At 45.5% G+C, this 127,442-nt stretch overlaps 3 protein-coding genes and 1 pseudogene across 3 annotated transcripts; all 4 read right to left on the bottom strand.

Moving 5' to 3' along the window:
* Nucleotides 1–31,036: 31,036 nt before the first annotated feature.
* Nucleotides 31,037–36,447, bottom strand: LOC144103427 (uncharacterized). Its single transcript, XM_077636147.1, has 13 exons — nucleotides 36,438–36,447; nucleotides 36,055–36,243; nucleotides 34,915–35,088; nucleotides 33,857–33,928; nucleotides 33,712–33,780; nucleotides 33,585–33,641; nucleotides 33,431–33,517; nucleotides 33,296–33,373; nucleotides 33,144–33,221; nucleotides 32,815–32,996; nucleotides 32,558–32,711; nucleotides 31,569–31,697; nucleotides 31,037–31,107 (listed from the first exon to the last, which is right to left on the bottom strand). Exons 1-13 carry the CDS (start codon nucleotides 36,445–36,447, stop codon nucleotides 31,070–31,072), a joined length of 1,317 nt encoding a protein of 438 aa, XP_077492273.1. The 3' UTR covers nucleotides 31,037–31,069.
* Nucleotides 36,448–37,139: 692 nt separating this feature from the next.
* Nucleotides 37,140–52,735, bottom strand: LOC144103426 (uncharacterized; annotated as a pseudogene).
* Nucleotides 52,736–59,349: 6,614 nt separating this feature from the next.
* LOC144103425 (uncharacterized) lies at nucleotides 59,350–59,796 on the bottom strand. The gene has a single exon (XM_077636146.1). The coding sequence runs from the start codon at nucleotides 59,794–59,796 to the stop codon at nucleotides 59,350–59,352; it is 447 nt and encodes a 148-aa protein (XP_077492272.1).
* A 13,762-nt stretch (nucleotides 59,797–73,558) lies between these two features.
* Nucleotides 73,559–120,646, bottom strand: LOC144103424 (uncharacterized). The gene is made up of 6 exons (XM_077636145.1): nucleotides 120,537–120,646; nucleotides 105,687–105,823; nucleotides 104,981–105,078; nucleotides 83,004–83,096; nucleotides 75,943–76,001; nucleotides 73,559–73,615 (listed from the first exon to the last, which is right to left on the bottom strand). Exons 1-6 carry the CDS (start codon nucleotides 120,624–120,626, stop codon nucleotides 73,559–73,561), a joined length of 534 nt encoding a protein of 177 aa, XP_077492271.1. The 5' UTR covers nucleotides 120,627–120,646.
* Nucleotides 120,647–127,442: the final 6,796 nt, after the last annotated feature.

The raw sequence follows: 127,442 nt of genomic DNA, 5'->3' as shown, positions 1-127,442 counted from the left end.
CGCACCTCATAGCCTGAGTCGCTTTGGGACATTAAACGCACAAAAAATAACAGCCTATGTATCGCCGAGATCCTGTTTTAGCCGAAGAGCTCGGCAAATTGCACGCCTCTTATCCATCGCTTCTCAAGAACGCTTCAAGGAATGCGAGGATAGCCGCCGCCGGAATGTTGCCTACGCTCTGTAGCAATATTGCTTCGCTTTGGCGCTCAATAAAGCTAATGGTTCACTACGATGGCCCTGACGTGGTTATGGCCTGACGTGGTTATGGCCTGACGTGGTTATGGCCATATCAAATTGCGCGTCTATCCGCAAGTGGTCACCGTTCCGCAAAACATGAACTCTCGCATGTCACTCGTCTCAGTTCACGCCCTTCCCTGCACAAAAGATAACTTACCCTGCGGGCTTCGGGTGCACAGGAGAAAATGGCACGGACAAGCGGATATGAAGGAGTATATGTGGGAAAGAGTAGTAAGTTTGGTCGATTACATGCTATTGGAAACGAACTTCGCGCGCCTGGTACGCTTGGTGTTAACCGAACTTGAGTAAAGGCTTCGCGCTCGTAATATTTTCTAATCAGAAAAGCTGTCTACTAAGCACCTTTTAGAGAATTGTTACGATTCGTAACTCTCTCCTCGAACTCACGATGCTTTCAAATTAGAAATACTGGTCTTGAAACTGATGTAGTTACGAATGGCTTCACTCGAATGCAACGTTCTTGCCCAAGTATGGGTGTCTGATATTTAGCGAGGAAGCTCGAGGAATTCTTGATGAATAGTTTGAACAACTGATGGATTGATTGAGTGAATAAATGATTGATTGATCGATTGATTCATTCATTTATGACTTATTTTAAACGAAGTAGGCTTGAGGTGACAGGAGCAACGGCAAACTACCTTTGAGAAGGCCCCGCCAGCCGTACATTGCTCAGCAGAATGACGTAGCAATAAAGCTTACAATATGACATGTGCAATTCATACAGGAGTAAAGAAAGATGCATGGAGCAAGAATGTAAACAATGTCCATCCTACAACCTTACATTGTTAAAAGAAAATATAAAGCATAAATAGATTCAAAAAGAACTGATGGCTAGCAAATAAGTAATAGATGTTGCACAGAAATGAATGTTGAAACTTTTTTTTAACGCCATGAAGAAAGAGGTAAATTTTTGCATTCTTCTTAAAATTACGACGAGCACAAGGCTGCTGTACAAGTTTCAAAATGCGTTGGTGTTTATTTAGTAAGTCAGGTCTTAAGTAGGCGAGTTTCTGAGCACCTTAGTTTTCAACAGCCGCATTTGAAAACGGCTATGCCTGAAATCGTGCAGTTTGTTATTGTGCAGATATGAAGGAAAACAAGGTAACCTCCACATGCACGATTTCTCTATGTACATTGTTTACTTGTTTTATTGAAACATTTCGTACATGTTCAGCACGTCTTGTTTTGAGAAAAATGGGCCATGTATCTTCCAACAAGTAGAAGGTTTCAATGCAGCGCACTGCTAATTTTTGCGCTACCTAAAGCATGTGCGAGTTTGTTTTTGTTGTATGGCCCCATATGAGTACATCATCATCATTATCATCAGCCTTACTACACCCACTGCAGAGAAAGGCCTCTCCCATGTCTCTCCAATTAACCCTGTCCTTTGCCATCTGCATCCACCCTTTGCCTGCAAACTTCTTAATCTAATCCGCCCACCTCACCTTCTTCCGCCCCCTGCTACGCTTACTTTCTCTTGGAATCCACTCCGTTACCCTTAAGGACCAGCGGTTAACTTGCCTTCGCATTACATGCCTTGCTCAAGCCCATTTCTTCCTCTTGATTTCGACTAGGATGTCATTAACCATCGTTTGATCCTTTACCCACTCTGCCTGCTTCCGGTCTCTTAACGTTGCACCTATCATTTTTCTTTGTATAGCTTGCTGCGTTGTCCTTAATTTAAGCTGAACTATTTTTGTTAGCCTCCGCGTTTCTGCCCCGTAGGTGAGTACCGGTAAGATTAAGCTGTTGTACACTTTCCTCTTGAGGGAAGTTGGTAAACTGCCACTCATGATCTGCGAGAATTTGCCATATGCGCTCCACCCCATTCTTATCCTTCTAGTTATCTCCCTCTCATGATCCGGATCAGCTGTCACTACCTGCCCTAAGTAGACGTATTCTATCACAACTTCTAGGCTCTCGCTGCCAATTGTGAACTGTTGTTCCCTTGCTAGGCTGTTGAACATTAACTTGGTTTTCTGCATGTAAATTTTAGACCCATCGTATTGCTCTGCCTGTCTAACTCATTGATCATGATTTGCAGTTCACCTCCTGAGTGACTCAGCAAAGCAATGTCATTAGTGAATCGCAGATTATTTAGGTATTGTCCATTTATTCTTATTCCCAACTGTTCCCAATTCAGGCTTCGGAATACCTCCTGTAAACATGCTGTGAACAGCATTGCGAGATCGTGTCTCCTTGCCTTACGCCCTTCCTTATTGGAATTTTATTGCTGACTTTATGGAGGACTATAGTAGCTGTGCAGTTGCCATATATATCTTCCAGTATTCAGACATAAGGCTCTTCTACCCCCTGATTGCGCAATGCCTGTACGACTGCTGAGGTTTCCACTGAGTCGAATGCTCTCTCGTAATCAATGAAAGCTATATATAGAGGTTGGTTATATTCTGCGCATTTTTCTATCACCTGATTGATAGTGTGAATATGATCTATTGCGGAATATTCTTTACGAAATTCTTCCTGATCATTTGGTTGATTAAAGGCTAACGTTGCCCTGACCCTATTAGCGATTACCTTAGTAAATGCTTTGTAGGCAACGGATAGTAATCTGATCGGCTTGTAATTTTACAAGTCCTTGGCGTCTCCCTTCTTATGAATTAGGATAAGGTTTGCATTCTTCCAAGCTTCTGGTACAGTCGAGCTCGTAAGGCATTGCGTATATAGGGTGGCAAGTTTTTCCAGCACGATTTCCCGTCCATCCTTCAACAGATCTGCTGTCACCTGATCCTCCCCAGCTGCTTTCTCCCTTTTCATTGCTTCTAAGGCTTTCTTTACTTCATCGTTCGTTACTGGCGGGACGACGCATTGTTGTGCACTGCTGTCTTTCTCATTAACACTCTGATTACATTAACTCCTGTACAGGTCTGTGTAGAACTTTTCGCCCACGTTAACTCTCTTATCCATATTGCTAACGACATTGCCCTGCTTGTCTCTTAATGCATACATCTGGTCTTTACCTATGCCTAGTTTCCTCTTCACTGTTTTTATGCTACCTCTGTTCTTTAGAGCATGCTCGATTCTCTTCATAATAAGCTTCTTTATGTCGGCTACCTTGCGCTTATTTATTAAATTTGATAGTTCTGTTAGTTCTAATCTGTCGGTAGTGTTAGACGCCCTCATGCTTTGGCGCTTCTTAATCAGATCTTTCGTCACCTGAGATAGCTTTCCGGAATCCTGTCGAACTGTCCTACCGCCTACTGCTACTTTGCACTCTGTAATTATTGATGTCAGATTAACGTGCATTGTATGAACATCAAGATCGTCTTCCTCAGTTAAAGCCGAATATCTGTTTTGCAGAGCTATCCTAAACTCCTGTGCTTTCCTTCTTACGGCTAACTCGTTAATGGTCTCCTTCTTCAGCTAATTCAAGACCTAACCATTCTGTGGCCGCTACAACGCACCTTTCCGAAGACGGCCACATCCTGAATGATGCCAGGTTTAGCGCATAATATGAAGTCGATTTAATTTTTAGTTTCACCATTGGGGCACTTCCAGATCCACCTCCTGTTTTCTCGTTTGCGGAAGAAGGTGGGTGCGTGGGTTCGTAGGCCTGGACCACTTTCAGCTTGTATCTCCTATTCAGCCTAATTACTATAGCTGCTACCCTCTCGTTAATACTATAGAACTCCTCTACGTTGCCAACTGTATCCATATTATAGAGGAATCCCACACCTAGTTCTCGTCTCACCTCTAATCCGCGATAGCACAGTATGTGTCCGTCCTTTAGTACTGTATACGCCTCACCTGTCCTCCTAACTTCGCTAAGCCCTATCACATCCCATTTAATCCCCTCTTGTTCCTCGAACAGCACTGCTAGGCTAGCCTCACTAGCTAAAGTTCTAGCGTTAAACGTTGTCAGGTTCAGATTCCAATGGCGGCCTGCCCGGAGCCAGAGATTCTTAGCACCCTCCGCTGCATCACAGGTCTGACCCCCGCCGTGGTCAGTTGCTCCGCAGCCGCTGGGGACTGAGGGCCGAGGGTAAATGAGAATTAACTGTTCGAAATATAAAACATGTTTAAGCTACCTGGGTACTAGATTTTCAATTTTAGAAAAAATGCTAGTACCTCGTTACAATTTACTTGTTATGCATGAGGAGAGAAGTTGGCAAAAACCATGTTAACAGAAAGAAAATAAAACATATTGACTGCTGCTGCCCTTTTACAGTTTTCTAGCTGGAAGCCTTCTCCAGAATATTCATACATTTTCTTGGTAAACTCTCTTCCCTCAAGTGGCGAGCAGAGAAGATTATGCCCACAAAAGGCAAACGGCTTTCGAGCTCACTGCTGGGCTCTAAAGAGAAAAAAAGAGAACAGATCATCGGGAGATATGTCATGAATATCACTCTTGAAATGAATGCCACGCAGCAGCACAGAGTGATAATCAAAAAGAAAAGTTATAGAAAAAACTGCCATTTCAGCAATAAAGATCATCGCAAAAGTTAAGCTACTCAATGAAGCATTTCAGCTAGTGAGCATTTGCTGTACCCTGATTGCGTTTATTTAATTTATGTGTACGTAAAGATTTGAAAAAGGCATTTCAAATAGCCGCCGCCGAGACTCAGTGGTTATGGCGCCCGGCTGCTGTCCCGAAAGACGTGGGTTCGATCTCGGCCGTGGTGGTCGAATTTCGATGGAGGTGAAATTCTAGAGGCCCGTGTGCTGTGCGATGTCAGTGCACGTTAAAGAACCCCAGGTGGTCGAAATATCCGGAGCCCTTAACTACGGCGTCTTTCATAGCCTGAGTCGCTTTGGGACGTTGAAACCCCATAAACCATAAACCGTATTTTATATATTTTGTGGCGTGCTTGGCAATATTTCAAGCTGCTGGTGCGCTCCGCGCTTGAGAGTAACTGGAATCGTGCTGGGATTTTCTAGATGTTTATCACGAACGGAAAATGTCACTGGTACAAGTTCTCCTGTATGTAACCCCCCGTAAGCATTTAACCTACGTTTCGGCAATATCCACGGTGAGCTTTACTAGAATGTAATATCTTTTGCAAGCCATGCTGCATCTTCACTGCTCCAATGCACACTGAAACGTGCTACAGTGAACTACCATCGCACAGAAACACTCGGGATGCGTGGCTACGCAACATTTCCATGCAAGGAACTGGCAAGAGCAGTCATTTGCTGCAGCTTTGCAGAGCTATTTTTTGCACGCTACATTTCAAAAATACAGGGAACAAATGGGAACCAATCACTTAAAGCGTACATCATTTTTGACGCGGTTTGATTAGTAACTGGACAGCGTTTTCCAAAAAATTTAGAACGTTGATCTGACGTATACGCATTGGTATCTCAGAACAAAATATACCGAGAGCATTGATGGCTGATGTGAGTGAAAGACATGCAGTTGTGACTGTGAAAGACGGTATAACAGAAACTACAGAATGCTGCCTGGTTTATCAAAAAGCCATCTTGTGGTCAGTGCTTGCCAAACGAAATATGCATGCTAAACAAATAGTGCCTTATGAACGAGTTAGTTTGCCACTTGGTACAGAAATAGATGTTCACTGGACAGATATTTTATTTGGTGAGGAAATTAACACCAAAACAACGGAATTTAATTGAGGGATATTATTTTTGAACACCTAAATACAAGAAATGCTTATCTCCTGTTCACAAGCAAACATTACACAGCACTTAAGCCTCCGTATTCTACAAAGCAACAATAAATTTACTACTCGCAAACTTTATTGTCTCGTAAAAGTTCCCATGCGGTAAAAACTAATGCTCTATGCGAATATCAATTACTTACGCAGTCTTGATCATTTTTCCTTCAGCGCTCATCAAAATATGGGCTCGTATCATCTTGGCAGCTTTTCTATTGTAAATCGTTCGTTTTGTTATTGCAGTACAAAAACCATTGAAACATCAACAGCTCATAAGTTTCATATAATCGCCCGGTTCTAACATGGCGCATACAACTAAGCGGGTTCCGCATACAAATCATCTCCTTATATTCTATGAACATTTATATATTTGTCTATTTAAAACATCTCGCTGTAATGATGACCAAATACAAAAGCAATAAACGATTTCATACACAAATGCAATGCAGCGCTATCATGAGCAAGCAACTAAACAAAAAGAGAACAATCAGAAGTGCATTGGAACAAGAACATAGAAAAACAGAAGAAAGCTTTGCTTTTCTTTATTGGGGTTTAACGTCTCAAAGCGGCTCAGGCTATGAGGGATGGAGCAGTGAAGGGCTCCGAAGATTTCTACCACCTGGGGTTCTTTAACATGCGCTGACATAGCACAGTAGACGGGCCTCTAGAATTTCTCCTCAATCTAAATTCGATCGCCGCGGCCGGGATCGAACCCGCGTCTTTCGGATCAGCAGCCGAGCGACATAACCACTGAGCTACCTTGGCGGCTAGGAGGAAAGTATCGAAGAGGCAATTCAATACAATGCTTTCTCTGGACTTTCTTGAAATTTATTTTTCTTCAACAGCAGCAAAGACTTCTAATGGGAGTGCTTTCCTCGGAAACAGCGAGTTCTTAAATCTGTTAGTAGGTGAAAAGTATGACTCTATGATTTACATACGGTTGTGTCGATTTTGACTAACCACCTGTAGATAATAATAATATTAATTGGTTTTGGGAGAAAGGAAATGGCGCAGTATCTGTCTCATATATAGTTGGACACCTGAACCACGCACCTGTAGATTAATTAACAGCTGCAAATCAATGCTTAGTTGTTGAAGCAGGAACCATGGTCTGACAAGATTTATTCTGCTTTATAATGTGGAAATGTTTGCGGTCATGAGAGATCAGGGTGAATGTAATCTACGGCAAGAAGTGTATAAAATGCAGGGCTTTTCTCTGAACCAGTTCTAGTCTATTCACACCCTTTTTCAAGTTAGTGTTCCATGAGACAGAACAGTGTTTCAGCTTTGGTCTCACAAGGGTATTGTACGGAAGCAGCTTGACATCAATACATTTATCACTGCAGCAATTCTGCCAGTGTTTTAAGATATATTTCGTGAGCTGCAACACACTGTATATTCGTAGCTCCATCAGAGCTTCCACTCCTTCACCGATATCTTGTGCCACTGCGGCGCAGACTGGGAATTTCGACATCACCGGAGGCGAGCCGCACAAGGCGCGCCTCTCCGACGGCATATCATGCGGCAATGGTAATGATACAGCAAAATAACGGATAATCCCTGAACTGGATACCAGGACAATGAAAGAAAAGCAGGGAACTGCAGAGAATGGAACGGGCAGATGAGATTAGGGAGTTTGCAGAAGTAAGATGGCCGCAGCTGCGAACGACAGGTTCATTTTGGAAGGTACGGGAGTTTCCTCTGTCCTTTGTTTGGCGTAGTAAGCAATAAGATGATAATAATGAGAACGGCAGCTTTGTGCCATTTCGTTCTGTTTGACTGAGTATAGCAATCATCACTGCTTGCGCAGTTTCGTTGTACGTTAAATTTAGGACTTTCCGTGGCGCGCAATGCCATCAAAACAATCACATGCTTTAACAACCCTAATGCTAAAACGAGGTGTACTTTCCTTTTCGCGAGTACATCAGTTTTCTTCTCTTCAAAACAGGGTTGAAAGCGGATTATAAGCAAAGACTACCTATTGTTTCCAGTACCGAACTTCGGAACTTGGAAAGCACCAGCAGGCCAGCAAGTAGTAACAGGAACAAGAGCTGCCTAAACAATGAGGATTTCTTACCGTCCAAAAATGAACAGCGCGTGCGTGAGACCGCTTGCCATGTATGATACCGATGCACAAAGAAAATCACATGATCGCCTGCGGCGTAGTGGGCGCTTCGCCAAAAGCTGGTACACGTTGTACCACGCATGCGTAACGGGTGGCAAGTAGTTTCGGCGGGCATCGGTAGTCATGAAAATATTTCACTTTTTCTGGATTCATTTAGTTTGTCCTCACTACTAATGCGGCTTCATTTCAGGTAAAATTCATTGCTATTTGATTGCCACCAGAGAGAAAAAATAGCGAGAAATTTCGTTGATAACAGCACAACTGTACTACTACCGCACTGAAGGATAATAGTAGGGAATATCATTCTGTTTAGGAAGAAGAATTCCTGGAAAACAAGAGAAATGATACTCAAGAAACGGAAATTAAAACGAAAACGGAGGGAAAACAGGTTTTAGTCTGTTCCTGGCGAGAGCAGTGCCTTTAGTCAAATGAGTTAGGAACTCAAGCATCTTGTCAAGGTGGCTAAGGACAAGTTCTACAATGTAACACTAAAAAAATTTTTAATAGAGGCACCTAACAAATTTTGGCGCTATGTTATTCCTGCGAAGCCTCGAAATAATGGAGATGAAAATAATGCAGAAAGAGCCGAAAAGCTTAACTCGTTTTTTTCAACCGTGTTCACTTCTAACGAAGGCTTGTCGCCAAATGTAGCAGACGCGCCTGGCTGCCCTCCAGTTCAAGACTTAGAAGTCACAGAGCAAGGAGTGCTTAACTTTCTGCTTCACTTGCCTGTAAAAAAATTCAGGCCTTGATGAAATCCCTAATCAATTTATGTTTAGATATGCAGAGTGGGTTGCCAAGTACATCACAAATATTTATCAAATATCCATTAGCACCAGTTTTTTCCCGTCGGCTTGGAAATATGCCAAAGTTATTCCGGTCCATAAGGGGGGTTCTACATCAGTTGTCCATAATTTCCGACCAATTTCTCTCCTTTGTACATGTTCTAAGTTGCTTGAACATATTGTATTTAAACACCTTATTGCATAGCTTGAAAATAATAACATACTTCATCCTTCTCAAAATGGGTTCCGAAAAGGCCTTTCTACAATTACCCAGCTCATAGAAACCGTTCACGATCTTTCCGAGGGAATGAACAGCCCTGGTCAGACTGACATATTATTCTTGGACTTTTCAAAAGAATTCGATAAGGTATCCCATCCAAAGTTGCTGCTAAAGATTAATGCTATATTCAGGAACTCCAAAATAACAAACTGGTTTTCTTCCTACCTCTCCTCCCGTGAACAGTCTGTACACCTCGATGGTTATCAATTGTCTTCTTCCCCTGTGGTTTCAGGTGTTCTACAGGGAAGTGTCCTGGGCCACATTTTATTTCTGGTTTCATAAATGACCTCCCAAAAGCTATCGCAGTCCCAATCAGACTGTTGGCTGATGATTGTGTAGTTTACAAAATAATTAAGACCCCAACTGATCGAGAAGAACTGGACGCTAATCTGTATGCAATAAAAAATTGGTGCGCTAAGTGGAAAATGGTGCTTAACTCTGACAAATCCGTAATTATGTCTGTTACTAGAAAGAAAAATATAATAATATACCCTTACTTCATTGCAGGTAAACCAGTTAATAGAGTACACCAGCATAAGTATCTCCGCTTAACCTTCACTTCAAACCTATACTGGAATACACACTTAAAAAATGTATGCTCCAAGGCACGCAAAGCAATTTGGGCTCTAAAACGCAAAATCGGTAGTGCAACTCCCGATGTAAAAACACTCACTAATAACATCATTGTAAAACCTGTAATTGAATATGGCAAAATTGTTTGCGATCCTTACACCGCGTATAACAAAATAAAAATTGAGAAAGTTCAGAAACTTGCTTCCCGTATTATCTTCAATAAATATCGCCAAACTGATTCACCAACCGAATTAAGTAAATTACCAAACCTTAAAAGTTTACAATGCTGCACTAAGGTTGATAGGGTGAAGTTTCTTTACCTTTTAATTCGTGGCCACTTGAATATCGACACATCACCACATTTTACATTACACCCTAATGAGACATCAAGACATCGCCATTCCTTGTACATTCCTGTGCCGCGTTTTAATAATGATTGTTTTAAGTACAAATTTTTTGCTCGTGTTATTAAAGAATGAAACATGCTGCCTGATTCTGTTGTAAATATTAACTCCCTCGATGTCTTTCTAGAATGCCTGAAATCTTACCTGGACCGTAGTACACGAATGTAATAGTTCTGCCTCAGCCCAAGCGTTATCTTTACTGTTTCATTTTTCCTTACTGTCTTTTGTTTCAATGTCGTAGTTGTGAAATCTACCTTGTTTTGAATATGTATTTATTAGATTTCCACTCCTGTAATAGCCTGAGGAAGGCTGACGGCGGTATCAATAAATGAAAAGAAAATGAACTACCACTGACATTTCGATCGATATTTTTGACGAGGGTGCAGTTCGTCACATCTGAATTACGGATTAATAAGAAGCTCCAGTGGCCTAACAAGCTTCACATGGTTTAGTCGTCACTAGTAGGGCTGTGAAGAACCACGGGTAGTTGCCGCAGGGGAGTTATTTTGATCTCGGAATGTCTGAGAAGAACTTCCAAATCGGCAGCGTGTTCTGCATTGCAAAGATACTGATCACAGATGGGTAGATTCAAAAGTGCCTCGGCTTCAATAGCGTGCAGCATAGCAAAAATTCTTTTGCTTATTAAATTTAATGCCTTTTTCGATGAAATGAGTGCATGAAGTAGGTCTCATCATTGTCATTCATTATGCACATGTGCTGCAGTGCTGCGCCTATATAAGCAACTACATGCCACCTTTGGGAAAGACCTTCTATGCTGACGTGTGCTGACTACCAGCCATTCCCGGTAGATTAAGCTATAATGCGATACAGCGCGAATAAAGACGGGGATGAAGCGAGACAAGACACCACAGCGCTGAACACATGAAAGGGCCAGAGGAACTAGAAATATAACTTGCAAGAGTGGCAGATCGGGCTAGTTGGTAATTTTCCATAATGCGATACAGCGCGAATAAAGACGGGGACGAAGCGAGACAAGACACCACAGCGCTTCGTCCCCGTCTTTTTTCGCGCTGTATCGCATCATGGAAAATTACCAACTAGCCCGATCTGCCACTCTTGCAGATTAAGCTATTCCCGGTAGATTAAGCAGGCAGTTAAGGCGCTTGATAAGGGTTGCCATCTTTGCACTATATATTTAAATTAAATGTGTTCTATACTCGTTCAGCCAGCGGGAGGAAACGAATAAATCCCTGCTTGCTACGTAATCCCAGCAGTTGTGTGCAGCAAGAATGTTTCACTGGCGCTCGTTCAAAAACAACACACTTCCCTCTGTTCACTCCTACCCGCGTAAACAAAGTATATCAGCGAATTACTATTGCACAGAATTTAAAGCTCACAGCCATCGTTTAAAAATGAGAAGCCGCCAGCGAATGAAAATGACTTTTTGAATATAGTCTCTATAAAGGCAGCCAGCTTTCAACTTAATAAACCAATGTAAAAACGAAGTTTTAATAATAAGTACATTGCTGAAAAATTTGTTTTAACCAAAAAAAAATGCTGGATTGCTACAAAATAGTTTAAAGGATATTAAGAGCTCATTATGAAGATGCAAAAATTAGCGTTTTTAGCAGGAATGGTCGCTATTAAGCCTTCCGTTTCATTCGTGTTTTGTTGCAAAGGCAATGGCAGAGTACGTAGGCATATATTGTGCGTGCAGAGAAAAAGAAAGAAAACTAATGTTGCCTAGCCCGCACTGTACGTAGACAGTCGTGCGCTGGTTGAAACAACCGAACATTACTTATAAATTACACAAATCCACTAATCTTCCGATAAACACTCTCCTTCCTCAGCACTGTAGAAGTAAAAGACCTCCCTTATGTTAACGCGACATTCGCCACACAGCAATTGATGTTTGCCGGTATCAGGCCGCGTGATACAGCTAATTATCCCCAGTGTTCGAAGATGAGGGGTGACAAAAATCCTGCAACATTATTAAGCCGCAGTGGTGGCTCAGCGGTTATGGTGGTCGACATCTGACCCGAACGAAGCGGGTTTGATGCCGGCCGCAAAGGTGGAATTTCGATGGAGGCTATATTTTAGAGGGCCGTGCCCAGTGCGATGTCAGTGCACGTTAAAAAAACCCAGGTGATCGAAATTTTCAGAGCCCTCCACTACGACGTCCCTCATAGATTGAGTCGCTTTGGGACGTTAAACTTCCTTAACTACCTCCAATATTCATGAAACGCTGCCATTACCTCCTCTATTTTCTACTCGCCAGAGCTTTCATGCTCAATTCTTCGGTTTCACGAGATATTTACTGATCACTAAGAGTTCTGAGCAGAGCAAACGCTGCGTTGCTTTAGTTTAGTACAGCATCAAAAGGAGATTTTTCGTCCTCGTCTAGTGGTGTGAAGTCGAACAGGGTGCCTAATCAGACCGTCGACATCCGAAACCCGAGAGTAATGAAAGAGCGAGAAGCCCTGGGTTAATCAGGCAAGGTGTTATTTGGTTTCGCAATTAGGCCACCGGCCAATATGGAATTAGTATGGTAATAGGTTCACATTGAAAATGGCGTACCATTCCCGGTAGATTAAGCAGGCAATTAAGGCGCTTGATAGGGGTTGCCATCTTTGCACTATATATTTCAATCAAATGAGTTCTATACTCGTTCAGCCAGCGAGAGGAAACGAATAAATCCCTGCTTGCTACGTAATCCCAGCAGTTGTGTGCTGCAAGAATGTTTCACTGGCGCTCGTTGTCGCGGCTTCGCATGAGGCATTACCATTTGGGCTACGTACTCCTCATTGTAAGGAGATTGTTTTATTTCGGCGAAACATGGTTTGCTAAAGGTTTTTTATTACATCCCAGAACACAAAAAATGAGACCTAAAAAGATCAGGACAGGAAGAACGTAGAACTCATCGTAACTAGAGGAGAAATGTCAATTCTTTTCTCGTATGGTTGTTTATTGTTTATTGACAATGCGGCTCATATCAGCACTGAGAGAGTGACCAAAATTTGTAAGCCAGGTTTCTGTTTGCCTTGATCATTGTTCTCTTTCTACGAGCGGCAAAAGCCTCACCCCATGGTATTAGCCAAAAGGATAATTATCTGTATGTTGCTTCAACAAGGCTCAAACCAGTTAATCTATCTAGGCAGGCACGATGGCAAAATTATAATTCATCTGCTATGAAGGCAAAAACATAACTACCGATGAGCATAAGCATTTTTTTTCGACTGCATCACAGTGAATATTCCAGGGTAGGAGAGCTTGATCAGACTTACCTCGCCTGTGAATACTAAGAAAATCAATGGCAAGGACAGGTTCACAGAAGGAAATCCCACCCCTGCGAAATGCATGGCTATGGGATGAAGTTCCAGCTAGTAGCTTGAGCCAAGTTATCTGACCTCTTCGGCGCTACTCCTTAGAGGGCTTTTCGGCTTTAAAGAGAGCCTTCGTTACTTTTTCTGAAGGGCTCTTGCCGTGATGGTGGGAGAAGCCGCGGCAACTGAACTAGCATACTCTTAAGCCATCCTCACTGCACCACCATCGCTTTAGAGGCAAAAAAAAACTGAAAACACACAAGACCACGCGTACTAGAGGACTTTTTTTCCCAGAGGAAAAAAAATTGTGACTTTTTTAGGTGCCAGTTTGCTGCTTTGCGCGTGACGACAAGAAATAGGTGAAGTACAGCAAGCGTCAGAATGCAGGCTATCACTTTTACAGACCAAGAAAGTTCATTACAGCCGACATAACTCCTTGTTCTCTAATATAATCGCTGCTGAACTTCAGTGGGACAAATGAGCGGCCTTTTAAAAGTTTTTTGGCATCCCGCAATAAAATATAGCTTCAAAGCTTTGTATGAGTAGGTTTTTATTGCAGTGGAACTTTTGAAAATGCATTCAAGAATAAATTTACGATGGAATAAATTAGAGGACTGTCGACTCGTGAGAAAAGCCAGCTATAAATTAAAAGTAGCCAGAAGAAGCGGCGCTATTGAGTATTGTGCCACTGCCTAGTACTCTGCCGAAGAGGCATAAATATAGACGAAGAGCGCTTCAAGACTCCGTCCTACAAATAAATCGCTGCACATGCACCTGACTGGCGCTTGATGGCATAGAAATTACAAAATAAATTTGACGAGGTCGTTTGCGTAATCATGGCTTCATTGGACTTTTTCTACAGTTCCATGAGTTGTTCGACGCATACACCATCGCAATGGCCAAGCTTAAACCACCGTTGCGAGCACAACCGTAGCATATTTGCTGCAGCGTCCATGTGATTCCCGTCGTTACAAAGCTTACCACTACTTCTTTAATTTAGAAGCTGCTTTTCCTTTCATCCCTTAGCAAGCCTTGTCAACTTTTGCGCCTTAAAAGAACTATGCTGTTCTGCCTGCACAGCTGGATCTATCGTAAATGTTGGTCGAATTTGCTCAATTCTAGTTGTCAAGGGAGCGTATCAGGATTTATTGCTTACTTAGCTTGCTTTCATGCATGTTTGTCTTACGTTCAGATTCTGTCTTGTTGTATTTGCAGATATGTTTGTCAGCCCTATAAAACATGCGTACTACTGGAAGGCTTACGGAAATTAAATATAGCTGTAAAATGTATGCGATACACTCGGATTCACACTAACGCCACAATGTTGCGCGATCTGCGGTGGGCTTGCCTCTTGCACTGAAATAATCACTAGGTCTTGTGCACTTTTTATTCGAGTACGTGTTAGTCGGTGAAAGGGGAGGCTGGCGATTAAAACACATTTCTTTTAGCTATTTTCATGCTCGAACATGTGCAGGCTTTCACTTTGCATCTGGGAGGACCATCTGGAGAGGATGTTTCTTTTCTGGGCGGAATGCAACTTGCGGTATAATAATCGCATCCCTTATTAGTTTGAACATGCGCACGACCACAACGGCTGACAAAATCTACACCAATGATTAGCGTGGCAGGTTTCTTGCATGTGCTCAGTCTGGTCTCTTCTCGAGAGCCACATGTGCACCTCACCGATGAGGCAAATGTCTCCTATACATTTATCATTTAATGAGAGACATGCTTTCATTTAATTATGTTGCGGCATAGGAACAAAGTGCACGGGGAATGCAGAACACGTGACCTTCTGATTAAACAAGATGATAAGATGGGGGAAACTTTGAAGTAATCAAAACGGGGGAAAATCGATGGATGCATTAGTGGTTAGCGCTTGGTGTGCAAGGCGTATCCGAGTGGCTGCATTGAGTGCTCCTAGTATTTTCTTGCAATAATGTTCCGCAATGTCTTCAATTATTTCCTTATAACGGCATGAATACCATGCACTGAAGTTTTTTGTTTGCCACTATTTTGAGCTGTTTTATATCGCCTGAGGTGTCTGTGTAGATGGGCACATATGTTTAAGACACTGTTTTCATGACCTGCAGAGCATAGCTGATAGCGTTAAGCTTAATGATAAGCGGGTTTGGATGCTCATAGATGTGCTCACGACGTGCGATTAAGTCGCAATGTTGTGCGGCGGTAATTATTTTTCAGGGTTCGCTTCTGCGACCGACGGCTACGTATGCGCTGTACATTTTACTCGACATACATGAATCACAACTTATGCTGTTGATTTTTGTTCTGCACTCAGTTTCCCCGACTTGATTCTAGTTATTAATCATTTATGCTCAACGAAGAGGGCTCTGAATTTCGATGTTTGCACTGTATGCGGCAGTCACATGCATAATGTTTTTTTCTTTAGATGTGCTGTTGCCTCTCGCTGTTTTTCTATTAAGTAGCGATGTTGAGCTGTGTATGCTTCTGAGACACTGCGATGAGCGTAAGAATTATAAGACCTTGATGCCACGCACTGCTTTTCTCTGTGATGTAACCACATTTGTACCTTGTCGTCTCTTCAGTTTATAGAAATGAGCTCAAACGGAACTCTAGTTTGAAACACCTTATTTGCAATCTGTGTGGACATCTTCATCCTGATTAATTCCTCTAAATGATGTTCGTTTTTCAAGATTTAAAAGCTGCTTCGGTTCGCCTTTTGTGTTCCTGTATACAGGTAGTGAATATTACTGGTGAGATCATGTCTCCCGGCCTGACACCACTCCTTTATTGGAATTTTATTGCTGATTTTATGGAGTACTATGACAGATGTGGTTTCTTTAGAGATATTTTTCAGTATTTTCACAGCAGGCTCTTCTACACGCTGCTTCCGCAATGCCTGCATGACAGCTGAAATTTCCACTGAGTAAAACGCTTTCTCGTAATCAATGAAGGCTATTGCTTATTTCAGCGCGGGTGACAAATAAATGCGCAGAAGACAATCTATAATGCATTTTACTTTGAAATGTTAAATCCAAATATTTACCAAGATCCCATCAAAATGATTCCGCTGCAGCAGAGAAAAAACACATAACTCAGCGGGTAAATTAAAAACCATTACAAATACAATTAAAAAATGCTTGTTCATTGAGTTCTACCATGTTTCCTGCAATCGAAAAATATTTTCAACTTATAATCATAAGCAAAATTGAGGTCTCAGAAGAAAATTGTCTGAATATTAGGGAGAATTAGAAACGCTGACAATTAGAGCGATCACTTTATGAAACTGAAGTAATGTCTACAGGAGGGTATGCTTTTTGGGTCAATGTTTTAGAGCGAATGCCCAAATTCAAGAGGTGAAACCCCCTCACAAAGTTGCGAGAAGCTTGATATTGAGTGTGAACTTGGAGAAATCATAAATAAAAACAAAAGAAATTATGACGCGACTAAGCTTCCAACAAGCAGCGGCACGAACGAATCAAATATACGTGAGTAATATGCTATCGCTGTAGCCTATCACGCCTGCAACACACTGGAACTTTGTAGGACGCACGCCGTCGTCTACATCAACTAAAGCTACTGTCGAAGTGAATCTTCGCCAGACGTGCCCACAATCCAGGAAAGCAAACACGACAAGCAATCAGGCTAAGCAAGTGCTTTCCTACATCTAGGTTTTACTACGTTAAAAAAAGCAACATTTTGTCCCACGAATATCTCCCATAGACTCTTGCCGTGTTCAGTAAATTCAGTAGCGTCCTGTAGTGTTTGTAACTTTCAGTAAAGCTCCGGCAGAATAACGGAACCTATCGCAGCTGTTTACAGGATATATTCCGTGGCATGAATTTGGAACAGTTGAGGATAAGAGTTAACGGAGAATACCTAAATAATCAGAGATTTGCTGATGATATTGCCCTGTTGAGTCACTTAGAAGGTGACCTGCAAAACCTATCAATGAGTTAGACAGGCGGAGCAGAACGGTGGGTCTAAAATTAGCATGCAGAAAACGAAAGTAATGTTCAACAGTCTAGCAAGAGAATGCAGTTGACAATTGGCAGCGAAGTGCTGGAAGTGGTAAAGGAATACGTCTACTTAGGGCAGGTAATGACAGCTGATCCGGATGATGAGAGGAAAATAACTAGAAGGATATCAATGGTGTGGTGCGCATATGGCAGGTTAAATCAGGTCATGAATGGCAGTTTGCCAATATCCCTCAAGAGAAAAGTGTACAACAGCAGTACCGTACCGGTACTCATCTACGGGGCAGCACCGTGGAGGCTATCGAAAAGCCTTCAGCTTAAGTTAAGGACAACGCAGCGTGCCATGGACAGAAAAACGTTATGTGTAACATTAGGAAGTTTTAGCTTTGCGTACGCAACGGCTTAGCGTACGCAAGGAGTTTGCGGGGATGATAGTGCTCATGTGCAGAACGCAAGCACAAGCCCTGTGTCTTGCGTGCGTACGCTAGCCAGTGGACTTTGCGTTGCGGTGCTTGCGTGGCTTGCGTACGTTAACGTTGACAAGATGGCGGCGTACTGCTCGCCCAGTTCGGAATAAATACATGTCGCCGCTGGATTCTCTGATGCAATAGCTCGCTCAAATGGTAGCGGTTCGCATTTATTTCGCCTACTCTTGCCCACACGGAGCGGTATAAGCGATAACTAGCCCCCTTTTTCAGATACTTTGGCAATTTTCAAGCTCCTAGGCCTAACTAAATCAGTGTTTTTCTCGTAGCAACGATACATGGCTAAACAAATTTTTAGCTTTTAGTCAGTTCTTACATTTTCTTCTGTTTGCATAGTTTTTCTTCTTGGAACAAAAAAGGCTCCCAGTGCGCTCACCCTAGTTATCAGTAATCACGGATGAAATTTTCTTCAACCAAGCGTTCATGTGCTTTGACTTCTTGTCACTAGACGGCGCTACTGTTTACGCCTACGCTTGAGGCACGCTACGGCACGGCCAGCTAAAACTATACTTCGGAGCGGGCAGCGTAACGCACGCAGCGCCGTAGCGCTTTGCGTGCGCAAGCACTTGCGTACGCACCGCTAAAACTGTCTATTAAGAGACCGCAATCGGGCAAAGTAGGTGAGGGAGCAAGCGCAGGTTAATGACATATTAGTCGAAATCAAAAAGAAGGAATGGGCTCGCGCAGGGCATATAATGCGAAGGCAACATAACCGCAGTCCTTAAGAGTAACGGACAAGGAAAGCGGCGCACGAGGCGGCACAAGGTTTGGTGGGTGTATAAGATTGGGAAATTTGCAAGCATAGTGTGGACAGAACTGAAAAAGGACAGGGTTAATTGGGGAGACATGGGGGAGGCATTTGCCCTGCAGTGGGCGTAGTCAGGCTGATTATTATTATAATACCTCATCTATTGCCCTTTCTCTTCATGATTTCTTACACTTTTTAACCGTGTGCCCCGTAGGGGCGCCTGCTACATGCAGATATGCGTGAGTTGCGACACCACGGGTGCCTGAGCACCCGCAAGGAAATCCCCGCACAGGGACTATGGTGAGCAGTTCGACCCCACGGACCCGAGCACCCGCGCTTCGCCGTTCGTGGCTCAGCCATGTCCAGAAAAAAGGGGGCCCTGGTGGTTGAGCCTCAGCTTGGCGCTTCGACCTTTAAGGCCCCTAGGCGGAGCCAACACAACACTTTGACCCCAGTCTCGGGAAAATCGACCGCCGCCTTTTCCTGTCCAATCATTTATCTTTCGCTTTCCTATGTTCCCTCTCGCAACTTTCCTGTCTTCTCCTCTCTTATTGACTGTTTATCTTTTTTCCAGGCAGCGAGTGTTAACTTTGTGCGGCGAACCACCCTGCGTTACATCATACTTGGTTAAATTGGTATGCAGAGCTGGCGAGGGCAGGGCTTGCGTTTCAATTTCCTGCCCCGTCGCCTGGTAGGGCTAATTAATGGCTGGCTGCACCATGGCAGAAAAACACATGCATTTTACAGCTGCCCCTCTCCTACAAAATGATCGCCTTCAAAAAAGAGCGTGAACCGAAATAACGGTTCAGTTCTTAACCAAAGGACAAGAAACGTTCCCGAAGTTTCATGTCATACACAGTAAAGAAGCAGAAAAGCCAGCCAGAAAATATGGCTCTTCATAGTTTCTAAATCTCTGAATGAAGAAGACTGAGAGCGCTGAGAACGGCAGCTGTTCTTGTGTTCCTGCTTCTTTCTGTTTGTGTTAGATTTCTCTTATCTTTGTGGGGACCTCGCTGTTCAATGCGATTGCGGATGGCCCCCCATCTCTGCTGCCTACCGTGGGTATCAGTGTGGACCCAGCAAGTCAACGTGACTCTAGCGTGAATGTCCCTTCAGAGCTACCGGGGTTATCAAGTTTCTAGAAAATCTGAATACAATAATTACTACATTGCGATGGCGAATCAGCGCCTAAAAGGGAAGCTCCGCAAGACTTCGAAAGTGTGTGGGCAAAGGACAAGTACGAAGTAGTCTAACAAGCCTAAAGCCGAGTTCGAACGTGATGAGAGTTAATTAGGCCAGTGTGAGTGTGCAATCGCTCACTTAATCGATTTCCATGCTTGTCGAAGATAAGTGTAATATCAATGCCATCAACAGGCAGACACTCACTCTTGCCCTTGAACGGCTGGCTCTTGGCCAAGTCAAGGAAGTGTGCCTTAATGCGAGAAGGAATATACTGTCACGTACTGGTGACGGCAGTCGAAGCAGCGATGAAAACGGACGAAAGGGTCTTATAAAAGAACTGTTTCTTGGGCTGACTTGCACCCAAAATGGACTGAATCACTCGGCGGCGGCGAAGCGACAAGCGTGCTCGGCGGTCGTCGAACAGAATGCCGGCCGCTGTCGGCCGTGCTCAAATTAAAGCTGATAGCGAACTTTCGAGATAAGGAGCGCAAAGTTACTAGAACATTCCGGAACAAAGTAGAATCAGCTCTGCCTGGCTGCGATCAATCGAGATAAATCTAGTCGCGTCTTGCGTCGCAAACAAAGCGATTAAGTGATGTGGCGGCAGATTTGAAAAACGAACAAACACCGCAAATATTTGCGGCATTACTCCCCTCTCAAAGAAGCATCGACCCGATGCATTAAAGCAAATAATGCGACTAGTAAGGGAAAAAAACGGATCTTGCGAAAGTAGAGCATGGAAAGGCAGCGGCCTTTAGCGCGCATAATACGGCTTCAGACGGACTACATGGGCAACTTCTGGTCGTGCGCGGCGTCGCTGGGATGCAGTCATTGCGTCAGGGATGACTTCATAATCCAGTTCACCCAGCCGACGAACCTTGTACGGGCCGAAATAGCGGCGCAAAAGCTTTTCACTCAATCCATGGCGGCGGATGGGCGTCCACACCCAGACTTGGTCTCCTGGCTTGTATTCCGCGTTGCGTCTTCGTAGGTTGTAGCGTCTGGCGTCGGACCGCTGCTGATCTTTGATCCGTAATCGGGCAAGCCTTCGAGCTTCTTCTGCGCGTTGAAGGTAGGCGGTAACGTCGGCGTTCTCTTCTTCTGTAGCGTTGGGCACATGGCGTCTAGCGTGGTCGTGGCCTCCCTGCCGTGGACGAGCCTAAAAGGCGTCATCTGGGTGGTCTCCTGCACTGCGGTGTTGTAGGTAAAGACGACGTAAGGCAGGATGACATCCCAGGTTTTGTGTTCGGCATCGACATACATAGCGAGCATATCGGCGATGGTTTTGTTCAGGCGCTCGGTCAGTCCGTTGGTCTGCGGATGGTATGCAGTTGTCCTCCCGTGGCTGGTTTGGCTGTAGCGCAGGATGGCTTGCGTTAGTCCCGCCGTGAATGCTGTTCCTCTGTCCGTGATGAGCACATCGGGGGCGCCGTGTCGAAGAAGAATGCACTCCACGAAAAATTTGGCGACTTCTGCTGCTGTTCCGTTCGGTAGTGCTTTCGCTTCGGCGTAGCGGGTCAGGTAGTCGGTCGCTATGATGATCCACTTATTTCCAGATGTTGACGTTGGAAAAGGGCCAAGAAAGTCCATGCCAATCTGCTCAAAGGACCTTGAGGGTGGTTCAATGGGGCTCAGAAATCCTGCAGGTCGTGTGGGAGGAGTCTTTCGACGCTGACAATCTCGGCAGGTTTTCACATAGTGTGCGACATCGGCAGACAGTCGGGGCCAGTAATCGTTGTCTTGAATGCGGCGGAGGGTGCGAGTAAACCCGAGATGTCCAACTGTCGGCTCGTCGTGTGAAGCCTGTAGAACTTCTTCGCGGAGACAAGTAGGTACAACAAGGAGGTAGGCTGTTTTGTTCGCTGTAAAGTTCTTCTTCACAAGGACCTCATTCTGCACACAGAAGGAAGACAGTCCTTGCTTGAATGAAGCGGGGGGTGAAGAAAGCTTGCCTTCCAGGTACTCGATGAATCCTTTTAGGTCGTGGTCCGAGCGTTGCTGCTGAGCGAAAGAGCTGGGGCTGATGGGTCCCAGGAAGGCGTCCTCATCGTCGTCCGGCGGCGGTGCATATACAGGGTCTCGTGAGAGGCAATCGGCGTCAGAGTGCTTGCGTCCGGACTTGTAAACGACGGTGACGTCAAACTCCTGGAGACGCAGACTCCATCGAGCGAGTCGGCCAGAGGGGTCCTTCAAATTGGCAAGCCAGCAGAGCGCGTGGTGGTCGCTGGCCACCTTGAACGGCCGTCCGTAGAGGTAGGGGCGGAATTTTGACGTAGCCCAGATGATGGCAAGGCACTCCTTCTCAGTTGTCGAAAAGTTAGCCTCGGTCTTGGAAAGGGAACGGCGAGCGTATGCGGTGACTTTCTCCAGCCTGTCGCTCTTTTTAACGAGGACGGCGCCTAGTCCCACGCAGCTTGCGTCGGTATGAACTTCAGTATCGATGTTTTCATCAAAATGCGCAAGGATCAATGGGGACTGCAATCGACGCTGAAGTTCCTTGAGGGCTTCTGCTTGCGGCGTTTCCCATTTAAACGGCACGTCTGCCTTCGTCAGTTGTGTCAGGGGCTCGGCGATGCGCGAAAAGTTTTTCGCAAATCGTCGGTAATAAGTGCACAGTCCGAGAAATCTGCGCACTGCTTTCTTATCGGCCGGCGGTGGAAACTGTTCAATAGCAGCTGTTTTCTGCGGGTCTAGGCGTACTCCTTCCTTGTTAACGATGTGGCCTAGAAACAGCAGCTCTTCGTAAGCAAAGTGGCATTTCTCTGCTTTCAAGGTTAGGCCAGACGACTTGATTGCGTCTAGTACTGTTCGAAGTCTTTTGAGGTTCTCTTAAAAGTTCGAGGCGAAGACAACGACATCATCTAAATATACCAGACAAATTTGCTACTTCAGGCCTGCCAGCACTGTATCCATTACTCGCTGAAACGTCGCTGGTGCGGAACAGAGACCAAATGGCATCAACTTGAACTCAAACAGCCCATCCGGAGTTATGAATGCTGTCTTCTCGCGATCTCCTTCGTCGACCTGAATTTGCCAGTAGCCGCTCATGAGGTCCATCGATGAGAAATATTTGGCGTTGCAGAGGCGGTCCAGTGTGTCGTCGATGCGGGGGAGGGGGTAGACGTCCTTCTTTGTTATGTTGTTCAAGCGGCGGTAATCCACGCAGAATCGAAGTGCGCCGTCTTTCTTTTTCACTAGAACAACCGGTGCCGCCATGGGCTGTTTGAAGGCTGGATGACGTCGTCGCGAAGCATTTCTTCGACTTGGTCCCGGATGGCTTGTCGTTCTCGCGGTGACACACGGTAGGGGCTCTGACGGAAAGGTCGGACGTGTTGATCCGTTATAATGCGATGCTTGGCAATTGGCGTCTGTCGCACCTTCGGCAATGTCGAAAAACACTCACTGTAGCTTTGAAGCCGATTGCGGATCTGGTCTTGTCTGTTCCGGTGCAGGGCTGGATTGATGTCGAAAGTGGGCGAGTTCTCTTGGTCAGGCGAATCTGCTGCGGAGGGGTCGGAGAGGGTGAAGGAGTCTCGTACGTCGGATATTTCGTCGAAGAAAGCAATCGTCGTTCCTCTGTTAATGTGCCGGTATTCTTCGCTGAAGTTAGTCAGCAGTACTTCGGCCTGGCCATTGCGCAAATGTGCGATGCCTCTTGCGATGCTTATTCCTCGGTCTAGGAGCAACTGCATGTTGCCCTCGATGATGGCTTCAGCGTTAATGACTTTCGTGGCGCCTACGGTCACGATAACGCTTGATAGGGGTAGTGCGCTCACTTCTTCCTCCAGGACACTCAGGGAAACGTGATTTTCCCGAGTTTTCATCTAGGCGATGGCTTCGTCCGTCGAAAGCGTGATCAGCTTGGATCGCAGGTCGATGATCGCCTGATGCTCATTAAGGAAATCCATACCCAAGATCACTTCGCGGGAGCATTGCGGTATAACAACAAAGGTCGCAGGATAGGTATGTCCTTTGACAGTCACTCGCGCTGTGCATCGTCCTGATGCCGTAATGAGGTGGCCCCCTGCGGTGCGAATTTGTGGGCCGTCCCAAGCCGATGTGACTTTTCTCAGCTGCGCAGCGAGTGTTCCATTCATCGCCGAGTAATCGGCTCCTGTGTCGACTAGAGCGGTAACTTTCCGGCCGTCGATAGTCACTTCTAAGTCAGAGGTCCTGGCTCTTGCATTGCACGGCTCTCTCGGCGTCAGGTCACGGCTTCGTCGCGTATGTGAGTCGCGGGTGGGGCGTGTGGTCGAAGCTCTTCTGGGTGGCGTCGTCGTTTTCAAGGCAGCCTGCGTAGTGGTCGGGGTTCTCATTGTGTGCGGCGTCGGTGCAGCGAGTGCCGGTTCTTCATGCGGTGTCGCGGGTGCAGCGTCTTCATGGGGCGTGGTCGGTGAAGGATCTTCGGCGTTTAGCTCTTGAGCAACCTCACCTCCAGAGGTTGCTGCCTTTAGTTTCCCCTACGGGGGCTGGGAGACCTTTCTCGTATCGCGGCTGCGTAACTCCGGCGTGGCGACGCAAAGCGCGAGGTTGACGGCGATGGTGAGCGCGAAAAGTGGTTCGGCGTGTACTCTTCTCGACGCAGGTACTCGTCGATTTCCTGCGGACGTTGCCCGAAGCGTGGTCGTGGGGCGTTAATGGTAAATCCTCGAAGGTCGATACGTCGGGACGGGCAGTGACAAAGAATATGGCCGGCCTCACCGCAATGGAAGCACAACGGCCGGTTGTCGGAAGTCCTCCAGGCGTCGCATTTCCAGGGGCTTGAGTGTCGGTCATAGGCTCGGCGGGCGGGGGCTGGCAGGCGGCATTGTGGAACAAGTGGCTCATCTCGGGGAGGACGTGGGGGTTGTTGTTGGTGCTGGGCAGTCCTTACTGCAGCGGCGTAGGTCATGGCCTGGGGTTCTGTGGCCGTCGGGGTGCCAAGTGCCTGTTGCACTTCTTCCCGTACCACGTCCATCAGAGTCGCTACTTGTGGCTGTGGGGAGGATGGCACTAATCGGTGTAGCTCCTCTCGGACGATTTTGCAGATAACTTCCCGCAAGCTGTCGCTGGCGGTGGCCGGCGAGTCCCAATGGATTGCACAGGGAGAGGAAGGGCGGTTGTACTGCCGAGCTTGGACGTCGAGGGTCTTCTCAATCGTGCAGGCTTCTTGCACGAATTCCTCGACCGTTTTTGGCGGCTGGCGGACGAGGCTTGCAAAGAGTTGTTCTTTTACGCCGCGCATTAAAAACTGAACTTTCTTTTCCTCGGTCATCCCGGGGTCGGCGCGGCGAAATAGGCGCTTCATCTCCTCGACGTAAATGCGGACGGGATCATTCGGAAGCTGGATCCTGGACTCGAGGAGTCGTTCGGCTTTTTCTTTCCTCACGACACTGGTGAATACCTTCAATAGTTCTTTCTTGAATAGCTCCCATGTCGTAAGGGACGACTCGTGGTTTTCGTACCACGTGCGTGCGGAGCCTTCCAATGAGAAGAACACGTGTCCAATTTTTGCCGCATCATCCCACTTGTTGAATGACGCCACGCGCTCAAATTGATCCGACCATTCTTCAGGGTCTTCGCCAAGGTATTCATTGAAAGTTGGCGGCACCCGCGGCTGCTGCAGTATGATCGGTGTGGACATCTTCGGCGAGGTTGCGGTGCTCGTAGCCGCGTCTTTTCGCTGTCTGGTGCGGTCCGGCAGTTTCCCGAACTCCGGCTCCTCTCCCTGGAGACGTCGGCTGGCTCGCTGAGCTGCTGGCTCGTCCTCGGGTGCGAAGCGCTCAGGGCTGGCTTCACGACTTGAAGGGGGCGTCCGGAACATGGAAGGCAACCCCGCACCTCCACCAGATGTCACGTAGTGGTGACGGCATTCGAAGCAGCGATGAAGACGGACAAAAGGGTCTTCTAAAAGAACTGTTTATTGGGCTGACTTGCACCCAAAATGGACTGAATCCCTAGCGGCGGCGAAGCGACAAGCGTGCTCCGCGGTCGTCGAACAGAATGCCGGCCGCTGTCGGCCGTGCTCAATTTAAAGCTGATAACGAACTTTCGAGATAAAGAGCGCAAACTTACTAGAACATTCCGGAACAACGTAGAATCAGCTTTCCCTGGCTGCGATCAATCGAGATAAATCTAGTCGCGTCTTGCGTCGCAAACAAAGCGATAAAGTGATGTGGCGGCAGATTTGAAAAACGAAGAAACACCGCAAATATTCGCGGCAATACTATCTGTTGCTGTCTCTAGCCGGGGCCCCGCTCGACAAATTGACGGCTCTGTCAGGACATGGCATCAAGCGTGTTCCGTCGTTCTTTGCACACGGCCTTAACACTACTGTGGGAGTCAATTCTGATGACCACATCGATGTAAGAACGTGAACTGGGTGAGCCTATTATCTTCCTCAGACAGAATAAGTGACCTTCACCGACTTGGGCAATCCAAGTGTATAAAATTAGCGTTTAAAGGTACCAGTTGTCCATCGCACGTGAAGGTCGGATTTGAAAAGCATTCAGTTCACCTTTATGTACCCCGCCCTCTGTGTGCGGATAATGTCGGAGCCTGGGATACGTGAGCGCTGCAGGCAGGATCAAGAAAACTGGCCTTTCTTGTGGCGACGACAACAACAGTACTGCATGCACAGTTGAAGTGCCCAGATTTGCAAACTTCAAAGGGCCTCATGTGGCAACCTTAATAGAGTGTCCGAAAGTAAAGACAGAGATGAAGATTTTAGAGAAAATGTTCAGAGACCAATCTTCTCGCCGTGAAGCAGGAAATGCAGTTTATCGCTCGAAAAGGCCAACACGCAACTGGCAGAGAAGCCCGAATATGGCAAGTGAAGTGGCAACGCATCCACGGGAAGAAAGCCACTCTGCTGTGCAGTAGTGTTCCTGTATATGCTCCCGCAGGGAGCAGAGTTGCGCGAAGGTCCGCCATTTTGTTCCAAGCTGTGCGGGAAAGCAGCTCCTCGAGCGCACAGACGCTGGGATTATGACGGGGCTGGCGTTGTAGAGCAGTTGGCTTTTTTTTAAAAGCTTACAAACGGCGCTCGATTGCGCGCATCCTTTTTTCTTTTTACTGTCTCAGTGCTCAGGAACCGATGCTAAGCCCATCATTCTTCGTTGAAAAAAACGTCGGAAAATAATCTGATTTTTCGAAAATTTCATACAGCATGACAGAAAGATTGCGGATTGACAGCGTTAACTCGCAGTACGGACAATAATGGCGCAGAAATGCTTGAAAATGAAAAACCTGCGTGAGTTGTGCGATGAAGAGAATTGCGGTAATGCATCTCCCTGCAGAACCACATTTAAATACATTATTCTATAGGGTTGCGACCGCCGATGTGGTACGAAGCTTGTGAAACCACGCTGCATACGATGTGAATGCGGACAGTCTAAAGCTATGCATTTTGCACGCATGTAAATGTAACCCACCAAAGGCACAGATATCGCAAACTCGCGGGCTTATCTTTCACAAAATACACGTATCGTTTGTCGCTCTGACTTCGAGCCCTCCATTGCATTTTTCCTATGCCATGGTCATATTTTCAAGCCAAACACATCACGTGCCGTACTTCTTTAATATCCAAAAGTTAGAGAAGCCTGCCTTAAGTCACTGCAGCTGAATTGTGGTATACGAGTTTCCAAGGATCTCGAAAAGTGATATCTCTTTCTGGTGCTGTTATTTAATTGCTCGTGATTCCCTAAGCACTATTGCGTTTTCTCTTGACCTACTTGAATTATATGTACCTTCACTGCATTCTGAAATATCTTTGTTTTGGACTGCTCTATGCTTTTACTCAAGGAAAAATAATTATATGAATACCCAATTTTGCTTCTTCAAGTATTTCATGCTATTTTTGTTCCCCTATCCTCCAGTGTTAACATCCTTGTGAGTGGAACCTTAGGGGTATTCTTAACAAATAAAATAGTTAAAAAGTCTAGACAAAGCTTGTTCTCATGTTGAGAGACTGGCCTCCCACTTCTGCGTAGTAAACAGGGACTAGAACAAAATTTCACATATAGTTTGCTTGTCAAACATTCTTTATTTCACAAAACAAACCATTTCTGCAAAATGTTGGTGGTGGCAGCAAAATAAGCAGACGGGCTGGCAGCGGCTGCACATGAGAAATGCTCTGTCACATGCAGCCAGGTAAGGAACAGAACCTTTGTTCACATTTTCATTTGGAACTTGTGGCTTTGCAGGAAAAATGAAGATAATTTGTTGATGGCAAACATGAGTCGCCGCATGGAGTTTGAGCGTGCCTGTTGAACAATTTATAATTTATATTGAACTAATTTTTATCAGACTAGGCACATAGGCCAATGATGGTTGCAACGCCGGAGGGAGGTATGAGACAATGGAGGTTATGTGGCTAAGTGAGTCATGCAAATACGGTAAATTTGTGCTGTTTATTCTCTTCTCTCGCATATCCGAGTTCCTTTCGGAGATACTTTCACGCGTCCCATACACAAAAGCCAGCGCAACCGCTGACGTATGACTGACCGTCCGGACGGCACTGCATAAAAAGCTTTGCCGATTTCGGTACGGTTCTTGCAGTTTGCCGCACTGCACCCCGTCATAGTTCGAGGCTGCTGTCACTGCACACTATCCAAATATACACAACTGGAGCGCACGGAAAAGGCGGGAACACACCGCACTGGACGCGGCCGATCACGATGGCAGCCGAGAGGGTGGGTACTGGGACTGGCGAGGAACCGGCGTTGCGCCTGGAAAGTCGGCTCTTCCACTTTATGTGGGTAAACGTCGTCTGCGGAATCACGTGACGGCCGCTTGGCGAATGGCGTCAAGAGCGGCGCGAGGAAAACAGTCGCGCAACTCTGCTCCCTGCGGGAGCATATACAGGAACACTACTGTGCAGAAGCCATCAGCTCCACATGCAGAAGTGCCAAATATTCCGACCCCTCCTCAGGACTCTGCATCATGGCCACATCTACCAACGCACAATGTAATCTCTGAGGCGCATCTGTCAATGCGTGCCCCGGTTGTGTCACCCACAGAAGATCAAATTAGCCTTACGCTTAAGCAACTAATAAGCACTCAAGACAAATCGGTCCTTGTGTGGTGTCGCGAATTTCTGGAAACCATTCGGGCCGGGCGAATGGACTTGGTGGCGGGTGTGCACACACAGACGCACATTTTATACACCCTACGTGACAAAAACACCAGAACACAAAAAATACAAAACTAACACAAAACAAAAACGGCCAATACACACAAACCGGGAACACCCCGTCTACTAGCATTCGGCGTTCGTGCTCACGGTTTGGTGTTTATGATGCGTTGCATGGGTCCAGTCAGTGGTATCCAGGTAGCTGGCGTCGAGGTGGAGTTCGAAGTGCTTAGGCTGGCATTGCTGGCGGCGTCGTTGGCGGCGTCTTACGAGTTCCCGGGCCAAGTGCCTGTGGAGGAGATGCTGTTCATTTTGGCGTTGTGCCACCACCCGGAATGGGTAGCAACAGCACTGGGGGCAACCCTGGCCGTACCAGGTGGTTGCATCAGCCGTTGACTCCCCGGAACGTGCTCAGGAACGACAGGAAGTCCCCGGTACGACGCCGTAGAACTCGATATCTCCGAAGCAATAGCCAATATTGCTCTCTTCTGGCCGAGGTGTTCTTGACCCGCAAGAACCTCCGTTTCTCTGTTCCCCCCTCCCCCATGCCACGCTGTCCCCCGCGCTTTTATAACCTTTGCATTGGTACCCATCCTGCTTGTCGTCCTCGTCTTTGACTTCCCTTCTCCACCAATCACCTCTTCCCCTCTCACCAAATCCTTCTTCTTCAAATTTTTATTCTTTGTTTAATACACGTCATGCTTGTTGTCATCCTCGTCGTCTTCTCCAAACTTCTTTAGTTCATACTTCTATTTCAAACTTCATATCACATGTGACAAGGGCCCCCTCCCTAAAGAGTTTATCAATAAAAAACTGCTTACATCAAAACCATCTTGAAGCCTTCCAGGCAGCCGACTATTTTCTGTGGCGATTCTGGACCCAGCCCACAACACACCACAGATGTCAAGCATACACCGAAATGACACCACTGACAGAGCACCCCAAGTTGCATTTTCGGAACATTAACACACCACTGTCGTTGTCCTTATGGTATCTTTAATAAACATGTTAATGTCCACAACATACTCCGTTGTATAAGCACAAAACAACAAAAACAACAACAAAAAGATACATCCCAGAGATATCTAAAGCTTTTTAGTTAGCTCTACTCATGAAGTCTACTCCAACGTTACGTCTGGCTTTAATATATTCAACCTGAAATAAGAAATCTCGCAAGGCCAAACTCCATCTCATGACTTCACTATTGTTCATTTTGGCCTTGGTTAATTATTCAAGCGGCTGATGACCCGTTTGAGCTCTGAAATGTCTCCCATCAAGATAAATGTGAAATTTCTTTACTGCCCATACCACCGCCAAGCAATCCTTTTAAACAATGGAGCAGTTGCAATCACTAGTCGATAATCTCTTACTGGCAAAAAATACCGGATTTAGCATGCGATTCTTTTCTTGCAAGAATACGGCTCCTTAAACTCGGTCTGATGCATCAGTGCGAAGAACAAATTCTTTAACCAAATTCAGAGCAAGTAGAACGGGCGGTATTGCCATATAGAATTTTAATATCACTAATGGATTCTCATGTTCAGCAGTCTAATTAAGCTTATTGTTCGCACCCTTCTTAGTGACTTCGACAAGCGGATCGGCAATGCGAACATAATCGGGAATAAAGTCCCTGTAGTATCTCGTTAAATCCAAGAACGACTGTACTTCTTTCTTGGCCGTCTGTATGTTGCTTACTGTATTTTTACCAAGATGCCGTATTTCGTCGTGATGCGGTCCATCCCCATTTTGTGTCTGAGAAAAGAAATGGCTTCAAAGCCCACCTAATATTTTGTCGGTTTTATGATTAACCTGGATTGCTGAATTCTGTCACATAGTTTTTCCAGCGTAATTACATGCTCTTTCCTCGCATTTGTTGCCACAAGGGTTTCATCAGTATAGTGTTCTACATATCGGAGCCCATCCAAAGCTTTCCCATTACCCAGACAACACTGAAATATCCTGAGGGCATACTGAGGATGTTTTTTTTTGAGGAGATTCTTTATCCTCAAAACATCCTCAAATGGTCCTCATAATGTACTAAAAAGGTCCTCATTTCCGGCATCAGGACATCCTCAGAATAGCCTCAAAAGGAGAATTTCTGATGTTTTGAGTACATTCTGAGGAGGTTATAACTGGTCAAGCTGCATAAAAAAACGCGAAAAATTTGTGCAAATAATTTATTCATTAAATTCCTCAGCTGCTTGCTGCCATTTGGTGTTATCCCTGTGCGCTGCACGGGCTCCTTTACTGCTCTTCTGAGCTGCGGCTGTCTTCTGTGGTGCCTACTGAAATAGAGATGGAAAATCAGCAGTTGAATATATGCAATTCAGTTCAAGAACACAGTTCTTTATACTCCTAGTGCAACGAGATGCAAATATGACTTTCAGTATCGGAACTTACAACTTGCAGTGCAACACACTCTTCTGCATGAGCAACTGCCATAAAAGTTAATCACTGCAACAGATATTCATGGGCTCATATGAGAATAAAATGACCTCATGCACTGAAGCAAAGTTCATCCATAGCAAAATAGTTCTGCTGCATGACCCTACAATGTGAGAACTTTTTTTATGGGGTTTAGCGTCCCAAAGCGACTCAGCCTAGGCTATGAGATGCCGTAGTGAAGGGCTCCAGAAATTTCGACCACCTGGGGTTCTTTAACGTGCACTGACATTGCTGGACATTAAGAAAAGAATAACCCCCATTCAAAGCTTACGTCAGTTGTGCTGAGAATGTCACCTACCTATGTGCAGGACTTTTGCAGCTTTTGCCTCTTCTTTCTTCAGCTTTTCTGCTGAGTGGCGAAGCCACACCTTTACAACATTAATGACGTCACATTGTGTGGACTCAGAAAAATTCTGTTTCACAGCCCCTGCAAAAAAAAACATATTAGTTATATGCGATTGCAAATCCACACAACAGTCAAATAACACATGTGCACCATATATATTAGGTGTTTCAAAGCAGCCAGGTAGTAATGTTTAAAAATAGGATTTTTGAGGTAAAGAGAAGCTTTTTACGGCATATTAATACCAATGTTGGCAGACGTCGTTCCGAGCATTCTTAGAAAATTCAAAGTATTGTCCTGTGCAGCCGATTTCCCTAATTTAAATCGGAATAAATGTCCCAGCTCCCGCTTTTTTTTTAACTCACTGCTGACGGCAGGAGTCACCCAACCTTTCAGCCAGTCCGGTAGCGGCTTGTCGCTCTACGATCAGGGATGTGATACATAGTGATCGGTGAAAACAGAGTTTGTATTTTTATTTCTGTGGGCCTAATTTGCAGCTACGGAGCCTCTGGGTAGACCTATTTATTCATGGAAACCTAAAAACAATATAAAAGCAGAAACAAAGCCACCACACGACTGCCTGAAATGCACTACACGCGTTTGTTGACTCCTCCTACCTTAAGCGGCAAGTTCAATAAAAGATGGGAGTCAACAATGACATTACTATGCCCCAAAATGCTTCTTTTTCTGTCCAAAACCCCATTTTTAAAAATTCCCTGAAATACCTTGTATCTCTGTGCCATAAGCATCCATGAGCGTCGGAACCACCTATCATGAGGGCGATATGAATGCACTTAATGTGTGATTTACCTACTAAACCCAAAAGCAGCCTTGTAACAGCCACTGCCATCAAGTTCAACCTATGGTTAGCTAACTACCACTGAAAATTTCCATGTAACAAAGGTGGAGTACACAGAACAACTGATCCAATAACAGTAGCTTACTCAGGATCACGTCTGCAACATTAAGGCTGCAAAACTTTTTCTTGCCTTTTTGGCCCAGCCAGCTATAGTTTACAGCGACTTTTGGCATCATGAGGGCCTCCAGCACATTTCTGGTGGCCGGTGGTGCCGTCACTCCTCCAAGGCCACACAGTTGCTGCAACTAGAAAAAGTACATTCTTTTAAGCTGCATACAAGTTTAAACATCAACAAAGATGAAAACAGTGCCTTACAAGTCGAGTCTTCAAGCCTTCATTTACCCCTAACTGGGAATTGAATTCTTCAAAGGCACTGACTTCATTAAATGGCCGTGTGACAACCTCTGACCTCACAGCATATGTAAAGCCGCTGCTCAGACGTCGCGATATTACGTCCAGCTGTCTTCCTTGCTGCTCCACCCTCATGTCTATTGTGTGCAGTAGCTTCATGATTTGTTCAAACTCTATAAAAAGAAAAAGATATTTATAAGTACCGCACTGCACAAAGGCTATTCTTTTAGGTAATTTAAATCTGGCAGTCGAAATAAGGTATTGTAACCAATTATAGAAACTAAAAGTACTCAATAGGATCACCTTTAATAACTGCTTACCGGCAGGTTTGAGAGCCCTCACAGCTGCGGATGCTGTGCTTCGAGGTGTTGATCCCCCGTCAGACCAAGAAGTATGTGCTGAAAGTGAGAATGAAACGAGTAATAAAACCAGAATAGCGGTTCCCAATCCTCACTTGGCAAGGAATGCACACCTTCAGTCCTTCCATGAGTTAAGGGTGGCAACAAACTGCTAATAGTTGGAAATCGGCTATCATTCCTCTGCCTGTGTGCTGCAGGACAAAATTATATAAGGAAGAAAACTAGGATAATAGCTCTCGATTCCTTACCTGGCCAGGAGCGGAGAGTTTCTGGCTGTGAGTGAGCCATGCGTGGAGGCCAGGCATTTTCAGGCTGAAGGTTCTGGGATCTTTGCCCTGTTTAGAGACAGCCAAACAGTGCACCCCCATAAGTTTCGGAATGTACCTGTGGCACAAGACTTACATTGCTCTCCCCCATTAGGTGTAAACTGTCCGTACGACTGAGTGCTCCGAGTATACCCTGTCAAAGACACAAAATATCACTTTCCTGCCCTGTGTATGAGGTACTTTCCTGTGCAGAAGTCACTTACGACAGTTAAGCATATATCCCCCAGCACTTTCAGGTGGAGGCTCATTACTGAAAAAGTCATCACGGTCACCTGCAAATAAAAAATGCATTTACTGCACTCCTGATATAACAAAAAAGTCTATTTAAATTTCACTTCCTTCACTAACCTAAATTCTGAGAACGAAGTACCCTCCTCCCTGAAGGCTGATTCCAGGCATCTGGCATTTCATTCCTGCCTGCTGCAAGAGTACATGACAGGGGTTTTCATGTGGAATCTAGGCCAAAGCAGCTCATTCATTAATAGAAACCACTTGTAATGAGGTAGAATCAACATCACTACAAGCCCCCAAGTTAAGGAAACTGACACACAAGAACGAGCACAAAGAAACACCACACCAGAGGCTTGGTGCCTTAAAGAACTATTTGTTTTTCATTGGCTTCTTTTAAGACTAAACAACGTTACAAATTGATAACAACGTAAGTCCTTCATATGGTAGTAACAAATATTGTGCACCGTGCACAAAAACTAAGTAATATGCATACTTGATAGCCCATGTTTTATAGCTTAATATGGCACATAAAGTCTTTGTTTGCAGTGTACTTATATGATGAGCATGCAGCAAGTTCTAGCATCCCTTTTGCAAACCAAAACATTTGACCTCTATTTTAAGGCATTGCAGCTTTTGAAGCAGAACATTTAATACCACAGCGTACTTTGGACAATTAGGTTACATGAAAATTATACCGTCATGGGCAGCAAAGCGTGGAGGATAGGAAAAAACGGTTGCTTCTTTTGACTTCCTGCTGCTTGATTCCTTGCGTTGTATCGCTTCTAACAGAAATAAAAAAAACATTAACTTCGTTGCAGTGTGACAATGCCAAGTATAAACAATCTGCAAGATGCGACTTAGAACTTAAAAGGGGAGTTCCTTGTCATCAGTGGTAGGCTGGATTTGGCCCAATGCTACCAACATTGAGCACTAGCTGCTAAATTGTTGGGCAGCTGAAACAACACCAGAATCTGGATCCTGGATTTCACTATAACAGTGAATGCAACTTTCCTACGACTCACACAGTGCAGCTTGTATCGAACACAGTGCAACTGATCAACACTAGAGTACCAAAGGTCATTTAAATTTGCAATCAATTATTTCAAAGCAGTTTGTATAAAATGGCTCTTTGCATTTGAGAGTAACACCTATAAAGAAGCTAAGATGTACATTACTTTGAAGCATTGACTGTGGTGGCTGTGGTGGTGGGGGGGACACATTTTCATCTTCAGAGCTACTCAGTTGCCTGATTAGTCTTCTTCTTTTTCCCCTTCCTAAATCATAGTCAGACAGAAGATCTGACGTGTCCTCTGCCTTCCGTAGTCCTTTCTGTGCTTCTCCATATGTATCTGAAAACAGTAATGCCATAAGGTCCATCAAAGAAAGAAAATGGGCCTTGACTCTCCGTACTTGTCCATGTACGTACGAAAACTTTTGGGATGGTAACTCATTTTAAGAAATGAAATCTTAATTCAGTTTGCAAGAAACCAACAAACATGTAATGTCATTTATTTGTTATATCTTCTGCTAAACAAAAGAGATGTGAGAGTGCAATAAATAAACTGAAATGCTGCTTTAAGCTCCAAGCCATTGAGTGGCATGTACAACAATTGAACCAATTAAGTAACCGAAAGATAATCAGACTCAGGCTAGGTGAAGACTGCTCATGACACTATCCAACATTTTCTTCTCTCAGGTAGCTGTAGTTATAAAAAGACCTAGCAAGAGCAGTCCTCAGACTGCTCATGAATGACCACAAACTAGTAAATATGGCTGTTTCTTATTTTGAGATAGAAAATTGATTTTTTAGGGAAGGAAGTGGCGCAGTATCTGTCTCACATCTCTGTGAACACCTGAACTGAGCTGTAAAGGAAAAGATAAAGGAGGGAGTGAGAGAAGGAAGTGTCTCCATAGTGGAGAGCTCCAGAATAATTTTGACCACCTAGATATCTTTAACTTGCACTGACATCACACAGCACAGGGGTGACTTTTGCTTTTCGCCTCCATCCAACCACTGCGGCAGGTTTAATTTTTACTGTTGCTGCTTTTAAGTCATCTACCTTCATTCTCATTTAATGCATGTCATTGAATTATTCCTAAATATTTATTCTTAGACAAAGTTAAGTACTATTTTTTTTGGTGTGCTCTTCACTTCAGTTTGTTTCTAACAGCCACTGCCATAAACAATCCCTCCCAAATGTGGAGCTGTTCTCTCGAATAATACTACAGCCTTTTAGACTTTACATGGCCACAGTGGACAACTAGAGATTAATATGCAAGAGCAATAAGTAATAGAGAAACATTGTTCCTATTACCAAATGCCTGCACTACGATGCAAGGCACTTTTTTCCAGTCGAGTGCAGGTGTTGCTGCCCCTTTAATAAGACTTGGGATCTCTTTCCTTTTTGGTGGCCACATGCAGCTGTCTCCAGACAACCAGTTCTTATGAACAACTGCCACATCATTATCTTCTTGGGGAAATTTAACAACAATATAGACACCACCTTAAAAGAGAGGAAACATGAATTTATGAGGACACACATTTACAAAACCAAAACAAACATAGTAGAACACCGGAGCACAGGCAAATCATGTTATTATTTAGCATGTTGTGCATCCAAAAAAGAAATAATTCATGCAATTATTAAATACTTGCCCGTAACTAGTGTATATTTGGGAAGAAAAGGCACACACAAACATCCAGCCATATCAAGTTGTGTTGTTGGGCAAGCTGGTGAGATATTCTGAGGGAAAACAGTGCAAAAGAAAACTCACAGGACAAGAAAGACAGACAAACTCGAGCGCTGACTAACAACTGAGTGTATTTAGTGCGAGAGCGAAATAAATACTTGGAAAAAATGACAAATGCGCAGTCGCAGGAAAGGAAAAAAACAGCCATAACTGAACTTCTCAGTCGATCATTTCGTTAAGCTATTCATTCCCTTCCTCTTTACATTTATGATTTCATAAAAGGACAACGCACCAAAACAGGCAGCAAACAATACAAGACAAGCGCTTGTTCCTTCTCTCTTACTGCATGCTGTATGTTTCGGCACTAGGTCCTTTCACGAAAATATGCACCAACTAGCCCCTCAGCAAGCATTACATTTCTCTTTCACACAACATTTCCTAAAGTAAATAGAGTATTTCTCGTCTTTTGTGTACAAACGCACCACTGACATGAACCAGAGAACCGAGAAAACCCTTAGTAAAATTTAATAAAATCCCGCCGATAATTCTGTAGCACACATAAACAGTACTGGCCAAGTTGAAATGCAATGATGAGAGATACTGTTTGAAAGCATACATTTGGAGCTGGAAAAAAATAACGTGCCACCAGCCATAGATAAATCCTTCAGCTTCTGCCACTGTGGCATAAACTATTTGTTTATACAGTCAGTTATGCTGATATTTCTGAATGAAGGAGGGGAAAAATAATGGCATCGCGTTTAAAAAAGAGTTTCAAAGCTTTGCGTGAAACATTCTCTAGTGGCCAGGCACGCAGACTAGACAGTTGTGCTGCTCTATATATGCCAAGCATTGATGATGGGCATGGAGAGGAGTACAGGTCCTCGAGCTGAATGAACTTTCTTCCTACAACGCAAGGTGCTCCAGTTGGCAGATGTGCAAAGTTCTCGATGACAATTATAGATTCATCTTGCAGAATGCAACAGCTGTCCTTCTTGCCAGGGGCAAGGACATCGCTGCCTGGAAGCTTCATTTTTTTGAACTGAGGCCCTTGACATGGAGCAATAAGGGGCCCAGACTCATGTTGTCCAGTGAGCAGTGGGAAGTTTGGCGTCTTCTGAGCCTCCTTCAGTACAGCTCCTTGCTCTGATAGTCTGTTAGAGAGCTGCTCAAGTGGTCGCTCTGGTTTTCGGAGCAGCCTTTTCAGAGCAGACATGTGGTTCTCAAATGGAAACGCACTCCATGAATCCAATGGCCCCAGGTGCTCAACATTGGATGCCAGATGGCATAGTCCATGCACATTGTGCGAAGCATGCTCCTTGCCATATATCTTTATAAAGCCTTTAACAAAATGGTTCAGAAGCTGCCCTGCATACTGCACTTCACTTTTTGTGCCATTAGGCATTGAAAGAATGGTAATAGCAACATGCAAAGCTAGAAAATTCTCATACATCTTTGACGGAAGAAGCTATGACAGGAGCACGGGTCCCCCATACAGCAAAAAGAAACGAAACTCTGTGGCCTTCCAGCGATCCAGATCTGTGAGGCTACGAGGCTTTCGGTTAAATTCACAAGGAACAAACTGTGCGGCCTTGACATTTCTCACTGACAGTTCAATGCGGACTTTGCTGCCAAGCCTTATAGCTTTCGGGCCACGGAACCACAATACAAGCAATTTGTGCACCACGCCTAGGCAAACGAGGTGCATATAATCTAGCGGGACATCCCTCACAATGTCTATTGGCAGCTGCTCTACAATACTGCTTCCAGTATGATACTGCTCCTGCGACCTCTGCCTAAAACTGCAGTCAGTTCTCAGCTCACTGCTAATGTTTAGAAAACAGACTCTTCCTTCAATGTACGCACCCTTAACAGTGCACTTCGTGCAGCTGTAATAGCCCGTGTGGTTTTTGACACACAAAACAAATGCCTTTGCAGGCGCATCACACACAATGGCTTTTAGATTTACAGGTATTGTGAAAGCTTTAACAGCAATTCCTGTAGATAAAAGAACATTTAGCTCTTCAACAAAGCTGTATAGGAACTCATTTGCATCTCTCGGCTTGCTGTCACCGAAGAAAACACTCGTCACAAATGGTGCCGCATGCTTGAGGTTGCTTATGCGGCCGAGAATGGTCCAAAACTGGCCTCTAGAACGTTTCGATAATGGTATGCCATCAATATGAAAAGTCAAATTCAGTTCCGGCGGCAGGTCTCGACACTGTCCCAGGATTTCCCGTATCCCTGCTTCTACACCGAAGTGGCGGTACTGGCCTCCCGAAATTTCGGAAAGTTCATTTTCGGTGTCTGTAGCAGCGCTCTCGCCGATGATGGGAGAGAAGAAAAACACTTGTGGCTGCGGAGCACTTTCAAAAGTGACGTGACAGCAGCATGCGACGACCCAGACTCCACTGCCCATGTTTGAAGCTGGTGGCGGAAAGTCGCTACGTCCTCGTCAGCGCTTTCAAGATCGGCTTCGTAATCAAACCTGCTGTCAACCTGAGGACAAAGGTCCTGATCGCAGCTTAAATCTACAAAAACCGATGAGGTCCCAGCTTCAACATCTTGCCTTGTGGGGTCTGGGGTCGGCACATCCTCAGTATCGGGCACAAAACGTTCGGTCACACACACACATCACGCTGAAGCTGGTTGCACTGTTCTGACAATGGATCAGCACCAGCTTCGGCACACGCGGCGAGCTGCAAGCTAACATCAACCCATCTTTTCCTTGTGCGGCGAAACTTTCGCGCACGACTTTCCGTTGACATCGTGCAAATCAGCAGGTCGTAGTGCAAATCTACAAAGGCGTCACTCACTTTTCTGAGAGGCATCCATCGCGGAATAACGCGCACGTGCGAGTAGCGTGCGTGCTTCGCCGTCACGGTGATCGATCACGACGTTGCGGATGCAGGCTTGGCTTAAACGAGAATCGGCCACACACGTAATGATGTTGATCGTGCGATGCGATGTTAAGACGCAATAAATATTGCGGAACGATTGACTTCGTGAAAAAGAACATTTTTTACAGAAATAAAAAAACACCGTTATTTGCCTACCCAGCAACACACAGACGGGCCCCCGGATTCAAGCCCGCTTTCTGTGAACGGGCTAAAATCGTGCTCCTTCGCCAAGGGAAAAGCTAGCGGCATTGCGTACAACACGTAGTCTTGCTTGAAGGAAAGCGATTTGCAGAAGCTTTAATTGTGCGCGATAGCGTCGTCACATGAAAAAACGGCAATCACAACTACGGTAGACCAGAACTCATAGGTTTTCTCAGGACATTAACCAGCAGCGATGCGGGTGGTTGAATATGACGTTGCACGAGCCTTCCCGGAACCGCACCTCAAACTTTTTTCTCTTCGTTGGCACGCAGCAAGCGTGCTCTGGGTTGCAGTTCGAACCAGCGTGCATGCGCGGTAGTCAGCTAACGGCGGTGGTTTCTCTCGTTTCCGCGTGCAGCAATTTGCGGTCTAAGCGCGCTGTCGTTGAAAAAAACTGTGCATGCATACTGTCAAAGGGATAAAACTTCAGAGCGCCGTCGCAGTAATGCATCACAAATAAAACTTAATGGAAGTAAATGCTTAGAAATCAAATTTCACACACACACACACACACACACACACACACACACACACACACACACACACACACACACACACACACACACACACACACACACACACACACACACACACACACACACACACACACACACACACACACACACACACACACACACACACACACACACACACACACACACACACACACACACACACACACGCACGCACGCACACATGCACACACGCACGCACACACACACACACACACACACACACACACACACACACACACACACACACACACACATATATATATATATATATAAGCATTATTTTTCTGATAATTTTCATGCATGCGTGTTCACAAACATATGTCCTCAAAATGACCTTTTGAGGACCACGAAGCCGCTGGTATGACCTGAGAACATCATTCTGCGAACGTTTTGAGGACAATCCAACCTGGGACATTATGAGGATATTGAGGATGTTTTAGAGGCCCCGAGGACGTTTGGACCATTTGAGGACGTCCTCAGGATGCTTGGTGTTGTCTGGGTAGCTTCGTGAATAATTCGTGGTTACTGCCATTGGGCTTTTTGACAAATACGAGAGGCGCATTGCCTGCTGACCACGACCTCTCAATGACACCAAGCTCCTACATCTTCCGCACATCATTTTAAATTGATTATTGAACTGCTAAAAGTAAGGTTGTGGGTATTGTTTCACACTAAATGGTGTATCTGTAGAGAGATCTAATTTGCAACATATGGCCTCCGTTTTGCTTAGTACATCCAAAAACACATCCTCCGTGCTTCGGAGTAGAGCCATTATCTGTGATTATCTGTCTTCATTCAAATTGGGGTTTATTAGTACCTTATCCCATCCTACACTTTTCTTCCCATTGCTCGTGGGCACTTCGGCAAGATAATCTGTCGCCTCTGCCACTACCGAGCATGCTATATTGGCGTTGTACCATACGGGAACTCTTTCTTCGTATTTTTTCAACTTATTTGCATGGAAAGCCTTCTTCGTGTTATTTATAAATAATCATTTTCCATGTTATTTTTCTTCTGCGTTACAAGGTAAGGGCCCTTCCATATCGTCCGTAGCTTGTTATGATCCTTGGGTAGCAATATGTGAGCCCCGTCGCCCAGACACAAATTTCTGTGAGTGGCTTTCGTTTCATAGTTGTTCTTAAAGCGTTTGCGCGGCCTTTCCGGGCCTTGATGTGCAAGCCTGCATGTTTCCTCCAACTTGTCACGCAACTCAAGAACGTATGTGTACGTTGTCTTGAGATCTAACGCAATCTCTTTATTAACCCACAGCGCCTTGAGTATTGTAAGTGGACCTCTAACGGTTTCCCATACAACATCTCGAAGAGCGAGAAACGAAGACTCATTTGTGGTACTTCGCGGTAGCGAACAAAAGAGCTGGAAGGTATCTATTCCACTCAGTAGGTCTCTGCTGGCACATTTTTGGACATATTTTTGAAGGTGCCATTGAACCGCTCTACACATGGTATGGTATGGCGTTATTAGTAACTGCCTTACTGACAAAAGACAGTTAACCTCCTTCATGAGTTCCGCGTGAAGTTCTAGCCCCGGTAACTCAGAACTTCCTTCGAGTACCCATAACGCGAGAACATCTAAACAACACCCTCCGCCACTTGGACACTGTCAAAAGTCAATGGAATAGCGTCAGGATAACGAAGGACCACGTCAACTAGGGTAAGCACTTATCGCCTCTCGTGGATACCGGATAGATTGGCCCCGTAATGCAATATCCACTTTTTGAAACAGTAGGTATGTGGCCAGCATCTTGCCCAAATGTACGGGAGCAACTCTTCCTTTTGAAACTGTGCGCCTGCACACGTCAAACGAGCGAACAATGCTTTTAACATCACTCTGAACACCTGGTCAGAACTCCTTGGTTATTCTACACACCCTTTTGTGAACACCCTGGTGTTCGGCATAATGGCATCATGTCCTAAGAATAACACTGAAAACTAAACATTTTGACAGATTTACCTGTTTGGTTGGGTTTGAAGACATAATAAACTGCACATCTCCAACCAAAAATGTTAACTTTAACCCAACGTTTCGAAGCCGACTCGGCTCCTTCATCAGGGGTGACTGAGGGCAGCAGCTAGCGTCTTTTAAGTATGGAGGGGGGGGAGGTGGTCAAAGGAACGACAGCTGTGATGCGAAAGGCGTGAGGGAGGTTGAGAGGGATTAAGGCTGTTAGTCACGTTGTCGCACTGTGGGGAGGCGGTCAATGGAGACCTTTTTTTAATGAGTTGAAGAGCGAAGTCCCTGGGCATATACTGGGGGCAGGCTTCCTTTTGTGCGGTAATGTTGTTCGTAGTGGTTTGGATGTGCCAGGATTCCAAAAGGATCCTCTTGTGGTAATTTGTTTCGGTTCCGAGGATGAGGGTTTCTTCGAAGTTTATTCTATGGTCTGAGTCCTCGGAATGGTCGGCTACTGGATTGCGCTCTCTTGCGAATTTTCGGACGTCGTTCTTATGTTGCCGAATTCTTTCTTTGAAATTTTTGATTTCGCCAATATAGCTTGCGTCGCAGTCGGCGCATGAAATTTGGTAGACAATGCCTTGGGCTCTTTCTTTCGGCGACCGGTCTTTGGGAACAGGTAACCAAAGCGCCACAGTGTTTGTGGGCTTGAGCGCAACCTGGAGACCCGATTTTTTTCAGGATTCGGGCGATGGTTTCGCTGACACCTCCGACATAAGGTAAAGTGACGTATTTTGGTGGTGTAGTTGGTCTTTGTGCGTTCATTTCTTGACGAATGTTGTGTTTTTGATGTCGAATGGTTTTTTCAATAATGACTTTTGGGTAGCCGTTCATGATGAGTTTTTTTAATATCGTGTGTAGTTCTTTTTTTCTGTCAAGTTCTGTGCTTCAGTGTGTCTCAATTCTTCTGAATAGTGTCTTTACCACTGATGCTTTATGGACTGTCGGGTGGTTCGAAGAGAAGTGGAGATACCGGCCTTAGTGGGTTGGTTTGCGGTATACAGAGAATTTTAGGGTATTGTCATTTTGGGACACGAGGACGTCCATAAACGGCAGGTAGTTTTCTTGTTTGAACCTGACATTCAGTTCACGCTAGAGGTGGATCAAGAAAACTCCCTGCCGTTTTTGGACATCCTCGTGTCCCGAAGCGACAATGCCCTTCAATTCTCCGTATACTGCAAACCAACCCACTCAGGCCGGTATCTCCAGTTCTCTTCGAACCACCCGACAGTCCGTAAAGCATCAGTGGTGAAGACGCTGTTCTGAAGAGTTGAGACATACTGCAGCACAGAACTTGACAAAAAAAGAACAACACACGATATTCAAAGAACCCATCATGAACGGCTACCCAAAAGACTATTCAAAAAACCATTCAACGTCAAAAACACAATATTCGTCAAGAAATCAACGCACAAAGCCAACGCCACCACCAAAGTACGTCACTTTACCTTATGTCGGAGGTGTCAGCGAAACCATCGCCCGAATCCTGAAAAAATCGGGTCTCCGGGTTGCACACACGCCCACAAACACTGTTGCGCTTTGCCTACCTGTTCCCAAAGACCGGCAGCCGAGAGAAAGAGCCAAGGCATTGTCTACCAAATTCCATGCGCCGACTGCGACGCAAGCTACATCGGCGAAACCAAAAATTTCAAAGAAAGAATTCGGCAACATAACAACGACGTCCGCAAATTCGCAAGAGCGCGCAATCCAGTAGCCGAACATACCGAGGACTCCGACCATAGAATCAACTTTGAAGAAACCCGCATCCTCGGAACCGAAAGAAATTACCACAAGAGGCTCCTTCTTGAATCCTGGAGTATCAAAACCACCCCGAACAATATCAACCGCACAAAAGGAAACCTGCCCCCAGTATATGCCCAGGGACTTCGCTCTTCAACGCAACGAAAAAAAGTCGCCATTCAGCACCTCCCTGCAGTGCGTCAGCGTGACTAACAGCCTAAAACCCCTCCCCCTCCCCCGCGTCTTGCGCGACACAGCTCTCGTTCTTTTCACCCCCCTCTCCCCTCCATACTTAAAAGACGCTAGCTACTGCCCTCAGTCACCCCTGATGAAGGAGCCGAGTCGGCTTCGAAACGTTGGGTTAAAGTAACATTTTTGGTTGGAGAGGTGCAGTTTATTATAAGAATAACACTGTCTTTTGCATATCTGTCATGTAACAACAGCTTTTTGACCCGCCTGGCCGAGCTAGATATGCATTCCCTGTGCTTTCAAGCTCGGGTCTTCTCTTTTCCTAACTTAAATTTCGTCCGGTGTTACGCTCAGACACATCGTAACGGGACTAGAGAGCGGACGCTGCGTTGCTCGGGCTGTCACCTGAACTTTTGCCTCCACTGCAGACAAGAAACTGACCACCCCATCACCCGACTGACCTGTCTGGGCCTTTCCTCATTTGGGTGTTCCTCAACGTCGAGCATCCTACACTCGGGATTGTGGTCCTCGACACTTTTAGACATAGATTGGTTGTTCTACGCAATTTGCCACTACCTGTCCAGTATAATATGGCGTGGCAACTAGAATCATGGCTTCTGGAAGGTATCTGAATGTGCTATCGACGAGTCAGGTCCGACGCTTCCCCTGTAAGATCCTCGTCCTTCATCACGCTTCTCTGTACCTAATCTATGTTGCATCGTTGTCTCGAAGCACCATTATAGGAAGGTCTCCTATTTGCCCAACCACCACCGGCTTATGTGCTTTCAACTTGGATTTTTCATGGGCAGCCTCACTTTCCAGCGGCGTTTGCTCTCCTTTTAGCTGTGGACCTTCAGGTGGTGTGACAAGTGCTACCCAAGAGTCGGAAACGCATGCAGCTCGGTCCTGTGTTCTATATCGGCACTCATCCTCTATATCGGCATATCCTCTCCTCTTGCAACTTGGCACACAACCTCTGTCTTTCGGGCAACGCTAGTGGTCCGTCAGTCAACTGCACGGTGTTCCGCCTTGCACAGAGGAAACACCTTACTGACGCCTTAGATGCACCGCCATAGACTCTTGATTTTGTCAAATTGGTCTCTTGGACCTATTAAGATTCCTCGTTTCCCTTACTCATATTTCTTGGCCTTTTATCCTCGAGGAATTGGTCTGCTATGTCGGCAAACAATTCCAATGAACACAACTTTCAGGAGTAGCGCTAGCTTTCGACTGCAACTTGCTAAAAACTGCTCTGTCACCAGCTCGTCACACACTCCTTCAAAACTCTTTTGCAGAAAAACTGCTCAGCGGTTTCAGAATCCTCGGGCTTCGCGGTGAGAAATCTCTCGCGAAAACACTCTGCTGTAAGCCTGAATCTTTGAAGTAGTGCCTTCTTGGCTTTCTCGTAGTCCATGGAATCAGCAGCAGGCATCCTCTCAAACACATTCAGCACCTCCCCCACTAAGCACATGACCAATGCTGTGACCCATTCACTGCGCTCCCAGCCATGCTCCAAAGCTATCCGCTCTAATCGTTGCAGATATGCGTCCAAATCATCTCTTTTGTCATAAAAAGTTGCCATCAGCTTTCTTGGACAAACTCTGGTCTGTCTAGGAGATTTTGGACCCGCTAAGGAACTCTGATCATCGTACGTGATCTCCTCAAATCCCCCTGCGATATGAGCCTTTTTACAGAAACGAAACTTCTTACCCCGTTTTTCAGCTTCGTGAGCTCTTTTAACCTCCCGCTATTCTGCCTCGCGAGTGTCTGCGCGCGCTTACGCCCTTTCCTCTCTCTGCCTATTTGCCTCCTCTCTCTGGCTCGTTGCCTCCTCGTCATAGAGACTCATCGCCTCTTCCTTGCTTAACCCTGGCTTGAGAGACAGTTCTAACGATTTTGCCAAATCCATACTTTCTGCCGTCAAGAGATCGCAAAAATTCGAGGCAAAACAAAAAGAAACAAGGAAATGAATCCTTGCAGGCTCGGCACTTAAATTTATCACGAATCCCCGGAGAACACTCGGGCCGAGAGAATGAACTATTCGACAGGTGTACCCGCACAGACGCATATTTAATACACCCTACGTTATACAAACACTAGCACACAAAACTAACATAAAGCACATAGACTACCAATACACATGACCCTGGAACACCCAGTCTACTAGCGTTCGGCGTTCGTGTTCACGGTTCGGTGCTGATGAACCGCTGTATGTGTTTAGTAAGTGGCAACCAGGTGGCCGGCGTCGAGGTGGAGTTCTAAGTGCTGAGGCTGGCGTCGCTGGCGGCGTCATTGGTGGCGTCGTTGGCAGCTGCGTTGGCGGCGTTGTCCGAGCTCCAGGTTCAAGTTCCCGTGAAGGTGTCGTTGGTGATGTCGTTGTGATCACCACTCGGATGGATGGCAACAGCGCTGAAGGCACCCATGGCCGTAGTAGGTGACTGCGTCAGCCGTTGACTCCCCGTAACGTGCTCAGGAACGGCAGGAAGTCCACGGTGTGACGCCGTAGAACTTGAGATCCCAAGAGCAGTAGCCGCTGTAGCTCTCTTCCAGCAGAGGTCTTCCTGAGACGCCGGGACCTCCGCTTCTCTGATCTACCGAACCGTGCCACGCTATTCCTTGCGCTTTCCTTCCTTCGCTCCCACTTTACCAAATCATTCTTGTTCATCTTCTTTACTCTTGGGTTAATACACGTTGTGCTTGTCGTCATGCTTGTCGTCTTCTCCGAGCTACTTTAGTTCGTACTTCAATTTCAAACTTCCTATCATATGTGACATGTGGACACACCCGTTGCTAGGGACGCTGTCTAAACTTTAGACGTTGTGTAACCGCTTCTTGCAACTCTTTAATAGAAGACAGCAATCGCGACTCTATGTCGTCGCCCCCATAACTACAGGAAGCATTTCTCGATGGGCAATACTTCAATAGAATGCACGAGCATAATGAAAACTAGCGACAAAGAAGAAGAAAAAGAGGGCTTGTGAATGCCGATCCGTATTTCAAAGAAATTTTGTTCTATTCCGGTATCCGTATCAGGACACTCATGAAGTGATAGAAGCCTTTTTCATTACGAAAAATGTTAACCGATGCAGCACCGATCCTTCTGTGTCCTTCGCAGATTGTGAATTTGACTGCCTAGACAACCGGCTGCTCTCGGCTCTTGTATACTAACCTTTGTCCGTGACGAGCGTGTAATCCAGCTTTTGTTTGGCTATGACGTGCACACTTATTGATGGCTTTCATGTATATTTACGTGCCGTTTTTTCATTAAAACTTCGGTTTTGAGTCAGCGCTTGTGGCGTCTCCTCCCGTTTCTTTGTTTCTTTCTTTGTTGCGCTGATTGTCATCATGATCATTCACCGAAATTCCTAAACGTCCGCTCTGCTTTAATCGACGAGGTCTGCGAAGCTGTAATGCGGCCTTCAGACAGAAGGTATTCCACTACCTGTTTCCGAGCTTGTAATATGTGAGACTAATATCGGCTCTACTTTTCATCTGTTTGGATTTGAGCAATTTCTCTGTGAAGGGGCTCGACATCCCAGCAAGGTTCTACTATGTGTTCGCCTGGGCCTGAATTATTTTATTATATTATTATGTTATCAGCAACAACTTTGTTGCTGTAAGTTTGAACCTGAGTGGGCACACAACCTCCATTACTGGTGGCTACATCCCACCTAAGTTTATTTATTTATTTATTTATTTGAAATACCCTCAGTACCATACGGCATTATAGAGGGGAGTGGTTATACAATGTAGTAAAACGTAGAAATATGAGCACAATATTACAGAAGGTTGCTAGTTATACAGTGTTAGCTAAGGCATCCTGAAGTAAACGGTGATCATCGATTAGTGCCAGTGGTGAGGGCAGTTGATTCCACTCGTCGGATGTCCGGGGTAAAAAGGAATGAAAGTAGGTTTTCGTTCTGCAGAATGGTATTCCAACCTTGAGGGCGTGATCCATGCATGATGACACGTACTGTGGGGGTGAAATAAGTTCTTCGCGTAGATAAGAATGGTGGAAAAATATATGAAAAACGCGAAGATGAAGTGCTCGATGACGGAACGCAAGGGATGACAGACCTAGACTAGATTTCATGCTGGCTATGCTTGCAGTTCTGTTGTAGTTAGAAAGAATGAATCGACAGCAGTATTTTGGACCATCTCAAGTGAGTGCGTTAAGTTCTGGTGATAAGGATCCCATATCGATGCAGCGTATTCGGGTTTAGGTAAAACTAGTGTTTTGTACAGCAAAATCTTCAGCGATGATGGTGCTTTAGCAAAGTTACGACGAAATGTATCCAAGTGTTTTGTTGGCGTTCTTAACGACATGTGTGGCATGAGCAGTCCAGGTAAGGTCATTAGTTATGTGAACACCGAAGTATTTATAAGAGTGCACGGAGTCTAGAGACAAACCGCAAAGGTGATAAGAGGGCAAGTTATTAGTTACTCGAGACACACGCATGAATTTGCACTTGTTAACATTAAGGTCCATTAGCCAAGATTTACACCAGGTTGAGATGGAGTCGAAGTCGGATTGTAGCTTTTGTACGTCGGCTAGTTCATTACGCTTGTTAAGGATGCTACTTATGTTGCAAAACAATACCTGTATGTTTAACTGACGTGTTTCACTTCCCCTCCCGTTTTCCTAGCTAGTGTCATGTATTGACGCTCCATTGTGGCAAGCATGTGTATTCTGTGGCGAGGCAGACTGGACTGTACTATCAGTGGTGGCTATATTATGTTGCGGCACTGCGCCGTGGAAAGCATCTGTTTTTGGTGGCATGATAATCTCAACTATGCTATCAGTGGAGGCATTGTAGGCGTATAATTTATCATTCACTGTCATTTTGTTGTAGCGCAACTGAAAACTAGGGGAGACTGGCAGACTTTTGGCGAAATTAACTAGCTTAGTTATGGCAGTACGCGTGGCGGCGGAAAAATCTTCGGACACTGTTATACGCTTATCTTTAAGTTTACTGCGTGTCGAAGGTACGCGGTCTTTTAGTTTGAAGTTGTTGAACTTGACTATGATAGGGCGACATTTTGACGTAGAATACTGGCCGAGGCGATGTGCGCGTTCTATTGATAAGTCTGATAGGTTGTTGATGATGCCTGCGAGGGTTTCTTTCACACTGTCTTCAGTTTCCTTTCAGGATTCGCGTGAGTCAGGAATGCCTCGGAAAAGCAGGTTATTGCGCCGCGATATGTCCTCGAGTTTTTCGCGACGAGGTTGCAAAAAATCATGCTGCGTTGACAGGGCTTGTAGGGAATTTTAAATGTGGGTTGCTTTTACAGCAAAATGATCTAGCGCTTCTGTTTTCTTTTCCAGGGTGTCCAACCTTTCTTGAATGCGGCCAATTTTGTTCTCTACGTTTTTTTGGCTGGTTTTTATGGCTTTCATGGCTGCGGAAAGCTCAGCCTGATTCTTTGCCGATTGAACAGAACGTGCGTGCACATCCTTAAGAAGGTTAAAAACGGCAGCCATTTGTTCGGAAGGCTCGCTCGGAAAAGACAGGCTTTCGAGCGCGGATTCAGAGCGAGTGTTGGGTCCTGAGTTTGTTTCTAGATCCCCAGAACGCAGTAGCAGGAACAGCATTGAGAAGCACTCAAAAACAACCTCAAGAAACACTTGTGGGCACGGGAGCAACAGCATGCACCGATTACTGCTTTTCTAAGCATGGAATGAAAAATGCCTAAATACCTGTGGAATGCAGAAGCGCGGTGCGTGACACATGATGTCAGCGTTGCTCTCGTGCCCACTGAAGATGTTGTCGGGTTTCCGGTCGTTTAAATAGCCGGTGGGAGCGCACGACATCGTAAAAGATGTTGGTGCGTAGTAGGCCGTGCGCAGTGATGGTAGGAAAACCGGCCGCAGGTGGTCATCAGGGAGCACCAATCTGAGGGTATCTTTTGAAGGTGACAGCGGAGGAACCGGGCTGGATGATACGGCCTGGGCCGATGTCGAAGTGCACAGGAGCAGGAATGCCAAGAATGCCTGCGGAATGCATAAGCGCGGTGCGTGAGACATGCTGTCAGCGTTGCTCCCGTGACGCCACACGACTACAACCACTTCTAGACAGCACTTCACAGCCCCATATTATAGTCGGCGATTTCAATGCGAATCACAATTGCTGGAGAAGCGCGGTAACGAACGCTCGTGGTCGGGATATTGCCACATTCTTGATTAATGCAGGTATTGTTATTCTCAATAACGGGGCGCCGACATTTTTTTTCGCGGAACTGCCTACAGCAGCGGTCTGTACCTTGCATTGGTATTGAGGCGTGTCTCATCATACACAACTTGGTTTGCTGATGTTGAAACTGACGGCAGTGACCACGGACGAACGTATGTACAGCTTCACTGGTTTGGTCGTCTCTCACGTGCCAAGTTCGCTGCACTGAGTGGAATTCTTTGCGAAGCGTTTTGAAACGATCTCTGAGTGTTTCACTACCCCAGAAGATGTCGAGCAGTGCAGGATTGCGGCTATGCAAGGGTGATCGTGTAGCATTTCACAACACCTCCCATAACATAACACCAATAGATGTGCTCTATGCACTACATGCGATTTGGCGACGTGCGGAAGAAAATACCACAGGACGTAAGGTGTCTCGGATCTCCGTGTTCTCGGCGTGCACAAGTAAAGTTCAGCGCTATTTGGGAAAACTTGGTAGACAGCAGTGGCGGTCATTTTGCAGCAGGCTTGGTGCCCGGAAACCACTCTCAGGGATCTGGCGCATCCTCCCACCGTTGCTGTCTCTTCCAGAGCAACAGCACCCTTTCTGCGCATTGGGACTTTTTCTGCACCGGAAAGCTCTTGAGGTTGTGGAGAATTTCTGCGTGCGAAATGGTGGAAGCACATCTGTGCTCTTACCCTGGATCATCGTCTAGACCTTCCATTCAAGCAGCACGAACTCAAAGCAGTGCTTTCTGCTTATAAGCATTCTCCTTCCCCTGACCTCTGTGGAATTACCTGCAGTTGCTCCGTGTCCTGGTTTCGAAAGCAGAAGCTCTTTTAAACTGGTTTAATCACGCTTGGGTCACTGCCAGTGTTCCAGATCGATGGAAAAGAGGCGGTATTGTAGCTCTATTCAAACCAGAAGAACCGCCCCTGACATGACATCATACAGACCTGTAGATTTCAGCAGTTGCATTGACAAAACATTGGAAAGCATGATATTAACACGTCTTGATTGGTTTCTGTAAACGTGCACTCTATACCCAGACGAAATGACAGGATTCCGTAGAGTTCGCTCCATAACGACAGTGTAAATTTTCTGGTATCGACGGCAGAACACGAGAAACGTGGCCACAGACTGACCGCTCCTCTCTTCCTTGATATCAAGGGCACAATCGACAAAGCTTTGCACGATGCAATCATCGACGCCCTCGAGAAATGCGAAATTTTCGGACGCCTAGCTACATCAGTAGATTGCAAATTATCTGAAGAACCGCGCCTTCTACATGGTAACTGATCAAGATGACATGAGAGGTCACTTTGTTATCCGTGGTATTCCTCAGGGAGGAGTGCTTAGTCCAACATTATTCTATCTCGTGCAAATCAAAGAACTACAAACACAATGTCGGCTTCCGCGTGCGCAGACATCTGCATATGGGCATCAACTGTGGCATGTCCACAAGTGCAAGAGAGAATGCAGCGTCCAGTGTCTATATTGTCTACCTACTTGCGTCGTCAGGGGCTTGAGCTATCACCAACTAAAAGCGTCATGTTAGTTTTTGCACGATCGTTGATGGTGTGGTACCCTATCGCAATTGGCGGCCAAGCGATTCCATATATCACACGCTATAATTTATTGGGTGTCACTATAGACCGTGACCTCTCCTGGAAGAAGCGCGTCTCTTCGCTCAGATAAAAAAACGAGAGTTTTGCAAGTATTACAGGATTACAGCTTGCAAATCCTGGAGTCCGCCTGAGCGATCTTTCCTTTGCCTGTACCAGGCGCTGGAAGTCGGTTATGTGAAGTACAGTGCGCCTGTTCTTTCGTCGATTAGACTGACCTCCCTGAGAACACTGGAAAGCGCTCAGGCTTGTGCTTTCGGGTTTGTTTAGGAATAGCATGGAAGGCCTCGAAATAGGGCACATTTTATGAGGATCGCGCCTGCCCAGCCCGTATTTATTTAGAACAGCAGCCACTACGAGTGCATTTGCGACACCAGACTTGGAATCACCGCCGCCCCCTGGCAAATATTAGTAGTCTGTCCAGAAGCAGCCCATATTGGCGTTGTCTTTTAAGACAATTGGCGTTATCATATACCTACTCAGCCGCTTATACCTCAGAGCATGTTTTGTCGACCGATCAGTAACGAACACTTCTTCAGCATAAGCGGTTATTTTGCCTGGGAGCACCTTCAGCCATCGCTTCAGCCTCATGCATAGAACATCATCCACGGCCACCGAAATGGCAGGCATACAAGAGGCTTTGCGCTACATTGGCCAGCAGACCGCAAATCATTGGAGTGTAAAGTGTGACTCAAGACCCGCATTGCAAATAATAAAAAACGACACCAAGTACATGCGCGAAGGTAGGCAGACCAGTTGTAGTTGTGCTAGTTGAGGCGTTCCAGCGCGGAAACACCATTAGGCATGATTGGAGTTCCAGCCATTGAGGTATAGCGGAACATGAGAGCGCTGATGCGGAAGCTACGCTGGCTCATCCTGATCGGGGTTCCTTTCAATTCAAATTCTTAAGAAGGGACCTAACACCCTTACTGACTCATTCAGTGCAGGCTGCCATGCAAAGACGTCCAATGATGTGAACCATCCGCAGTACCGCATCTCTGGGCTTCATGGTTGTTCACGACTTCACCTGTCATCAAATGTTATGCGACGTCAAGGAACTCTGCTCCACCAGCTGCGGCTCGTAGTGTACGCAAAACCTACCTATACAAGATTAGATTAGGAGCTAGCCCTAACTGTCTCAACTGCAACCATCCAGAGACAATTCATCGCATTATTTGCGAGTGCTCCCACTACATTGATACGAGGAGGGCCTTAGAAAATACTATGGGAGATTCGCATGGAGGACCTCTCATAGAAAAGTATTTCACGCGCCAGGGCGAGCCTAACTCTCAGCAGGTTTGCAATGAAGGCTTTCTCAGGTTTTCTCTGAAATAGGCCTCGATTATCGCCTCTGACACTTAATTGCGTGTGCTGTGTTGTGCGCGTCAACACCGTGTACAGCGCGCTATGAGTACACAGGTTTGTGCCGGGATGTGAGAGTTCTTAGAGCCCTTCCCTGCAAGCGTGCGCGGTGTGTGTGCGAGTGACCTGTGCGTGCGGGTGCTTGTGCGTGTGCGTGTGTGCGTGTGTGTGTGTGTGTTTGTGTGTATGTGCGGAAGACATATGCTCCACGAGTAAGACAAGCGCTCCATGTGCTACATGTAGTCACGTTAAGTGAGTGCCAACCAGAATGTGCGGGGTCTCCTCAAGCTCTGACCACTCGAATCAATTCTTTGCATTATGACATTATTACCCTTCTTTCACACCCTCACTCTTCATTTACTCCCCTTTCCCTCTTCCCCAGTGTGGAGTATCAGGCTAGGGTCTCTGTCACAACTTCGTGCACTTTTGCGTGCGCTCCCAGACACCCTTAGAGCGTGTGGGGGTAGCGGTCTCGGTAACAAAGGAGATGCCCTAAACTCAGCGTGGGAGGCTCAGCCGAAGACCAGCTAGCAAGTGACAAGGAGGTTGGTCGTTTGGTGCCCAGCTTTCGCCGGTCGCAAGTGAGAGAATGGGTCGGAGCCAAAGGTTCACAAAACAAAACAAAGTTCATACAGCGAAGAGATGATACAGAGGCTTTCACAATCACTCGTACGAGCACATTTTCACATGTAATAAGGAGCCTAAATAAATTATGAAGGAAAGAAGTGTGAAGAAGACGACGTGAATTCACCGAAGAATAAAGATGAAGAACAAGCATTCGGTGATGTGGAGAGAGATGGTTGGTGGAGAAGCATTCGGTGAGTTGGAGAGACTTGATTGGTGGAGAAGAAAAGAAGGAGAAGACGACGACAAGGCTTACGTCGACTAACGCCAAGGCTATAAAAGGGCGATGGAGAGCAAAGCAAGGCAGAAAAAAACAGAAGCGGAGGCTCCGGCGGGTCAGGGACGCTTCGGCTGGAAGATAACGACGCCGGCTAATGCTCCGGTGAGCTCGCGTTCTACGCCTTCGCATCGTGGACTTCCTGCCATGCCTGAGCCTGTTCCGGGGCGTCAACGGAGGATGCTACCACCTGCTACGGCCAGGGGTTTCCCCAGCATTGTTGCCGCCCATTCGAATGGTGGCCCCAACGTCAACAACACCGGCATCACCTCCACGGGCACTTGGACCAGGAGCTTATACGACGCAGCCAGCTTAAGAATAAAAATACAGACGACCCGGGATCACTGCTACCAGCGACTACAATTAGCGTTCTACTGTCGGCGTTCGTGCTCACGGTTCGTTCGGTGCGGCTGCTGCGTTGTATGGATTCAGTAGCCGGCGTCGAGGCGGCGTTCGACGTACTTGAGCTGGCGTCGCTGGCGACGTCGCCGGCTGCGTCGTATAAGCTCCCGGTCCAAGCGCCCGTGGAGGTGATGCCGGTGTTGTTGGCGTTGGGGCCACCACCCGGATGGGTGGCACCCCTGGCCGTAGCAGATGGTAGCGTCCTCCGTTGACTCCCCGGAACAGGCTCAGGCACGGCAGGAAGTCTACGATGCGAAGCCGTAGAACGCGAGTTCTCCGGAGCATTAGCCGGCGTCGCTCTCTTCCAGCCGAAGCGTCCCTGATCCGCCGGAGCCTCCGCTTCTCTGCTTTTACTCCTGTGCCTCGCTCTCACTCGCCCTTTTATAGCCTCGGTGTTAGTCCACGTAAGCCTTTTCGTCGTCTTCTCACTCTTCTCTTTTCCACCAATCAAGTCTCTCCACCTCAAAGAATGCTTGTTTATCTTATTTATTATTCGGTTAATCCACGTCGTGTTCTTCACACCTCTTTTCTTCATAATTTAATTTAGGCTCCTAATTATATGTGACACACATACGAAGAGATTTTCAAGTACAATGCAACTCGTGCAAAGTAACACTTGACAGAGATTACAATTCAACAAAAGCTCTGCACCTGAAGTGCACTAATACAGAAAGAGAGAGACAAACAAACAAAAAACAATTTATTCACCGGGCACTGCGACAGTCCGGCGACCTGAAGAGCACGACGGGGGCCGATCCGCAGGGTGGCGCACGTTACCTCGCTGGTCCGTAGCTGGGCGAGTGGTGTTCCCCCGGGACTAGAGCGGGCCCGCTTGTCAGAAGCTTAAGCGGCGGCTCGGGAAAACAGGCAGCGGTTTAAGCGCCTCATTTATAATCGCAGTCCGCGTCCGTTTGTTCTTCGCGCCAAGGCAGGCATGCACATACACGCAGCTTCAAAACTCCTTCTCGCGCCGGGCGCGCAACCCCATTGTTCGAGCGCGGTGACTGCCTTCGAGAAATTTCTTGTTCCTTCTTCGATGCGAAGACGCTGGCTAGAAGGAGAAGGGGAGAGGGCATCACTTTAGCGCGGTCAAAGTCACGCCCTCTCCGTCGACGTTGAGTAGAAACTAATGTTGTAGCGTACGGCAGCCGAGCGGCCGCACCAAAGAACCAGCGAAGACCGGTGCAGGACAAGGAATCAGCGTTTATTTGTCTGACGCTTCTTTTATACGCAGCGGTTGCTTATCCGCTGCCGCTATCAGTGCGCGTCATGGCAAAGTGACGCGTCATGCACTTCACGCTATCACATTCCTTCCCTCCAAGATCTTCGCCTCCACTCATTAGCTGCAGTGACGGAAATCGTGGGAGGCATATCGGTCTGGTGGTTTCCGGGCGCGCTGGCTTCTGCGCAGTGTTGTTGGTGGAGAGTCGGAAGGCGCTTCAGCTTGCGCCTCAGGATGTGCGTTGTGAGCAGCTGGAAGCTGCAATTCTTGCCCGTCTTGTGGTGGCGGGGTCGGGGTTGGTGCATCATCGCGAAGAGGGGGTACTGCCGCGTCCGCGTCATGCTGCGCCTCTTGTGGTGGGGAGGGGAGCGTCTCCTGATGACGCTCAAGGTCGTCGGTGTCGGGTCGTCTCGGGGCTTCCGCCCCGGTGTCCAGTCCTGCATACTAGAAAGAGCTGCGCGATCGCAAATGATCAATATGAACGTACCGAACTGTGTTCCGAGTCTCTGCGAGATAGGTCACAGGGCTGACTAGCCGCACTATACGCCCTTCCGTCCATGACACCTTCTCTTGCCGGACAGTCTTCACGTACACCCAGTCTCCTTCCTTAAACGAACGGAAAGTTGATCTCCGTTGGTCATGCTGCTGCTTTAGCCCTTCTTGCCTACTCTGCATGTCATTCCGAAATGATGGTCTTAGTAATGACAGTTTAGTGCGTGGAGTTCGTTTCAGAAACAGTTCAGCCGAACACTTGCCAGTTGCCGTGTTAGGGGTTGTCCTATACGCCAGCAGGAAGTCGTCCAGTCTCTCCCGCATCGATCTGTTGTTACCTCCCTTGTTGTCGTGCAGAAGCTGCTTACGAAGAATCCTTTTTACAGTTTGCACCGACCTTTCGGCAGCCCCGTTGGACTGCGGATGGTATGGCGGGCTGTACGTGCGTCGGATGCCACAGGCATCGAGGAAGTCCTGGAACTGCTGCGCTGAAAACTGGGGGCCGTTATCAGAAACCAGTTGTTCAGGGTATCCGTAAGCAGCAAACAGACTTCGCAAGCGCTCGATAGTTTTCGCGGCTGTAGTAGAGCGCATAGGAAACACTTCGATCCACTTTGAAAACGAGTCCACGCACAAAAGAAATGTCGTTTTTTCAAAGTCAAAAAAGTCCACATGCACTCGCTGCCAGCAGCGGGCGGCAACCAGCCATGGCTCGAGTGGAGAACGGGGAGCGCTATTTTGCATTTGTTGGCGAATGCTACACGTTTTTACCGTGTTTTCTATCTCTGCGTCTAGCCCTGGCCACCAGAGCAAGCTACGTGCGAGCATCTTCATGCGTGAAGCACCGGGGTGTTGCGTATGCAACAGACTCAACACTGCATTTCTCATCTTTGTTGGCACAACAACACGACTGTCCCATGTGACGCATCCCGCTTCCAGCGACAGCTCCGCACGTCTGTTATAGTACGGTACAAGTTGAGCATCTTTGATTTGTGCTGGCCATCCTTCAAGCGTATATCTGTAGACTTTGCTGAGAATGCCGTCATACTTGCTAGCTTTGGCAACGTCTTTAGCTGTCAGTGGCGTAGTTTCAAAAACAGCGAGCGTATGTGTCTCATCGACGCTGTTTTCGGTTGCAACAGGCAGTCTGGACAGCGCGTCCGCCACTTCCATTTGAGATCCTTTCCGATATCTCAAGTCGTAGCGATAAGAAGCCAGGATTAACGCCCACCGTTGCATTCGAGCAGCCGCCAAAGGTGGGACCTGCTTCCGTGGCCCTAAGATGCCTAGTAATGGTTGATGATCCGTGAACAACGTGAATGCCCTTCCATATAGGTAACGATGAAACTTCTTGAGAGCAAAGATTATTGCCAGCGCTTCTCGCTCGATCTGGGCATAGCCGCGTTCAGCTTGCGATAACGTCCTGGAAGCAAAAGCGACAGGCTTTTCTTGCCCACTGGGAAGTATGTGAAAAAGAACCGCGCCGAGCCCATACTGCGACGCATCACAGCTTAGAGCCAAGGGTTGCTTCGGATTGTAGTAAGCAAGTACCGGACTGGTCGTGAGCAAGTTCTTTGTTTTTCGAAACGCGCGAGAACACTCGCTTGTCCATTTCCAACGCATGCCCTTCTTCAGGAGCTCGTAGAGCGGCGCAGCCACAGTCGCCAAGTTCGACAGGAACTTGGAGTAGAATGTTACCATTCCCAGGAAAGACTTCAGTTCAGTACCATTTGTAGGCTCCGGTGCACGCTCTATTGCCCTTGTTTTCGATTCCAGTGGCTTTATTCCATCCGCTGAAATTATGTGGCCCAGATAGCGGACTTCACTGCAAAAGAGCTTGCATTTTTCCATGCACAGCGTCACATTGTGCTCCTGCAATCGTGTCAAAACTTCTTCCAGCCTTTTCCGACATTCATTCTCACTTGAACCTCCAATGATGACATCATCAATATAACACCCTACTTGAGGGATACCCTTGAGAAGCCCGTCCATGAGCGACTGGAATATGGCAGGCGCACTGGCAATGCCGTAACGGAGCCGCTGGTACTGGTAAAGGCCTTGGTGGGTGTTTATAGTTAAAATCGCCTTTGCATCGTCGGCAAGTTCTACTTGCTGGTAAGCGGCAGCAAGGTCTAGGACGCAGAATACTTTTGAGCCTGTCAATGCTGTGAACAAATCTTCTGGCAAGGGAAGAGGGTAGTGCTCAGTCAGCAGCACAGGGTTCACCGTGACCTTGTAGTCACCGCACAACCGCACTTTTGCTCCTCCGTCTTTCGGTACCACTACCAGCGGAGTCGCCCAATCGCTTCTGGTGACCCTTTTCAGTACCCCCGCCCGTTCCAAGGCGTCTAGCTCTTCGGACACAGCTTGCTTCAATGCAAAAGGCACGGGACGGGCCTTGCAAAATACTGGCTTGCTGTCTGGCTTCAAGAGGACCTGTGCTTTGTAGCCCGTTATCAGCCCCATCTGCGGTGAAAACAAAGCCTGAAACTTCTTAAGTTCCTCCACGGCGTCGTCTAGCTGTATAGCATGGACTTCCTGCCAGTTTAATTTCAGCTTCCTCAGCCAGTTGCGGCCGAGCAGACACGGCAACACTTTCCCACCGTCATCTACTATCAGAACAGGTAGAACGTCAGTTTGATTAGCGTGCTCAACACGCACATCAGCCGACCCTACGACCGGCACTAGTTCTCCTGTGTACGTTCGTAAAGGAACCGTAGCCGTCGTTACTGTCAGATGGGGAAACTTACGAAGAAAAATTGACTTCGGCATGACGGTGACGGACGCCCCTGTGTCGATTTGCATCCTTAAGGCCTGTCCTTCCACCAGAACTGTGACATAGTATGCAGACTTATTTGTTGTCATACTGTATATTTCTTGCTCTTCGTCAGACTCATCGGCCGAGTTATCTATCGAATTCAGCGCGTTCGGTTTGCCTGTGCGCTGCCTGCACTTTGATTTCAAGTGACCTTGCTCTCCGCAGTTATGACACTTGTACTTGCGATATCGGCAATTATTGGCCGCATGGCGTTTACCGCAACGGAAGCACTCTACGGGCTCAGTCTTGCTTCAATAATTGTCCTTAGCACGGTAGCCTTGACTCAGAACATCAACTTCTAGTCCTGAGCGCCTTTGTGGTATACTTTTCAGCTCTTCTAGCTTTACTTGTTGAGTCTGGGTGGTGGCTAGTTCACGATTTAACGCAATTTTGCACGCCTCTTCGAACGTCAGCTATTCAGCGGCAACCAGCTCACGCTGAGTGTCGACGCAGCGTAGCCCGGCGACTAGCCTGTCTCTAAGCGCTTCGTCGAGAAACTTGCCAAATTCGCAAGTTTTGGCCAGGTGCATCAGCTGCACAATGAATTCGGCTACAGTCTCTTGCTCAAGTTGCAATCTTCGGTTAAATCGGCACCTTTCCGCAATCACGGCCTTTCGGGGACTGTAGTGTGTTTTCAGTAGCGCCGTGACCTCGTCATACGTTTTGCTGGCAGGGGAATTCGGAACTAGCAGGTTCTTCAATACTTCATACACTCGAGGTCCTACTACAGTCAGGAATACGGCTAGCTTCTTGCCTTCAGCCACATCATTTGCCAAGACGTAAAGCTCAAATCTTTCCAAGTAGGACTCGAAGCTGTCGCTCCTTTCGTCAAAAGTATCAATTTTTCCCACCTTCGCCATTGCAGCATCCGCCAGGCAGTAGTCTTCAGCAGCAACCGAAGAAAGCAGCCAGCCGCCTCGATCCCATCCTCGTCGCCAGTGTAATGTTGTAGCGTGCGGCAGCCGAGCGGCCGCACCAAAGAACCAGCGAAGACCGGTGCAGGACAAGGAATCAGCGTTTATTTGTCTGACGCTTCTTTTATACGCAGCGGTTGCTTATCCGCTGCTGCTATCAGTGCGCGTCATGGCAAAGTGACGCGTCATGCACTTGACGCTATCACAGAAACTAGTCTGACATTCTAGAGTAATCGACGCTGCGCGCGGCCATGCCTCCCTCGGCGCCACGCCGGCGGGCTTTGTGGAAAGGCTAGTACCACTCGCAACGTTACGCGCTCTCCTTAGCTCCTTCTCTTTGATTTTTTTTTTGTTTTATTTTACCGCGCGTGGGCCCGATTGCTTACTCGCAGCGCCACTTTTTCGGGGATGCGCGAATTTTGCGACAGTCTTTCAAGCGAAGCGTTAACAGTACAACGAAATTAAACGATCCTGACTGTGTTTGGCTTCAAAGACTGTTCCCTTCATTCTGGACCAGATATATTTCATGAGTAGTACTTATGAGTGAGCCAGTCGCTGTCCTATTCCTAGCAATCAACTCAGTCGCGAATTTGTGCTTGTATTGTGTACTTAATTTGTACCTCATCCGGGCATGCCATTCCTCTCCAATTTTCTTCTAGGTGAGATGTTCGCAAGGCCACTTGCCTGTTTTTTTTTCCTGTTCTTGCGCTTGCATATCGATACCTCGGTATATGTTCTGCGAATTCAGTATATTATTGTCTCTAACTAAAATGCGCCTTTTTCAGCCGGCTGTGTGGAGATGGGTCGTATCGCTTTTTTTTCATTTCCGATGTTCTGCTGTATTTGTGCTACCTAGCCGTTAATCTTATAGTTACAGTATTCTGAGCCCTAGCATCAGCCACATATCGCTACGATGCGTTGAATACTACCCGCATGACTAAAATTTTAACCAATAGCTATTTCGTCTCTGTTCACAGTAAATATGTATTTAAGAATAACAATTGCAGCAGGACATATATACACCTGTCTGCTGGGCACTTTGCAATTACTATAATTGGAGGACCTTCAAGAATCTTGTTCTTGATCGTATTAGATGGCGTTATGCAGCTGCTCCGCGATTTACCCGCTTGCCGTCTAGAGATATTATGCACCAAACTGCTGCACCACCACTTTCATCGCGAATAGTTTCGCGTGTATGCTGGAATCCAGCCCTCAGCTTCAACCTCAAATATTACAATAAAGCCAATTCACTACAGTATAACGTATTTAAGAAATACCTTTGCGACTGTTGCTGAATCGTTTGGACATCGACTCCTAAGGTCCCAGGACACGAGTCAATGACGACCGCGACGGACACACGTCTACGGAGGCGAAAGGCAAGATGGCCGATTACTGAGAATTGTCAGTGTATGTTGAACACACACGGCACAGTCGATTTTGATAGTTAATTATTTTAGGGGTATAACGTCCCAAGCAGCTTTACGCTGTAAAAGATGCCATAGTGGTGGGGATGCAGATAATTTCGACCACCTGCAGTTCATTCACGTGCACTGATATCGTGTAGTACACGGCGGTCTAGAATTTCTCCCCCCAAAAAATGCGGCTGCTACAGCAGGGATTGAGCCAGCATCGTTCGGGGCAGCAGCCGCGCACCATAGCCACTGAGCCACTACAATCGAGCCGACTTGATTGTGGAGCCCTTCTCCACCGCGTCTTTCGTAGTCCATATCACTTAGCGACGTTAAGCCGTATGCAGCATATTGCTGATATAAATTTCACGTTCTGAACAAGACATAGTGTCCCTACTGCACTTTAGCGAAAAGCTCGTATCGATTATTCATGTATAAATACCAACAAGAGTATGCCTGCTGTAGTGTGTTGATGCCGACCTGCCTTCTTTTTGTAACCTCAGCTGTATATTAAAGGTTGCATATTGTGTCAGGGAATAAATTGTTTTGTTTTGTATTTATTTTATTTTTACAGTGTTCACTACTCCCACTTAAGTTCTCTCTGAAACTGGACAGGGTAGACACTGCCCTACTGAATTTGAGACAACTCAGAAGCCAATGGTTCCATTCCTTTAGCCGTTCTCTATTCCCGTTGAGTTCGTGCACTAGCGGTTCGTCGACCTTCAAAATGCCCATGCGTAACCGGTATTAGATGATGTGCTTCACAAATCCTCAGCAACAAAAGATCCCACTTTTTAGATTTCCGCTTTTAAAAAAATAAAACTTTCGAATTCGCCGTCATGTAATTATTGTTGAGGCTCCTAGTTTGTGTCTTTTTCCTAAAATTTGAAGAAACAAATAAACTGATTCCGTTATTTTTCAGTTAATTCGACTTTTTTTTCACAACCCCAAGCGGTGAGGAATTGCATCCAAGCTCTAGCCAGGCGTGCAGAAATCAGCTCGTTTTTTATCACCATATGGCACCACTGCTGAAATATGCGAAAAAAAAAGTCGGCAAAAGAGGCCATAAAATATCCTTTTACAAGCCCGGTGTGCACGTCACACACATTTTAAAAATGAGGTTGCAGAGAAGAACGTAGTGCCGAAACTGATATGATCAACGAGGCAAGAGCAGACCCAGTTGAGACACTGCAGGAGGTACTAAGGTAGCATATTACTGTTAAGTGTTGCGCAAACATCGAATGCCTTATATCAGCTTTGACGCTGTGCAAGGTATCGACAACATTATGTTAGAATCTTCCAACTAAAGGATTTTCCTTTGCGCGATCACATCGGCTCCCTCGTTCACTGAGAGTTTACGTATACGAAAATTTTTGTGCATATCCGTGCATAGACGTCGCAATTTTCTTTGAAATTGCCACCCCGAAAATACTTACATCGTTTTCAGTAGGGCTTCAGCATATTTCTGTTTTTTTCTTTTCTTCTTCTTCTCGCTAAATCTATTCATGGAATTATTGTTTCGGGTCCGCGCTTGGAGAGATTTCTTCCACCGTTTACGGTAAGAGACGATGGTTGTCACGCAAGGGCATGATTCCTTTCTCTTCATTGTCTGTTTTAGAAAGGGGAACTGTGAAAATGGGGCTATTTGAGCTGTTTCAGCGTGAAACAATTCGGTGTGATAAAGATGTGTAAAGGTTTATCAGGATTTTAAAACAACACTGTAGCTCTATCTGGTTCTTTTTATTTTTGATAACACTGCGGAGTCGGCTGAAGAAAGAATCGATATATATATATATATATATATATATATATATATATATATATATATATATATATATATATATATATATATATATATATATATATATATATATATATATATATATATATGAATCAAGAAATAAATCGCTTTGCGACATTTTGGGCTATTTCTGACTTGGAATTATTTTGGCTCCTTATGAACCTTAGAAACAACATGCATGTTGGATATGACGATACACAAAAGCCTTCTATACTGCCAATTTTACCTGATTTGTGGCCGCTGGTAGTCTACGTGTGAAATGCCTAAAACTCTTAAAAACATTCCTCAAAATAGTGTCCAAGTGGGAGGTGCCAATTTAGATGATCTGTGATCTAAGCCCCAAGGAATTTTAAAGCCGATTAATATAAATGTCTTATGCCGGTTGTAAAAAAAAAGATATATCGCAAATTTGTCTTCTTTTAGGATATAAATACCATTCATCTACTAATGTTAAGACACATGAGCCATTGTTTGCACCAGTGCGTGATCTTTAGATTGAGCTTCAGCTTGAGTTAGCCCACTGCTGAGTTGGCTGTTGAGCAAAAACCGCAGTCATCTGCACATTGTTTCCGCTAACTTGTGAATCAACCCCATATACTATGCACGCTATTTGCTATGTTGTACTTGCTACTTCGTTACAATTACCACCCTTGTTCACTAGTGCTAGGATCATTCGATATGTAGGCATAAGGACCCAACTTTCTTTATTTAAACGTGCTCTTGAACTCTCTTCTCCGCGGTACGGTTAATATTTCTCTTTTATATCTCTGAAAGTCTTCAAAAATAAAATATACATCCGCATTGTGTGTATTACACCAATGTACAATATGTGTTCTTCAACTCATAAGTGCGGACGCTCGCGCTACCTTCTTTGTAACAAATGGAGAAGTGTGTATTCCAATAATCTTAGATTCAGGGCCCGACCTGTATGTCGGTCTGAGTGCCATTCTTACATATGTAACGCTCAGTTACTATTCTACAAACTATACATTACCAACACCGCCCGTAAGGTGTGTTATTTTTATATTAAGATAGCGTTTTATTCAAAAGTTTCATAAAAAGCCTTCTGCACAAAAAAGAGATTCTTTTTAGTGTCAGTCTGTAACAACTGTCTAAGAGAATGACAGATCGCAACAGAGTAAAAAAAATCTGATCAAATAGACTTAAATGTGTATTTTTTTGCGTTTGAGGCTCAAAAATTATCGAATAGGCAGAACATCAGTAGCCGCGCTACTCTTTCAATACGTGCACATAAGCCTAGTGGCGATGGCCGCCTCTATAATGCGGCGTTTTGAAACGCATCAGTTGAAACGCATCTCCCAATCACTCGCATTCAGGAGTGCAAAAAACGCCGCCAGAAGTGACATACATCTTCAGGCACCATTGTAGAGAGAAGCAAGTATTCCACCACAATTTGACGCGCTGGTCTCAAGCTAAATTGGGCGCTCTATGGCCTCCATTGGACTCAAGCATTTCATTACACGGCTAGTTTGCTGTCATCAATTCGCACAGTTTCCTTTTTTTTTCTTGGAGAAAGAGGGCATTACAGATATCATTATCTTTCGGATTTACGTTGATCACAAAGTGACACTCTTATTTCTTCCAAAAGCCGTGAGATCTGCGAGTCTCCGAGACTAAGAGAACCGCAAGTCCTTCTTAATTTCATCGCACATAACAACCAAAAGTGACTTTTTTGAATTTCTATTGCATATTTTGCCATGTGTTGCTGTCACTGCACAGGTGTAGAGGAGATAATCGGAAGAAAATTCCGCATCGGAAACTAAGACTACTTACATGTGGGAATCCGAAAGTATTACTGTACCTGACTGCACTGTTTACACCTGATGTTTGTAAATGCATTAAGTGCATTCTGCGAGTTCTGCGTGGCCCCGCCCTGAACGCTGTGTGACGAAAGGTTGCATAACAATTTTGATACGAATGTCTTGGAAGGCTTATAGCTACCGGTGCATATGTCGTTGGTTCGAATGCCTGTTACAAGCGAGACGCCATCTTGACTAGCACATCTCAGCTGTATGCAAGGAGAAATCGTATGCCACCATCCGGAGCGCTGTATGGTGAACGGTTGCTTCGCAATTTTGGTGTGATTTCGACCGCATGAATGACGCCCCGTTAAGGTCGGCCACTGGGGAGTGTATACTTACGAACGAAATGCATATGACTTTTTGACTTTTTGAAGTGGCGGTGCACAGCGAGCTGCGTGCGTCATGCGGCCGCTTGATGGCATGACGCTATTTTTTTTGCCATCGCTGGTATTTTATGTGCCGTCTGCTGGTACGCACGCACACACACCCATTCACACACGCGTGCCACCGCCGGCTTTTCTGGCTTAGGACTAGTAATGTTTTTGCATTAGCATCAAATGAGGAACAGAAAGGTTTGACCAAATTAAACATTTTATTTGCTCTGTTTCAAGCTTTATTACCTTGGGCCTAGAATACAAAATAGACCCAATGTTGCGTCACCTAACAAATCAAATATTATTTGTCATTTTCAGCTAATTAGAGCACTGTGATATGGTTTATTTTTTCACAATCGATTAACGCTGCAGATTCTTCTATATATAACAACTTCCCGCTGGGAGTGACAAATGTTATGAAACTTGTCTTTGCATTCCTGTGTGATGACCACTTGATCCCTCGATTCTCTAACGCGTAGTTCGCAGGAAAGTGATACTTCAAGCACGGGTGCATCATTCCGATGTCCTGAAAAAAGGAAATAAAGAAAGGTAATGCCATAACTTTTTCCTAAAAACAAAAATCTCCGGTCGTGCTCTTCTCTTGGGCTATCCAGAATGCATGGAATGAAAAGATCTTACTGCATATATTTATTAACATTGTAACTCACGGATAACAAGAATGTTACACCGTGCTTCCTTAATGAAGTTTCTGAGGGCTCCCATCCTTCGTCACTGATGTTAGATTTGTGAAATCGCGGTACCATGTGTTTTAGGAAAGAGATCTTACATACTTATAAACTAGTGTTCTTCTCTAGTTGGTTTTGCAGCCCTCGACTTAGACAAACCTTAGGGAATCGCCTACTCCTATTGAACTCTATTAGGACGCTACTTTTCAAAACAGAGAACATGCTTTTGCAATATTATGCCTCTCTGTTTCGTCTTACTCATTCCATGTTCTTTTTATTTGGCTGTCCATAATGGCGGCGATTTCACAGAAGTGCTCCTACAGCTTCCATGCAATCTTCCTTTTGCAGACAGAGCTGGAGATGTGGGCGCCACTGTGCAATGTTAGGCGGTAGCTTTCTGTCAATGGCTTTTCTTGACTAGCCATTCTGAACTTGTTTTTTTTTCACTTTCAAATTATGAAGAAGCAAAGGCTCGCCGGATGGCTAGCAACTGCCTTTGACAAGTAGGCGTTTTCGGTGCGGCCGCTCAGGTACGGTGCCAACAGGTTGCCTTCCTTGTGGAATACTTCCCTTATGGGGATTAGGTGACGCATATGGGTAAAGTCGTGTTTCTGACTGCCTGCATGACGCAAGGCTTTTGTGATTCGATTGCTTGAAATGACAATTATAGTTATCTTAAAGCATGACTTCAGAATAAAATGAGACCAAACCCCCTCACCTCGGCACTGCAAGCTGTTTGGTTTGTGCTGACGTTTTTACAACTCATAGAAAGACTAGGATTTATATTGGGCCCCATAACAGTCGAAAATAGTTGCTAGGAGGATATGGCCTACTCAGAAACAATATATCACCTTTCAGCTAGTTCTTTTTATAGAAAGGCCGATGTGGTGGAGTCCGTACGCCATGCAACGAACCCTTGAAGCTGAGGCATGGCGTTACCGCTGCAAGATCAGTAACGTTATCTGGTAAGCTTAAATCTGTTTCTTCGTGCTGCCTTTGATAAGCATTTTTGGACACTATTACGTTTTCTCGAAATATACGGTTAGTGCATCCGCCTGCCCTGCCCATCCTTGCTCTACAAACACACACGAAATAACGTACCTTTCTAAATTTGCAGAAATTTTTAAGTATGCACACACATGATATTCTGGGTGCCTGACAAAAATTGAATGAACGATTAAAAAAGGTTAAACACCGATGCTGGGGAATTGCAAATACACGTCGTTTACTTTTGTCTGATGCTCCTCAGCATAATTCTAGATAGCGCTTTGTTGAGCAATTATGCCATTTTTATTATTCATTTTATGGATACGTAGGCTTCGTTAACTTCTATGGGGGATAATTGAGAACTGATTCAGCTTTTTCTGGCAATGCATTTTCTACGTAGTAACTTTTTGAGGGACTTCAGTAAATCCAATGAACTATCATAAAACCAATGTACTAAGATCTTTGGCTGCAATACTCCAGTGCAACCGACATTCCTTGAGCGGATCAAGAATGCCCTCTTGCTGTGGCCAAGTAACCGGCCGGCACTCAGTTCGACGGGCCGCACAATGACACGAGTAAGTAAACTGGAGGCTACATTGAAATGCGTTTCTTCCTTTTTAATTCAGAAGCACTACATGCCTCACGCGAAAGAAACCCTGTCACCGGAATTTGTTCGTGTATTGTGTCCCCAGAATTCTTCAAAAAAAGGGTGTGCACATGAAGCGGTACTTCTCAGTGGACCTCATTCGAAGAAATAATTCAACGGCACGCGGGTGTGAACCGAGGCCTCTGTTTGCCAGGCAAGCACACAACGGATATGTCATGAGCGTCATTCGTCAAGCATGCTAGGCAGGCACGAAGTGAGCGCGATGTGGTTTGTACGCCGGTAAAGAGGTGTTGGGTATGTGTACTGATGTTAGAAAACAATAACATCGGAAAAAGAAAGGTGTTGACGTAATCAAAGGCTGACGTGGTGAGTGACACGTGACAGCAGTAGGTTGTAAAAAATTGCCGGCGTCATCCAGAGGTCACGTGATATGTGCCACGTGAAAACAATGACTTCCAAAAAAGTTGCTCACGTTCAAATGCGAATGCTTTCGCATTTTTCTAGGGCAGCAGGCTTCAGTGCCCTCGAAGTTTTTCTTTTTTCTACTTGGTGGTTCAGTACAAGCTCCGTCTGAATTGGCGGATGGTGACATTCCTATCACTTATTGCAGATCACTGTGCTTGCTTTTTATAGCTCCCGAGAAAGCGCTCACGCACTTCCAGACTGCGCTGAGAGCGGCTTCGGCACTTATCTTCGTGACCGCAAGCGCTAACGCTTTGTTCATTTAGAACGCATTTGCAGCGCAACAATACTGTAGCATAAGAACCCAGTCACGCGTTTCCTTTTATATTTACTGGATATCTGCAAGTGCCATAAAATAGGCCTATATTAGAGATGCGTTGCCAGAACAAACTGCATCGGTTATTTATGAACTCCTTCTAAAACTTTAAATGCACGTGATCCCCCTTCAAAAACAAAAAATGCTTAGTTTACCTTAGAAAATTATTGGTTGGGTGAAATAAAAAGACACTCTGAGAGGAGTCAGACGACGGAAAACAATATGCGGTTGTTTTCACCCTCCTTCAGTGCACCGCTTTTTTGATCCTTGACTAAAGTTGCGTGAAACTTACTTCATGTATATGTATACAGCATATATTGGCAATAATTGAACTCTCATTACCTTTGTTCAGTTTATTTCCTTAAAAGAATATTCAGAGTAGCAAAAGACTAAGACAGCATTTAAAGGTGAGGACATCACCGGCTAATTTCGTACACACACTGCAAGCGTCATCGAGAGTTTGTGCGGTATGATCCCAGAGGCAACGCGATACCGTCATTTACATTACACGAGTAGAAATTAGCACTTTTAGCTGCAGAGGTCACGCTTTTGAGCCAGTCGGCAGGAAAAGGCGAAAATTTAATTTTCTCTGCCATAAGCGGGTTTTTTCCGGCGTACAAATGACAGCGCACCAAGCAAAAGCAATTAATTCAGTGTTTACAGCCAGCAATTGTTTGACAGAGTTTTCCTGAGTGCCGTGTAACAAGGTAGAGCCATGGCTGTTAAAGCACAGCAATATCAATAGCGTCGTTGTCCAGAAACCCGGTCAACTATATCACTAGTAAGGGGACTTTCAAAGTTATAAGTGTTAGCATTTATGTGTTACAGATTGGCGCTTAGTTCTAATTGACGTTACTATAAGTCATTCGTTTTTTATAAATCAGAAAGTGCGATTACCTTAGGCTCTGTGGAGCAAATGATGGCTATGTTGGACGGCACGCAAAATACGTTAGACTACGGGGCGCGCAGAGTGGCGGCCAACACTATGCGCATTTGTTGCTTGAAAAATATTGCATTCAAAAAATGGCGGTGGGCTTCCTGATCTACCTTGCGTATATTGGCAAGAGGTGTGTTAAAACAAGAATGGAGTTCAGTTTTTAAGAAGCAGTGTAGTCTCCTAAAAAAATTCCCCCAATTGGCGAAAGAGGTGACTTTCGGAGTTCGTATAGTGGCGCGCTTTAACAGCTGGAAAGACAAACGAGGATATTTCTGTATATAATTTTATTTCAATCAGATATGGCAATTTCGCTTCTTTCTTTACAGGCCTGAAATGTTTACAGAATAATTTCGCCGTAAAAAACTCACAGTTATCACGTCGATCAGAGCAAATGACAAATAGAAGTGCAACAGGAGAAGACATGTGTAAGGCTACCCACATTTATTTGATGTCCCGGTAGCCGCGGCTGGTGAGCCGGCGGAGCTGGTTGTTAACGTTGCTGGCCAGGCTGGTTGCCGGAAACGTTATCGACTGCGCTAGCCAGGTCGTGCTTCGAGCTTCGTCTTCATCAGCACCGCTGGCGATACCAGCGCTGCTACAGATGCCCCCCCCTAGCACGATGCCAAATAGAGGAAAAAGAATCTAACAGTCTTATCTACAAGTCCCGTGAAGGACCTGGGAATTTGGTTGAGCGCAAATGTCCAGGGAGAAGCGAAAGTTGATGATGCGAGTGGGGCCGCCAGCGTTGGGTTCAGGGCCTCAGAGAGACAGACAAGGCTGAAGTGCGGTGGCCTAGGAAGGGCCACGGGGCAACAGGATGAAATCAGAATAGCAGTGCCCTAGTAGGCATGGGCGCACGGCACACTGCTCACGTGAGAACTGGCGCGTTCGGAGGTGACCCCAAAAAATTACTGCTGAAAGTCGAAGTGTCTCAGTGGCAGGAGGTTTTGGGAGACGGGAAGCAGACACAGTTGTGCGCGAAAGTTTCAGATGAGAGGAGCGGCGCTGATCTGTACTGAGGCACAGAGCACGGGTCATGGGAGACAGAGTCCGGATGAAGTGGAGGCGTCTGGGCTTGCAGAAGGCCAGAGCGCTTAACTCCGCGACGGCGGCCGCTGAGGTGTCCAAGCGCAGAGAATACGGATGTGGGACCGAGGGCAGAAGGGCGCTGTGTGTCGAGCTCTCAATGGGACTGTGCAGGAGTGTGTGCACCGGAATGCACAACACAGGTCGTTGGGACAACTGAGGTCCACACAGCTCTCTTGGCATCGGCCGGGCGCCGGTGCCCGCCAGTGGCATGATCGGCGCCCAGGTGATCGGAGGCGTGGGATGAAACGGAAGAGTCCAATTCGACGCGGGGGAGCACGAGGCGTGGGGCATCCCTGGAGGCAGTGGCAGAGGAGGCGCTTGAAGGGGAGGGTGAAGCAAGCTTGGGAGAGACCACGCGGTAGGATCAGGCAGCTGAATGGAAAGGTTGGCAAGAGACCGACGCATGCTCGCGTGGCAATTGCCGAACTATGGGTGGGAGCTCATTCGGTGGCGCCAATTGTCGACACACCGTTGTGGGGAGCGGCTCCGGTGCACAAGCTAGCGGAGGGAAAACCGAAGCAGCTCGGATCGGGAACGCAGCCAGGGGTGGTGAGTCGATTGGTGCCGCAGCTTCTGAGTCCGGAACAGGAGCGCAGAGAATTTGCGGGAGCCTCAAGCCCAAATATGCCAACATGGGCTTCTTTAAGTCGGCGTATATGTCGGGGCCAGGAGGCGGCTAATGCAGCTATCAAGGAGACCAAGTGGGAGTTCGCGGCTGGCGTGCTGATAGCACTGCAGCTGGCTGGACACGTTGACACGAAAGTGCGAGTCCAGCAGCACCAGCCACAAAACGGGATCCCTGGCATAAAAAGCGGACAGGACGGGCAGCTGAGGAAGGAAGGAGCGCTGATACGGCGGCAGGAGCTCACCGCGTGCGAAGGTAGGCGCGTACATGGCGGCGAGAAGAAGCTGCCCAAGGCCGGGCGCGAACAACGGGCGTGCAGCGGCAAGGCGAAGTGGAGGGACAGGAGGGGCTGGAGCGCAGAGCAGGTGGCAGCGGCGTTGCGTGTGTCGGAGCTGTCGTCCGGTGTCATCAGATGTGGAAGGCGGTGCACATTTCTTTCATGTCCCGGTAGCCGCGGCTGGTGAGTCGGCGGAACGGGCTTTCGACTTTGCTGGCCAGGACAGTTGCCGAAAACGTTCTGTTGTTTTTGTTGTTGGCCTCAAACAATGCTGGCACATACCCACTGCGGGGGAGTGACCAAGACAAAGGCATCTAATTGCTGGGTACAGGAACGTTTTGACAGGAAAAAGGAGTAATAGTATTTAAACTGATAGATTGGAAGACGGAAGTACAGGGGTACTGTTAAGTAGGAGATTGAAGACGGGAAAATGGCTTAATGGGCATAGTAGTATACAATCCCTGTAATGTTTCAATTTAGTACTGACTTATATCCGGAAAAAAAAATTAGAATGGGAGTCGCTGCGTTTCTTCAAGCAAATTTTGCACAGCAGAGCGCACACTCCTGTCGCTTCGTCCAAGCATAGAAGCGCCAATGGAAAGAACAACCGTAGAGGACACAAGAAAACCCAGTTGATGAAATGGAATTTGCAAAAAACGCTTCCCCAAATGAGAGGAGCGGCGACAGAACAGCAGGAAGTGATATATTGTGTCAGCTTCGGGACAAAAAAGGCACAATGGGGAAACCGCCAGGCCACATCTGTGAAGGTAGAAATTAAGAAGGGGAACCGGGTAACGCAAACGCGTGAAAGAGACCTCTAGTCTGCGCGAGCGCCAGTCTTTGCTAACCAAGGATACAGAAGATGCTGATATTCAGGAGATGATGTAAGAGCCGAGGCAGCATACTCCTGGAATATTGTGTAGCGGCGAAAACCTCACCGCAGCTGTATATGTACAGGTTGGCAGGACAGGAATAATTGGGCCGCAGAGAGAAGCTCTTGCTAAGGAATCTGCAAACTCATTTAAGTGAGAGCCCATGTGCCCTGGTACCCAATGCAACCTTACCGAAATTAGATGGAGCGGGATCAGAGGCGTAATGCCCGAGACTCAGTTAGTGAGGATAGTGAAGAGCAAATGGACAGAGACTCAGTCATAACCACGACCTGGGAAAGGGTAGTGTCTAATTTTCTTAAGGATAAGGTTACTGCTAATAATTCAGCCAGATAAATTGGCGTGAAGTCAGGAAGACGAAGAGAAAAACACAAACTCAGTGAAGGTGAAAAATTTAACACACCTGTTTAACACACCTGTTGTTGTTGCCTGCGCGAGCTAGGTCCCGCTCAGAGCTTCGTCTTCATTAGCGCCGCTACACACATAACTCAGCCTAGGAATGAATTCAGAAAGAGGTAGCTGCGCTCTGTTGTGAACGCGGTTGAGCAGGGCGCATTATCTTCTTGGTTTTGTCGCTTGAGAAGCCTTCCCCAAAGCAGTTTTTCTGACCTAGAGAACGTGCTCAGCTTCATTGCGAGTTTTTGCTTTATGTGCCGTCTCAAGCAGCCGATTCATTCCTTCTGCTCAATAGCCAGATTAGCATTTATATTTCACGCACCACAACAAAGATTCGACCATGAGGGCCCACAAAAAAGATTTGGTCCAAAGAAAGAACAGACCAGCGATAACAAAACCGCGATTTCAATCATGTAGTGTCAAAGCCTATCGTTTCAATTGAATTAAGCTTTGTGTTGGAACACTCTTAGTCCCGCGCGACCACCGCTCTCAGCAGCACCTATGAAGCAGTGGTCTCAGGTGCGTTGAGATCGCTGTACTTGGCACGGCTTGGTAATTAAAATTTATTAATATATTCTCATCATCGTCCCCCTCATCGTTACCTTTCATCATAAAATTGCTGGAAGTGCGACCAGGGCTATGTTTTCTTTCAATCAGCAGCATCACAATACTGACGAGGAACACGATCGTGGACACCTGCATACGTCGTATAGGCTGCAGGTCCCCATGTTTGTTGCTACGACATTGGGCTCTTCCGTATCGATAAAACACCAAAGGTCACACCAGCTCGAGCAAAACGTGCAGCAACTGCCCCACCTTCCTACTTTCTCCTCTGGAATGATCTAACCCCAGAGTACGTGCCCGTCGACGTTTCTGAACATGTGTAAGACTGGTTTGGTTGCTCAGAACATATTTGAATATATACTGCGCGGAAAACGGGGACTTTAGGGTAGAAAACACAGAAATATGTATCACCAACTCGCCCGCCTTGCTATTGTATTGCTAAGAGCATGCTGCGGGTTCGAACATCTACAGCGACCCTGCGAACAGGCGGACGGTGTAGTTCACCTTGAACATTGCAACCCCCTGAGGTATAAAAGCCAAGGGGTCAAAATATTCGCGTGTCAGGCTTCCCTACTTCAGCTCCTGGATAGGTACACGTGCAGCGACTGCAAGGGGGGAGCCAGAACGAGCCCTTAAGTGTCGCATACACTTTCCGAACAAGAGCGTAGCGATATGTGTTGCTGAGGTGACGAGTCACAGGAAACTAGCGTACCCGGCAGTGAGCGAAGACAAAAAACCTGCGGCCGCTGATGCATGGCGTGTATAGAAAGCAGTTAATCGGCTGCGTACAGGGAGTGGATAATGTTCGGCCAGTTGGTATATACTTATGAGTGACAAAGTTCAGAAAACGCGGACAAAGGAGAGACTAGACCAAACAAGCGCTGACAAAACAACGCTTGTTTTTTCTGGTCTCCCTTTTGTCCGTGTGTGCTGCGCTGTTTCGAGCATGAGTACTTGCGATGCCTACCCAATGCGTGATTGAGCTCTTAGCCGAGCTATCCTCATGAACAAAACACGGCAACCGAACTCCATGTAGTACGACCACCAAGTAAATCTAGTTTCCAAGCTGCGCTACTCAACGACTACTGTCTCGGTGTCAACAGAAACTCCATTTCTAACGGAACTAGCCCGTGCTTCGCGAGGAAATGAAGGAAAGGCAGCCATGCTCTTGCAGTCTGCTAATATTTCACATGCGTTCATATTTTCATAATCATGTCGATACGGATGTAAATACGAATGAGAGCAACCTTGGCGTTGGCATAAGACAACGGGAAGTTGGGCTAGTTCGTCCGGCACGTACATGGTAGCGCGAGCGAACGACCACTGACAAGAAGGCAGGATGAGCGCTCGTCCCGTCTTATAGTCAATCTTCCTTGTTTTCTTGCGATTACATGCGTAGTTGGTGGGACGCCATTCTTGTTCAGCGACAAGATGGCTTCTGCTAAGCAATCGCGCAATGCAACGGTGCACTTTCGCGCGCACAATCAAACATTGATTGATGCTGGTATGCACCAACGCTTAATTCCACTCGTACCTGACTGTAGACAGGCTTCGATAATTATCATCCGATATGTTCACTACAAAATATAAAGAAATCTTGCCCATCCGTTCCACAATGCGGCAAAAATAACGATTTCATCGCGGTTTATAAGCGCCACCTCATAAGAACCCGTTCTCATAGCCTGTAGCGCGCTGCCGTCGAACCTCCAATGTGAACACACTATGGACTTTCATAGCCCAGCATTTGCCTCCTACCTGGCACGTGGGCTATCATCACGCTGCCTCCGAATTGCCGTGCTTTACAAGTAAAATTGCAGTTTGAGTTAAAATGCTTAACTTTTCATTGTATCACACGTCATACGTGGTAGTGTCCACCGTCACTACCACGACAACCCTACCGCCCTTTAACAAAAAGTTTAAAACACGCTGTTCACATTGCGTCAATGAAAGTTACTGTTATAACTTAGCTTCCGAAGTCACGCCTTACGTCAGAACTTTCCGTGAATTTCAGGGCCAAAATACAAGGGTTCTCGAGTCTTCGCCCATGTTGCCGTCCATCAAGGCGTGAAAACACAGCTAGACTTGGAGACAATGCACTTTTGGATAAATAACTAGCGGCACTATCATCATCATCAGCAGTGCTCCGACGACTTGGCTCGTGAGATGCGCTCACGCTGGCTACGTGAGGCCACGTGCGGAGTAAAATAAAGACAGTTAATCCTGGTTCCCGGCCAATTCAACTGTAGTTGTCGCTGACGGTTTGATCGCCTGACCTGAAACGAAGGCTCTTCCGCAGGGCACAGCCGCTGAATTTGACAACCTAGTATTCACATTACCTTCCAGCTCGACTCCCCGTCAGTCATAGTTACCGCCCTGAGCACTGCGTTTACAGCGCAGGACCAGCTTGTACGAAGCACATATTACAGTGGAATTTCCAGTAAATAAATGGGTTTAGAGGGAAGAGAAATGACGGAGTAATTTTCTCAAAGTTCTGGGACACATGGTTTGGAACCGCGCCGTAAGGGAAGAGAAGAACGTCCAAGCGAAAGAGGAAAGAGAGAAAGAGGCGGCGTAGCGAAGGGCTCCAGAATTATTTCGACCACCTGGGGATCTTTAACCTGCTCTGACATTGGACAAAACACGGGCGCCTTGTGTGTTTCCCCTGTTTCGAAACGCACCTGGCCAAGTAAAGAACTAGAGTAGAGGGTGGTTGCGAAGAGAACCCTTCAGAGGGAGGTTACCATTGTTGTAGGTGGGTATGAAGAGAGGCGAAGATTGCGTAAACTGAAGGTCGTTACCTTGAGAAAAGTTAAGCTCGGCGACGTCAGGGGACTCGACGATTGGCTTACCATACTAGGAGGAGAGTACAGCAAGAGGTTCAGAACATACACCTCGCTGGTGGCTCCCACTGAAACCACCGGGAGAACGGTAAGAGTTTAAGGAGTAGGTGGGGCGTTACCGTGGGATGAGGACAGTATTGCAACAGCGCGGGAATGCGCAGCAGGATGGTAGCTTTTGGTTTCATTCGCGCAAAGCAAAGGTTCAATTCTTATCAGATTTCGGGACCACGGTTTCCGCACTTTACTCCTTATTTCACCGGAAAGTCGATGTATCCGGGCTGTCTGAGTTTGCAACTGAGTATTTTATTTCCTGTAACTAGTAATACCCCAAACGCAGGCTCACACTATATGCTTCTAAAGTCCCTCACAACTTCTCTCGAAGGAAGGAAGTCGCTGCAGTTGTAGGACGTTCTTCTCTCTGCCTCTGATATAACTGGTGGGCCATTTTCAACCGTGATTCCTTCGGTCCTACCGTTTGTGTTACGGTGCGGCTTAGCTGGGAAAACTTCAGTGGAGTGGAACGCTGATGATGCGCTCGTAGTAACAGAGTTACCTCTAGCTGCGGCTTGCGTTAATCGGACGGAAGTGGAACGTGGCGACGGACAGGGCAGTGCGGAAATGAGCGGGTAGCGCTCGCAAGCAGTAAGAGGAGCAAGCAGAGCACGAGTGATCAGTTCGTTATAATAGTTCCCGGCAGAAGGAATGGGCAAAGGCCTCACCTAAAATGTGTGGCAAACGTGAGTTTCGGGTGCCAGTGCTCCAAGCCACCAAGAAAGATGGGAAAATTCTGAGGCTCGGTGGGTAAAACATGCGCCATAATGGCCCAGGACCCTCTTGCTCATCAGCCTGCACTAGTGGTTCATCCATTACAACTCTGCGTTATGGATTAGGTAAATAAAAGTAGCAAAAGTATTCACAAAAATGAATTGAGAAAAACTTAAATTGTTCTACCGCCCATCATGCGTGATATGGCGAGTAGGCCGTGGCCGTGAACTACATAATAGTTAATCTAGGTGTTCCGCTTCGTGATTGTCACCGCGGTTGCTCAGTGGTTATGCGCTTGGCTGCTTACTCGAAAGACGGGGGTTCGATCTCTGCCGTGGCGGTGGAATTTCGATGGATGCGCAATTCTAGAGGCCCGTGTTCTGTGCGATGACAGTGCACGTTCAAGAACCCAATTTTGTCGAAACTTCCTGAGCCCTTTACTACGGTGTCCCTCACACCCTGTGTCTGTTCGGGACTTTAAACCTCATAAACCATAAACCAAACCATGATCTGAATCGTTTTTGGCGTTTGTCATCAGATAATAATCGATTGATGTTTAGGGTCAATTCAGCATTACATTCCATTTCTTTTTGGGAAGCACGCTCTTGAAATCATTTGCGTTCAAGGGCGGCCAATCGCGAGCATGGCCGCAGGACATGTTAGAGCAGAGCTTGTAGATAAAAGTCCATCGCTGTATCATGCGGCGATTTAAAGTATCGTCCAAAGAGTTAGGTGCATAAAAAAGTTTAATGGTCATTGGTATTTCCTGCCGAAAAATAATTTTAGAAATTGATCAAATATCCTTGTCATAAAGGTTGCCATCTCTGCGCAATTTCTGAAACTTTCTTTCAATGACCCAGTCTACCTGCTAAATTCAAGCATTGGTCAGGCATTACATTGCGGATATTTAATGTGAAATGTAACCCATAGTCAAGGCAATTTTATTTCTTTAGGAATAATGGGTGTAATATCTGTGCAAGAAAGTAACTGAGAGGAGTAGGGCTTCGAAGTGGCTGCGTATTTTAATATTTTTGTCTAGCAATACTGAACTGCAGGAATGAATACATAAGCTTATTTTCCCTCAATAGCTTCGTTAGAAAGTCAGTTCACGATTACGCTTCCTATTTAGCTTAGCTTCAATAGACATGCTACTGCGAACTAAAATTTGGACTTATTTTCTGAATAATATATGATAATTTACTTAGATAAAGATGCTCGGAAGTCCTAGATCGCAGTTTTCATTATTTTGCTTAGGAACAGCAGCTTTAAATGCACACATTCATCCAATGTGCATGAAGTGTGAATTGCAGCTAGTGGCCCTCAAGTAAGCCTCTTTTTGCAGATGACTGTATGTTCCGAAAATGCAATCGCTCTTCTAACATGTTGCTCACTAGAGAAACCTTTCTTGTTAACATTTGGTTTGCCAACGTTCCACATTTAGATTTTGTGAAACAATTTTTTTATTTCTCGTTCTTCAAAATGCTACACTGTTCTTCGAAATCTTTCTTTACGGATGCTGCATGAATTATTGTGGACATGGCAAATAGACTACTTATAATCGGTTTATTTAGAGGCCTTGAATTATTGCTGGTACACTGACATATTTTGGATTTTGTCTTAACCAAGTGTATGTGGAACACTTTTGCTGGAAAATAATTGTTGAAAGTAAGAGTTGAACCAAGGTAATAATTAGCTGGTGGATATTTTGTGTAAGAAAAGAAACGATCTAAAGCTTGTGGGCCTTTAACTTGGCGTGAGTTTTATACAAATACTCCTTCTTAGGGATATTGGCGTTTGGAAGTAGGAAGAGTGAAAAACAGCCGGTAGTCCTGTCTCGAAACAATTTTTTTTTTATTTTGGCCTGTTCGGATTTATAGTTACATGTAAATCAATATGCATTATGCCGCCTAGCGTCAACGCTACTCCACTGCGTCTATCCAATGTGTGCACAGATCTGCAGATTTTATCTTCTAGTGCATTCGTGGGAAGTGTCCGGAGCGTTGGATTCGTATCTTGGACGCACTACGCGCCTTCGGACTCTCACCTCCTCACTCCGTGTGGCGTCTGAGAGGCGTTTAAAAGAATTCGAGGGTTCTTCATGACCCTGTGTCTCATCCGATGAGAGAAAAATTGAAGAACAAATGACAGGCAGCTTGCAACCTTTGAATGGTCACGCCCACCTCCCTCCCGCCTTTGCGGCACCCCACCTGACGACGACTAATGCAGCGCGAGACACATGCAGATGGTGGTGATGTGATCACGAATCGGAGCCAATCTTGGGTTGTCTTGTAGCGTGCAAAAGCCTGTGTTCAAGTACAGCTTTCCTCCCTACCACAGCTTTTGAACTGCTGAATATGATACAACTTTCACGGTGCTAGAAAATATTTTCAAGCATAGTCCTTCTCTCTATAATTTGGGAAGGCATTGCAGGCAGCAGGAAGGCTGACTTGAGGTAGAAGGGTGAAGAAAGTCGCACTGCATAAATTATAAAAGCTGTTTCAGACAACGTTAACATTCTGTATAAGAAAAACAGCAACTTTCCAAAAATGGAACGTGGACAAAACATGCTTAGTCATAAGAAACAAGGCTGTATTTTTTTCTCGGTTAGTTTAGAAAGCAGATGTGAGATGGCAAACGAATTTTTGTCCTTGAAACAGTGCTTCTTCATTCGCATTTAAAATGTTAGCAACAAGCAATAGCTGACACTGAAACCTTCATACCGACACACGCCCCGTACCAATCCATATTCCCACGTTGCGAAAGCACTTATGCTTCTTAAAACTCTCTGTATCAACCTTTCTGGTAATTCTATTGCCGTATTTGTCTCTTGACCCTTCCTGCTCCTACTGTCTTGCTATTTTTCTAAATCCACCGCACAGGCGTTACTCGTGTCCTCTTGCCATATTTAGTGCCCGCATCCTCTTTCCTTCACCCTCTTCTGCAGTTCCTGGCTGTCGTCATGAAGCCCAAGACAAGCTAGCTTTGGTCAACCAATTCTATAATAAAGTGTCTCTATCTATGGTGGCAACATGAAAATGGGACAACCTAAATAAAATAAATATTGCCTAATTTGCATTAATTTGCAAATCACTAAAGTAGGACACAAAATCGACTTTTGGTAACTCCACAGGCTACATCCAGGGAGTTAGTTGTGTTAGCTTAGTTGGTAGAAACGACATTCACGGAAAAGAAGTGAACCAGACTACAAAAATAGTTCTTCCAATAAGAAGTTCCTTTGGAAGGGGAGAGACCTTCCTCCTTCACTTTACGGCCGTACTTTCAGGCATGATGTCAGTACTTGTCTCCTCATTTAAAGAGCGCTAAATTTAGAGAGTCGTCACTAACACATCGGGGCAACGCGTTCCGAAAAAAGAGCTGTTTATCAGTTTGGCCAAGTCCAGAGCTCTGTTAGCAGTCCTGGTTTCCGGTTGTGTAGAGTGTCTACACCAGTTTTGCGCAGACGGCGAGATAACTCCCCCGAGCGGGGAGAATTAGTCAACCTTAGAACTGTTGCAGGGCCTATATAGCTTCTATTACAGCCGTATTGCTCCCCTTAGGTGTATAGTAATAAAGTACTCTGGCCAGTAATAAGAATATCTGTGGCCGCAGCAGTCGACTGCCCTCAAGGCATACAAGGCACTCTTTGCCTACTTGAGAGAGACTGGATTGAGTGACAAATTGTGACAGCGCTGTGCATGTGAGAGTGTGTGTTATGCCTTTTTTCCTTTCTCTCTTCCTCCTTTTATTCCCGTAATTCCTCTTCCCCAGTGCATTGTAGCCAACCGGAACCCCTTTCTGGTTAACATCCCTGTTTTTCCCTCCTCCTCTTTATTATCTATCTACCTACTCTATTCAAAATCAACGAAACCGTGTGGGATATTGCCGTGCGCATTTAACTAATGCCCGAAGATGTACACCGAGCTCTTAGTGAAGGATAGCTCTGGCGTGCTTCTACTGTGCACTAACAGGTCTCGCATTTGCTTCAAATACCGGAGGTATCGTCGTATACATCGAGCTGTTGTGTGCTTGCCTTCAATTTGTAGTCTTGCGAAGTACTAATCTTTTGACATGATTCCAGCGCAGAAAGCCCACATCCGTTTCATCACTTAGTGCCCACAATAACGCTTTCTATGGAGGATGGCTTCTTTGTCTGGCACGTGATGTAGCCAGTCGAAGTCATCTGGAGTTCTTTGCTGCTAGGCCAGCTACAGGGGCATGCAGCTGACGTTTCCCCAATGTCCAACTATTCTAGACACCAGTAATCAGGCTCATATACCGAATACCAATTTCGAGAATTTATGCATAAATGATATTTTGACTTAACGGAGTACGGAGTGCGGCGAGATGGTGCTCCTGATTGTCGATACTCATGGCCAACTCTTACTACACGCTGCGGAGTCTGACTTATAGTAGGTCGCCTCCGTTTGTAGAGACTTGTTCTGAAGATCATAAGAAATTAATAGGATGGAACATCCAAGCTTCTTGCAGCAATTTATCGTGTTCAACGCCATGTAGCACGTGGTGCCAGTCACGGTACTAGAAGCCACAGTCGAAAGTTCCTGGGCTTGACTGGCGTCGTTGCTTAACGCGGTTATAATCGGGACGCCTTACATGGCTTTGAACGAAGCGCTCAACGCAGCCGCTACAGGGCGGAGGGGTCACGCAGAGAAACGCGACTGTTCACATGGTGCGCACCAGACATCCGCGCCGTGTAGTACGGCAGGAGCGATAACACAAGCATTAGGCCTCCCGTGTATAGATCTGTAAATTCCGCCTGCCCTGAATTTCCTCAAGTTTAGACAAACAGCCCATACGCGCCACTTTTGCAAGCTGAGGATCACCATGAATTCTTCCTGGCAACACAAGTTTTGGTTTTGTTGCGCGACGTTCTTTGCCAACGGCCGAGTTCTGAGGAAGACTAAGACGTTTCTTTTATGGGCAGCTCTGCAGATGTTTTATTGCTCTGATACATGTAAACTAAAATTCATCCTCAATCTCTTCTCTGTCTCCGTATTTGGACTTCAAAGACAACAAAAATCACTTTTTATGACAAAATAAACCGACCTGATTTAAGAAAACTGGCTCTCTGTCTTAAAATCTTGAAACGTCCATAGAAAGCAAAGGTTCCTGCACTTCTGGTTCAGAAACGACCACGCAGCCGCTTCAAAATGGCTGCCACAGAGAATATCGCCATTAGTACAACCCGCAAGATTACACGTATTTGAGTGTCTGACTTAATCCCTCTGAGATTTACCGGGCTCTCGAAGTACGTTTAGTTGCTGGCAGGTGTATCTTTTATCAGTAAGAGAGCGTGCTGTTTGTGAACTGTCGCAATAAAGAACGATCAGGGAAAGTCTAGCCTCGGTTTATCATGGACCTAAAATATTTATGTAAGCAAGATTTGCTGTTGATGTGCAAGCATTTGAGGTGGCAACCGGGAAGACAGTGTGCAATCCTGAGCTCATCAGGGTCAGTCTCGCCAGTAATGCAGATGACGATGATCTCATTAACTGCTGACAGCTAATTAAAGAACGGCAAAGAACACAGGCAGGAGAATGACGTCGTGCAAACGAAATTAAGCGTAGTGAAGAGTACCCGAAAATGAAACGATTAGAGGTTGACATGAAAACGAGCTGATGAACGAACTGCTCCTCATTAGTCAACCAGTCTTGGAGACAGAAAAATAATTAAAATCAAACTTCTGACTCTGGCGTTTCAGCTGTGTGTGGGTATTGATCTCTTTCTCGTCAGTTTTCAGGCGGCAAACGAAAAAAGGAAGTCAGCCAAAGATACCTGGCCACAGCACCTGTTGCGTTTCTTCCTGTCTTGTAACGGATATGATTGCAGCAGTGAGCAAGAATGACTCGCAAAAGTACGATACGATAAAGACGAGCGTCTTAAAGAGATATTCGATGCCACAAAAGGCTTCCGCCGGAGGTTCCTTACAGGAACGAAATCAGAATAGGAGGCATACGTTAGCGACGGTACAATCTGTATACAAACTTTGTGAAGTGTATGAAGGGTGCTGACGTTTTTAATGAACATTATATGGTCAATATGGCAGCTTCCAGTCCCTCCATTCGCTGTCGCCTGTCGTTTGGCGAAGACTCGAGGGGAGCCTACGCAAGCAGTTAAAATGCATTCACAAGTAAAAATCAAAATGTTGGAGTCTGTTTTTAAACAGGGAACAGACATTCGTGACATGACATTCGTGACACAGACATGAAATTGCGCCACAACATGTTTTTGCATGCAGGTCTTTCGCCAAAAAGGATTATTCACTGCTATAAGGACAGCGCACTTACTTTTTATTTCATACAGTGGCCATGTCGAAAATACTCCGCATGTGTTGTTCGGATGGCTATATTCGAGAACTTCGACCCATTTTTTATCGGCCTCTGCAAAGAAAAATAAATATCCGCCCCATATATAGCAACACGACTGAAGTCATAAACATAACAGTGAAAATTGTCTTTACTCGCAATGATATTTTACACTCTGAGACATACTTATTCTAAGAAATGTCATTGGAAAAAAATGGCTCCTAAAGAGAAGATCTGGTTCTTAAATATAAAATTTGAGAACGGCATTAGCTTACCTAAAAAGTGTACTCACAAAGATACTGAAAGAATCCTTTTTTATCATTCATTAGTTCTTGCACTAGACAGTCTGAAAGCTGCTTTGTATCTGTCGAAATATAAAACAAGCTTTATCTGAGAGGATTGCAGCCCCGCTACGCAGGTTCGAGATTTTGCTAGATTATCCTATAACATAATCCGAGATAATCTATAGCATAATTTAAGCGCCAATCTTCTGGGGCTTTTTGATTGCGCGACACAGCAAGATTTCTATCCTGGTCGAACAAAACTGAGGCATCAGTTTAAGTTACCCAACGGAACAATGTTCTCAGTTGCGCAGAGGGAGAAAGTTTGCTAAGGATCGCTGATTGGAATGCGCCATTAGATGCCCAAAGTGGCCTGTCTCGAAAATGAGTCCGTTTGAAAATAAGTGAGGCCAACATCAGCAGACCAATTTTTCCATGAATGACGAACACGATTGTGGCTATCGGTGACGCCTAGTCTTTGGGTTCTTTGTGGGTGTAAGGCCGCACAATAAATAGTGTTTCAGTCGCCGCTCACACTTCTCGTCTGTTGTACCTTTCTTTGTCACCACTACGTGACATGTGGTGGAGGTGCTAAATGTGCATGTGACTCGTCTACCAGCTGCCGCAGCAGGAACACTGCAAAAGACATCGAATCTGGAAGCAGCCGTCGTCTCCGATGGATGCCACCTGAACTGGGAACTCCCCACAGCAGACACTGCAGCGAAAAGAAGACTCGACGACCATAATCAGGCCACTTCTCTGGCCCTTGCCATTCTGCAGCAGCATTGAGTTCTTTTATCTTTTCCCGCATACCGCTTGGTGGGCCCGGGTAAAATCTAGTTACCAACTCGAGCATGCTGTCGTATTCAGTTGGCTGCGGAATGACATGGGTCCACGATTTTTTTTTCTTAGCCCTCAAACGCCTTTTAATTCGTAATAGGAAGAGCAGAATTCCAAATTTGCAACTTGGGACAATTAAATAATGAGGCCCTGAATGTTCTTAGAAGAATTGTGCTAAAAAAAGACTGCCGCTGCTTTGAAAGGATAATACTTCTTACAGGAATACAGCAGCTGAATCAGTCAGTTTTGATAATATTTTTTTTGCAAATGAAGAACCCTTTTGCAAGCGTACCCGAACATGAGAGGAAAAAAACAACGTACGATGGTTGCAACTGCATAATGCGTGAGCATGCGCGGAGGTGTGAGAGGAAAGTACGTTTCCCTGACACGTATCTATGAGATTTATTTTGTTGTAAAATAGTTACGACGACCTTGTCATCGCTGAAGTATTTGGCTATGTGCAAATTTATCATGGATTAATGAATGGAAGGTAGGAGCGTCCCCTTTGAAACGGGGGATGTCAGTTGCTACTTTTTTTACTTTTTTAACTGCGTTGTAAGCTACCAAAATTCGCCATTTCCTTTAAATACGTCTTCTTACAATTTTAACCTTACGTCATCTCTTTGCTTTTCAACCGGAAATCTACCAATCGCTTTTTGCCAATTCCCAATGCAGATTTATTCACATGACTATCGTTATCTCTAAAGCCTAGGGCCTCAGGAAGAGTGACTGTGCCTGTAACGAGATTGAGATGGATACCATCACAATTTAGTATGAGGTGTTCTATTGTTTCTACAGATTTACCGCACACAGCACATGCGTCATCTTCTTCGTTAAATTTCTCTTTGTAGCTGCGCGTTCTAATACATCCGGACCTAGCTTCAAAGAGTAGGGAACTGCCTCTTGAGTTATTATAACACGCTTCCTTCCTGATTTGCTGCTTCCAATATCGATATATGTCTTCACTATGCTTCTTTTCCATTGAATTTATTCAATTTTTACCTTCCTCGGTTTTAAACTGTCGTTTAATGCTCTGTTTTTCTACGGGCTCCTATATTTGATACTCACTAGTTAGCTTCCTAGTTCCTTTCCGCCATTGTGAGTCAATGCTCATCCTCTATAGGTATTTAAATACCTTAGCTGCCCACCTGTTATCGTCCAATTTCCTCAGGTGTTCTTCGTATATCATTCTACTCTGAGCTTCCCGCGCTTCGATTGATGCCCAGCCCATATCCCCCAGTACTGCCTCGTTTACGGTTTTTCCGCGGGCACCCAGTGCTAATCTTCCAACTGTTGTCTGATTTACTTCTAATCGCGACTGAACTTCAGCCCTTAAGCATAGAACCGCATTCCCGAAAGAAAGCCCCGGCACTATTATTCCTTTCCAATTACCTTTGAGACTTCATACCTGTTGTACCCTCACAATTCCTTGTGTTTCATTATCTCGGCATCTCTTCGCCCTTTTGCTATGAGAAACCGTTCGTGCTTTTCCGTATACATATTCCCTTCGTTCTCCCATACCCCGAGATATTTGTATTCGGTCACTCGGGGTACATAATGGCCTTTTATTGTAATCTCCCCATCAGTAGTATCATTGAAAATCATCACACCTGACTTATTTGCGCTAATACAGAACCATAGACTGTCTCCTTCGTCTCCATAGCAATTAACCACAGTTTGCAAATCTCTCTGGCTGTCTGGTGACAGTCAATATCGTCCGCATACATTAAACCCGGTAGTCGTTGCTCAACAACCCTCCCACCTAAGCTTTACGACAGATTACAACCTAGATTGCTTTCTTGTAGCCTTCTTTCCATACTTATCACATAAAGCATGAAGAGCAGCGGTGATAGAGGACAACCTTGCCTTAATCCTTTGTGTGCCTCGACAGCTGTCGTACTCTTAATTCCTTCCCGTGTTATTCCAACTTTATTTTTTCGATTAATTTCGTGTAGAAAATCAATTGCCTCATGGCCGTTACTTTCAGCTTTTCATATGTTCTGGTGAAGATCACGGTTCACGTTGTCGCATGCACCGTTTATGCCCAGGAAGGTTCAATGCAGAGGTATATTTTCTGCCTTATCTATTTCTATGCACTGGGTAAGCACGAACAGGTTATCATCTATGGCTAACTCTGAACCTTTTCTGAAGTTCTCCGAGTATTCTATTACTGTTTTCTCATGACTGCATTTTTAATTTCACGGCCTGCATCGCCAGCCTGTATTCAACTGATGATATCATAATCGGTCGGAAGGATTTTATCTTCATTTTATCGTCTTTCCCTTTATAAATCAAATTCATTTTAGTCTGTTTCCAGTTGTACGGAATTTGGTTATTTATTATGATTGCCTCCATTGATTTTATCAATGTTTCTTTGCCTCTTGGGCCAAGTTCATTATTTAGCTTTATTAGAATTTCATCTATCCCTGCGGGCGTCTTGTTTAGATGATTTGCTTCCACCTTTTTCCAGTTAAGTTTCGTCAGTTCTAAGCTGTTTTCTATTGTGCTGTCCTGTGTTGCTCCCTTATTTTGGACGATTACCCTACTGTGTTTTCTAAATGATTCAGCTATAACGGATGCAATGTAGTTCACAGTGTCAGCTCCCTCTAAACATTTTCCCTCGGCGTCGTGAATCCGTTCCTGTTTCATGTGATTCGCTTTGCCCAGCCAGCTTAATGGCTACAGAATTTTGTTGGCCCCCCTTTGCATCAGGCAAGTTCAGCCAGCCAGCGATCAGAGGACTGGTTTATTCTTCTCCTGAACGAGGACCTGCACTTGCTGTTTCTTTTGCCGATAAGATTCCCATTTTTGTCCCATTTCTTCTTCAGATAACTGCGCCCTCTTTGTTTCTCTGTGTTCCCGTGATGTCAACTGTCCTTGTTCGATGCCCTTCCTAATTTCCTTAATCCACCAACTTCATGGCTTCCTCTTTCCTTCCCAGTGGTTTGCTCCTTTTTCTTTTATTTTTGTACTAATGAGTAGTTCTAACTGAGTAAAATGCCACTTTTCCATGGGATGTTTCTCTGTTCCTACCTCTTTGCCGCCACTATTAGCGCGATTTGTTCGTCATTTATTTTGAGTACTTTTTTGGCATCCCTGCATTTCTCTTTTGACCAAGGCTCCCAACTGCAGACTAATACGCTTATGATGATTTGAGAGGCTGTACTTCCGCTCTTCGTCTATTTTGATGGTTACGAGCATGTTATACATCCCCTGCGACGTTAAGCAGTAGTCAGTGGTCGTCTGCCGGTTACGGGATTCCGACGTGATTGGTCCCTCACACTTAGTTTCTCTATTTAAAATAACTAAGTTCCGTCGCTCACAGAAGGCTAGCATCAACTTCCCCTTTCAATCTGTGTATCCATCCACATCCTCGATGTTGCCATTCATGTCAGCAGCAGAATAATATCGGCACTAGATCCTTGTCTTCTTGCCTGCATTAGTCTCCTGTCCCTAAATAAACATCTCCTGGCGATGCCTTTTTACCGGAAATTGTACCTGACACCCAGACATGTCCTTTGCAAGTTGACTTTATTCTTTGCCAATTTGTTCCTTGATGTCTCAGTTTTTCAACGGCCTAATAACGTAATGCCTTCACAACTGGTGACGTTTCGCCTGAGCTCAATGCTTTAACGCAATCTATGAAGGTTATATACAGGGAGTGAATAAAATGGGCCCATATCTCCACCACTTGATTCTTGGTATGAATGCGATCAATTGTCAAAAAGTCTTTACAAAAGCCTGCCTGGTGATTTAGTTGATTGAAGTCGTACGTTGTTCTGATTCTATTAGTTATCACTTTAGGAAACACATTGTAGACAAATGACACTAAGTTGATTAGTCTGTAAATCTTCGAGCCCTTGACGTCCCCTTTATTATAAAATATTTAACGTTAGTGTTCCTCGAAGATTCTGGCACGCTTGAAGTTATCAGGAATTTCTTTACATAATGATTAGTTTTTCTAGCAAAATCAGCCCACCGTGCTTCAACAGACCGGTGACTTCATCTTCACCAGATGCTTTCCCTCGTTTGCCTTGCTCTTATCAGTTTCTGTACTTCATCTTTCAATACTGGCGGGAAGTCTAAATCTGTAAATCACACTCTCGCAGCCGTCTTGAACATACTAAATACTGTCTATATTGGTGTTGAACTATTTTGTTACTTGAACTATCATATCCATACTTTTAATTACGCTGTCCTCTTTGCCTCATATAGCGTAATTTTGTTTGCATATGCGTAGTTCTAACTAGACTGTTTTCAGTTCGCCGTCATTCTTCAGAGCATGCTTGCCTCTTTATGTTATGCTTCGTTATGTCGGTTATCGTGAGCTTATTAATGTTTTTTTACCGGCGCCAATTCTATTTATTTAGTTTTACACACTGCAGCCTCTATTGGGGCTATTGATAGAGTGAAGCTAACAATTCCACAAACACCCACACACAAAGATTAGATATAACATGTTCGAATACATAGCGCAAACAATGTGATATGCTGCAACTAATAAATTGATGTGATGCACAATGAACACAATACGAAAGTAAACACCGTGTGGCACCGATGACTGTCAAAAATGAGTTTAATGGAAGAGAGCTCCTTATTCCGGGAATTGATGATGATGATTACGAATTTTTATAGCGCAAGGGCGTCTATGTACAAAAAGCGTCATGGCACAAGGTATTTTTCGATTGCTCAAGGTGGGGTCAAAGACCAATTTTCCAAGCATTTCTTCCTTGACTAGCCGAACATCAGGCCAGGGGAAGCTTGTACCCATTGTATCACTGGTGTGTACCATGTGGCACTGGGGATCGAACCCTGCACCTTCCGCATGCGAGGCGGATGCTCAACCACTCGGCCACCTCTGAGGTTTTGTGGCAGTAATTAAGTTCCAATGTTCAACTGTACGAGGAAAAAAGCAGGTTTTGAGATTGTTTGTGCGGGCGAAGTATGGCTTAAGATTAAGGCTGTGATGACTCCTGGTTGATTGGAGAACATCAGGGGCAAGATAGAGATTCTATAGGCTTATATATTCTGTCGGTGGAGTGAAAAAATTTCTACCTCTGCCATTTTTTAGTCAGATCTTTCGTCTCCTGAGAAAGCGTAACGGTATTTTATCTAATCTTCGTTGGCTTACGTCTACTGCGCATTCCGTAATTACAGTCGTGAGATCATCGTTCATGGCTCGAAAAGTAAGGTCGGCGTCCTCGGTTGGAGATGTGTTCTGGACAGCTAACTCGGTAAAGCGTTTGTACCCCACCTGTTTCTTCCTTACTCCGTTCAAGCCCTGTCTAATTCGAGACATAACAATCATGTGGCCGCATGTCGCAAAAAAATCAGGGAGGGGCACTTTGTAGACTTAAAGTGCGGTGAGGCAAAAGCCTTTAACGCGGTGTTCCTGCCTGTGTCACTAATGTCTGGTTGGGATGTTGATTAAGTACACAATTGTTTGTGAATCGTAAATGATGAAGACATTGAAGGGTGTTTGGGCGACATCCATCTGATTCGATGCATTTCCGCAAACACTCTTCAGCGTCCTTACGCTAGACATGTATTAGTGTGGGCAGAGAACAGCAAAGAAAAATAATGTTGCCCAGCCCGCACCGCCTAACGAGAGCAACATATGCGTTGGCAGGAAGTAGCGTACTCGTTAGCACGCTCGGCGGTGGAACGGAAGGACGGTGGTTTGAATCCCAGCTTGCCAAAGCATTTCTTCTTATCGAGTTAACATCATTTCATTGACAGCTATAGTGCGACAGATTTTGCGGAAGGATGCACAATGATAAGTCCTTAATGACGTTCGCCTTTAAATTCGGCGCACATTCGCAAAGCCGGCCCGGCGTCGAAAGAATCTCGCTAGCTCACGGCGTAGACGTTTCTCCAAAGTTGGAGAAACAAGCTCCTATAGCCGACATAGAGCGCGTAGCCTTGTGCATGCTGAGCGATGCCCTCACCACTTCACTCGCGCGACAGTGGCGCCGGGTTGTAAAGAAGAGGCTAGAATTTCCTGGAAGGCAGTCTCTACGCCTGACAAACGATGACAAGCTCTCTCAACAAAGATGAGGTTGCTATGATACGGGTAATACTATTTTTATGTGCGCGCCTACCTTTGTGCGCCCGTGCCGCAGTTTAGGCTGCGGGGAAGCACTCCCGAACCATTTTCGGGCCGACCCCATTCGCCCAGCCGTGGACAAGTGGGGCAGCGCTCATGTTTTGGGGACAATGCCATCGGATCCTCCAGTCGTCGGACTTTCACTCCTCCAGGTGAACGAATTCTTTTCTGTTTCGTTTGACTCTCTCCTGTACTAGTGCACTTTAGGTACAATCCCTTTGGTTTTATTGTAGTCTCTCAGGATCGTTAGTTTGGATGAGCTGCATTGTATTACAAATCACTACATATATGCTCGTACGAGTGATTAGAAATAACTCTGCATCGCCTGTTGTGTTGCATAAAGTTTGGTTTGTTTGTGAAGCTTAGGCGCCTACTCATCCTCGGCTCTAAGCGACCACCCTCATTGTCACTTGGTAGCTGGTTATTGGCTTAATTTGTCATGCTTAGTCGAGGGCATCTCCTTTGAGACCGAAACAGTTACCACCACACGCTGTAAGAGTGTTGGGGACTGCACGCTACAAGTGTACAAAAGTGACGCCGAAACACAGCACCTATCCGAAAAGGTACACATCGCAGAAGTACTTGCTCTTGGGTTAGATGGTTCATCATAAAGTTGATTGACGCAAAACTATTGACGGCCATGTCATTGTCTGTCGTGCATCAGATCGTTTTTTAGGAATTGTTATAGGTCGGAATCTATCATAGAGCCCGCATTGCAGCGTTGTAAAGAAAAACTAATCTCTATCACACACCTGCTCAGTTTTCTTGGCGGAAAACCATAAGGATAGTCGATTTTTTTTATGCTGCAACTCTACAGAGTACTCTTTTGGGGATTTGTGCGGTACAGTGCACCAGTGCTTTGAAGCACATGCAAGACAAATTTGCGTGCCCTGCAAGCTATACAAGGTCAGGCACTTCGCACATGACTGGGTCTCCATCGCAGCGCATCGACAGTTGCTACCATTGCAATCGACCAGGTTTACCCACTCTCGACGTATATAACGCTTGAAACCCTGCGGATTCACATACGGCATCTAACAAGGATTCCACAGTACCACCTTTTGTCAGTGGCGAATCAAAGACCACAAGCAGCGTTTTCGAAAGTTATAGCAGCCCACCAGTCTTCTATCCCATCGCAGTTCACCCCGGCAGCACGGCCTTCCTCTGTGCTGTGGTGTCTGCGGGAGCCTTGCGTGCGCCTTACAATTCCGGGCATAACGAAAAAATCGAACTTATCGACACCGGACATTAAACAGTTGACACTCTGCCTACTCCACGCCCCATATAGTGACCGCAATCATGTACATACAGATGGTTCGGTCTCAGGTACAAGTTCAACCTACGCCGTGGGGATTCCTGCGAGACAGACCAGTATTATTCAGCAAACTTCGCATCGGACAACATCCACCGGGTCATAATTGGCAGCTCTTGTTGCGGCTGTGCCGTACATCGGTGCACAAACACCCCACAAATGGGCTGTGTTCTGTGACTCAAAAGCAGCCTTAGAGTGTCTTAACTCTTCTTTACGTCATGGCGATCACGATCAACTCGTAGCTGAATTAAGACATCTCCAACACCAGGCGCAGGAAGAGGGTCATGACATCGTCTTCCACTGGATACCGGGACACTCTGGCATTGTCGGAAACGACGCAGCTGACGCTGCAGCTCGAGCGGCTCACGGCAGTGCCAACATTGTCCAGATACCGTTGACAAGAGTCGACGCAGCAAGACATCTGCGAATGCTTGGCCGAAGAGAGCTTTTAGCGTCATGGTCCTCTACTAGTAACTCCACATGCCATCTGCACCGCCTAGACCCCTTACTCCGACTGAGACCTCCATCCGGCCTCTCCCGCTGCGATGCTATGCTGTTGTGTCGCCTGTGGCTGGGAGTGGCGTTCACAAGTGCTACTCCCACTTAATCGCAGTGGCAGAGTCTCCTGCGTGTGAGATGTATGGGTGCGCCGATACTATAGAACACCTTCTTTGTAACTGCCCTCGGTTTCAACGTGAGCGTGCACTCATGGCTGCAACACTCTGCCGTTTAGATCCTCGGCCCCTTACTGAAGCCAAGATTCTGGATCCTTGGAGTAAGCCTTCATTGCAGAGGACAGCTTTGAAGGCACTTTTATAGTTGTTGAAGGACTCAAGACTGAGTGCAAGATTGTGAACAATCAGTGTGTGCCCTGTGTACCCTACAAGTAACGGCCAATAGACACGTGGAAAAATGATCATATTCCTTTGTTCTCTCACTTTTCTATCTCTCCCTCCGTTCCCCTTCCCACGTGTAGGGTAGCATACCGGGCGCTGCCTAGTTAACCTCCCTGCCTTTCCGTCTTTCTCTCTCTGAATGGCGCAAAGAAACAAAAACAGGAAGACACAGAGGCAGAAAAAGCGCCTAATGCTACACATCCTCATCGCCATCCTACGCTCCTCACCTACACATCCTGTATGATGCCATTGTGAGCGTAAAGCATGAAGTCTTTGTGGTATTACGTCTCGCAATTGCAGCTCTTCTCTGTCCACTTCCTGTTGTGGCATTTGTGAAGGAAAGCACTGATCGCCGTAAATTATTTCTTTGTACAAACTCTAGTACTAATTCCCACTTGCTATTCCTAATTATAGGCCTTTGTCATCCACTGCCTGGTCTCCGGCCTGCTTCCTACCTACCTTTCTATTGCAATCGCCCATAAGTACAGCGCACTGTTTTTCACTCTTTTATTGGCTGCTTCTCTGAAGCGTTTGGACCGCTGACCGCTCACGATGGAGCTACTGCTAGGCACTTGGCTGCAGAGTTGGCAAGCAGCCTAGGATATGCGGGCGTTTTCGCGTTTAACTTTTTCAGTGAATTGCGCCTCGGCTCACAATTATGATGCCATCAAATGTCCCTGCACATGTATTGATCTCTCATCTCACCACATTGTTACCCATCACGACCATCCTTTTGTCCTCCTCCCGTTCCGTAATGCACATTAGCAGGCCAGATTCTGGCCAGCCCTCTTTCCCTTCCTTCCAGTAAATTTAGCTATCTATCAATTTTTTTTGCACTTCCATGTGTTCATAGAAGCTTGCGACAGTCTGGTGAACACGGCTTGATGCAGCCGGGTATGCCTATGCAGCCTTCAATTTGTAGCTGCGTATAAACTTATTTACGATAATGGCCACCCTCTCGGTAATGCTGTAGAAATTGTTCCAAGTCGTCAACTATATCCTGCTTGATGAAGAACCTCACACCTAGTTCTCGTCCGTACGCTAATCTGCGGTATCATACTATTCGCCCAAACTGTAGCAGTGTATACACCTCATCGCTCTCCTAACCTCACCATGCCCTATGACATCCCGTTTTATGCCCTCAGTTCCTCAAACGACACAGATGCACTATAGCCTCACTCGGTGACGTTCTTGCATAAACTCTGCTATTCTCTGTTTCTAATGAGGCCTGTCTTATGCCAGAGATACTTGGCACCATCTGCTGCATCGCAGGTCTGACCACCGGTTTAATCAGATGCTCCGCAGGCGAACAGGAGTAAGAGAGGATGGTTAATTCGTGCATTGATACAGAAGGTTGTGCCCAAGTACTAAGTGCTACAGCAGGGTGGCCGGGTCCTATTCTAGCCAGGGAGAGAGCTGCCGGCACTGGTCACCGAGCTCCGGCCGCGCTCTTGATACGCGGACTTTAGCGATCTGAAGAGCTTCGCGGTACCGCGCTTCGACCCGTGGTCTGCTTGCAAGTTCGTCGTATGCCACCGCTGCGCCATATAAAAAATCTAACCGTGTATGTATTATTTTTACCTTATCGTACCAACACCTGCAAAAACGAGCCTGTCCTATTGCTTCGAAAGGACGATTGTTCCTAGTGAAATCGAGACCTGGCTCAGGAGTGTTGAGATGTTCCGGGGCCATTCATCGAGAATGACAGAGGTTTTGAGTTCAACATTTCGGTGAAACGTGCGCTTTGCTAAAAGTCAGAATATCGGCTTTCACAGAAGGCAACAGTGTCCGTTCACCACGAGAACACCCAACTTAGGATACGAGAAGCTGATCGCACAAAACACATAATATCTGTGGCATCGCATGCGAATAAACCTTCTAGTGGAAATGGTCAACCTGAACACGGACACTCATGTCCGATCTCTCTTTTCTTTCTCCAACCGTTTTTCTATATACATTTCTATCTTCTCCGGAAGTCCTGATCAACGGGCAGCTCATTGTCCAGCGTGCTCACTTTGTACAGGTTAACGCAACGGGCCCCTCTACATACTGAACACGAGCGGCTGTTGAGTGGCAACACTTCATTTCGTAACCCATGTGCCGCGTTTCGCAATAGCGGTGCGTTAAGGTCTACTTGAGATCACCACAAGGTTCGCTGCAACTGGCGCTCGCGTGTTTTTCTGCCCAACTGTTCGGGGTCTCATCGCGGAACCCATTGAGCACTCAAACGGCTGTGCAACAAGTAGCTTTCGCTTCTGGTTGCAAGGCTGAAGTACGAGCACAGACCGCAACAGTGACCGGCAAACACACACACACATTCACGCCGCTCATTTTTCCAGCGCTCGTATTGACGCAACCGCGCGCAACCGCACGCATATTTTTGCATAGCGAGAGAAAGAATCAGTGTAGCGGAGAGAACCTTGGGCACCTACAGCGACAGCAGCGCAAATCAGAAGATTGAGCTATATATAGCTTACACTATAAATGCACAGTCCGATTCCTAATAAGAGGTCTGGAAGATTTATTTTTCTAATATCATAAAAAAAAACTCGTTTTAGATCGTCACCGACATCGCAGGAAAAGCGCCTATCATCGAAATTACTTTCGAATGTTTGGTTCGCCAGCAGAATCTTCCTGTACAAAGATTCGCAGTTTACCCGTATACCTGGAAGACCGCAACCAATGAGTTGCGAAGTAATTCGTCAAGTAGTCCAGGAGGAGTTCAAATGACTGCATGGACTGCAGCCATCTTTTTCGCAACCGCGTGCAGTGTCTATGATTGATGTGGTACGCGCAGTAGTGTAGAAGGTGCCCAGCACCCTACCCCGACGGCCATAGTAAAGAAGTACAGAAATTTAGCCACAAGAGTGGTAACGTAGCTCGGTTCCTCAACAAGCCGCAAGAGCTCCTTGTGGATATCAACCCGCTGTGCAAAAGCGCGCGCCTCTCGTTTACACCCTTCTGCTACACTTACGACTGACTCACAAGCCCCCGGAAATGCGACAGCTTGAGAACCATTGGAAACAGCCCCCTTTTCTTTCACTTAGATGAAGCCAGTCTATGTGTGACAGTAGTCCTGACAGTGACGAAGGATTATAGTGCCACCCAACATTTCCGCAAGTTCCCATCGCCGTGAGCCTCCAGCTTCGCATGGCCACTGCTCAGTGGCGGAGGATGCATGCGCAAAGTACCCTAATCGCAAAGGAAACTAAAGAGAGCAACTTCTGAAGCGAGGGTGCTTTGTGGCGAAATGACGAAGATCCTTCATCGATCGCGATGCTGACAACGCGGCGCCCACTACGATGGCATAGCACACAAATATAAGCTCAACAGAGATATAATGCCAGAGTGAGCTGACGGGGCCACCGAGAAAAGAGACGAAGACAGAACAGGCCACACCCAGGATTCGCGTATCCGACAAAGGCGAAAGGAGAGGCCGAGGACAATGTGGAAAGAACATATGATCTTGAAGTAGATCTGAATGGCAGGAAAATGACTCCTCTAATCGACATGGTGGTAAACTATGATGTGATCATGAGTACTTTCGGGGCTTTGCTCAAGAAGCGAAGGACCACTTCTCGCATTAAGATACTGCCAAAAAAGTGAGTGATTTTGTTAGAGTATTTGTGATGTTAAGGTTAGGCGTGCAGTGATGCCATCATTTTGTCGAAATCCTGTTTCGGTTTATGAATTTCTGCTGATTGCTCTTTTATACACTTTGAAGTGGTGTTTAAAAGAAAGTTTTTCTAAAGGACAGAAGGTATTCAAAGGAATGTGAAGCGATTCTGAACAGAAAATGTTCAAAAACTCTCGGGTTGCCCTTTACATACATCCCTTATGTAGGTGATACAAGTTTCAAACCCCGGACTAGGCCACCTGAGAAGAGTATACTCGGCCTGTAATTTCTGACTAATCGAGGCGCAGAAACAGTGACTGAAGTTCTCGACAAACTACTCCAAAGTTTTCAGGGTGACTCGCAGTTCGCAAAAAACCGCAGGGTGGCTTGGATAAGAAAAACACGATATTCGTAAGCTTAGTGACCGGATCCCAACGGTTTAAGTAGATCAGGCGTTGCTAGTAGATGAGCCACTCATCAACGCCTTTCCAGCTAGATCAGCAAAAGACCGTCGCTCCCGGTACAGTCGTGTGGCTCCAGGCTTGAATTTGGACGAACGTCACCATACTGGGATGAACGGTCCCGCAAAGTTTTCGTACCTTCTTAGATGCGAGTTCCATTTTTGTTTGGACGACTAGGAGACCAGCAAGGTGACAGCTGCGGCAAGGGTGCAGCGGATCAGTCTGCGTCATGCGTCTAGGCGTAGGCGTGACTTGCACCTGCCAGCTTTGCCGGCGTGACAGCCTTTTTTATGAGTACTCTCCGGCCGGGGCATGCAATTTGACCTACATTGGTACCCTACTCAATTCCATGACGCCCTTCGAATAGGCTCATGTCGCCGGTGGGCTGTTAAGGGACGCAGAAGGCATAGCGGATGCAGTCAGCACCGACATGCGACCTTGTCGAGAGACCCGGCGGGCAATGCGAGCACTGCCGTCAATCTCACCCGACTTGAGCCTCACCCGTAGCCCAAGAGACTTCCTCTCAACCGAGCGCATGCATGCGCCTAGACTACGCCATTCCCCCTTCACCCCTAACTTCCCCCGACACTGTCGCTGAAAAGGTTGAGAGCCCTCTTCACCAAGCGACTCCAGCAGCAAGGAGTAAAACGCTGTCCGGTTATGCTGGTCGCCTGCCCTGCGAAAGCGGTAACAACAGCTGGACGGTGATCTGGATTTCCTTTAAGAGCAAGTATAAGAATCGGAGCCAGGCACGCGGTAAGACAAACCACTCCGTTTCCTGTCTGAGCTGTTCCTCAATCTTCGCGCAGAGTACCCAGCAACAGCATCAAATTGTTACGGACTGGAGCATTATTTGGGGCGGGGCATCCCACAGACGAAGTAGAGCAGAGCTCAGCTGAGAAACGCTGCTAAGTCTGTAACTACAGGTAGCCGAACGTTGTTTTCCTTCTCTTTCCTAGCTGCCCTTGTAACTTCCTTTCATGACTGCAACAATACAGTGCGGTCCACATGCTCGTGAGCCATCCGGCGAAGCAAGGTGAGTACTCGCCAAAGATTTACTGCCACAATGTGTTTTAGAGCTGCGCACATGAACTTCGGAACTGGGAAAGCATAGCTAAAGTATATGAATATGTCGCTCTCGGTCCTGTAGGTCGTGATTATTCAAGACCCGTTTTTTTTTAAATGAAGCCCATGCGGCAGCGAACGATAATTACGCATTTTCAATAGGCTGCAATTCCTCTTGTATTACGTCGGTGTACTCAATAGATAAACTTCCTATACGCGTTTACTAACTCTCAGTGCTTTCAGTCAACAGCAGCTTTTTAAAATTTGCAATCTTTTGTAATAGTGTACTACAAATGAAAATTTAAACTTTTCAATCCTTGTGCTGAACTGCTCAATTAGAGTTTACCTAGTATTATAGAATATTCACAATTTATTTCTAGGCCTACTCAAGCTCTTAGGGAAGAAATTGAAAGATTATCGAATTTGTAGCTTACATGCCTTCACTGTGGCCTTCTTAAGTTTTCTTGGCACCCGATATGCTACTGATAGTCACCATTCCGTTTTCCATTTTTACCACTCGTAGCAGATACCGTCATGTGCAGCTCCGTTGTGCGACAGGTATAATGATTTCGATCGCATAATTCGAGAAGATATTTTTTTCAGGGTACGTACGAACAGTCTTCGTCAAAAATAAACACCCCAAGTAGTTTGCTTTCAAGCTGTTAGCGGGGCTATTCAGCACATTTGACAGCCCCAGGAGCGGAAAGAAGAAGTGGTGGTGCCGAACATTCTTTGTTTGAGCTCTTCCACTTTTCTGTAGTTTCTTGCTTTTGTGCGTGAACTGTGTCCTCGCCATCCTTCGGGATGGCGGGAGTACAGCCCCTGCGTCCTCCCGTGGTCGCTGTTGACAAGACTGCGGCTCTACCAAGTGGCAACTCTAGTGCTGATGTGGAGCTTCCAGATTCATCTGATGAATCCACGGTGACAGCGATGGATTCTGACAGCAGCAGCTTCATGCTTGTTGAGTCGCGCCGCATGAAAACGAAGTTGCGCCGGACATCGACAGCGGGTGGGTTGCCTACGAGGAATGTTGACCAGCCAGGTGTCTTCTCAGTGGCCTTCGTTCCTACAACGCAGACGGCTAATCTGAACACCATTAACAGACAGCGGCTAACCCCAGTTTTTCGACCGGGTTGTTCCGGGACAAGTCTGTGAAGTCAGAATTAATGAATGAAAGGATGTCCTGACAGTAGATGTTACATCTCAGGCATCAGTAGACAAGCTGAAAGAAATTAGCGTCCTCGGTGACATGGCAGTCAGCTCCTACGTTGCTTACGGGAAGCGGACAACCACTGGAGTTATCACTGATGTTGACCCCGAGATAGCTGACAAGGACCTCTGGTCCCTGATTAAATCTACGGCCTGGATTGTTGACATTCATCGTTTCGGGCGCTCCAAGTGTGTCAAACTAGTTTTTGAAACTGACGCTCTGCCATCCCACGTCAAGGTGGGCTATGTGAGGCATCCTGTCCGCCTGTATGTTCCCAAACCTGTTCAGTGCCACAAGTGCAAAAAGATAGGTCATGTGAGTGCTGTTTGCAACAATGAGGTATCCTGCCGTCGATGCGGCGTGATGCACCGGCATGACACCTGCACGACGGAGACTATAAAGTGCGCCAACTGCTCGGGTGCCCATGAAGCCACAGCTAAGGACTGCCGTAAGCTGCAAAACAAAAGACTCATCCTGAAGAAGATGGTGAAATACAATTCGACCCACCAAGAAGCGGCGGCGTGTATTCGTCGCCGCAAACATCGTTCCCGACGGCGTCGTCTGGTTCCACACAATTATAGTCCACCTGCACCACAGTCGCAGGAAGTATCAGCTCAGCCGGCACAGCAGCATGAGCCTAACAACGATAACAAGACGTCTGCGGCCGTGTTCCATGTTACCGCACTAGCTCAGTCTGATGCGTTTGTGTTACCTTCTTCCTCTGATGCTGAATGGCCTGCTCTGCCATCCAAGGAGATCGCCATGGCAAGACCAAGACCGGTTGCCACTCCAGCTGACACTGTTGGCAAGCCCGAAGGTCAGGATGTGAGCATAATGTTAAAAAAGCGTGTGTGTTCAATGCGCGTGCTGCTTTCAGGCATTAACACGCCAACAGCAAATATTGTTGTGCAGTTTTTGGATTCACTTGAGCCGCTCTTGGCGGTGTTGCAGTAATTCATTATGGCACAACCAAAACCCACCTCATCTGTGCCAATGCACGTGCGCCGTAGTGTAGTGGTGCAATGGAATGCCCGAGGCCTACGAGGTCGTCTGAGTGACTTCCGTAGTGAGTAGGCCTCGGGCATTCCGGCAACGCGTCCACAAGTACCGCTTCCCTGTGCTAGTTATATGTGAGCCCAACATGCCGTCGCCTTTCCGCCTTTCTGGATACGTGCTGTTGTGGTCTCGCACAGAAGACGAAACTAGCAAAGTGATAGTTTGCATACGCCAAGACATTGCGCACATCCACCATGTTCTACAGCCACACAACACAAACCATTACATCTGTGTGACAGTCACGCTAAAAGGACGGGTCTTTTCGATAATCGGTGCCTACATTCCACCTGAAGATGCCATTGATACCTCGTACCTATATTCAGCCATCCAGAGTTGTCCAGCTCCTCATATCATAGTGGGCGATTTTAATGCTCATCACCCTCAGGGTGGCAGTGCTGTTATGAATAACCGAGGCAGGAACCTGTTTGACTTTATGCACTCCCAGAACTTCATCAATATCAACGATGGTTCACCTACGCTTCTGCGTGGCACGTCGTACAGCAGCTGCTTGGATCTGGAGTTTGTTTCAGCAAGTCTTCAGTTTTATGTCAGCTGGTGCAGTGACGTGGAAACACATGGGAGTGACCACATTCTAACGTATGTTTGCGTCAAGTGGTACGCACCTACTCCTCCGTCTCGCGTGGGATATACAGACTGGCCTGCCTTTGGGTCGTCTGTGGAGATTTCCTGTGTGGACCTCACAACACCATCTAAAATAGAAGGCCTGATTAAGTCCTCTCTCAGTGAGACCACGCGGTATATATGTGCGCCTACGCCAGGGTCGACTATTGACGTGGAATTCGAAAGACTACGCGCAGTCCGTCGGCGCGCCGAATGGAAGTACAGAAGAACCAAATCCACGTATGATCCTGCCCTTTGTCGCCTAGCTCAACGACAAATAAAGCGCCACCTAGCGAGACTAGGGAGACAACGTTGGAGGCAGTTCTGTTCATCGCTGGACCTTCGCAAACCACTGTGGCGTATTTGGCATGTATCCAGGAGCTTGCGTTCACCCCCGCAGGAACGCTATCCTTTCCATGCCCTGTCTATTTACCAACGCCGTACTAATGTAGAGGTAGCAGAAGAATTCTGTAAAATGGTTGTGGGCACAACTATGGTACCATCAACCAGTTTGGAGGTTTTTGTACCACCTTCACCAGATGACCACTACGACATGCTATTCACGATGCCTGAACTAGAAGCTGCTTTCCTCGTGTAGGCGTCCATCTGCACCTGGTCCTGACTGGATTTCATACGCGTCCCTCTCTCATCTTGGCATGAAAGGCCGAACTGTGCTGCTCAGTTACTACAATGATACATGGGCTTCCGGAATCGTTCCAGAACACTGGAAGATCAGCCGCCTGGTTGCACTTTTGAAGCCTGGCAAACCTCCTTATGAGCTTACCTTATATGGCCAGTTGCACTAGCAAGCTGCGTCGGCAAAGTTATGGAGCGAATGGTGCTGGCGCGGCTCGAATGGTTTTTAGAGCAGAATGCTCTCTATCCGGATATGATGACCGGGTTCCGGAGGGGACGTTCTTCGATTGACAGCGTAATCGACCTCATATCGACAGTGGAACATGAAAAACGTAGTCGCCGACTCGTCGCTGCTGTCTTCTTGGACACCAAAGGGGCCTACGATAATGTACTTCTAGACGCCATCCTTGACGCCCTTGACGACATTGGCGTTGGCGGCCGGATGTATTCGTGGATTGGGAGCTACCTCAACGGCCTGTCTGTTTACATGTCTACGCCTGATGGGGAGACTACCCGTCATCAGGTTTGCCGTGGAGTTCCTCAGGGAGCAGTTCGTAGCCCAACCCTATTTAACGTGGCATTGATTGGACTGGTGAATGAACTTCCCACTAACATTCACATCAGTGCTTATGCTGATGATATCTGCACCTGGGCGTCGGGTTCGACACGTCCGCAAGTGCGTGCGAGATTACAACGTGCCGTGTCATCTACTTCAAGGTACCTACGGCGTCAGGGTTTCCACTTGGCAGCTGAAAAATGTGCTGTGGTCGCATTCACGCGCAAGTCTGTCTGCCACTACCCGGTAACTCTTCAAGGGGTTGCAATACCATACGTCTCTCACCACAGATTCTTGGGCATTATCATTGACCGCGATCTTTCATGGTCGAGGCATATAAACATGCTAAAGAAAAGACTCACTCTTTTTTTGCCATGTGCTTCGCTTTGTGGCAGAGATTAAATGGGGCCCAACGGAGCGCTCCTTGCTTCGACTTTACTATACCCTCTTTATTAGCTACATTCGTTAAAGCCTTCCTGTACTCTCTAACATGAGTATTTCCTGCTAGCGGACATTAGAGAGTGGCCAAGCACAGGCGCTCAAGATATGCCTCGGATTACCACGTTGTGCCTCGAACAAAGGCACGATTGAGGAATCTCGTGCGTGCCCAATATCGGTCTGCCTGTCACAAGAACCACTTCGTGTATATTTACGTGCGCTTACACGGCACCGCTGTCACTCGCTGACGAAGATTTTTGATGAGCGACCGGACAGCAGTTTTGCACGCGCACTGCGCTTCCATCGCTCCGAATTGCCATCAGACTATGCCCCGCCGCATCATTCCTTGCAGCCGCCATGGGTAATGGCTCAGCCTTCAGTCTGCCTGCATGTCCCTGGCATAATCAAGAAGTCTGCGATGCCGGTTAGCGGACTGAAGCAACTCGCACTTGCCTACATCTGGTCAGAATACCACAAATGTGTGCACGTATACACGGATGGATCTGCGTCTCCAGATGCATCAACAGCAGCTTTCGCATTCCCGGCACAAATGACGACCCGCAGATTCATTTTGGGACACAAGTCTACTTCAACCACTGCAGAGCTTGTGGGCCTTCGGGAATTGATTCGCCACATCTGCGGAGAACCGCCTCAGGAGGGGTGCATTTTCACCGACTGTAAACCTGCGCTACACATTTTAGGATGCTTCCTTCGCCACAGAACCTACCAGGCTCTGGCTCTTGGTATCATTAGTCTCGTATCATTTGCTCACGGAAACGGCCACCGTATAGTGTTTCAGTGGATCCCCGGACACTTCGGACTCGATGGAAATGAGACCGCCGACGCTGAAGCAAGGAGCGCCTTCAGCAGTGGTCTGCGTACAGCTGTGCCGTTCTCTATAGTGGACACAACTTGTCTCCTTTCGGAATAGATGAGGAGGGCGACGGCTAGGTACTGGGCCCTGCCAGACACCCGCCACATCCGCCTTAAACGGCTAGATCCGACGATGACCTTTTCAGTTCCTCGCGGAATACCTCGCCCTATTGCATGCGTTATCCGTAGACTACGTTTGAATATGGCATTCACGCGCAGATACTTACGCTAAATAGGACAAGCGGACTCCCCGGAATGTACCTCATGTGGCGTGCTAGGGACTATAGAACATTTTTTAGTGGCGTGTCCAGCGTATGCACGTGAAAGACTCATACTCGCATCTGCTCTGAAGCCTATGGGCACATCGCTCCTCTCTGAGGATTTGATCCTCGGCGCTTGGCCAGATAGTTTTAGAACTGTAAAGGCAACGCGAGCGCTCTCACGCGTTTTGAGCGACACACACCTTGTCTCGCGTTTGCGATGTCAGAAAGTGTGCCTTGTTTTTTTGTCGTTTCTTAAGTAGTTTTTCATCTGCCTCCTCCAATCATCATCGTCCCCCATCGTGACCTTCTTTTATCTCCTCTTCCCGTCCCCCAGAGCAGAGTAGCAGGCCAGATATTTATTTTTCAGGCCAACCTCTCTGCCTTTTCCTATCAATATACCCTCTCTCTTGACAGCCCTAAACTTCGAAGGGTTAAGGGCTTAAGTTCCTCCCGCCTTCGTGAGATTAGCGTTCCAGAGTATGCAAGGGGAGCCGCGCTGCAGCACTCGGAAGCAGACCCCTTGGGCTCTATACTTTTGACAAAGACTGTACATTCGGAGAAGTGGTGGCTGCTCGGAGCGCGATTTGAAGGCTACCGCAGCGCTTATCGGCTATGTAGGAAATCCTCACTCTGTTGTTATATGGATACTCAGTGTGACATAATCCTCTTACATGCGAGAATTAGAACTTAGGTCATTTCTTGATATAAGCAACCAGCGTCTACAACGACCAATTCGAGAGGCCACTCAAACTCCGTTTTAAAGAGTTTCAACGGAATTTTACGTAAACGTTTCCCCAGGAAATTCAGTCAATAAATTTTTCAACATTTCATGGTTGTAGTGGGGTCATCAAATTTTTTTGCAGACAAAGATATCTTCTTGCAAGCGCCATCATAATTTCGGTGTAATGCAAAGCCACTTACGTTCTGTTCCTGCCACTGAATATGCATTAACGATATTCTTTTCTTTCGCAAAACTTGGCGCTCCTAATATAATGCCGAGCATTCCAAACCAAAGGCCTCGTAACAAACTTGTAGATAGCATTGTGAGAGGTCTTAGTTAAAGCAACAGAAAATTTTCAAAACTACCAACATATAGACTTGCGTGATCGCCTACATTTTGTTGTTGACGCTGGCACTTACGTCCCTGGCAGTGATGATTATGCCTAGCAGGATCCTCCGGGAGAAGACGGCTCTCACATTGCGACCAAAAGTGCTCGTGAAGGGCATATACCAAAACGGCGTCCGGTGGCAACATACGTAATAATAAGAAATACACTCACCATCAAAACTAGTGATGATGATAACACATACTGATCGTTACACTTTGCGCAGTTATTTTGTGTTCTCCTGCTCTGCTCTGATGCTATTATTTATTGACAATAACAAGAACGCTACGTTACTGTGCACTGATAACTCATAATAGGCAGTTCTTGTAGTAAGTTGGCAGCCTGAGGTATCTCGCTTGCCTAAACATGAAGACATGCTTTCCAAGAGAAGTAAGCGATCATAAAGTAACATAGAAGTTGCGGAGTAGACCGCAGGCGCCAAAAAAAAAATCAAGAACAGAGGCGCCAGGCTGCCACGCACTTCAGAAAGCTAACGGCAACGATCAGTGGTGATGCTAGCACATAAGTGAGGCATAGAGGTGCGCCTGCATGCGCAGTGAATAGCAAGCAGAACTGGGTAAAAACCCTCAGAACCCAAGCAGTACTGAGCAAAAAAAATTTACCCTTGGCAACTTCTGGCTTGTTTTCCTTGCGCGTTAGCACCATAGCACCTGGTAAAAAAAACTGCTGCTGGATTGTTCCTTCCAATTTCATCGTCATGCTGTCCACAAGAAAGCAGAGCAAGAAAGGCGTGAGAGCGAATATATATATATATATATATATATATATATATATATATATATATATATATATATATATATATATATGTACATTCAGAAGATTGTTCATTATTGTGAACATTTGTTAGGATAGTTCTTTGAATTATCAGAAATCATGGCTGCAATCTATTTGTACGACCAGCTTTTGCTTTTAATATTGCATTTCAATTAGTTATTTCTTCGCCAGCAATGAATAATTGTTTTTACGTTTTACATTCATGTGATTATACACAACATTAATTTCCCACTGGGCATTATAGGTAATATTTTGATCGGAATGACTAGCAAAACTACTTAAGTTTTACTCTTTCCACTTCGAATCAAAGCGTCTTGGCAAAGAACGCCAGCTTTTCACTAACGTTTAGCTTAGTCTGTTCACTGCATCAGCGAAGAACTGCCCCAAATTTTAAAGTCTCTTGGTGAGGACTGCTTTTAAAACTGAGATACTAGCACAGCTGGTGCGCTACGGAAAATCTGGTGCAGATAGTTGCTTATGAATAAGCAAACAAAAACACCCATTACGATCGCCTCTGAGAGATTAAAGGCTTACCGGCTTTCCCCTACAGTATAATTTCTCAAGAAGGAAATGGTGTTGTTTTGAATTGCGATTTTGCTGTCCACTTGGCACTTTCTGGTGGTGTTATTATCGCTGTACACAGTCCAAATGTTACCGTTGGTGTTCATGAACTTAATTATGAAAGAAAAAGATCAAAATTGGCGTTTATTTTCTTTGTTGAGCACAACCAATTGTTGCTCCTGTCACACAGGAGTATAAATTTCAAAAGTTGTAAAACCACGCAATAAAGATTATTCTCAACTATTCTCTACAAAAGTGTTCTATTCACAAAAGTGTTTGGGTCATGAGCCGGCGTGGTAGAAAAAGTTTAGACACGAATTATAGGAGCAGAGAAGATTATTTGCGCTTTTCCAACGTTTCAAACGCGATTTGAATGGACTGTGTGTGCGAGAAAGGGAATTTTAACTATGAAGTGCTGGAAACCATATCACTTGTTTAAACACGAAATAATTACAAGACTCCTGAGATATGGAACAAAATTATCCCACATCGAGCGAATTCAATGGCAAAACTCATACAGCTCCTAAACAACTCACTTTACATCATGTTTTTTTTTCGTCTTTAAAACCCAATGCATTTGTTGAAACCGATCTGGCAAGGGAGAGTGGCACATTTGAAACGCGTTTATTTTTTTGGGCATGATGGTAATCAACTTATCTTCTTCATCCAGGCGCTTGGCCTCCTACTTTCTACCAACAATTTCTTGGATGGCACCTGGACACCCAACCACATTGCAACAGCACTGCCTAACGAAGCCTGCAAAGGTTATCTTGGCAAGCTAGGATGCGGCGCGTTTCTTGGAGAGCTGAATCGTCGGGCATACGTCCCCCTCAGGGGCGCAACAGGCACCAATACGCTATCGACATCGGGCCCCTATAGAGAGAGCGATACGCCAGGCAACGTAATTGACAATCGCGGCACCGCGCTGAAAATGTCCAGTAATCCAATCATATTCTTGATCCAGGTGAGCAAAAATTTTGGTAAATTTAACGAAAGTAACGATATTTTTCTTTTGATGGCCCCTTGCCCAGGCCAAGTGTATTCTTTTTTGTGTAATAGTGGGGCTTCCTTGAGTTGATTAGTAATGCTTGCTGGGGACGTGGAAAGAAACTATGGTCCCAGCAATCAGGAGGTCTTGAAGGAAATTCGCAAATTCACTGGTGACATGAATGCTTCAAAGGATAAAAATAAGGGTCTAAATGAATCCCTGCAAGGCATCCAAGCGAAGTTAGATACCTCGTCGCCTCTTGAAGAGAGAATTGCAGGTATTCAGGGTGAAATAGGTACATTTGAAAATACTATTATTAGGCTTGCACTCCAGGTGGATGACCTCGAGAATAGAAGCAGAAGCTCAATCCTAATTTTTTTTTGTATTCCAGAAGTAAAGAACAACTACGCAGATTATCGCGATTCAAAGTCACGGAAGAAATTAGTAAAGGTACGCTCTTCACGATCACGTCACAGTCTCCGGAATCGAGAGTATGCACCGTCTAGGCCCTAAAGCTGCAGGGAACGCGACCAGTTATTCTTAATTTGCAAAGTTTCAAGAAGAAAGCGAATATAATGAAAAACTGCTTCAAGCTTAAGAATACCGTTGTACAAGTAGGTGAAGCTTCTTTCTTGCGTCTACAAAACATAAGACAAAAACTCTGGGAGGGTGTTAAAGGTGAAAACGTTTCACTTGTGTACAACAAAATTAATATCAAAAAACTACTTCGCGTCTGGGATGAAGATAAAGGAGCCAGATTAATAGTGCGAAAAAAGTGCCGCCCGAAAGAGAAAAAGCTTAGTAAACATGATGCGCCTCCCTGTTTAGTTATAGTGATCATAAACGCCAGAAATTTTGCCAACAAAAGTATAGAACTTGAAGAATTCTCCTGATACTTAACAATCACCAAACAAGGTTGTCTCCCTGACATTTCATGTAAGAATATCTTCCCTCCGGGTTATACTGTCATGCGCAAAGATAGGTGATATCCTGGTAGTGTAGTAGCAATTTTGATGAGGGCAAACATTTATGTCACACCTATGCCTGAAATTATTGGTGCTGAAGCACATTACTGCATAATGATGATAGGAATGTCATTCATCTGTTAAGGAAACATGTATCGCCCCCTAATGCTACCCCCGATGTCTTGCACGCGCTAGCGAAATATATAGAAAATCACTGCACCCATAGAACAGAAATAATTCTTAAGGTGAAGTTTAGCATTGCTAGCATTGCTTGGAACTCCCGTGATAATAAAATGTCTGATACCCATCATGTAGATGGACCGTTTGACCTAAGTTTCACTTTCGGTTTTAAAGAGCTCATGTAGGAGCCAACATGTGTTACTGCGAAAAACACGAACGCACTCGACATCATATTTGTGAGCGATAATATCGCGGAGGGCAGTGTTTCATGGAAAGATGTCGACGGCATAACAGACCACAGAGTGACTGAATGTTCCTTTCTGTGGGGCGCACCACCACGTATCGAAAAAGCGAGTACACGCATTTTCGACAGGGTAAACGCCGACGATGTCAGTGTTTTTGATTAAGTGGATGAATCTTATCCCACCTTCAGATGTTAAGCCAATGGTCATGCAGCTTCAGTAGATAGATTGTGGTCAGCCTTTGAAATAATCATTAAACACTGCTTATCAAAATATAACCCTACAAAGTTCAAGCCAGTACGTAAGGAAAAGCTTTGGATAACGAGAAAAATAATATATTTAAAAAAGGAACACCGGAACACTTATGAAACTGAGAACTAAACTATCTTTGCACGGATACAGTGCTAAAACATGCGAACACACTTATTCGCTAAAATCGCTGTAAAAAGGCATTATACGAAAGCATAAACGTCTCCTTAATCAAGTTTATCAAAGAATCTCTAAAACGTTTTGCGATACTTCAAATAAAGTGAAGTCAAACCATTAATTCGTCACGGACTGAAGCTGTCGCATGATGTACAGAGTTCAATGATCAATTTAATTTGGTATGTATACACGACAACGAAAAAAGGGATGACCTCAAATCATTTCCGAGCAACACAACAAAAAGTAACGATTTATTTTAACTGAATTGGGCATTTATTCCCACTTACTTGAAATAGATCCTAAGAAATCTATTGGCCGGAGAACATATTAAATGCGTTTATCAAATGTTAAGCGGAAGGGAAGTGAAAGTTCTTGCTCCTTATTTTTCAAGTTCACTCTATACAACCGAAGTTCCGGAGAAATGGCCAATCGTTAAGGTTATCCCTGTACATAAATCAGGTGATCCCACCAATGGGTCAAATTGCCGACCTATCTGGCTCACTTGCACAGCCTGCGAAATCTTCGAACATTTAAAATTGAAACATATATCATTTGTAGAAAAATATAATTTAATTGTCCCTTACCACAATGAATTGAGAGAAGCTTTCTCTACGGCCACTGGACTGATTGAGACAATTCACGACTTAACATTTACAATGAACAAGAGCGGCCAAACCGATATGATATTCGTAGCCCTGTCCAAAGTGTTCGTTCAGGTTTCCCATCCCATGCTCCTTCAGAAATTTATCCATTAGCTCGGGGATAACACCAACACCACATGGTTGAAAGGCTACCTCACAAGTCTACTCAAAAATTGAAGGACGCTTAAGATTCGTCTTTAAGAGTGGAACGCGACGGCGTGTTGCAGCACTGCCACGGGAGTCCACGGAACGCCATCGCCCGTTCGGCGCGACGCCTTGCCCGTTTGACAAATCGCTCTGCTAAGTACGGTGAAACGGACGCGCTGAGCGGCAAAGCACATAGAAGCGCTGCAAGACGCCTTGCCGAAACGTGCGGGATTCAAGTTGCAGTCGTAGTTTGTCGGCACATCGTTCTCGACAAACCCGATGGCACGAACGCCAGCATAGCTTCCGCGCCGATCGAACGGGCAGCAAGCCGCAAGCTTCGTGGTGAACGCGCTTTGGATGTACGCTGCGTTGTTCGCCGCTCACCGCGTGATTGCTGCGTGCCCGCACGGCTCCACTGCGCCCGAACGAGACGAGCGGGAGGCGCTGCCGTCGCCCGCCATCTGTTGGGGCAGTGGCGTGCATTGCGAGGAGGATAAGGAAGAGAGATTTTTCGCTCACGAGAAGGAGAATGAATTTTTCGCTCACGTTGGCGACACCGGTTTTACTGCGACACGAGCTCCTTAACGCTGTCGCGTTAGTATGTATATACTACAAAGGCCACTCTTCGCATCGCGACGATTTGTTGTCTGGCGTTTCCCAAGGTGCCGTTCTAGCACCTTTCCTATTTCTTATTTCTATCATATCCACAGAAATACTGATGAAGCTGTAAGAATGTTTGCAGACGACTGCAATATCTACATTGAAATAACGTGCCGTAAGACCTGGCAACTTTAAACAATACGCTGGAAAGTACATCACAATGTTGTAAAGCTTTGCAGATGGCGATTAACATAGATAAAACGGTTTGCATGACCCTGATGAATAAGAGAGCGCCCATTCGCTCTTCATATTATCTACAAGGACAGATGCTAAAGAATGTACAAGTGTATAAATATTTAGACGTCATAATCTCATCAGATCTAAAATAGAACAAACATGGTACAGATACTACTAATAAAGCACTTGCGGCTCTGTGCTCGCTCAAACACTCCTTTAGATCCCCATGAGTTGATACTAAGCGCCTAGCTTACACGTCACTTGTCCCCTCTACTGAATTATGGAATAGTATATTGGTTCTCTTTCCGTAAACAGCACGTAGAAAAATAGGAGAGCGCACAACGGAATGCAGTTGCCTTTATTTTTCGCAGGTATCACAGTCACGACTCCCCTGCACACTATTAAGGAAAGTCGACCTTCCTACTTTAGAATGTCGAGCCAGACCACTGCGCCTCAAGTTTCTCTTCCTTCTTAATGGCAGCATGAAAATCGACATTAATAATTAACTACTAAAAAAGACACTAAGAACTGTACTGAATACAGATTTCGCAGTCACATATCCTGATACTCCTTTTTTTTCCGGAAGCAATCCGCAGGTGGAACGGCTTGCCTAGCAATGCTGTCGAATGCACATCACTCGAACCTATCATCACCAATGTATCAATGAATGCTCTGTAGGTTAGAGTGGAACGCAGGCGCCCCGTGTTCTTTCTCTTTTTTCTCCTTTTTGTTCACGGACACAACTTGACGTAGTTACCTTTTCTTCTTTTGTGCCTTGAATCTTTGTCCCCTTCGATATTTCTCAGTACCTGCTGCGCCTTATCGCTTACACTATGAATATCCAACTTTTCTAAATTTTCATTATTTTATTTTTGCTTTCATGTGGTAAATCTTCGAACTTTGCATTACTCCTCTTTGTTGTCATTTTTCATTGTTTATATAATAAGGCTACAGTACATACGTACTATCTCGTCAATTCAAATTGCTTATGTCCACGGGTACTCGAACTGTTGCGTGTTTATGTATATTGTGTACCTTTCCGGCAACGGCCTTAAATGTTACGCTAGCATTACATAAAAATTAATAAATTAATAAATATCTGATTACTGAGGCGAAAACTTGTATACAATGCAATCAATTTTTTCTAGTGTTATTGGAAAGGTAGTCAGAGACATTTACATTACGAAAATGTTACGTCAAAGACGTTTAAAAATTTTACTGCTGATCTGCAAGCCACAGAAGGAATTTTTTTTGAAGTGTGAAGCCTAAATAATCAGCCACATGCCGTCGTCTATAAATATCTATCTCAGTTGTTATCCACTTTTATTCCTAGGTCGATAGTTCATACGCCTCTTTTACTTTAGTACTCTCTCCAAAGACCGGATAGGGGAAAATAACCACTGTCGAGAGTGCAGCACTCGAGATGCATTGACTACATGGCTAACAACACTGGTGCATTGGAGCTTCCCCACCTGCGACACTGAAAACACGGCTTTAAATACTGACATGCCACGTCTACTACCCGTTTAATATTCTGCTCTCCTGACACTGCGTATTACCGCCTAAAGCGGTTTGCTGGAGTGTTGTATAATACCTAACCCGCAAAGGCCGATAATTGAAACTGACATAATTATTCTCCTATGGTTCTTGACTGCATGGTTGATCGACAAAGGAACCATGCTGGCTATTATGCAAAAAAAATGTAGTGGCTCGAATTTTTTCAAGCCTTTTTACGGCACGATTGTAGCGTTCACCGAGCAGTAAGGCAGAGGTGTGCCACTTTGTTTCATCAGAGCCACAAATCAATCTTTGTATATGTTATAAAGCCTCAATTTTCATATCTATCATATTCAGCGCCACTTCATTTACTGGATAGCATTACCCTCAAATACTCGAACTACCCTAGACTTCTGAGCACTGCTACCAAGCTTCTTTCGCAAGGTTAATTTATGATCCCCCAATGGCCTGTTTTACATCCCTACCTCCCTGGTACTGTGGCTTTCTTTTCCATTCCCCAAAATGGCTTTCGGCTACGATAATTTGGCAGAACACACCTTTCAAATCAAGCCAACTTTCTCATCTTGGGTTCGCGTAGCCTAAAATTTAAAATTCCTGTCTGATTAAGCTACACCTAATAGTTTTCCTTTTTATTGATTTCTGCACTGTCAACTTTTTTCTAGCCTAAATGAACGATAAACCATTTTTTTTCTCCTATGGATAGCAATGCTTAAAAATGTAATAAAAATTTCTTTTGTGAATACTGGTGCGCTCTAATACATAAATTTACAGCACATTATAACTGCACTGCATCCCACTCTTATTCTTATACCTGTTTCAATTCGCCGCTTAGAGTGAACTACTGTTTTCTCCGAAGTCTGTTAAACATTCTGTTTTCACTGGATACTTGATAGTCCTGCAGTTCACCTGTGTTACAATTAGGCCTCTATAATTATGCGCTATAATTCCTCTTCTGGTTAACATCGCAGGGCAAAATGATCAGAAAATATTAGATTATTAAGGTGCTTTCAGTGACTGATTTTCACGTCGTCCCGCTTCAACATTGTGAACACCTGTTAGACACAAGTTAGTTAATTGCAGCGGAGAGCTTTTGTATTCATGCTTTACAGCTTTAATGAGTGGAAAGTTCAACATTTTCCTGGAAGATAATTGCCATGGAATCACCTCAAACGTTTCTTGCACTTTCACTGTGGCTCTTGCACACCCTGGGTACGAACCGGCTGCATTACGGCTCCCTAATCAATGAACGTCGTTGCGAACGGATCCGCTTCTATAATTAACAGAGGAAAGATAATGAGTGCAAAATGTTTAGTGTTTGTTTGGCAGAAAATAGGGGTCTAATTGTCAAAATCAGACTATACAGCGGCTAAAGCTAAACCCTCCTTAGCGATTTTATGTTTTGAAATTTTCAGATGAGCAAAATTTTAGTGCTGTACCTGTAAACAGAATATTATGAACGGATCAGCATTGTTTTAAAAGTGCAGTTCTTAGTAACAACACGAAATGCCGGCTGTAAATCTGCTTGCTTTGTGAACAAAGGAGTCTGGGTACTTGGTGCATGTTCTCAATATTTCGGTACACAAAGCGTGTCTTCTTCTCTTACGTTTGTGTTCTTATATGACGCTTGTTGCAGTTTGCCTCTCTAGCCTACGCTTTTCTTTTGCAATGCCGTAAACCCAGCGTCTTACTTGTCGTTTGTGCTCAATCGGAGTATTAGTGATCACTACTGAATTAAGTCGCGCTCCTGACAATATACCTAAAGAGCGCCTTCTTTCAAAATTTGAATGGACTACATTAGTCAGAGATTCGTAATGTGAGTGGCCCAGTGGTCTGCCAAGTTAACTTCCCCCGCTGGCTTCTTTAAAACACATCACACGTCTCCTAATACCTGGCGTAGGCTCAGATATCTCCATTTTGTCGCGTGCGCGGATAGGAATGTAAGTAGAGGTTTTTCATTTAAACCATGGCGGGGCAATCGTCCATTAAATGTTTACAGGACTCATGACAATGTTTTTCAACGCACTTATGACAGCTTGAAGTATAACCGATACTGGGTGCTACAAACCACGAACACAGGAACGAATGACAAAAACGCCGGAGCGAAGCCATTTTCTTGGTCGTGTTTGTAAGTAAACAGCGTCGCATTGTTATCGACGATTAACAAAATCTCTCCGGTTCACTCTTCGAGCAATGTGGCGATTTTCTTTTCGCTATAACTGAACTGCTTTGAGCCCTTCTTCATCAGTGCGTTCAACTATTTTACTCATTTGCGCTTAAAGAGTACGTGCGTGCTCTATAATTTGCTTTATAATTTCGGAAATTGCAGGTGTCTGCTCCGGTTTCATCTACATGGTTTGGTTTGGTTTATGGGGGTTTAACGTCCCAAAGCGACTCAGGCTATGAGGGACGCCGTAGTGAGCGTATCCGGAAATTTCGACCACCTGGGGCTCTTTAACGTGCACTGACATCGCACAGTAAACGGGCTTCTACAACTTCGCCTCCATCGAAATTCGACCTCAGCTTCATCTACATCAGGCGACTGCAGTTGAAATTAGTTATGACAGTGCTGTATTTTCCCCCTGTCTCGCAAACAGAGAGAGCAAGAATTGACCGCAATGTCATGGGTTTTACCGGTAGCATTTAGTTCAAAGAGGTGGTCTTTTGCAGTGCCCGTTTCAAAACATCACCGACGGCCTAAAATTAATGCGAAAGAATTTCTTGACTCATGAGCTGCCTGTACAGGACCTATCATCAGACATGTACGCATGAAGATGACCAATCGAAAAAGAAATTCGCCTGCCTCACGGTTTTATCCCCGGCCCTCGGCATGCCAGGTGGGCACGCAATCCATACGACACGAAAGGTTTTATTTTTTCACATGGTATTTAATACATAAGGTTATGTATGTATAGAAAGGGGTTATATTAAGAGGATATATACAGACGATACATACAGGGATATATACAGAAAAAAATCACACCTAAATGGTCAGCAAAGATGGACACCACATCAACAGCGGAAACATGTCCGGTAGAAACTCCCTCTCATTATAAGTGTCCCAGAGTTGGATCATGATTCAAGTGAAATCGCTTCTGGGTGAAACGAGAGGTTAAGTGTTGCCGTCCAACATGCGCGTTTTCTACAGGCTATGAAGTTCAATGAGCAAAAATATGTTATATAGTTCGAAACTAGGTTCAGTGTCCGCGAGGTAACGAGGACTGTAGGAATTTAGAAGTCTTTAGAGCCTTCAGCAATACATCCGGAAACAAAATCGCATCTTTGCAGTTAATAAAACAGTGTTCAAGGGCGCCAGGTACACTGCACACATTGTAGTTAACAGAGGGCACAAAAATGTTTTTCCTATGGAGCCACGCGTTAACAGGTAGAGCTTCGTGGGTAATTTGTAGAAGAATGTTATGGTAAAAGCAGGGATGGGCATCTTGCACACTGCCGTTAACACATCATGACCCTTATGTCAAAGCAAACAGAACAATACCATGGCGCTGGAAAGAGCGTCATTATCAAATACCTGTACAGCCCTTAAGCGAAACATGCCACGAAGGGTTGTTGGTTCAAGCCTGTTAGACGGGCACTAAGGAAACGCGTTTTAACATGTAAGACGGTAAATTGTGTTGTGGATGTGTACTGAGTTCGACGACAATGGCTTGGAAAAACGTTGCTGACGTCATCTGAGGGTCACAATTAAATGCCACGTGACAACAATGACTTTGGAAAAAAAATTGCTGTGGCTTGACTGTGGCTAAGCCTGGATATGCAAGCGAAAGCTTCGCGCGTTTAGCATTCCGGACCCTCGCCAGTGAAGCAGCTCGCCGGGCGATATCGGCTGGGTGGACAGACGCCGCTTTTCCAGGACTGCTCAAAGCCTCCCACTCCCGCGCAACGCTCAAAGAAGACTGCTTGGTCCCACTCTCATGCATGGAAAAGGCCGCGCCGACTATAGACCTCCTTCACTCGTCGGCGTCACGAAGATGCTGTGACACTGATTTCAGCAGCGACTTTCGCACAATGCGCAAAACAGGTTCCGCCTGCCCGTGCATACCGCCCCTACCAGCGGCTGTATGATGCCTGCACACTGCAGAAGCAGCATGTATGGACCAGTTGCAAACTGTTGAATCCCCGTAGTAGCATAAAAGAGTACATTAAATTAGCCACGATTTGTCTTTCGCAGATAAATACCGCATTAGGAAATGGTCCGCGGTAGTAAATTGCGAAGTCTGGGTGTCGATCGGCGCTGCCAGTCAATGTACGTGATAGTGGGAAGTTGATGCGCTCATCGAACAGAACATCAGCACCGTACTTTTAAAATTGCGTAAAGAAAATAAAGCATATATGTAGCCGCGCACGTATTAATCACCTTGAGCCGATATGAACCGGGCTAAGGCAGGTTCACTCGCCACCAACGAATTCTTTCTTTTGTTGATAGCACAGCATAGTTTAAGGTGTGTAGAAGTTGTACGAACGTATAATGGCGCGTTTCGTGGCTTTTAATAGTCACGTGAAATTATTTCTGGATATGTTCGACATAATTATTTGATTAGAGTATAAAAGAACTCTTGTAAGTTGAGTGACTCTTGCGCGGTCACGTTGGCATGCATAGAATAGCGTAATTTAAGTGTGCTAAATGCCACATTCATTTTATTGCATCATGAATGTGTCATAAGCTGTTTCATGAGGTAGTACATGATCGTGAAGCTGGATTAGAAAGAACGAGTCGCAGGGGATCTAATAATAAACAGGTAGCGAGATATAGAGGGGTTGCGGCAAAAAAAAATTTTTCGTTATTTATGCAGGAGAAATTTAAGCAAATTTGGTCAAAATATAAAGCTGCTATGCTAATTTCGGTAATGCGTTTTATTTTCGCTATGTCTGGCACAGTTCTTGGGTAATTACATTTAACATCTCCTTCAAGTTACCCCCCCAGTCTTAAGCCGGAAGTGCTCAAATTTTTATGCGAGCATGTTCACTAAGCTGTTCTGCACGATGACGCTGTTAGTTCTTTTTTTAGATGCTCAGTACTTATACGTGCATAGTTACATGAAAATGTTTCTTACAAAGTTAACATACTATCGCTCATGTAGTAACAAAGAAATTGAGTTTTATAACACTCCTTAGCGTCTCAGCAATTGTTCGAGACAAATAGAATCATTTATTTTCATTCGCTACGAAATGCCAATCGCAGAAAATGTAAACGGTGCGAAAACGAACCTTTAAGATTATTCTCTCGTTTATGGGCTCTTCGCTCTCGCTGTAGTCAAAGAAATGCAGCACTAAAATAAACGAAACCTCTGATCACTCTCGTTCGGAGTGACACTGAGAAGATGGTGCTCCGTCGTCGTAAACCCGCGGAATTTGCGATGTGCCAGGACCATTAGAAGCGCAGCTACCTCGAAATTTTGAACTATTACAGATATAAAAAGCGTAATTTTATAAATTTCAACTGAATATTTTGCTATAATTTTTCGTAACGAAACCGAAGGCCTCAGAACTTGTAAATAAACTAATTTCAGCAATAAAACACTTCCACCAAATCGACCAGTTTAGCAAGGGGAGGAGTCGGCATGGCTAGAGCGTCATCTTGGGGCTAAAAACAGCGCTTACGCGTCACACAGGAGATCGGGGACACGACGCTGTCCCCACTTTTCGCACTGCGCAGCCCGTGTGTCAGCTTATGGTGAGCACGTCTGCTCCGCCGAAACAACGCCGACGCTTCCCCTCTCTACTATCTCGAAGTAGAACCATTCCGGCTAGTGCACAGTGTCAAAAACTTGTCGTCTTCAATGCTTTGCGTATAAATCAACGGAAGAAACGCTTTCTCTTTAGCACTAACCATAGATGTATAGAATACACTGTGGCGAACAGCTTTCCTGAATACGCCGTACTTAACTAACGTGAGCACGTGTACCTCGAGAAATGACTAAGTTGAAAGCAAAACCGCTGCTGTTATTCGTAGAAACTGAAAATGCGCCTACAGTCTTTGAAAACTTGCACTCAACACCCTTCCGCAACGCCACTCCTTGGCCTCTTGGCTACGGCGTGCCCGCTAGCGATGGCAGCGCCACCTCGTATGTTTGCAAACAAGCAGGAGGTCTATAAAATAGGCAAGCGCGGCGCTCTTACCCAGGCCCTAAGGTACCTCGATGGGCCAGCGCCGCGGAGGCGAGTGGGCATCGAGGCACCCTACCATGCGCGCGGAGAGTGACGTAGGCGGCGACCCAGCTGCGGAGAGCGCATGCGCCAAGCCGGCGGTGGCAGCTGGGAGCGCACGCGGCGGCGGCGCAGCGAGAGAGCCCGGCCAATTCGCACAGAGGATTAATAGGAAAAGGTGACGTCACGTGCCGGAGCCGCGATGAGACAGGCGCGGCGGCCGCGGCGGAACACGTGCGGCTCGGTGCATTCGGTTGTCATATTAACGGCGCATGCGCAGTTGTGGCCCCGAATGAGCACTGCGAAATGCACTTCTGACGTGGCGGCTGCGTTTCGATGAGGCCCGTGTGCTGCGTGATGTCAGTAGATGTTAAAGATCTCCAAGTGGTCGCAATTATTCCGGTGCCCTCTACTACGGCACCTATTTACCAATTTCTTCCTTCTCTTAGTCCTTTCTTTATCCCTTCCCTTATCGCGCGGTTCAGGTGTCCGCCGATATGTCAGCCAGATACGGCGCCATTACCCTTCCCCAAAAACCTATTTTCATTTTCATTTATTACAGCACCAGTAAACAGGAAATACTGAAAATTTCAGAGCACGGCAGTCTGCTGCGTGGGAGAAATGTGAAAGCATTCGCGTTTGCACATCATCGTTGTCTCGTGACACTTATAACGTGAGCCTTGGATGATTTCTGCAATTTTTTGTAGTGAAAGCTATACTAGTAGTATTAGTATTAGTAATAATAATAATATTAATAATGATATACCTTTATTCTTCAGTATGTTAGTCATTTCCAGCCTACTTAAAAAATAGAAGTTGCCTTGTGAGCGCGACTGGGCAGTGAAGCTAGAAACATCGCTCGCAGAAAAAAGAAATCTGAATGAAACTACCTTCCCGAGACTATCAAAGAATAGGCTCTATATAGTGTAAAATACATCAGTTATTGTACTAATTATGTACGCACTTATGTATAGGACGCTATAAATATATACTGACCAATAAAAGGAAGGAAAAGATTTCATTCTAACGCCGGCATCTGCTTTCGATACCGGGGTTTGGAAGAATGTTTTCCTTTTTTTTAATATTATTTTATTGAAAACACTTACTACTACTACTAGTAGTGAAGCTTTCGCTACAAAAAATTTTCCAAAATCATCCAAGGGCCACGTGGTATGTGTCACGTGACGACAATGACATTCAAATACCAGGTTTCGGATGTTCAAACGCCAATGCTTTCGCATTTCTCCCGCGCAGCAGACTGCACTGCTCTCCAATTGGTAGCATTTCGTGGCTACTGATGCTGTAGTAGTGGCACGGGATATAAAAACTGGATCAGGAGGCTGGAGGTACAGAAAGAGCAAAAAGCACATAGTTTGTTGCGGATCCTTCCTTCCTTTTTTTTAAAGCCCCAGCGCAGAAAAAACTACGGAAAGCCGTCGGATAGAAAAAAATCATGTCAGAGCCTATATAGGCTTTAACGTTCGCGTCGGCTGTATGGTAGTGAGAGGGTCCACACAAATGTCGGAATTTAGGAGAGAAAATCTTAGTTGGTACAGAATGATAAGTTTGAAGGTGCTTAGAATAACCACAATGCACCATTAGCAACAGCCCGATATGTACGGCCTCTTATCAACAGATCAAATCCACCCTAGTTGGAAAGAATTGTTGCCTTAATCCAGAACATGAGTTTGTTCCCTCATGTACGATCACAGTATGAGACCAACGTATCACGCTCGACCACCTGCCACACTGATGAGGAATACACTTCAAATTCACGTCACTGTTTACGGGGAGCTACGGTTTACAACGGCGACAGCAAAAGTGAAAAGTTTCTACGTGTGATGACAGGTGTACCTATATCTTTCAGTCGGGAGGGTATATGAATGAATGAAGGAACTGCTTATTTAGAAAGCGAGGCTATATAACATCATTGCTTCGTTCTACAACTTTGGACTTACTCAGGTGAGTGCATGCTTTATGCAGGTGGTTCATTAAACTGGTGTGCGCGCAGTAGTTCTAATGCTGAACCTCGCGTATCTCAACTTGAAATTTGGAATGCCTCATCGACTGGAGTAATGTGTTTTGACCTAGAAGAAAGGCACGCATATTGCAGTCACGAACATTGCACTTATTCCTTTTCGTTAGGTCTTGCCATGTGAGTACATTTACATCCTACAGTCGGATTACGATCGGCTTAAGAGTCTGTTATTTTTTCTCCTATCATTTAATATTCCGATCACGACAGGGAAGCAACATATATTCTGCGCTCAGTTTACCGTAAATACAAATACTCGTTGCTGGCTAGATATGTCACGTGATTATGAAAGCACGATTGATTAAAATGGTGAGCTAAAGGCGTTTCAATGGTGCATCATGTTTTCCCCCACAATGCTATTCACATAACGTGAAGATAAATATTCTAAAATATCGGCAGCACCATCTCGATTCTTTACATTATATTTAATGGTGCCTTCGGTGGACCACAAGGTTTTCTAGAACATCCTCACGCGGGACAGAAACCATAACATGCCCTGCTTAAAGGCTATGTGTTTATCTAAAATTATAACACATTTTCAGGATAGTTATAGGAAAACCTAACTGCAAAACTGTCGTAAGCGCAGCTCTCGTACTGGGCCCCACTACGTATACGTGAAGATTTCCAATGTGATTATTGTCAAGCTGTGAACCAAATATAAATAAGCAAAATATCTTACCGCCTTCAGGTCCGTACTGATTGTAACTCTGTTGCGTGATACATATTCGCTTGTCGCTGAAACAATTAGCAGAAGAAAAACCATGAACATCACGAGGAGTCTTTCCGCGCTGTTTTAAATATCCCTGCTATCGTTTCGTATTTATAGCCCTCTGCCAGGAATTAACAGCTGCCGTTCGTGATAAAGCTAAGAATACAAGCAAATCGATACTCACCACGTGCCCATTTGAAGAAACTGAAATTCAGTGGTTTGATTCGTAGCAATGCGGAAAGAACAAAAAAGAATTTTCACTTGAGTTCATACGTTGTGCAGTACAAAATGACAGCCTAGGGAAAGATATGGGAGCAAAAATTTGCACTTTTTCTTTAATGGCAAACTATGCCCTTTTGCGGCCACATTCCTGCTCGAGAATAAATGTTTGTCTTAATATTCCTTAAGCTCAATAAAACACAAAACACACCCTCTAACATTTTCAAAAATAATGTCACGTATTTTACACTTTTAAATGTTACTTGAGGTGAAAAAACAAGCTTCGAATTGTATAGCTACTGATATTTTTTCTCGTCAGAAGGGCGGAATGCGTTGCCGCCTGCGTGTGATACGCGTAACACTGATAGGGTACGTCGTGTAGGGCCCCGACGTGATGTTCTGTATCGAATTTACATTATATCAATATATTCATTTCATGTAGTCGACGTCCACTTCGCCCAAGCAATTAGTGTAACAACATTAAAGCACCCACTCACAGAGAGCTCACCATGTGCCCGTAAAATCCTGTTCCGATCGTATAGTTGAAATGAATCAGGAAACATTATTTTCTCTGTAAGGTACTATGTATGCTTTTCAGTTCATTGCGTTCGTAAGAAATTTTACGCCTGGAAATAAGAGGCCTTCCGAAAGCCTTCTTCTTATTCTCCAACTTAGCTTTACACCGGGCAGAAATAAAGCTATCACGAGAATTAAACCAACCGCCCTATAACCGTGTGCTTCTGTGCTTGCAATAGCGACCCATCGCGCAAGCGCCTGAACTGCTTCGGGAATATATTTGTTTAAGGGCGTGATGGAGGGATGTAAAAAGCTTCAAGTTGTCGTCCCAGTGCTTTAAGTGGTGCAAAAAAGAAGCAGAGTAAAAATTTCAATGTGATGCTCAAGGTGCTTTATTTCTGCAAAATTTTATTAACCCTTTTTAGGACAGCAGACGCATTCTGTCTTACATGGTTCAAAACGAACAGCGGTGCTACTAAGGCCTTAATTTTTCTCGCTGAAAGCAACCGAGCTAGCAGAAAAAAAACATTCAGCTCATTTTTGTCATTTGATACTAGGCATCCTTGGTGTTCTAAATCTTTGCAATGCCAGAGTACTGATCGACTCCGGATATTTTGGCAGAAAAAAAATCTGAAAAACTTTTGAGATTTTGAGCCTTTTAGATAAGTGAACCTAGTCGCAGTAGTTCGTGACCCAGTTTTAAATTATAATAAAAGTTTTTTTGTGGATAGAAAACACTAATTTGAGGATATGTACCACTTTTAATATATTGACCATATTTAAGGCTTGCATTACAAATGGCTTAAAAGAAAAGCGATGCCATTCAGTTTTTACTGTCATTTTGATTGTAATTTAACGCTATATATGCAAGATGAAATTTATTTTTCTTACTCTCTTACGGAAGATATTTAAAAGTATGTTCAAGCTTACGTTGTGAAAATTTTCACATATTTCTGATGGGAAGAGCCTGAACGAAAAAAGAACAATTGTGACTGATTTCACTGTTCTTCAAAAATAAAACAACATTACCAATTGTTCAACGACCAAAACATCGCATTATTTTTGGTCACGTTTTTTGAGACCCTCAGTTCGCATCATCAGCCTTCCAAGCCACCGCATCCCCTGCACATTATTTTTCTTTCTTTTTTCTCTGCCTACACTAATATATGACAGTGAGTGGTGCGCCTCTTCAAACACTCAAACCTCAGACCAAAGACCTCACAACAGGCCAAAGAGTTGAACTTGACGGCAGCTTTGCAGACCACCAAGAATTTCACTGCTTCATCAATGTTTCTGTTTTATTTGATTAGAGATACTATCTCTCCGGACTGAACCAACATAGGAATTGTGTAACAAAGGTAATACAGACAAGAGGCTGAACGTATACTAACAAACACAAATGCCGTCTGACAGTTAGTACTAAGTGTACACACTTATATAATGGGACTGTTCTTTTCGCAATGAAAAAAACCGCTAAACATGCTTAAAAATCTCGATATAACTAAACACAACGTAATGAGAGAATACTAACGCAATACCAAAATACATTACACCCCTAACCTTAACCTGGTACAAATTATGCAAATGTACACCTTTAATAATACAGTTGTACATGTGCATAATTTGTATGCTTCTAAGTTACAGGTTATGCATAAACTTTAGACACGGTAACCTGCAAGTAAACGTGACGGTTCTTTTCTAGGCCACGAAGCAAATTTAGCACAGAAGTTAAACTGCAACGTCTAAGAGTATAACCTTTAGTGAAGGCATGCATTTAAAAATTTTTTATATTTCAACTTAAAGATATCTGGAAACCTTCTGAATAAAACGTTTAAGCAGTATTCTTGCTGTAAACCTTTAATAATTACCTTTAAGACAAATGCAGTACACCAAAGTATTATGCGATCCCGACCCGCAACTTTTGCATGTCTTGTGAAAATCTCTCGCATTGTACTGAGAACATTGCATAGAACAAGCAGCGGCTGTATACGTTCATATACCATCTATGGCGAACTGTTTTTTCGTTTCATGTGTCTAATAAATATAATTAATGCACTTAAACTAAAAGAAGACAATGTTAAGCTAACCGTGATTTTTTTTTTGGCCTAGTGGTGTGTCACTTTCCGGAGAATTAAATTTATAATGTCGGCGTGTCTAAGGTAGCCTATGGGCTACGAATGGAAAGATGAACTTATTCACAGAAGCATGGCACACGCAAATACATAGGTTTTTAAACCTTTGGCCGGATGTGAAAAAAATTATTGCTGTAGAATAAAAAGTAAGAAGCACTTTATTGAAAATGCAAAACATACAGTCGTTATATGAACTCCGGGTAACCGAGAAGTGTTTTCGAAAAAAATTATACGGGCACTTCTATACCTTTTGTGCTAAAATGATGTTGGTTAATCGTACTGATGAGATAATGTTTTTTGTTTAAGTGTGCCGAAAATCACTTCAATCGGTTAAAAATCAAACCACGTGAAGTTTGTTCTTGAGGCCTCAGAAGTTTCTGAACCAGAATAACCATTTGTGAAGATTTCTAGACGCCCGTGAGCTGTTCGATGTGAGCGCACGTTAAAGAACCTCAAGTTGTCGAAAGTAACCGATGCCCTCCAATATGGCGTCCCTCTCAGTGGAATCACCTTCAGAAGTTAAACGAAATACAACCAATACATTTTAACGTAATGAACAGAGCAAAGAACCAGGACGAGGAATGGAACAGAAAAATGAAGCGCTGACTAAAAACTGAAATTTGTTCGGAGAGAGTCGAGTTTATAACAGCTCTAAAAATAGCATGCACTGGCGCAGAAAGCCGAATATTAAGAAGAAACAAAACACGTATTCTTCAAAGCAAACACGCGTCAGACGCTGATGAGTCCGCAAGAATATATTAATACATACCTTATCTCTCGTGTGTAACGCCACCGAAGCCTTGCAAGCACACGAGATGGTCGAGCAAGTGATGAGACGCGTGATTTACTTGAGAAGCCGGTTTCTATTCTCTCGTACAACGTCGCTGTACTCAAGCTTCGGCAGGTAGTCAGTATTTTTATATCTCCTTCTGTAATGACAGTGGATGGCCAGGCTGCAGACTCGTTGGGGTGTCACACTTGTTTGGTTTTATATTTTCTTTGTTATTGTTGATGGGCTTTCTTCGCCTGCGCACACTGGTTTAAGGGCTTTGATAAACTCGATTATTTCCGGATAAAACTTCTGGTCATAGCGCTTCGTGTGTATGTTTCTTTCCTCGCCCTGGTTCTTTGCGCTATTCATTATGTTAAATGTTTTCAACCAGCCATGTTCTTCGCAAGGCCAAAAGCCTTTGCAAGAATACTTTTCGAAAAACAGAAAGTTGGGCTAGTTGCTGTCGATTCATACTCAGCAGCGCAAAACAATGAGGACAAAAGCTAACGAGGAGACGCAACACAAGTGCAGACTATGAAATGAATTTTTATTCACAGAAAGGAAGCTTTATAGGCGTAAGAGAACGCAAAACTCACAACAAAAGAAAACACCACAACCGATTTCCACTCGTGCAAAGAAAACTAATGACATTTCATTCCTGCGTGATACAGGAACACAACAGGAAACAAAAGCAATCACATCAGGACAAACCCCCTATTGTCTACTCGCACTCAAGAAATTGCGCAGAAAAGCAACTTCCTTATCCTGCAGGCAGACCGACACTGATACGGCACACGCGTCTGTCTCTTTTTTAATCAAGTCAGCTTCTATGCGCTCCCGGCATACCTTATCACTGCGCCTGAACAAGATACTTGTCCTATCAAGGTGCGGAAAGCAATCTTTGCTACCCCTGCAGGGCAATGTGAGGTTGGAGAACACAGCACCTTTCAATAATCTGCGATGTTCCGCCAGACGCTCACTGATACATCGACCAGTCTGGCCGATGTAATTCTTACCACATGAAAGCGGAACGCAGTACACAATACCTGTGTCACACTTTGTGAGCCTTTTTCTGTGGGCTATTGTGCAATTACTCCTTTCGCGGTCACCACCATGCTCAAGCTTTTTGCGCACAGCACTGCCCGCTCCCCCGAGCTTGTTCTACACGGTGAAAACAACTTTCGTCCCGTACTTCGGCCCCCCTTAACTTTAGGCGATATGAAATGCCTTGGACGCAGGGAATTCCTACCATTCGTTTTACCGCACCGTTTTCTTTCACGATGACCGCGGGCCTACCTGTCCTGGCCAAGATCCTTTCAGTGACTCTAGCCAGAGTCTGATCAGGAGAACCCGCTGCATTCAGCCTGCGCATTTGTCCCAGGAAGCTTGTTTCAACCTTGTACGCCGGCCTTTACCAATTTCGAATGACCAGAACGGTGATTAAGGAGGGGCTTTTCCGTTCTTGGGCGATACTCCCAGCACACTACACTCGCGTGGCAATCAATCCTCAAGTCTGGGAACTGTATGGAGCCTGACTGAGGTAATTCAAATGTGAACTTCAGCCCATTGCCCCTTTCCTTGAATATCTTGACGACGTCCGGGATAACCCTCATGCAGCTATCTTTTAGGAAAATCTAAATATCATCAACATACCGAAGGACTCTTTCAGCAAGATCAACAACATCTTCAAATAGTTTTACGTCCATTCTGCTGAGGAAAACGTCACTCAAGACGAATGCGACATGCAGACGCCGTACCTCTGGAAGTACTTTTTTGCCCCACCCAACGAAGGTCGAGTCGAGGTAAAACGATATTAGCTCTAGGAAAATTTCTACTGAAACACCACATTCAGCCATAAACAAAACCTCGTCATTATCCACGATGATGCACTCCTTCACATACTTCATAAGCTGAGCATGGGGTAAAGAGTAAAATAAATCTTCGGCGTCTGTGCTGAAGGCGAAATGTCTCTTTTCCTCTATCTGTGACAAGAACTTCACACCATCTGTAGACTTATCCACCAAAAATGGATCGGCCAACCTGAGAGAACCCAGATGACGTTGAAGAAATTCCGGTACAGCATGCTGCCAAGTGTCCCGCTCCGAAACAATTGCTCTAAAGGGAACGTCCGGTTTATGGGTCTTGGCTGTGTAAAACAGGTCCAGAAATGTACCTTTGCGGTATCAAGGTGCTCCCGGAAGGGATGAATCTTGATCTACTGTGTGCTACGGTCAGCAATAGCAAAGGAGTGGAGCCTACTGGGATTTACTAATAATCTCCATTAGGGGACAAACCCAGGCTTGGATGCGTAGGGACCTGTCTGTGTTTGCTCGGGCTCAAGTCAGCGACATTTTTTTGCCTACTACGAATGCGCGTTGGTCTGAACCGAATAAAAAGTGGACTTAGTGAATGCGGTGTTGTCTTTGACTTAATGAGGTGCGTGCGTGTTCTTATGAGGGCATGAGTAATTACGAGTAGGCAATTTTTTTAACAGGACCCAATAAAAATTGAATTGTACTCCATAAAGAATTTCAAGCGACTGCCATAAGCTCTAACACCCCTCACTTAACTAAAAGTTGGCATCTCCTCTCTCGTGCTCCTATGCCGGCGCTCTTTGTCTCGGCTTCTCCCGGGCACCGACGGTGGCGGCACCTAAGCAGGGGAAGGCTAATAGATGCTCCCAACGCTCGCCTTTTGCAGCGCCGTAGACCGCACGTGCGTTTTCTGCCTTGGTGGCGTTCGAAAGGAGACCATGGCATAGGAGACTGAAATATTAGTTATTCAGATAACTACCTCGAGCAACATTGCTAAGGTTTATCGATTTTTTTTACTGCGATCGCTTTGATTGCTATGCACACAGTGGAAGTGGCGGCGCGGCAGAGCTCGCAGTCCATCATCAGAGAGTTGTTTCCTACCGGTCGCTCTTTGGCGCCTAGTGGATCGCGCGCCAGAATCAATTGTTTGTGACATTTTCTGTTTTTAATTCTGCCCCTATGAGATCGTGGCACGGGAGATAAAAAATATAGCTACCCAAACAACTCTCTGACCAGTGTTGCATTGCTTTATCAAAACTTTTTGTTCTGCGATCGCTCTGATTGGAGTGCACACGATGGAAATGGCATTCCCGGGCGACCTCACAGCAGAGATCATCCTCGGAATCTGGTTTTTCGATCGGCGTCTTTCGCCGGGTATTATTCACAGTAACTCCGCCAAGAGGACTTGGACTGGCATAATACT

The sequence above is a fragment of the Amblyomma americanum genome, chromosome 9 (assembly GCF_052857255.1).
Source record: "Amblyomma americanum isolate KBUSLIRL-KWMA chromosome 9, ASM5285725v1, whole genome shotgun sequence".
Taxonomy (NCBI): domain Eukaryota; kingdom Metazoa; phylum Arthropoda; class Arachnida; order Ixodida; family Ixodidae; genus Amblyomma; species Amblyomma americanum.
This window is presented reverse-complemented; position numbering and strand designations above follow the sequence as displayed.

Excerpts from the sequence above, each read along its gene's own strand:
- LOC144103427 (XM_077636147.1), bottom strand. Across the intron at positions 32,712-32,814 it reads AATTCAATTCCCAGTTAGGG|CAACTGTGTGGCCTTGGAGG; the intron begins GTAAATGAAGGC and ends TTCTAGTTGCAG. Across the intron at positions 31,108-31,568 it reads TGCAAAAGTCCTGCACATAG|GCACCACAGAAGACAGCCGC; the intron begins GTAGGTGACATT and ends CTATTTCAGTAG.
- LOC144103425 (XM_077636146.1), bottom strand. The coding sequence starts at position 59,796 with ATGGCGAAGGTGGGAAAAATTGATACTTTTGACGAAAGGAGCGACAGC.
- LOC144103424 (XM_077636145.1), bottom strand. The coding sequence starts at position 120,626 with ATGTTCATGGTTTTTCTTCTGCTAATTGTTTCAGCGACAAGCGAATAT. Across the intron at positions 105,079-105,686 it reads TATACTGTAGGGGAAAGCCG|CATGACGATGAAATTGGAAG; the intron begins GTAAGCCTTTAA and ends TCTTGTGGACAG. Across the intron at positions 83,097-104,980 it reads CAAGCCAGAAGTTGCCAAGG|AGGCCGATAAAAAATGGGTC; the intron begins GTAAATTTTTTT and ends TTTTCTTTGCAG.